The 144,179-nt window shown below is 43.7% G+C and overlaps 9 protein-coding genes across 10 annotated transcripts; 6 read left to right on the plus strand and 3 right to left on the minus strand.

Moving 5' to 3' along the window:
• Window positions 1-6,819: 6,819 nt before the first annotated feature.
• On the plus strand, window positions 6,820-8,956 carry cdkn2a/b (cyclin-dependent kinase inhibitor 2A/B (p15, inhibits CDK4)). Its single transcript, XM_079729588.1, has 2 exons — window positions 6,820-7,154; window positions 7,783-8,956. The coding sequence occupies exons 1-2, from the start codon at window positions 7,032-7,034 to the stop codon at window positions 8,044-8,046; spliced, it is 387 nt and encodes a 128-aa protein (XP_079585714.1). The 5' UTR covers window positions 6,820-7,031; the 3' UTR covers window positions 8,047-8,956.
• Window positions 8,957-9,095: 139 nt separating this feature from the next.
• On the minus strand, window positions 9,096-34,067 carry LOC307071354 (uncharacterized protein). The gene is made up of 10 exons (XM_079730340.1): window positions 33,934-34,067; window positions 30,661-33,132; window positions 22,447-22,599; window positions 21,867-21,953; window positions 20,605-20,663; window positions 20,117-20,284; window positions 16,288-16,390; window positions 15,219-15,458; window positions 11,495-11,617; window positions 9,096-10,590 (listed from the first exon to the last, which is right to left on the minus strand). Exons 2-10 carry the CDS (start codon window positions 33,127-33,129, stop codon window positions 10,552-10,554), a joined length of 3,441 nt encoding a protein of 1,146 aa, XP_079586466.1. The 5' UTR covers window positions 33,130-33,132; window positions 33,934-34,067; the 3' UTR covers window positions 9,096-10,551.
• Window positions 34,068-34,402: 335 nt separating this feature from the next.
• On the minus strand, window positions 34,403-36,186 carry ndufb6 (NADH:ubiquinone oxidoreductase subunit B). The gene is made up of 4 exons (XM_079759020.1): window positions 35,940-36,186; window positions 35,322-35,414; window positions 34,952-34,996; window positions 34,403-34,672 (listed from the first exon to the last, which is right to left on the minus strand). The coding sequence occupies exons 1-4, from the start codon at window positions 36,117-36,119 to the stop codon at window positions 34,607-34,609; spliced, it is 384 nt and encodes a 127-aa protein (XP_079615146.1). The 5' UTR covers window positions 36,120-36,186; the 3' UTR covers window positions 34,403-34,606.
• A 6,173-nt stretch (window positions 36,187-42,359) lies between these two features.
• On the plus strand, window positions 42,360-52,085 carry prelid1b (PRELI domain containing 1b). Of its 2 annotated transcripts, none has more exons than XM_079730603.1 (6): window positions 42,360-42,454; window positions 42,955-43,168; window positions 43,900-44,125; window positions 45,269-45,382; window positions 47,387-47,465; window positions 50,668-52,085. In XM_079730603.1, the coding sequence occupies exons 2-6, from the start codon at window positions 43,077-43,079 to the stop codon at window positions 50,784-50,786; spliced, it is 630 nt and encodes a 209-aa protein (XP_079586729.1). In that variant the 5' UTR covers window positions 42,360-42,454; window positions 42,955-43,076; the 3' UTR covers window positions 50,787-52,085. The 2 variants fall into 2 exon arrangements, with proteins under 2 accessions (XP_079586729.1, XP_079586730.1); XM_079730604.1 differs by having other exon boundaries at window positions 42,369-42,454; window positions 42,919-43,168.
• Window positions 52,086-52,269: 184 nt separating this feature from the next.
• mxd4 (MAX dimerization protein 4) lies at window positions 52,270-79,882 on the minus strand. Its single transcript, XM_079729997.1, has 6 exons — window positions 79,619-79,882; window positions 78,931-79,027; window positions 75,667-75,696; window positions 61,589-61,703; window positions 59,612-59,774; window positions 52,270-56,716 (listed from the first exon to the last, which is right to left on the minus strand). Exons 1-6 carry the CDS (start codon window positions 79,680-79,682, stop codon window positions 56,520-56,522), a joined length of 666 nt encoding a protein of 221 aa, XP_079586123.1. The 5' UTR covers window positions 79,683-79,882; the 3' UTR covers window positions 52,270-56,519.
• Window positions 79,883-89,871: 9,989 nt separating this feature from the next.
• On the plus strand, window positions 89,872-100,761 carry LOC307071355 (uncharacterized protein; the record flags this gene model as incomplete). The annotated part of the gene is given in 11 exon segments (XM_079730341.1): window positions 89,872-89,910; window positions 90,117-90,203; window positions 98,113-98,157; window positions 98,501-98,648; window positions 98,955-99,116; window positions 99,452-99,577; window positions 99,756-99,775; window positions 99,778-100,049; window positions 100,296-100,344; window positions 100,426-100,555; window positions 100,661-100,761. Coding segments are annotated over 11 exon segments (1,179 nt in total).
• A 4,069-nt stretch (window positions 100,762-104,830) lies between these two features.
• Window positions 104,831-116,821, plus strand: pdcd4a (programmed cell death 4a). Its single transcript, XM_079731060.1, has 11 exons — window positions 104,831-105,240; window positions 108,819-109,097; window positions 109,352-109,449; window positions 111,340-111,453; window positions 111,924-112,145; window positions 112,589-112,686; window positions 113,071-113,185; window positions 114,411-114,518; window positions 114,731-114,841; window positions 115,127-115,266; window positions 115,628-116,821. The coding sequence occupies exons 1-11, from the start codon at window positions 105,195-105,197 to the stop codon at window positions 115,677-115,679; spliced, it is 1,383 nt and encodes a 460-aa protein (XP_079587186.1). The 5' UTR covers window positions 104,831-105,194; the 3' UTR covers window positions 115,680-116,821.
• A 333-nt stretch (window positions 116,822-117,154) lies between these two features.
• Window positions 117,155-122,255, plus strand: mogs (mannosyl-oligosaccharide glucosidase). The gene is made up of 5 exons (XM_079730584.1): window positions 117,155-117,221; window positions 117,838-118,192; window positions 118,630-118,853; window positions 119,263-119,456; window positions 119,872-122,255. The coding sequence occupies exons 2-5, from the start codon at window positions 117,841-117,843 to the stop codon at window positions 121,643-121,645; spliced, it is 2,544 nt and encodes an 847-aa protein (XP_079586710.1). The 5' UTR covers window positions 117,155-117,221; window positions 117,838-117,840; the 3' UTR covers window positions 121,646-122,255.
• Window positions 122,256-130,174: 7,919 nt separating this feature from the next.
• LOC307091904 (uncharacterized protein) lies at window positions 130,175-132,004 on the plus strand (the record flags this gene model as incomplete). The annotated part of the gene is made up of 2 exons (XM_079758751.1): window positions 130,175-130,331; window positions 130,623-132,004. The coding sequence occupies 2 exons, from the start codon at window positions 130,175-130,177 to the stop codon at window positions 132,002-132,004; spliced, it is 1,539 nt and encodes a 512-aa protein (XP_079614877.1).
• Window positions 132,005-144,179: the final 12,175 nt, after the last annotated feature.

Genomic DNA, 144,179 nt, shown 5'->3' on the forward strand with positions numbered 1-144,179 from the left:
GGAAACCATTCATCCGAGACCTATGGCTGTGGGACGGCATATTACAGGTCTAATGTGTAATTAGATAGATAGGGAATAAGGTCAACGCCACCGCGCAGCTAAATGGCTATCAGCACAGTGCCATCTAGTGGCGATACAGGGGTCTAAAATATATAAGTTAGTGAATAAATAAATAAATATATAAATGTTCGCAGGTATGGCAGAGGAGGACATTCGAGATCCAATTTTGACCTAACAATGATTTATCACGTTATGTACGTGGTCCACAGCTTAAATGATTCTGCTCACGTGCAGGAGATGAAGTCATCGAGACTGGGTGAACCAACAGGATCCTTAGTAGGCCTGCGTGTTGCAGTGTTGTTTATTTCATGTTTTCTATTTATTTAACAGTGGGTGTATTCGACATGACACCCACAGGGAACCGACATATGTGTAATAAAAAATGTGAAGACAGATAATATATATTTATTTTTACAAAACTCTAACTACAATTACATTGAATCCTCTTCCTCCCCTAGAGATGGAGGGAGAGGAGGAGGTAGGGGGAGAGCGAGGGGAGGCAGGCTAGTGAGAGGGAGGAAGGAAGGAAGGAAGGAAGGAAGGAAGGAAGGAAGGAACGAAGGAACGAAGGAAGGAAGGAAGGAAGGAAGGAAGGAAGGAACGAAGGAAGGAAGGAAGGAAGGAAGGAAGAGAGATGAGGAGAGCGAGGGGAGGAAAGAGACAGGACTTACTGTTTTGAGATTCTGGGTTCAATTGGGTTCATGTTGTATTTGTACCCGCCCACCCTGTAGGGCAGGTACCACCCTGTACGGTAGGGTGGGCAGGTACGCGCTCGCGTGTTTGCGCTAACGCGCGTATGTTTGTGAGCAGGTGTGTGTGTGTGTGTGTGTGTGTGTGTGTGTGTGGGTGTGTGTGTGTGTGTGTGTGTGTGTTCATGTGTGTGTTCATATTCACCTGTTTGATATAATAACAGTCCCTAATGAGAGCCGCTGACCTTCCTTCCTGCCTGCTGATGACAGGTGTTCGGTGCGGACATCCTGCGAGACAGTTTGATGATCACATGACAGGAAGCCACAGAGGAGAAGAAGCGAGCGGTAAACGAAGAAGAATTACCTGTGGGGTGGGGGGGGGGGGGTAGTTCCTGCATGCATTTAGAGGCTCCACATAATACACGTTGTGTGCTGCTTTAAACGCTGTGCACTTAACTCTCACACGTATGTAGGCCTACTTAGTTACTTGCTGATTTAATGAAGATCAAAGAGCTGTCTGTATGTGTGTGTATGAGTGTCTGTCTGTGTGTGCAAGCGTATATGTTGTGTACTGCGTAGCAATCCTTTTCCACTTCATATGTTATTCATTGATGCAACTTTCTTAAGCTTACCAGTATATACTATTTGAATAAAACTAATGGAATGGTTACTAGTATAAGCCCTACATTCTAACATTTACTACTTCTGCAAATGTTAAATTCTGTAAATGCTTACCTCTATAAAAAACATATCTAATCAATTAATTACTAAATATGTGTGAAGTTGTGTGTGTGTGTGTGTGCGTGCGTGCACGTGTGTGTACGACTGGTATATCAGTGAATGTCTCCTGTGTTTATTCTTTACGCATTCCTGTGCTTTGTATGCGTGTGTGCGTGTGTGTGTGTGTGTGTGTGTGTTTGCGTGTGTGTGTGTGTGTGTGTGGGCGTGTGCGTGTGTCCCTGTGTGTGCGTTTGTGAGTGTGTGTGTGTGTGGATGTGTGTGTGTGCATGTGTCCACGGTTGCATGCTCTATCGTGCTATTACATGGGCCAGTGGTACCGTCTCCCCAGACTCGCCTCCATGCTCCACAGACGTCTGGTATTGCCTGGAGGAAGGGTTTAAATGTGCAGGGTGCGGGAAGGAACGGAGACATTATCTGTCTCCACTCTGGGAGCAACCAACGCTGCGCGCTCAGAGACCTCCATGCCTTCCACTGAATTCATATCTACATACAGCGTCATCACTGAGAGTGAGCGCAAAGTGATCCCCTGGTTAGAGTGGCTAAGTGACAATGGTTGCTATCGGTATTGGTTTTGGAACGTGCTTTAGTTTGTGTTTTTAATGTTAATAGAATTAACATTAAAAGGGCCATCGGTAGGCCTAAACCCCAGGAAGTTAAATTTCTTTTTCGCGATCAATTTAAAGTAGAGACGGAAATAAAAGGCCAGAAGAGGGAAACTCTTTTGGGGATAGAACCAACAAGGCTTACCAAGGCCTTTGGTTTTAGCCTACATGGCCTATAGCTTTAAATGAATCAGTGTGTGTCGATCAGTATTATTGATTGAAGAAATGTCAATGTATAAATTAAGATGACAACTTTGTGTGTTTTTAACTTGTATCTGTATGAATGTAATGTTATGTATCTATGTAATAGAAATAAAATTAAATTTAAAAAAAATAAACTAATGCCACTAGTTCAGTTTGTAATTTGTAAACGTTAGCGGGCCTGGGTAGGCCAGTCAACTAAATATCGATAACGTGTTCTGTTCATTATCATAAACAGTAATCTTTCCTCATTAACATGCGGACGGTGTCGGTAGTTGCCTTTCGTGGTCGGCTAAATCAAGGAATGACTCTGCCATCTAGTGGTGACTCCAGGAAACCGGCCCCGACTCACTGATACTCTGTTGCAAACCAAGACCGTTTTCTTTTAGTAATAAAACCCGTATCAAGCTGTGATAATGATTTTATCACGACCACAAAATAATGAAACTTGTTGATTACTGCAGTGTCATGTGATTTAGTAAAGGTCAAAATGCCAGATAGATATTGCAATTGGCCTACCCATCATAAGGAAAGAAGTGATAAGGCTTAGTCATACCATTGTTAATGTGTAATGTTATTTAGGCAGATTTGTTTAGATGTACCTATATATATATATATATATATATATATATATATATATATATATATATATATATATATACTAATTAAATACAGAGTATATTAAGGGATCCTTATTCTCATGGGATCACTATAGCATTTCAAAAAAAGACAATAGAAATGAAAAAAAATAATGTAGGTCTTCTTTAACTTGATCAACCCTGACATGATTTTGATGAGATTTGAAAACCACATGGCGTATACCAATAATATTTGATTGTTTAGTTTAAATGTTTAAAGTTCATGGAACTGCTAACTATCTACACTTTAGCTTATATAGTTAGCATAATAACATCAAAGGTGTCACGTTGCACTTTGTGGATTTAAAGGCAATTGGTTAGCCTGATCTGACGATTCACAGAATAACAAACAATCCCTTATACTTGTGTTACGAAAAGCAGAAGGCCTTGCACACACGCACATCTGACAGAGAGGACAATTTGAAACCAGTTCTTCACCTTTTGTGTTCCTTACAAACACTTTCCTCAAAGATAAAACTATTTGTTTTATTAGATGGTCATAAGGAAATGCAAGATAGGACACACCTGGCATCTTTATCTTTACTGCCATATCACATTTTGTGTTATAAAGATTACATATTTCTCTTGAATTGTGCAGGTAGTGTGGTGTAATACACAGACTATTTACATGCAAATATTAACCCTGCAAAACATAGCCCTCCATTGTGGTGGTCCCTTGTCGTCCCCATTCAACACATTGTAGGGCGGTGAGGAGGCTAATTTCCTCCTGACTGCGTTCAACATGTATATATGGTCTGCAGTAAACCATGATGAGCCTTTAAGAGCTCACAGCTACGCTGCTGACAGTGACAATGGAGCAAACACCGACGGATATGATCTCACCCTCTTGTTGATCATTAGCCAGTGTATTGCTATCTCAGCAGTCAGGGGACCTTTTTGCTAAATACCTTCTGTTCTGATATCTCAACACCCTGTTTTGGTTTGTTTTGTGATGATGGAGGTGTATTCTTTATTTTACATAGCCTTTATGGGTATGTTAACTTTAGCAAGGGTATTTAAAGCATAATATATTAATAATAGCAATATCATTAGTCCCAAATACCTCTCCCTTTTCACGTGAACACAGCAACAATTAACAATGAATATATTATTATAACTCTTTTGTAGGGGTTCAATTGAGGAAAAAGATAAAATGACAATAAATTATAGTCTAAGAAGGATATCAAACGTATATTTTGATGATTCTTCTCTTCTTAAAATATGTTCTGTTCTCCTCTTAAGAAATCCTTTCCGGAGTGGGTCTAGTATTCTCCCAAGTGAAGCATCGTTTCTCTATCAGATTCGCTCTGTGGGTGTGTTACGTGTGTGGTTGTTGTCCTTGTGTTTACCTGTGTCTCCCCTCTCGTTCTCAGTAGTTGTCACGCCATTGGAGAGGTGAGGTGTGGCCTCTCCTGGCCTCTCTTGCTTCAGTGTAAACTATCTGGTAAAGCTCAACAGGTGTTGGCGTGCCTTTTCGTTGGAAGACAGTATAGACTACGAAATTGTTAAAACCACGGCTCTTCATGCAAATGAGTTAGTGCCTGAGGCATATAGACAAAAGTTTAGGAGTTGCAAAAAGTCTCCTGATCGTACTTTCATGGAGTTTGCTCGAGAGAAGGCCACCTTGTTTGATCGGTGGTGCACCGCCACTAAAACTACAGATTTTTCTTCTCCTCGAGAATTAGTCCTGCTGGAGGAATTTAATTACAGAATATCCGAACGGATAGTAACATACTTAAATGAGCAAAAAGTGATGTCACTGTCCCAGGCAGCTGTATTAGCGAACGAGTTTGTACTGACCCGCAAGCCCGCTCTTGTGTTCTCTACCTCTCCCACCACTCAATTTCGCAAGTCAGTTATGCTTCCTTTACGCTCTAGCGAGGAACAGTCATGAACTTCATTGTCATGAACTTGGCCATTTAATTCCAGGCTGTCAGCTTCGTATGAGAAATCATCCACCGCCCATTCAACAACCAAAGGTGGTTGGATTGGTAAGCACAGTTTCTCGCTCTGTGACAGTTATGCCGAATGTGTGCGTTTCTGACCTTCCCGACCCAAGTTTAGAGTTTGCCACGTCAACATGCTTAAGTTGTATCGTGCAAAAGTTACTCCTCATGAGGACTCTGTAGAAGGAACTACGGGTCCCACTGTCAAGCCTGCCATTCCAGCTGTATTGGTTCCAGGCTCATACCAGGTTACTAAGGGTGACGAGGATGGATTGGAGTTGCGGAGTTCTCAACAGACCCCTCGGTTGTTGAACTCTCAGATGCGGTTATCTCTTGACTCACATCTGGCCTATCTGGATGAGGAACGTAGGGCCAACATGGTAGCCCAAATACATGGGTTCCCTTGTCTGTTCGGTGACGTTACTTCCCTGACCACCGTTTTGAAACATGGTATAGATGTGGGAGGTGCAGCACCTATCAGGCAGCATCCATACCGCGTTAACGCTACAAAAAGGTTGATCATGACGCAGGAGGTGTCTTATTTGGTAGAAAATAATCTGGCGACTTCGAGCTCTAGCCCTTGGAGTTCACCATGCCTCTTGGTACCCAAGCCGGATGGCGCATTCCGTTTCTGTACGGATTATAGGAAGGTGAACGCAGTCACGATTCCTGACCTCGATGATGTGGTTGTGTATTCGTGGGATTGGGCCACTCATGTAAATACTTTGACGACAGTGTTCCAGCGTTTGGCGAGGGCTTTCTTGACGCTGAATTTAGCAAAATGTGATGTTTGCTCTTATGTGTGGGGGTGTTGCGTGTGTGGTTGTTGTCCTTGTGTTTTCCTGTGTCTCCCCTCTCGTTCTCTGTAGGTGTCACGCCATTGGCTGTTCCTCCACCATCGTCTGTCGGCCAATTAGTATCATCAGGCCTTGATAACTTGCACCTGTTTTCTCTATTATAACACTGTGGTCTGCCTGTTTGTTGAATGTGTCGTGATCACTTATTTCCTTTGTGTTTGAGTTTTTTCTCTGTTATCACATCAGGTTAGAAGCGGGGCTGCCCTCTGTATGTATTGGCCTAGAATGTGTGTGTTCACTAGTAGTTGTCACTTTATTTTGCTTTCTTTGATTTGGCTCCGCTTATAGTTCCCTATTCCTCTTGGCGCAATACTTGCCAAATAAATACACCAGTGTATTTACTTTGCTGTTGTGCCTCGCTTTATTGTTCCTCCAGTCAATTTAACGGCAACATGTGTTATGGTTCCCCTACTCCCCCTAGACGTAGCAAGCTTACATCCTTGAGCTGTAACAGGGTGGATTACCTCATGCATGCCAACTTCAGGTCTTGGTCTCCACGTTCACACTGTATTCACGTGTAGGCCTAGATCAGGCCTCATTAACGGGCCAGAAAAATGAGCAAGGGGGAGAACAGTGGTGCTTGGGAACAAGAGAAGGGCTGCCATTCATGACTCATCAAGAGTAAGACAGAGATGGAGGTCAAGCGGAAGGTCTCCTCTTTATATATATATATATATATATATATATATATATATATATTGAACATAATATAAATATAACTTGTGTTTCTGCTCTTGTAGGATAAGTAACATTTATATTACGTTCAATATATACATAGGCTATAGGCTAACATATTCTTATTGACCCCCTATTTCCTTTCGTCGTTTCGGCAAAATGAATGATCCTTGGCGCAGTTTGGTCCTTATAATGTATATAGCTACAAGATAAAACATCGCTTGTAAGCTCCTACACGACGGTCGTCCGTTTCGTTAACTTTATTTAGAGCTCCTACCGTGCAGTCACTCTGGTACGACTTCCTTAAACTGAAAGCGACTGTGAGCATGCGCAGAGTCGAACCACTGCAGCACCATGATTACGTCACCCGTACTAAAGCCAAGGCAAGCCCGGACAGACACCACCGGCTGGAGTCACACGACGCGCTCCACTTCATCCCAGTCAATGGACTGTTTATCGGAAATTGACAGACGGCAGATTGAACGACAAATAGGAATACATTTCGAAAACGTTTTTATTTGAAGTAAAAATATATATTAAAATAAAAAAGCTGGCCATAGACAGAACGTGTTTTTTTTTTTTAGTAAGCAGGAGTTTGGTTCACTGTTGGGTTCCCATAGCCATGACACTTGTGGACGACCTCGCATCAGCAGCAGCGACCGGGAACACCGCAGGTGTGGAGGATCTCCTCCGGAGAGGGGCCGATGTTAACGGTGTGAATAAGTACGGCAGAACGCCGTTGCAGGTCAGTGTTGACAGCGGACGTCAAAGTCCAGGCGAGCGTGTATTCAAATCTGTCATTTAATAAACAGCTCGGCTCATGCAGGGCATCACAATGACCCATAGAATCGTCGAATATGTAATGTAATCATCTCAAATTGTTGGTAGCCTTATCTAGCAATAAGTATGCTGGCCTGAATGAGCAGTTATATATTTTAATCAAGCTGGTTTACAACCGGAAATATCACTTTATGCCCAAATTCACGCTATCTGGATTTACGGGGCACCACGCCTGTCATTCCAGCGGACAGGTCGTTCTTAGCTTTCATATGCATCCCATAATAACAAGGGAAGGCATATTCCCCTACACAAACTGTAAAAACTTCCTGACCAACCAGGCGTGGTGCAAACCAAAAACATTTAAATAACAACTGAGAAATCTACCTTCAACATAATAATGCTATTTGGCCCATTATTATTAGGCTATTTATATGAGTATTATTATCATGCAATTTGGAAGCAACGTTCCTCAACGTGGCCTGTCACGTCGCGTATAGGCCTCTTATTTATAATATTTTTCAAAGCACAATCCAATCCACGCAACTCTAAAGGGTGTCAACGTATCTATTATTTTGTTTTATGAAACGATGAAGGTGATGATGATGGGCAGCACCCCGGTAGCCCGCCTGCTGCTCGCGCGTGGCTCGCGGCCAAACGTGGCGGATAGCAGCACCGGGACCACCCCGCTGCACGACGCCGCGCGCGAGGGCTTCCTGGACACGGTGAGGGTCCTGGTGGAGTTCAAGGCCGACCCCGGGGCCCGGGACCACTTTAACGCTCAGCCCGTGGATCTGGCGAGGCAGAGTGGACACGACGACGTCGTGGAGTTTCTCGAGTTGTTAGAAGAAGCAAACTGAAAAAAAGCCTTGAAAGGATTGTTGCACTTTCCACTGCGTTGCGGGCGCTTTGTTTTAACGGGCCCCCCTTTGATGGGCAGGACTGGACCTGCGGCCTGAATAAGGCCGTTCGGATCAACGGTTTTCAATGTCGTTTTATTTATTATTTTCATCTATTGCTGATTATAGGACCACACCCCTTTCAAGTATAAATGTAGGTTTTGAAGTCCTAAAGGCTGTGTAGATGTTTATACGCATAAAGGCTATACCGCATGGCTGGGGCTTTAGTGGGATAGGCTACTTGTAATTGCTTTTTAATCGTTGATGGGCTATTTGTTAGACCTATGCTGGACAGAGCCTATGATTCCCGTATGATAGGCTTAACCCTTAATAATAAGTCCTATTAGGCCGGCTGTAGGATGCGGCTATGCACTTTATTAACCTGTTTTTCTGCCGGTGGAGAGAGGGGAGGCCTCGGCTCCTGGCCCCAGAGGGCCCTCCCGGTCCTTGGTCCCTGAGGGGGAGGAATGACGGCCTGTAGTCTGGGTCGCAAGGAGATCATGTTTGTTCCGAGCAATAATTATATGATCGTCTTTGTAGCTCTAAAGGCTACAAGTGAACACTGGGTTGGGAAAGCATATGAGAATGAGCCTACTCAAATTAACATTGTTTAAACATATTTGTAAAATATATGGACTACAAATATACAGCCTGTAACAAATATAGGTTGGTTCTGTGTATGACCATAGGCCTGTTTTGGTTTGATCAAAATAGGGTTTCATATCGAAATATAGGCCCATCGACCCTAAAAAAAACCGGTTGTAATATCCCCTTTCGTCTCAATGAATTGTTAAACAAATACATTGTACAAAATATATTATTTAGGCCATAGGCAAGTTATTTATTAAAAATCTATATTTGCTGACCAGGACGCGTTGTATTGTACATATTTCTTACAAAACCAAACACGAGAAACGCCCCTTGTGAATGCTGTTCTGCCTTATCACTTGACGCCAGACTATCTCCACAAATATGACATGTAAACCTCGAAGCACAAGCTGGACTCCCTGCGGTCATGCTTTCGCATGCGCAAAACCCGTTTACTGCACTATGTTGGATATCTCTAGGTCTCATATAGACGTAGGCTATATGTAGGCCTACGATCCACTTTTTTGTTAGGGGTAATCGGTTGTCCTGTATACAAATAAAAAGTGAATTATGTGAATTCGTGAAAATAAATATGTATATTCTTTTTTTAGATATGTTTCAATGTAATGCCAAATTCACGCAAGTTGCTCTACCATTTATTTAGTCTATAGATTTGCTAAAGAGAAACTCGAGTTATAGGATTAGTTTCAATAAACAATTGGTAAATCAATAATTAAAAAAAGGATTGTACGCCTAGGTCATCTGCATTCAAAGTAAAATATCAGATTGGGTTAGGCCTTTATTACCTGCTGACTATGTGGGTTAAAGCATAAAGGATTGTAATGGAGGACCTGTCTCGCATGCCGAATTTTTTATTGGTCATATAGTTTGATTGCACATTTTCAAGAGCAATGCCAGTAACAGGATTATAAACAAGTTGTAAACCATAAAACAGTCCAATGTTTCTGACATCGTTTCGGTCCACATTTAATATTAATCTCTCAAAACAGTTCTTCAGACCTAATCGACTAATTTACCTTTTTAATTTCTAATTTATTCCAGATGCGAAGCTTTTAATAAAATCCAGGTTTGTAATTTTTATTTATTGAAGCTGTCAAGATGAGCCAACAAAATCAGGCCTATGTGTGTTTGCATAGGCCTATGGTGAAGCAGGATATCCAAGTGCATAAAGTAGCCTTTGACCTATAAAAACAAAGATAAGGTCTAAACGACTATCAAAATAATCCAACCGGCTGATGATCTCCTCATTATAAAAATACATTTCCATTCGCCGTACAGACAAGCTTTACATGAAATAAACAATAATACAAGCATGTAGGGCAGGCCTATTACGCAGAGCTTATGTAGGTAAATACCACTTACAAATTGTCATTCAGGCAACTCAATGTTTACAAGGCTAAGAACAATGTAAAATAGTAAATCATGCAACAGACATATCTCAATTCAACCTCCTAATACTGGAATTAACACTGGGATACAAAGCCAATCAAATCAATTACGATCTCCCAAATGAATTCAAATGTGACCCAGAACTTTGAACACTGATCTCTCCGAACTCTCTGGGGCTCTCCCCCAGAAGGTGGCAGTCCTTCATAAAACCACGCGGAAGTGTTCCACCACAATGAATTGTGTGTGCAGATTGTAAATGACCTCGCTGTTGTTTGCAGCTTTCTTCATTTAAAAAAACAGGAAACACTGAGGAGACATGCAATAGATGTGCCAGGCACTTTCTTGTGATTGGTGATTGACCGCTGATCCAAATCCAGGCGGAGGCATTTGAAGGCTAGAGCTGGCGGTGGCGGTGGCGACGAAATGGTGGTGTGTGTGTGTGCGTGGGTGTAGCGGAGGTCGCATTACTCAGTGCTTGGGTAACATCACGGAACACTGGGCCAGTGTCTGGAAAACAAAGAAGAACGTAATTAAAAGCATTATCATTTAGCTATGGATTGCTGGGATTACTTATTACAAATTGTATTTTTTACATTATTAAAGAAATCTAAAATTGTAAGTAAAGTAAGGAAGAAGTAAAGCAGTTTTTTGCCTGTTAAAGCCAAAGGCGTCTTTGGCTTTAACAGATTTTTTATTCAACTGAGACATTATGTTAGCAGGGCTCACCAACAGATGCATTGTTCAGGCCTTGACAGAAATTATGTATTTGAAATATGCCAGTGGCAAAAATAAAATAATCTGCAAACAGTGGTCAACTAGCAACTGATAAAAAATACAAATAAAGAAAGGACACACAATTCAGGATTTATTTTTCTGTATTAAAAATATATAATTAATTGCATTTGAAAGAGAATGGCCAAACCCAAATTTTTTATATATTTTAATCACATTATTATATACACTGTATAAAACACGTTGGTCTCCAATTTACTACTACCCGACCTAATGAGGGATGATCATTATGGTCAAAACTCAGTTTCATGTGAATTAAAGTTCTCATGTAAATGAGCTCACAATTGATTTTAAAATGAACCACCATGTATTATATGAGTGTTAAATAGATGGTAATAATCGTTGGTTTGTTTGGAACTTCTTTTTATTTAGTTTTTTTCATTGCCCAATTCACATGATGTTGAAGAAGTTGGCAGGCACATTGTTTAGCTCTACCATCTCTGTATGTCCCTTACATCAAAAATGTAATTACTGCAGCTACTGCGGATTAACATGATTTGAGTGATATCAGCCTCCCTTGAAAGATTGCTTGGATAAATGCTTGAAATTCTGTCAAATAAAGTAAGCTAATGAAACGAAAGCGTTTGGCAAAATGAGAGGAAAGGGCGGATAGACTTACTTTCAGGCTTTTTATGGTCTGAGACCAGTCCATTTGGCAGATCTGGGGAATCACTGTGAGCAGGATGCTGCTTGCTTTGTTTGCGTTTTCCTTCATGGTCTTCAGTACGTTGTCAACACACACCTAAGCCAGTGAGAGAACATGATACCGTTAACTGAAATGGTCAAAAAATGATCAATGCATTTGTTTTTTAAAACAACCTACAAAATTAAATGTTTGTATTCGTAAGTAACCAGATGGAAGCAAACTTCCAGAGTCAAGCTTTGTAAAAGTATTTCATTTCCTTAAGTGAAAAGTGAACAGAAACAGCCTACTGGATATCAATGGGAAAAACCTAAGCGGATGATTCAGATGGTTTGCAGCAGGATAAATACTGATTCTTGTACCACACCTTCCCTCGATCATCACCTGAGGAGACCCTTCAGGACCAAACCTGTCTCTATCTCCGTGCCTTCAGACACCCAGAGTCACATACACACACACACTGGGAGCGTACATTTCAATTAAAACCCCCCCTCCTCCACTACAACATTATTTGTAATACAGCTGGAGATCCTTGATCAAACACACACACTTTTATTTCACTTTGATAATTGAATCGCTACTAAGGTTCCCATCACACCCAGAAAACATTAGCAAACAAGTTGTGGGGGGGGATCTGGAAGGCGACCCAATAACCCAAGTCTCCAACGGGAAACCGGTTCAATAGCAACACTATAAAACGCAACAATCGACAAAGATCCACTTCATACTCCCTTCACGAACATGATCTCCACAAAGCCACCGCTCAGTCTACTGGGTTCCAGTGAAGCTTGAATTGGGGTTTATGGTAGGGGGATGACTATGATATCAACAGTGATCCGGTGGCCGGGGCTGAGCGCGGCTGGTGTGGACGGTGACTCACTGTGACTCAGCCTCCTATAGAGAGGACTCTCAGCCGGAACCTGGCAAGCAGGCCGACTTCTGGCGGAGGCTGGGGGCGGAGGGGCAGGATGTAGTTCGGAAGGAGGCCGGAGGAGAGAGTGTCTGTGGGGGCAGCGGTGGCGGGGTCAGGTGGTGGCGGTGGGGGCGGAAGGATGTGGTGAGCGTTTTTGCAACAGTGGAGACGAGGTCGGGTGCCGGAACTCTATTTGTAAGTGGAACTGAGTATCAACAGGCAAAGTTCAGCAATCACAACACACACCGTTAGGCGTTTGAGTGTGTGAAAATATTCTCGCTGGGGCGAGAGTGTGCGCGCGCGCGTGTGCATGTGTGTGTGGTGTCTGAGGGCAAATGAGGACAACGCACTCAAAGCGATTCCACCAATAATTTAAAAACATTGACTGAAGCTTAATTTAAGCTTATTTTGAAAAAAAAAGTGGTTTTCTAAATATATTATATATTTATTTATTTATTTATCATTACTGAAAAGCTCATTGCTTTTGATGTGGATCATGACATCTTCTGAAAGCTGTGTTAGTATTTGGGAGAAAGATGGCGTCATGCTTATCATATTAATTCCACTTTGTGGCATCATAAAGTGTGTTGTGTCTGTTGTGTCAACAGACTCAACACACATTGATGGGCGGATCCCATTGTGGAACATTCTGGCCATGCAGGAAGCATTTTTTGAAGCCAGTTGGACTTCTTTAAAGATATGCGTCGACCCGGCATTCATCGATGTATACCTAACAATAAGACCTCTCATCGTGTCCCACTCCCTAGTTTTGCCCTCTAGCACAATGTTTAGTTTTGCTTTCGCTTCCTCTTGATACAACTTAACTTATTCGAGAGACGTAGGGCACAATTATAAATAATAAGGTGTTGAACAGAGCAGGTTTGACCTATAAATACAAATTCTAATCCGTCGCGCAGACGCAACCTTTTTTGTCCCAAAGACGAATCATTGAAACAAAAATGGGATAATGATTATCCCTGCTACAAGCTTGGTCGAATGAGGTTTTTGTAATCCTTACTCCTTAACTTGGATCATTCAAGGTAAATTCTTATCTGCTCTTTCAAGTCTGTGCAATAAAATGAAAATAAAAATGTATATTATTTTTTATAGAAATTTGAAGATGTGAAGATCATTTATATCTTCACATTTTTTATCTTGTTCAACGAGGACCTTATTTTATTTTTTTTATCTTCACATCTTTTATCTCGCTCAATGATGTTTCTTCCATCAACATCGACAACAGACAAGTAGACCTTTTCATATACGTTTAGTGTATTATAAGGTCAGTGACAAGATGTAAAAGATTGTTGTCCTAACCAAACAAGTTTGGTGACATTAAAGAGAAGTTGATTAAAGAGGGTGTGGTGGATCAGACAGAAACCGATCCAGTTTTTTACCAGGCACAGCAAACTCCTCGTGTCCCATAAGCGTCATGCGTATATTATGCTTGACTTCCATGTAAACGCATGAGCAGGCCGGCGTTCAGTGTTAACTTCCATTCAAAACTAACACTTTACAATTTCAGTTAACAATGTTCCAGCTATGTCATTTCAGACTTGATCGGACGAATCAGGCTAGGCTATATAGTACAAATGGAATGTGATGGAGGCAAGATTTTTATGTGATCAGGCTATGCAAATCCCTTTTCTCGTGCCAATCCGTTTCTAACAACGAGTTTGAATAATGTGGTCTTTCTGGCTGGTTCTCCTTGGATTGGCACGTGTGGGTGTGCCATTGGTTAGTGGCAGTACTGGCTCAAATCCAAACTTATCTGGGTGGACGGGTTTCCTTTCTCAAAAAAATCAATCATGTTTGTCTAAACAAATATGGAGCTGGTGACTGGGAGGGGACAGTTCTCGTTTCTTAAATTTTGTCATACCACGGTCTGGGGGAATGCTCGATTCTGATTGGCTGCAGGGTGTGCATTAACTCCTGATATACGGACACCTTCTAAGTAGTTCCAGTCAAATTGTCTGTTCAGCCTTCAAAACGAGAGCTGGTAAATTGTGAAAAATGCATTAATCTGTAATCAGAAAACGCGGTTATATGCTGTAGACCCTATAGTATCTGTGGTATAAAGGCTGGGACGAATTTCGAATTATAAATATGTACAATGCATAACGTTAGCTCTCTGGCTCATAGCTGAGCGGACTAGAATACTTCCCGTTGCCAAGTCGTAGCTAAGGTCCGTCCTAATTACTGGAGTAGTGAACAACGATCCGTTGCATAAGAACCTTACGGGAGGGTAATGGTTGTTCCAGGAATTAGTCAACCAGGGAAACGTTATGGAAACGTTAGGGAAACGACAAAGTTATGTCTTGTGAAAAACTTTATATTTCGATTGTAAAACGCATGAAAATATAAATGAATGGTCTTCATTTATTTTCTTTGGCAAGTGACCGTGCTATAAGCGGGTTAATGCCCTTCGAGATGTCCATTATCAGGAATCAATGGAATTCGCGAAGGCAATTAATTCCAGATAATGGACACCTCGTCGGGCATTATCCCTTACAAATCAAAATGCTTTGGACTGGCCAATGGGAGAAAACACTTATTTACTCCCCCTTCCGAATACTTCTTCCACTCGTGCAAATTAGTTTTCTTTCCGAGAATATCGCTTTAGGGAATCACAAAAAACAGGCGTATCTCCTCCCCCTGCAGCGTTTGGTTTCCGACCCGGTTTCTGTGCCGTCTCCCCCCAGAAGTTTTTTGCCACAACAAAGCAGGACTGCTAGAACTGAGAGAAGGGTTAAAGAAGTGCCGCAAAGTAGTCCAGACGTCACTCACCGCCTCCTCGTGCTCCTTCCAGCAGTCGTAGTCGGTTGCCATGGCGATGCTGGCGTAGCACAGCCCCGCTTCCTTCGCCAGCACCACTTCGGGTACGGTGGACATGTTGATGACGTCGGCGCCCCACTGGCGAAACATGAGGCTCTCGGCACGCGAGGAGAAGCGGGGGCCTTCGATGGTCAGCACGGTGCCCCGGGCATGGCACTTGATGCCCAGGCTCCTTGCCACCTCCACCAGCACCTGCACCAGCAAGGAGAGACCAGGGTCATCGTGATGTCGCCCGTAGGGCGGGGCCTAAGGAAAGGGGGTTGGGGCCAGGCTGCATTGCTCCTCAGGTCCCAAGGAAGCCGTTGGAAATGAATGAATTAATGAATGAATGCATTATAAATCCCCTTAGTCGTAAGAAAGCTGTTACGAATCAGCCAATAACTGCGTGTTCATCCCCTTAGTGGGCAGTTTCTGGAACATTTTTAAAAAGTTGTCAGCCGTGTGGATAATAGAAGTACCGTGTAGAAACGGCACTTCTTGTTCGTTGATATATAAAGGTGCTACAAGTCAAGTTATTCATACACTTAGTTTTGTCTGACCTGAAACGGATCATTCATTCATTTTTTAATTAATTAAACATTTTGTTGTTACAAAAAGCAGTATGAAAGCTAAATGTTGCAGTGGTTAGTATGGGCAGTAGATACTTTCGAGGGTTTGTTGGTGTTGTTTGCTACTGGGGTTGACAGACTGCTGTAGTAGATTGAGCTCAACAAAATACTGCAGTGCTCAGGTCATGTTTTAGATTCAATTGTATAGGACAACGGAGGTAACAGAAGAATTGCAGCAAATATGGAACAGCAAATATGGGAAGTGTGTCGCACAAACTTCCCATCCGAATAATTTTACATTGTAATATTTAACGGTTTGTTTCTTTTCTAATCGTCATTTAGATAGAGATCATGTGTTACACCTGAACCGACTACGAAGGAGTTTGCTGGTTAGGGTTAATGATCATTTTAAATGATGCCACGTGGGGGGGGGGGGGGGGGGGGGGTCTAGAGAAAAGGGAGGTGCTGCTCACGTCTCTGGTCCTGTTGCAGAAGGGCTCTGCCATGGGGATGTGGCACACCCCAGGAGGGTGGCCGGGCTGCCCGTCATAGAAGGTCTGGGCCCTCTTCGTAGTCCTAGTGGAGGCAGTGGTTGAGAGAGCGTTTAAGAAACTTTAGTTTTGAACCCTTTAATCCGACGGGGCTCGCACAAGAGGATAGGAACGATCCTAGTATACAATCAAAAATTTAGGAACTGACTAGGTGCGGTCCAAGTTCAACTGACAAAACATCTGAAGTGTAGTTCCATTGACCAAATGAATATGGTTAACTTCTCATCAATTAGTGTTGTTAGAACATCAATATAACACATAAAAAAGACAATTGGATGTGAATATAATTTAGACGTGAACCGATTCAAATTGCACTTTTATACCCATTCAATTAATGAAATGTTGGTGCCATCTCCATGCCTACAGAAGCTTCTAGATACAGGGGTTAAAGAACGCTTCCTAAACTCCCTGTAGCAGTCACAGTACAGCCCTCGCTCAGAGAAGAGACGCCCCCCTAATAACAAACGCTGATTGTGCTGGAAGCATTAACATTTTTGCCTTCTTAAAGCTATATTCTTAGAGCTATTTTTAGATGCTGCTTTTTTTTTGCATAATATCCCAGCACTATGTGAGCAATGTGCCGGTTCTGACTGTACGTTTGTTATGAAGTACAAATATTGCTTAGTCCACAATGTTATCAGCTTAAACAAAAAAGAAAGTGACAAATGAAAACCAGATAGCCACACTTCACCTATTTAGTTGAACGCACTTCCGAAACAAAGCAATCTTTTGTTTCGGTGTTCCCCTCAAATGAGGGGACTTTGTGGGAGGTAGCAAATATGAACCTTATTACATATTAAACAAACAAATACTATAATATATATAATCCTATCAACATAGAACACACAGTTCAGACACATAAATTATTCCTTTGTGTTGGTCATAAATAAAAGACAAGCTACACAATTCCTTTTTTTTGGTTGACTATTTGGCATTAAAGTAGTAGATTATACTGATCTGAACCCTAACATACCACTTCTCATGGCCATTTAATTTATAATTGTATGCGAGAAAGGATTTTCCTTGGACCGACTGAAGCAAATGCCTTAGAATGCAAAAATCTTAGGCTTCCTATGTTGGTGTATCATGGTTAAATATTTAATCTCCGCAACAAAAGAAAACACAGACCAAAAGCCTAATGAAAGCCAGACAGAGGTGAGGACATGACCACTGGCGCACAAACACATGGTCACATGCTAAGGAACAAGTCCAAACATATTCCCCACAAGCAGCTCCCTTCTTTCTTGTATAATATTTGTGGCTGCCTTTCAGTATCGATTAGCTTTGGCGACATCAACTAGCCAGAAGAAAATGAACCAAATAAAATGTACATCAAACTTAAACGAAACACATTACTGAAAAACTTTTCACACTTTCTGATCCTGATATGCACAGCAGTTGTAGGCAGTTGTAGAGAGAACCTATTGTATAGCATTTGCTTATTTGGTAGAAAATGTGGGCAATGGACAAACTAACGGCACACATTCTCAATTCCTGCAGCTCTCACTTCAAAATAATGCGTTGAGCCACCTATGCCGGATAACCGCAGTCATTGTGCTGCGATTAGTTGGAATTCACGTGTGACTTTGGGAAGCTAATTCACTTACAAGAACAATTTAGAGGCATGACAATAGAAAGCAACACGTAACCAAATAAGAGTATTTAAAAATGGTTGTTCCTTAATATATAACTTAATTTATAGTAACCCAATTGAAAAAAAGCAACATTGGAGGAATAATAAACCCAAAACAGCCCGGGTAAAGTCATTTGAGTTAGAAATCGTAGGACAAGGAGTCCTACTTGACTTTAACACAAACTGCGCAACACACACATTCACAGTACATTTTATTTGATTATTTAATACTAAAATTAGATTTTGCCTGAAAATGACCATGCTGGTAAAAATAGTTGTTTGAGTTGCAATATTACGGCTTATGGTACATATTTTATTATCTATTACCAAATTGCGTTTCAAGTTCAAACACATGGGATATTACAACCACAACAAAAACAGGAACATCATGACACAAGAAGCTCCTGCACATATTCAGATAAATAATTACAAAGAGAAAGGGAAATGATAGATTCTAGCGTTCCGAATGTTACATGAGATTAACTGTGCAAACAGATCCACACGCCCATATATTATAAGTAATCCCACGGTGAAAAGACTTACTCAATTGTGTTCAGATTTTTTTGCCTTGTGTATTCACATGTGCTAATCGTAACAAAAGTACACATTTGAACACCATTACTTGAAGCACAGCTCAACTATAAAAGGTGCCCGATGGCCCGGGGCCAGCCGAGTCACACCGGTAAATCTTCAACTACATGATGCTGCCGTTGCTACAAAATACAACAGTCAGCAGGGAAGAGAATGTCGTTTTTTAAAAAGGATTTTACATTTGTTTACATAAATTATTAAAAAAGTAACAAAAAAAGGTATTTGGTTTTATGTTCCAACACTAATAATTACAATTTTAAGTGAGGGCCAGTAAAATGTATTTTAAAAAGGAAGCCACCAATAGAAAGAATAGGTGAGAATCCTGCTACAAGTCACCCAAAATAAATATGTGTGCTATTTTTCTCACACGTGGCAAGGTAAATGATATGCAGTGTGGGAAAGAAAGAAGACAGGAAGTGGCCTGTACGGCCAACAAAATATCTGTATTGTGTTTCTTCCAACAGCACATCTGACTTAGTAAAGGCTACGGACACGTAAGGGATATGCCCCCAGGAAAATAGTTGTGGAGCTTTAGGCAAACTAGGAGCCCTAACCCAACCACATATTGTTTACACGTTTTATTTTTAAGCCTACCTCACAGAGGATATTGGGGTTATGAGATGCATCTACCAAACACCTTCTAGATAAGATCATGGCATGTCACAAAACATCTAATAACTAAACTATGTGACTTTCTTTCCCACAAAAAGTTACAAGGGTCAGTGAAACTCTTGGGTAGGTGTTAATAATTGTTGTGGGAAAAACATTTCAGATCGGCATATATCTATATACATGCCGATATCTAAATATCATATATCTATATCTACACATAGATATATGATATTTTCAATTTGACAGTAGGCACCACTGACATTTAAGTCTCTGTGCTCAATCTAAAATAAAACAATTGCCCTATTCATCGTAGAATAACGACAACTAACTACCAGAAAATGGTGAATACTGTGACTATCTGCAGAACTGAATACGTCTTCAACCAAATGCAACACGGCACCATTGAGGGACAATATTTACAGTAGTGACAGTTCACAATTTGGTAAAGTAAAGCAGCAAGGTCAACCTTTGAATATTTAAAATCCTGTTTAAATACCACACATGTAGTCATAGATCATGTGTATAGATCTGGGGTATGCAAAGACATAATCAAAGTTAAAAAATCATGAATTCATATTATTCCATCTTCTACGTTCCATCTTGTATGCTGTAAATTGGTTATCCATCAAGCATAGTCCTCCCTTTTTAAGTTCTGCTGTCGCTACACAATGTGGGAGAGATGGATCCACCTCCCCATTCATCCCTCTCGTGAGTTTGGTGACATCACAACCCTAACAAATGTATAAAATAAATTGTAGCTAAATTCTAGTTGAAAGAAGCCCATATACGACTATATTGGACAGCTCAAAATATGAAAAAAAATCAGACGAATAATAATATTAATTGTATATTGACAATAACCCTACGTCACTTTAAAACAATCCATCAAGACGGCTTTTATTTTTGTGGGACTACCTGTCAATGAACTGGTCAATGATGACTATGTCTCCTGGCTGTATTTCCTCCCGGAGCGAGCCACAGGCCGTGGTGACCAGCAAATGAGTGCATCCCTCCTCCCTCAGGGCCCAGATGTTGGCCTGGTTGTTGACGTTAGACGGCATGATGGTGTGCTGTCTGCCGTGCCTGAGTAACAAATATATATTAAGATAAATTAAATCATTACAAATACATTTACCTAAATATATAAATCTAAACAGAATATATTAAAACTAAATGAATGAAACACAAAAACACACAAAATTATGCCAAGTGCGCCCTCTTCTGGGTAAAATGGAGTTAGTGTTGCCTGGCTCCGTATGGTATGGTCAAGTTGGAGAGCAGAAGACTGTATTTGTAAGAAACAAAACAAACCTGACAGAAAGATAGCTGTTCATTTGCAGACTAGCAGTGTTTTTATCAAATAAAGTGTGTAGTCAATCCATTGTAGTCCAAAATAAACTCACCTTGCTAGAAGCACACATTCAACATTCTTTATCTTCCCCACTATCAGCGCATCTGAAGGCTGTTGGAGAGGATACAAGATGCACTAAAGTAAACCATACATCCAATTACATCAGCTGACTAATGCATTCATACAATACAGTATGTTGATATTGTGCCTTTTTTTCCCTTTCCTTTAGAAGATCATATAGCCATGTAAATGGTCTGCTTAGCAAAATAGCTAAATTCCACACCAAAGGTGCATACTCTCTCCGCAGGAAAACAACTTTCCTGAACTGCAGGAAACAGCTATTTTGCGGTTAGCATTTACTAGTGTGACTTGCCTGACGGCTAGTTTGGCACGCCCTCAAACAAAGCTAGTTTGAGCGGTGGAGTTCTGTTCTGGTATTGCCACGTCGAGCTGACACTGTTGTCATCAGTGCAAAGCAAAATCTGCTTAGTCTGAACTTCCAAAATAAAGAGTAAGAAGAATCAGTTGTTCAAATTTACTTTGACCGCTTAATTTTACGGCAGACTGCTGGATCGTTGATACATGTAGATTCAGGATCAAACCTGACTGTAAGCTTTATAACTTTATATTTGTTCGGATAAAATAACAACAAGATAGCTCCTAACAAGTGTTCATCTGCAGAGTTGTAGCTTAGCTGTAGACCCAGTGAGAAACCTTCCTGAGGTGATGCTGTTAAAATGATTTGTTTAATCAGCTGTATGCCACGTCGAACCTGCCCACTCACATTGTTGCATTCAAATATTTTGTTTAGTCAGTGGTAGGCCTCGAATAACTCGCTAGCTCATGTCATTGTATTCAAATGTTTTTGTTAGCCAGCTGTATGCCTCAGCTCACTTGTTGGCACACTTATTTGGTTCAAAAGGTTTGACAATGGTGTTTTGCGTCGATCAGATTGTTCAGCCTGAATTTACGACTCGGGCTGAGAAAGGTATGGCTGAACCAAAGCCATTGATACTGGCAATGTTTACAGTTGCTCGGGACTAAGGGGTGTGAGATGACCTACACATGCACCGATGGAGTGTTTATGCTGACCAATCAGAGCGGCAACCGATTCTTACAAAGGATGAAAGCGGTTCTCAATCAATGTGTGAGAATAATAAAGTATTTTTAACATTAAAGCATGTAAACCTATTCTAGCAAAACATCCAAACGAATTTATTATTATTATATATCATTATTATTATTAACCACAAAAACTGCATTATATGACACCTTTAATAGATGTCTACTTTAGCACAGCTGTGGTAAACTAACCTTTCCATATGGCGTGTCAACATATCGCTCAGTCCTCCCTTCCAGAATATCCGGGTCATCAAGACCCGATCCACCGATTATTCCGATCTAGAAGAAGGAAAAAGGATCACACATTATTTTTTAACTATCTTTAATCACTCCAACTCTCTTAAATACACAAGACTGCGATCAATGTATTATTTCTTCGTTTATTACCATGGCATTATCATTTTTACTTTGAGAAAAACTGAAAATTAAGGACAACGTGGTGCATAAGTGCTTAAGACAGCTACTAATCTAGCCGTATAGCTACTAATCTATACATTATGATACTGCATTCAACATTGCGATAGCTGCAACCACATTTACTAGCTAATTTGACCTGCATATTTTTAAACACCGTGCATTTAATAGCACATTGAATTGAATATGTGCATGTATCCATAACTACGAAAGTTAAGTCTAAAAACACTAACTAATGGAAATAACTTAAATAGATAACAATGCATAACGTACTGCTGGGCCGCGCGGTTACATGCACCTCTCCCGCCCCTCGAGAGCCCTGGGAGAGATTCATTGGACGTATCCGTCAGGATATTACCTTAATGTGCATTTGTGAGGCCATGGTGAATGTTTGCCACGTTGCTTCCTGAGCCACTAACACTTCCGTTACACTTGAGTCGCTAGCATCTTGGGTAGCCACCAGCTGCTCCGTTTTTTTGTTTTTTTTTAAAAATGCTTTATTAACACAGCACTGCACTCAAATACAAAAAAATACGTTTAACTGCCAAATTACTTGATGTACATCTTTAACACATTTTTTCATGTCTCTGACCCTGTTTAGCGCCACTGATATGCGCAAGGCATTAACCCTGTCGGGTTTAGGGGTTCGAATCCTACTTCAGCGCCATGGTGTCAGTTCTGTGTCTTCTCCCTCCTGACTGAGTCCGCTTGGTTCTGTGAGTCAATGGGCGTTGAGCATAACCTCCCTTCTCGGGTCCCGGATGTGTATGTGTGTGTGTGTGTGTGTGTGTGTGTGTGTGTGTGTGTGTGTGTGTGTGTGCGTGTGTGCGTGTGTGTGCGTGTGCGTGTGTGTGTGTGGTTGTAGGTTTCTGACGAACACGTGAATAATGGTTTGTTCCTGAATCTTCGGACGCCAGCCTTCCGAGTTGCATTTCCGGTCTCGGAGCATTCGTAGCGTTCCTGTTCGTCTTTGTGATTGTGGCCTGAAATTGGCCATCAGCCGCCTTGAAACCACGTTGTTCCCAAAGTCATGCACTAAACCGAAAACGTTACATGCGTCAGTATACACCGCAACTTATCAGAGTTAAAAATATCATACTATCAAATGCTAACGTTTTATCAAAGCGTCACAGCAGTAGCAGTGGCATTTGAAAGGTGAACCAATTATTTCTGAATCTAAATCAAGAACCTAGCATGTAGGTTCCCTTCCCAGCAGATGTAGCGCTAATTCAGCTGTTGTCCTTAATCAAAGAGATGTTAAAAGAAAAATCACATTCAAATTTGCATGTTCATTATCACTTCTCTGTTAACCGTTTCTCATAACAGTTTCCTTCATTATTGTATCCGATTGTCCTACACTAACTATTTAACTTGGATGACCTAATCTTCTTTTATCCTACCTATTGCTCGCATTTGATGTTGTCCACACTTTGATTCACACCTATGTACCCAACACGTCCCTCCGTGTTGTCTTTTTCGCTCTATCTACATACCACTCAACCGTGCATACGACTTATTCTCTGCAAAACATCCTATTGCGCTACCTTTTGCATACCACATCAAATGTGCATACGACTTATTCTAGAAAAGTAAAGTAAAACCCAGTTTTACCTTTACGTATTCATAGCTATACATGTCCCTGACATGTTCATTACTATTCCAAATATGTTTGTTTTTTTTAGCTATGCAAGTCCCTGACCTGTCTATACCATTACATAAACAGTATTTATTATTATATTTATCTAGTTTTCAACATCAAATCGGTCAGTCAACATCAAATCGATACATTATTTCAATTTTCTAATCCTGACTGACCTGAATTCTCACCGTATGAACCCGTGATCGTCCACTCTCCCGGAGCCCCCCACAAGTTCCACCGTCACCTCTCTAGAACCCGCAAGAACGATTAGTCTGTCGACGTGTGGCTCGGAGGCTCCCGAGGAGAGCCGCAATCCTACGTCTGACTCCAAGTCAGTGGGGGGAATTCTGAGCCAGCTCAATCAAAACTGTCTAAACTAGGTAGAATAAAGAGTCATCCAAACTCTCAACAATTATGCTCATCCATCTGGGTAATAAAGGTACGGTGATATACAATAAACAAAACAAAAGCTGAACCTAAAGAAAAAATTCAGTTAGTTATTCGTCGACACAATTATTATCGTAATCAATCATAATAACGACTATTCCCTAATTAACCTTATTGTTTTTTCTGAAGTGTGCTTTCAATGTCCCCTCGTGTATTCCACCAGGGGAGTAACCTCCATTATCTCGGTGGCCCTGACACCCACGAGATGACATGCACACATGGTATATTTAACTTCCATTTGTTTTTATTTATTTATTTTATTTTTGTATATATTCGTAAGAAAAGTACGCACAAAAATACATCACAACATGCATTAACAAGCATAACAGCCATACAATACAATAATCTGAGGTCACAGATTGGAGTTCGTCCTGCGTCTCCCTTCATTCTCTAAAGGTTCGCACGGAGAAGTCCACTGAGTGGTCAGGAGTTCTTACACACTTAGATTGGCTAGTGGTTTTTTATTGTTAGCTACATTAGACTCCTTAGCAAACCAGCCCGAAAACAAACACAACTTTACATTGTATTGCACGCACAGCAAGACCATGCAATGTATAAATTGGTGACCGGAATAAAGTAGGAATGTAATCAAGTGTGTAAGAGCATTTAAAATTATTTACACATTAAAATGACCTACGTGGTAAAAATACAAGAAAAAAAATCTCTTCACGCCATTTTGTTGAGAGCGTCATCACTGCTCTCGGTCTACTTTCAGATTTTCGAAAAATGAAGACAAAAGGGGGCGTGCCTTCGAAAAATACTGCAAGAAAGCTGGGAGATCTTCGACTTTCGACTCGGAAGTCTGGCGCTTGAGGATTCAGGAACACACCATAACTTTACTGCAGTAAATTCAATAAAATGCCTCTGCACAAAAGATGCTTGTACCGTCATTTTGATTATGAGCATAATTTAAAAGGTATATAGCTAGTAAAGCTATTTGTTGTTTATGAAATATCCCACACTTTGGCCCCATGCTTTGAGTTTCTATGAACCCACTGTCGAACCATCACCGTTTGCTTAAGCTGATCGTACATTGAGTTAAATCGTTTGTAACCATTAACGGTAGCCTACCTACTTTGTTCGAATGTTTTCTAACTCTCTTTATGAAAGTGTGCTTTACCTATACAATCACCTCCTTAATATGCACTGGATCTGCACTGGATTTACGAATTGGTACTGGAGTGACTGTCAAATTTGTAATGGAAGTTTGATGCTGCCTTCAAAACAGCTCGGAGGTTCGGAAGCTCTAACATTGTCTTTACGTAAACCTTCCTTCTTCCGAAATAAGTGTTTAGGAAACGCCCCTCAGAAGTTTGTAGGCTATGACAAAAACCCGGAAAAACAGATGGTTCGGGAGACTAGACTCCATAACAACAACAAGTATGGATACCTGCAGGAACCTCTTTACACTTCTTTGCTGAATCAGATGAATCAGTTACTAGAACTGCTTGCGATGGTTGAACATGAGCGAGAATTTACCAGGTGATGTTTATAATTGTAAGCTATAATGTATCGTAATGCAAATGTTAGAATCTGTGTTAAGTTCGCCTTAGTGCTTGCTGCAAGTTCACTTTAGTCTATCAATGAAATTGGTTGCCATTGTTGTTACATCCGCACGAAACTCAGAGCGAAAACTCCGACCCAACAGAGTGTTCAAAGCACTTTCTTCCGAGTTTAAGGTCCGAAACTCCCGGAAACTCTGAGCGTTTTGAAGGCGGCATAGCTCATACTCATGCCAACTTCAAAACGCTCGGAGTGTCAGGGGGTTTCGGAGGTTCGGAAATTAAAGGTCCCATGGCATGAAAATGTCACTTTATGAGGTTTTCTAACATTAAAGGGATACTTCACCGGTGGAGATATGAAGGTTATGTTAAGTAAATAATTCTATGTATTACAAATGTGCAAAAATCGGTTCATCCTAGCCTGAGAAAAGGCAGAAAGTGTCTCTCTGGCTCACAAGTAAGAAATCCTCAAACTCCCACAGTGCATTGCACTCGCTGCACCGCCCGCCTGTTTCCGTTTGGTATAAAAGCACTTGGGTTAGTAAACAAATCACAACAACCAACATGAATTTGAAGTTTTATTCATGAAAAAATATGATAATATAACTATTTACAAAAATAAAACGTGTAGGGTGCGTTTGCTAGAGTCAAAATAGTCACAGCTCATCTTGAGCGTCTCCTGGTACCCACGGTACTGCCCATCTTGTGCTGGGTAATTAGCTCTGATGGCCTGGACAACACAGGAAGCCGATACTGTCTAAGACAGAAAGAGAACAACATTAGCAAAGCAAAAAAAAAAAAAATTATGCCTTGAGTAGCCTATACAGCATTACACGGAGTTCAAGCTAACGTAACGTAGCGTATGCTCTGCCAATACGATCGGCTACTTTCGGATAACTACATTGTCACGTTCCTGGGGACTCAAAACTATTGTAGCCAATGTGTTAGTATAAAAAAACAAAACACTTACTCTATGCTCAGATGTCTGTTTCTCCCGGCGGGCTTTGGCTGGTGTTTCCAGTTCACTTTCTGGGTCTGGAAATATGTATCCAATACCCAACTGTTCAGATGAGGGGTAAGGCGTGGGTGAGAGGTTACACAGGCCCCGTCCTCGCCAGATTCAGCCATTTATCAGTCCCTCCAGAAAAACGCGATTATGCGATCGCATAATTCAACGCATAATCAGCCAAAGTCCGCATATTCATGCGGGGGCTGCATTTTTTTCAAATATGCCGCACTTTCACCGCATAAATTGAAAGTCGAAGATACATAAATAAAAAGTCACATATATCTTAGCAGAAAGTTGAAAAATGTTGTGTTTACTTCACACAAGAGCAGCCATTTCCCCCTGTTGCCATGGGAACGTTATGAAGTGACGTAATTACGCGACGTGAACGTCATCGAAAAGCTGCATTTTTTCGCAAGTTCCCGCAAATTCATCGCATAAAATTGCATAAATATGCCGCATATTTCATCGCATTTTTTAAGAAAACGTGCCGCATAATCAAGGATTTTTGGCAAATTTGCGGAACCAGTGGTTTGTAGTCCTCGGCCCTTCTAGCAGGCAAGCAAAGTTCTCCCGAGATGACATCAAACGCGTCATTTGACGTCATCTCTGGAGAAAATTAGATCAAGAAAGCTGGGCCAAGGGAAGACTGGCTTAGTCTGAGGGGAAAAAAACGTATTTTTTATATTTCTATAGCGATTATATTCCCCTATCCTGCCTATGGTCCCCCAGTAGCTGGAAATGGCGTTAGGCGTAAAACGAGCACTAGGTTTCCTGCTCTGTCTTTGAAAAAACAAACAGCTGCCCGCTTCCGAGACGGTGGTGCCTCTGCAGTGGGCAGGCGGGAGACAATCGCGGGCAACAATCCCTTTCTCCTCCATGTCTTGATTCAGTCTACTTCAGATTGATGTGGAAATGGAAGAACCAGAGAACCAGAGACGCCGGTGAACCCGACGCAGTCGTTTGAGATCCATAATATCGTCAGGAGGCGCACACAGCTTTTGGCCGTGATAATATTACGTGATATAGATATCGTATAATATGATAATAGATATAGAGCTCCAGGACTCCCACCGGAGCACCCGGAGTGTTCTAGAATTTTCTATTTACAGAACACCTGCCAAAAGCTGTGTGTGCCTCGCCATTGCATACATCCACTGTAAACACGAGTGCATGGTACCGTGGCTGCAAGCTGCTAAGGGCCACACCCCCACCCTCCACCTTGACCCACCTCTAAAAAACAGCACGTTTGTGGAAAGCTCATTGTGGGACTGGCTCGTAGTGGCCATAATTCTGCACCAAGGCTGAATATCTTGAACGTCTTCAAATACTGTATTAAGAGCCCACTAATACCTATATATAAGTAAGGGATAATGCATAGAACGCCGGTCATTATCGGGAAAATAAGCCCCGACAGGGCCAACCGGACACCGACGTGAAGCGGAGGTGTCTTGCTTCGTCCTGAAGGGGCTTATTTACGATAATGTGCGGCGACGTTCTATACATTATCCCGCTTATTACACGGGTAATGCCAAAAGGAAAAAATAACTTCACACGGTGTATCTTTTTACACTTCATTTGTTACCAGCATTCGTAGTGTTGATCAGCAGAGAAATAATCTGCCAAAGACGTTGACGTCACTTGGCAACCAAGTAAGTTACCGAACTACTTGCGGAGTGATACGAAAGATAGCAAAAAATCATGGACCTATAAAATCGACTTTCCTTGACATCGGTCAATTATACTAAGCAACAGTGACTTATCAAATATAATTCACCGCCGGAAGTTGTGAAGGGCCCATTCAAGTGAACGGAGCGTTCCACGGCATTGAGAAGACCAATGTAATAAGAATCCATAAAGTAGCATGGCATGGGACCTTTAAGCTCGGAGGAACAATTATAACATCACCTGATTAATTCTTGCTTATGTTCAACCATCGCAAAACTCGACTTTCCTTGACAGCGGTCAATTATTCTAAGCAACGGTGAATTATCAAATATAATTCACCGCCGGAAGTTGTGAAGGGCCCATGCAAGTGAACGGAGCGTTCCACCCAATTGAGAAGACCCATGTAATAAGAATCCATAAAGTAGCATGGCATGGGACCTTTAAGCTCGGAGGAACAATTATAACATCACCTGATTAATTCTTGCTTATGTTCAACCTGATTCATAACTGATTCATCTGATTAAGCAAAGAAGCGCAAAGAGGTCCCTGCGGCCACCCCTTATTGTAGTTGTAATGAAGTCTAGCCTCACGAACGATCTGTTTTTCCGGTTTTACGTCATAGCCTGCGCAATTCTGAGGGGATATCCCCGAACGCCCTTATTTCGGAAGAAGGGAAGGTTTACGTAAAGACACGTAAGAGCTTCCGAACCTCCGAGCTGTTTTGAAGGCGGCATACCACCGTCATGGGTAGGGCCCGAGGAGAGAAGTCTGAGGTCACAGTTCGATCCTGTTGGGTCCTCTTTTTGACACCAAATTTCAGATACAACATCGCTCTTAAGAACTAGTAAGAAATACTATTATAGTATAATATATTATACTGCCGATCCCCTGGTGAAAAATGCTGAGGTGGGTCAAATTATAACATTTTGCTTAAATTAAGAAAAGGGAAAATATATAAATGCAATATAGCCTAGCAGCTGTGATCTTCTTTAATTCCTGGCATGGAATTAAAAACAATGACCGGCATTCATAAATGAGTAAAGGAGAATAAACAATCCATCAATGTAAATGAGGCTGATGATGCTGATTTGCCTAACACTTTTCATCTTGTTTCGAAAGGTCTGAGTTCTCTGAAAAAGTGTTCATGCTCATTGGGCCTCAGAACTGTATTGTCTCGTTTCAGGGATGTCATAGGCCTATTGAAGAGGGTGACCATAACAACAGCTGCTGGGCCTGATGCCACTCAGATGGCACCAGTGCTCCCAGTCATCTTAGTGCTGTGGGCGCTAAGATGACTTGGCTTCCTCCAACTTAGTGAGGTTTTCACTAAACTCTTCCAGATGTGTGCCAGATAGCAACAATCCGGAAAACATCTCAAAATAAAAAATGCCCAAGCAACTAAATGATTTTCGACCTATTGCACTCACATCCCATGTCATGAAACATTTTGAGAAGATCTTTTAAATATGTTTGACTACCTCATTGATGGTAAACCCCCTTGCAGTTTGCTTACCAAGCTGGTCAATGTTCTCGACAAAATAAACACCTTGAGAAAGCCCAATCATGTGAGAATTTTATTTTATCTTTCCATATTTATTTATTTCAGGGTATTTATATTTCATAATGCCATTTATTTTATAACACATTTATTTATTTAATGACATTAACCACACCCGACTCATTTGAATTTTTTATTATGAAATACATGTCATTAAATAAATAAATGTGGCATTATTAGGTAAAAGAAATGAATGTCCTTTCAAAAAACATCCTTTTTAAAAATATGATTCTATTCTGTGACGGAGCATTTGTGTCTCAACATGAATAACAATTTATGGAGAGGAACCGTCTTAGTAATGTGATAAACAGATCCAGACCTGTTAAACTTTTTTAATTAAAATATAACTTAACAGTTACCTTTCAGAATCACCAATACCAACCTCTGAATGAGCAAAATAAAAAAGGGCACATGGGCAGGAAGTTCATTGTCAAGCCTTCAAGTGATTCCTATTGAAGAAAATATGTGAATACAATGTTATACCTGAGAATGCAACCTGGAGCAAGTTAGAAGAAAATACTTTCCTGATTTGATGTGTTCACTTGAAAAAGTACTACAAAGTTTGAAAGTCACAAATTTGATGTGGGTGTAGCAACTATCTAGACCTTGATGCTAAATAACACATCCCATATTTATATGTAAACCATTTATGCTGTGAAAATAATTAGTTTAAAGGCATTTGATATAAAGGCATTCCTAACAAAAGTAATTCTCCAACCATCCACAGTTAATGTTTATCGTTGGTGTAAAATATTGTCAGCTGGCAGTGAATCACTTTTTGACACATCGCCATCGCGGCCTGTGACGTCAGTATCTGGTGCCATGCCTGTGGGAATTGGAAGGTTTTCCTTGCCTGAGGGTTCAACATTGCTATAGGTAGAATGACCACTGTCGCTTTCAATGGTGATGAAAGTGGGTGAGTGTTTCCCTGGGCGCTCCTTGCTCTTGTGCTTTTTGCTTTTCTTCTTGTGTTTCTTCTTCTTCTTGTGGTGCCTCCTGCCTCGGTCTGACCCGTTTCCTGCATCGTCTTTTTCCCCTCCGAGGCTGGCGTCCCTCTTCGCTGGCCTCTCCATCGACCTCTTCTGTTTCCTGGAGCTGGTCCTACTGCTGGTTGTGTCCACCACCTCGGATCCCGACCTCAGATCCGTGCCTCTGTCCGGTTCGTCCAAGTGCCTGGTCTTGTACTTCCTCTTGCCCCCAGGCTTGTCTTGGCTGGACCTTTTCCTGAAAGAGGGCGATCGGCTACCAGTGGAGTAGGTCCCGGAGGGAAAGTCGTCCCTGTGACCGCTGTCATGGGGTTCCCTACTGCGAGATTCAGAGCGGGATTCACCGTTCCTGCGACCCCTGGAGTAGTAGGTGGTTTTCTCTGAATAATGTATCCAACTGTTGTCTCTGTCGCGGCCATACTTGCTGTAGGACTGCCACTGGTAGCTGCCAGGCAGACCGTCTCGCCTTTTCTCCTTAATGTCCCGCTTCGAACGGGAACACTCCCTGCTGCTACTGGATCGGGAATGCCTCCTCGAGCGGGACAGGGTGACGGCACTGTTCGTGGGGCTCCTGGAAGAATCACTCGCACTTCTCGACCTTCTGTCCCGCCTATTTCTCCTCGATTGAGTTCCACTCCTAGATCCCTGCCGTTCCCCACATCTTTCTGCACTGCAACGCCTCTTGCTGTCCTTGTCGTAGTCACTTTTCCTCTCTGACAAATTGTGTCCTCTAGACCTGGAGAGGCCGCTTTGTTCTTTAGATGGTGAATGCGGTTCCGCGCAAGAGGCTGGAGGGGGGCTTCGCTCTACAGCGGGCAGAGGAGAGGCGCTGGGGGTGGTGAAGCGAATGTGTTGAGGCAGCTGAGGCTTTCTGTCCATCTCCTCATGGACAGAATCCTCAGAGTCTGATGAGAGCTGAACTAGCTCTGGCGTCCTCTGTGACACTGGCTTCACGAAACCAACGATAACACAGTCATCTTCATCCCCACCAACATCATAATCATAGGAGGACAAAAGAGATCTATATTTTTGGACACCACTGTGGGATGCGTCCTTTGGGTTTGAAGGGCCTTTTGGATGGGAGGAGGAAGTGCTTTCCTGTAGCTCTTCCTCCTGGCTGCTGTCAGAGTCTGGTATAGAGAGCGGCGGCACTTTGTTTCTTTCTTCCGTTGTGGAATACGAGGGCCCAGGCGTCTCATCGTCCCACGCAGACTGACTGAGAGCACCACTGGACATAGACTCTCCAATGGTGTCCAGATCCACTGACATTAGATCGTCCTCCGAGACGGCTATGACAGATGAGTGAGAGCTACTGTCGTCGTCTAATAGGGAGTCGGGGCAGTCATAGACGGCATGCTGGTCATAGGCTTCCATGTTGAAGGGAGCCTTTGCAAAGCTAATGAACTCATGGAGGAAGTGCTCTGTGCGAGCCTGGAGGAACGGCCTGAGCTCCTCCAGTATATCACTGGCCTCCAAATTGAAGCGGGTGATGCGCGACATCACCACGTGTTGTACGATGTTGACCAGAGAGCCGTGGGCTCCATAGAGCACCATGAGCTCCCTCTTCAGCCAGGGCACCAGTCTGTGAAGGCACGCAGGGTTCCTCTGATAGAACTCGGCCGTGGTGTCCCGGCAGCGGCCGCCGTCCTCCACCGACTGCACCCGGATTCCCTCGCGGTACAGCCCCCTCCTGAACGTGATCATTTCCTGCTCCCGGATGGCACGGACCGCTCTGCCTTCGCTAGCGGCCTGCCGCCCTGCTGCCAACCTCGACATCATGCGCCTTAGGTTGCGCTCGTGCAGCTGGTACGCATCTCCAAAGTTCTCAAACATCACACCGTTGTCTGGAGGGGTAGCGGTCCTCCTCTCGGCGCGCTGACGCACGCCCGTCATGGTGGTGTGGTACCGGAAGCGTACACCACCGAAACTCCCAAATGAGCCGTTGTCGGAGGGCCTCAGGTCATACTTCTTGAAGTCTTGGTCTGACTTGATGGTGTGGTAGATGGAGTTGAACGGCTGCTTGCACAGCGGACACTCTGCTTTGTTCTTCGACCACTCATGGATGCAGCGGAAGCAGAACTTGTGCAAGCACAGGTCCAGGTAGGACATGTTGTGGAAGGCGTCCAAACAGATGGGGCACTTGGAGTCTGGGGACACCTCTTTGGACGTGTCCCCAGAGGTTTTATTTGTGCCATGCTTCTGACGTGGACGCAGTTCAATCTTTGAGGCTGACATGATCTTAGGTGAAGAAGAAATAATGATAAACACATCAGGTCAGTTTCAGATCGTTTCATGACTGGTGAGGTAATGTTTTCATGATACAACTTTAAGACCCCAGTGCAATCCAAAAAAAGAGAAGTCAAAATGTACAAATCGAAATGTTTACATGGAGGATGTGTAGACGGATTATTGATCAATTGTGGTAGCAGTCCTGGTGATACGTTGTCGCATTCTGAGTTAATCTTTGATTGTCCTGCACTGACTCTTCGAACTAAACAGGAGTATGCAGTCACTGTACTACATAGCTTTTAAATTCCACAAGGTTAGATAATTAATAAATGTTTTAAGGTTGCGACAATCCGGTTATTTTTCTGTAAAAACGCATCAATACCAAATATAAGAGATGGGCTATAATAAACACTAGCGACTAGGTTACACAATCATTTTCATAACTATGTTTTAATGATTTTGTGTTATAATCTTGTTTATACAACAACGGCATGATATTAAACGATTATGTTGATAGACTAAACAAGCTGGGACTCTGATCGTAGTAGTAAGTCATTTTAATATCATTGGTTTGTTGACGTTAGCGCACTGGTAGATTCTACTTAAGTCTGTACCACTGTAGCAGGCAGGAAGACATTGTTTTGTTTTCTAGCATCACGACCATTTGGGAAAACAAGACAAAAAAACAGTTTCATAACTCTATGATGTATAGAAACATGCTAGGATGGTCGGTGTCTGACTTGAGCTAGCAGCTAACAACATGAATTATGGTGAATGGGGTTTGAGGACATAAGTAACAATCGTATTTACCTCAAATTCATCGAACAGCTCATCAGTTGGAGATCGTCATGGACGTACGAAGTAGTTACATTCTCAGGGAAGATAAACTTAGAAAAAATGCCTCGCTGGTGTATTATATATGAATAGACTATAGCCCTTTTGAGTTGTACAACCACCAGTCAGCTAGCGTGTAAGCACAATTTCATTACGCTACTTCCGGTTTTCTTCGGGAGTCAAAAGTAAAAGCCCTGAAATAATTTTCTCTCCTCGACTGTAAAATAAAAGTGTTCGACTAAAATTACATTTGATAGTCAAACAAAACTGAGACGTTCATCAAGGATACATTTTCATGTTATGCAATGATTTCCAGATTCACAAATGATTTCTACTCCTAAACAGATCTTTCAGATTATTTTATTTAACAATAATTAACTTTTTATACAAATAATAAAGAGGGTTGGTAGCAGAAGGGCATTAGCAGAGATTGTGGCCCTAAAATAATGACAGTAAGGATATTGCATTTTAATACAGACAGGCTTGACCTTGCTGTGGATGAGCATGGTCTACTTCTTACGACTTTTAGTCTATGTGTAATTTATTAATAATAAAGGAGAAACCGGTCATTATGATTGGAAATGTTTTAATAACATATATAGGTTATTTTTTTTACAATGACTTTATAGAAACATTTTAACTGTGTGCGTTAGTGGTGACTGTGGGTCATGGGTAGATCGGGAACAACTTCGCCCGTCTCCAAAATGACGTCCCCCTTAAACAAGCAGTAGAAGAAAGGATAGATTAAAGTCTAAATAAGTTAGGATGCACATTTAAAACAGAAATGCTAATTTTATTGTGCCAATAGTTTTAACAGTTTAGAAGAAAAAAAAAAAGATTGTCAAGAGGCAACATCTTAACGGTCAATAATCATACTTCACTTTATGAAGCAAATATTGACCTATGAATTTAGCTCAATTAAGTTTTTTAAGATCAATTTGTTTTAAATAAATACAATTATGAAAAAATGCAATGAATAAAGATATGCACTTACGGGAAACAACTTGGGTTTCACCTCCACAATACCATATGGCACGTTCTGTGGAATAAACAATCAATAAGTAAGTACATCTTGCTTGTAAATCTTTAGATCATTTGAATATATATTTGTAAATTAAGAGTAGTTGCAATGGTTAGGAATAACTCTACAATTGAAGGTTGAAGAGACATTTTGCATAATTTGTCCATGGCCCCATTTATAAAACTGGCAAGTGAATATTGTATTGGCATCCATTGTGATCAATTCACTTTGTAGTCATTGTATCAGTATCAACAACACACAATTTGGGTCTTTAGTCAGGCATATTAAACATTTAATATGCATGATATCTAAACCATAAAAAATGGGTTCCAGGTGGACTTACAGCCATGTGGTACTTGACACAATAGTGAACGATCCACGCTGGTATCAACACCCGTGTCAATCCAAATACTCCACCTCGGTATGCTTTGTACGTCTGCAAGAACAGAAACAAGAAAGCAGAAAATAAGCTGACTTTAAAGACAAGTGTTCATAAATGTTATGTGTTTCGGTTTTCTGAGCATTAGTACATTTTTTTTTATACCATATACCCTTTACTGTGTTAATGTAGTATATTCCTTAAGGGAGCAGGTGTATGACAAGATGCTAGTGACTACAACTATACTTGTCCTCTGCAGTAGACTATCAGATAGATAGCAGTGTCTAAACTTGGCAGTACCTTCATGGTTCAGGTACATTCCTTTGCTTTAGCTTCAATCATTTCACTTACAAACACAAAATGGTCTGTTTCTGCTATGAATGTGGCGTTATCAATCTATCAGCAAAGCAGCACCCTTATGACCATGTCAACACCTGACTGCACTGTCCATAGCATAACATGACTTCTAGTTTGGCGATGGGAGAAAAGAGACATCGAAATAGATGTTGACAAATGTAATCTAGAACTGTTTTTTATAACCAACTGTTTTATTTATAACCAACTCAGGATCTGACCACTCACGTATTGCCTCCACAGACTCTTGGGTTCCAGAAAGCCAGCCCAGAATTTAGCTATGGCGCCCGGAGCCTGTGGCTTGATAACGGGTTCTCTGGGACTGAGTTCCTGGTCCTTCAGCCATTGCCTTCTGAGCTTTGTGATCTGCTCAATGCGGAGCCTCTCGTCCGGCGTGTAACCAGACATCTTATTAGAAGATATTTACTCTCTGTGTATTCACCCTGAACCCTACAATGACACCATGGAGGACACCTCCTTGTCGCAAAAACAAGCCAACGAGGATGTTGTGGAGGAAAATCTGAGCAAGAAAAAGCACGTTACATTAAAACAGCGCCATCTATTGAGAAGGAGTGGCTTTCCACCTTTTAATACATATTTTCAAAAAATACTATTTGTTGTAACCTCCCAACATTATCGTTAATGAATGAAAATGTCTTCTTTTTTTTCAATCATGAAGTGATATTTAGGGAAATGCTACGGCTAAATTATCGACATAGCTGTGGCCTTTCGCTTGGAGTAACACAAAAAAGGAACGATCATATGGTTTAATGAATATAAATACAAACATAGAAAATGGCAAATCGAAAACAATGTCGAATCAAAAACAATGTCAAGGAAACAAATGAATAAAATGTAAACATTTGAAATACAATATAAAAAAATCAAACAATGTTAAAACACAATGTTAATGATAAAATGATAAAACACAATGTAAAAATTAAACAAATCTTTGGTTCCAATCGATAAGTGTCCATATGAGATGTATATAGTTCGTTTTCATATTAGATGTTCATGGTCGGGGTCCAAAGTTGTGGATGATGTCCATGGTTGGTCTCCCTCATTGGCATAAAAGTTGGGTTTCTAGATGTTTGGTGTCCAATTCTATGTACATTTTAGGTTCCAAAGATGCATGTTCGTTCCCATTATGTTAGGTTTCATTCTCAGTTCTTCTTGCAGCTGAAGAGCCGGCGGAGGCAAGAGAAGTGCCTCTTTTTGGTTTCTACTTCTTTCTCCTCAGGCTCCTGAGCAAATAATATTTCAGCACAGAAAAGGTCTATTAGCACATCTTATTCTACAGCGACAATAAAGTATATAAATATATACTACTATGTATTGCATTATTGATTGATATAAGAGATCTAGATACAAAACTTCAATTTTCATGGAAATCTATTAATTATTTGTAAAACTTGATTTGAAGAGGAATAGTGCTAATATATACCAGTAATTATTGGAGTTACTAAATATTTGGCTTGTGTATCATATCTGTACTGAAATGACTTATAAGGCGGACCTTGTCGGGGCAGGCGAGGAACTCCTCCCTGCTCGCGTTGTTCTCCTTGTGAAGACGCTCCTCCAGCAGGGTGAGAGCTCTCTCCTCGTCTCCCTCCTCCGGCTTCCTCACAGGGACGTTGATGCTATAGGGGGTGTTGTCCCTTCCCTGGACCTCCGCGCTGAATCTCACAGAGGGCTTGATGTGGTTGAGCACCTCTTTTGCTACAAGGGAGCAGGCCAGCAGGGCTACCTGGGGGTCCTGCATGAGGCCCTCCCTGCTTAGCCACGTGTTGGGCAAGGCCACGTTCAACTTCTGTCTCAGGGGCCGCCGAAGCTCAACGGCAAGTTTGAGCTGTTGAATGACTTAAACTGTCACTTCTATTTGAAAACGAAATAACTGAAAATCGTATTTATGTATTCTTTTTATAAATAGTAGGCAAATGTGAAATTGGTTTGGCCATATACACCTTTTACATACATTTTGATCTTATGACATTATTTTACATCATGTTGTAAGTGCTTCGTATGTTGTTTTCTTTGGACAGTGAATCACAATTGCTGGCCTTCATTTGATGAGGAAAAGGTGTATGCTTTTTCAATACATTGGTTGCTTAAGGAGCATTCTCTATTTTCAATCATGCTATTCCAGGGTAAATACAATTTACAAAAGAAAGTTATGATATAACACTACAAAAACCTAAAGCAGACCTCTTGCACGGGGTCCATCAGGCGCTCCAGAGTCTGTTTGAACACTCTGTTGTTCCTGTATGTCTCGGCCTCCTTCTCCAGCACCAAGCAGACATGTTCCACTAGCTCCTTCTCAAAGGCCCGGTACTTGCGGGCCTGTGAATGGTAAAGGGTTTGGTCCTGGCCTCTGAACAGTTCTTCTACAACTCGTTCAGCAGTTGACCGCTGGATCAGAACCGTCTCCTGTTGCACAAGGGAAGAGAATGCTCAGCCCGTCTAAAAAGTAGCTGAGGAGTTTTTAAATGGACTGGACTCTCATGTTGCATGAAGATTATATTTCAGTGTTGAACACTTGAAGTCTATGTTATGTGTTTTCATGAACGTACAGTGGTTGAGACAGAGTTCCTAGCAGCACCAGCAGCATTAGCAGAGTATCCTGGCAGTGGCTGAGCTGCTGGAGGCAGAAGGGCACCAGAAAGCACAGGATCAAAGGCAAGCAAACTCTGCCCAGAGACTTGCGGAGAAGAAGGCTCAGATTGGGTCAGACCCTGGAGCAGCTTGTGGCTGTTCTGGAAGTCCCTCTGGAGGGCTTCACCACTACTGTCCACCACAAAAGCATTGTGAGCCAGGCTGACGTTGTCCACCAATGTGGTCACTTCCTTGTAGTCATCTCCAACAAAGTACTTTCCGTTGACCCAGGTGGTGTAGGAGGAAGGGCGTTGGATGACCATGTGGCGGTAATCCGCAATGACATCATCGCTCATTTCCGGAAGAGCCTTACGGTAGATCATCGTGTGCCGGATCCATGTTCCAAACTCCTGAAAAATCTGATCCCTTCCTGTCTCAGGGAGCGTCTGTCTAAAGAGCCTGCTCTCCATTAGGTCCTCATCCACCTTTGGAGCTGAGAGCAGAATGAGAACAGGGGGGGTGAAAGGAAGTTGTGGTCATAAAGAAACAATTGGATGAACCTCAACTGGTTGTTAAGGATAGTTCTACAACTCAAAGCTTTTTATGCTTCAATGATATCAGCAAAACACTGTGGTATTCAACATTATGAGCGATATATTTGACTGGTTTTGAATGAGTTATTTGCGTTCGATGCTTCTATGTGGTTACCCTGGACAGGGGTTCCCTCGGTGCGGGCTGTCTGATGATGAGCCAGAACAACCTCGATGACCTCCCTAGGGATGCAGCGGAGGAGATCGGGGTTTCCCGCAGCCATCAGTTTCTTGACCTTGAATAAGAGAGAAGACGTCTTAATGGAGGAGAGCTGTGGACAATAACGCGTCACGTATCCTGCTAGGAGCTTCAGAGCTTTCAGTGTTGTATGGAGGACTTTCACTTTCACCTAACGGAGTGGCCCTGAATGAAAATCAGTCCTACCTGGTAAAAGGTCCCAAAGGCCTTCATCAGGCGGCTCTGGGCCTGGAAGGTAAGTCTCCTTAAATCCCAGCTGGGACGAGGGAGAGCAGTGTCCACCGTCACACCAGGCATCCTCCTAAGGGTCTCCAATGTCAGAGCACTCAGCTAGGAGAGAGAGAGGAGGAAGAAAGTAAAGAGGGAGCAGAAGTGAGAGAGATCAACCATGGATGTGGGGGAAAAAAAGAGTAGGACGCAAGGAAGGAAAAGCAAGGAGCGTGAGATGTCGATTTTTGACACAAGATACTTAATTCGATTCAATGATATCAATGAGGATTGGCATTAGCAGTGATGTAGTAGTAGTTGGGCAAAGACTGGTAGTAGCAGTGCTAGTAGTGCATTAGTATTACCAGGACCTACCTGGAGGGTGAGGGCCAGGAGCTTCTGCTGGTCCAGCTGCCTGTAGCCGTCCCCGTCGAGGGGGTGGAGCTTCAGGATGAGCTGTACCAGCAGGTCGTCCACCAGGTCGCTGCTCACAGTCAGCATGGAGCCTGGAGTGATGCTCCGCACTGCCCGCACAACCCTCTGGAGAGAGAGATTCATGGGAATCGATGTGTTTGTGTTTGATGTTTGTGTACCCCATGAGCTTCAATCCCACACGTATGATTGAAAAATACTCAACTCAACTTGTATATTGAATCGGTTTTCAGCACTTTGAAACTGATTTGTCTCATGTTTATTCATCTTTGTCCTGTTCCTTGTTAGAAAAGTACTTTATGGTTTCGATATAGGTAACTGTTTATATGTATGCAGTAATGTATGCAAGTATTCACAAGTCATAATGTTTAGAAAAATGTAAACTGTACAGAAACACTTTACAAACAACTATCAAATCCAATTGTACCCAATTCAACTCATTGAGCTAAATCCTGTTTTTGAGCGTCTGGAGCTGGAGCTGACCTGCCTGTCCTCCTGAGTAGCTTGCCGCTGGTCTGGGACCAGCTGGGCTACACTCACAGCCACCAGATAGGACATGTAGTAGTTGAGGACGTGGGGGGCCGTGACCAGAGCCCCCGCCAGCCGCTCTCTGGGGAGCAACACCTGCTCCAGGCGGGCCAGAATGGACTCAGCCACCTGAGCGATGGACACAAGACACACAGGCATAGAAACATGTTGGCCCTGGGAGTTCATATCTTAGTGTTATGCCATTATGTAATCTCGCATGGTGTGTGTGCTTGGGACGCACTCATTTATTTTGTTTGTGGTATTACATTTTTGCTGAACAAATCAGCACATACAACTAGTATGCTGCATATATTTCTGTATTGAATGGATGCATCATAATACAATGTATCGGTAGGATTATTGTACTCATATTGAAATACACTGATGAGTCACTCATCGCATTTCACTGAAACATCTTATTGTAACAATAAAACATAAAATGCCAGGTCTAAACATGCCGACCTGGCAAGGAGTGGTGGGCTGGAGCAGACAGTTAGCCTGCTGCCGGTCCCCCGTCACCCTGACCCAGGGGAAGGAGGAGGCCAGGAGGCGCCGGGTCTCCTGGAGGACGGTGCTGATCTTCTCAGGGGTCCCCGGGGGTATGTACCCAGGGCTGACCTGGAGGACACAGCACCAGTGCACACAAGAAGTCAACCATGAGCTTCAGAAGCTAATGCAGAGGGGACTTCTGGGATCATCTTGTTCTAAGGTAAGTGTGAAAAATCATATGAGCGGCAATTCTCTGGTTGTAACTCTAAGTTAATGTCTTATCACATAATTCAGTGCTCTTACTGTTGTAAATATTAACGCAGACTTCTACGTATTTCATGACTGTGGATGCATGTCCCGTGTCAGAGTAATGGGCCTAATTCACCTTGAGGCTATCCATCTCGGTAGCTGGGCGGGGGAACTGACTGGGGCAGTCTGCATTCGGTTACCCCACCCTATGTTTACAACCAATATGGAACCAAGATGGTGGCTAGATGAATCAGGCCCATCGTGGTCTGTTGTGCGGACAGTGCTGGTCCCTGTGAGGGACATATCTCATTACAACAGGGCTGTACCTGAGCCAGCAGCTGGACGATGACCTCTTTGAGGGAGGGGTCAGGGACCACCACCTGCCAGGGCAGCGCCGAGACAGGGGTGGAGCCGGCAGCCGCCTCAACCTCAGAGGAGTAGGAGGACGTCTGGGTGGGGCCGGAGTCCGGTGGGTCTCCAAGAGGACCTGAGGACCAATCACATTCACAAAGACTGTTTCCTCCACTCTTTAGATGATTTGATGTTGCTGATGGTCGTGCTTGCTTAGCAACACATTTGTATTTTCTTTCATTCTCCCTGGATTCTCTCTCTTATTTCAATGCCTCTGTGAGGGCTTACGGTGAGGCTAATTAGTTGTATGTTGTGATCAGTTAATAATCAAAAATGTACCTTTGCAGGGTCTTGCAGTAGGCGGTGTTTCAGGAATGCAATGCATGTTGAAAAGCAGTAGCCCAAAAAACGCAGAGAGCAGTGATGAACACAAGGTACTATCACGAGGGACCAGGTAAACTGATAAAGGGGAGAGGGCAGCACAGTGACTCTGTAGCATCTGAATTCCACCGCTGTCCAGTCTGTGTTGTGACCTCACAATAGAGAGGTTGTTGGTGGTTAAAATCAAATTCCGTCATTCTGTTGGAGTGTTGTGATGTTGACACGGTTCCACTGTAACTATAGTGACAATGATGCACATTATAAATGTCAATCTATCTATTTTCTTTTTCTTTTACTTATCTATTTTATTTACTTATATTATTTTATTTTATGACAATGTTTTTATGTGAAGCCCTTTGATTCTGCCTCGTGTATGAAAGTTCTATATAAATAAAGTTGCCTTGCTTTGCCTTGCCTCCTTGCCTATCTGGCTAGCCTATCCCCTTCAATTTGAAGGGTGTTGACTAATTTAATTATTGAAGCTTTTGCACTCATTATTGGGAGTTTTAAAAGGTAACCTCAGGAAATGGCCCCAAACAGATGAGTGTGTGAAGGCGGACGCTAGGGGGCGACCGTCGGGAACAGGGGGACTGAAGTCAGCTGGTTCATTAACTCACTTCCGTTCCGTATGTCGCACGCAACATAATGACGGTAATCAGCTCACGCCGAGGTCTGTCACTTGACTCAACGTAGTTCTTTTACTACACGATTCTGTAGAAAGTCAGGTAAGGTCGATACGTTACCACACGGTCGAACAAATGACAGGAGTAACTGAGGCAATGTCAATGCTAATGGACAATCGTATTCTGCTTCTTCTTCAAGACTTATCACAAGACATTATCCTGTGTCTCAATGTCCACGCATGTTGCAATTCGTATGTAGCTAACGTTATTGCTCTTTCTGTCTGTATGTATATATATATATATAAGTGCTATAACCCTTTAGTTCATATAAACAATGGTGTTTTGTCAGTTGCCAACATTTGGAATTGTCATGCTTGTTCGACATGGTCATTTAGTTTGCGTCTGAGCATGTTCATGGATTTATATATATGTTATGTATTCAAGCGTCAACATCATATTAAAGTTAAGTGATCGGTTTGCAATTTTTAATATCGGTAACATTAACATTTCATAACTTATCGCTCTTTGTTTATTGATCGACTGCTACTGTTATTGTTTTTCACTAGTTGGTTTTGGATGTTCACCCCCCCCCCCCCACACAGATGGGCGTCAGATATTTGGATGGAGCCAGTTTTAGATTTGAAGCCTACCATTCATTGCTTTGACATCGCGAGGGTGGCCATAGCCCTGCAACCTCACATTTCTGCATCTCAATGAGAGAAAAATGGTCAAGTACTTCTCAAACGACACAGACATCCAGAACGCCTGGGAACATGTTGTCTCTGCATTCTGGCGGAGATACCCAAATCCATTCAGGTATAGCAACTCAGTGGTCATTACTGTTCTCTCTTATTAACAAGATTAGGCTGATTCAAAAGAAAACACCTCAGGGAACAGATCTGTATCTGATATGTTATAGTGTTGTGTATTTTACGTTGATTGGGTCAATCTGACCATATTTAAAAGAATAATTACACTTTTAAGAAAGAGATCTGAAACTGAGCCCTTGTCTTCTGGCTTCCTGGCTCATTTGGCTGCGGTGTCTGTCAATTGTGCTATGTCTTCCCTTTTTGCAACTACTCACAGTTAGGTGTGCCTCACTTTACAGGGTGTACTGTATAGCCACACGACAACTATAAAATCTTCCAATGAAAGCCATTTAATTTAATCCTATCATATTCATATGCCTCTGTAGCTGACCTGCATGTTCTCTTGAGTAGGGTGCAGTTTCTTCCCTCCGATTTAAAATGTTTTGCCTTGCTTTTATAATACTGGTTATGTTTACCAGTTAAACCTGAACAACTTGCAACCCCATGGCATTGCCAGTTGAGTGTATTGTGTATCATAAACCTCTAATATTCCACAACTCAAACGACAAATACTAGTGAGCAAAATCTTGCAACTGAACTGCCCTCATAAAATAGCTGAAATTATCTTCCCAACAAAAAGGGGTCCTTATAGCCCCTTGGAGACAGCCACTCTGATTTAAAACGGCATACAAATTAAACGTACCGATGTGTGCACTAATGCGTCCGTGTCTCCGGCAGCACTCATGTGCTCACGGAGGACGTGGTCTACCGGGAGGTCACTGCAGACCACAGGCTGCTCTCCAGACGGCTCCTCACCAAGACCAACCGCCTGCCGCGCTGGGCCGAGAAGGTCTTCCCCACCAACCTCGCCCGCTCCGTGTACATCGTGGAGGACTCTATCGTCGACCCGTTGACCAAGAGCCTGACCACCTTCACCTGGAACCTCAACCATACCACGCTCATGGTCAGCCTCCCCCCCCCGCCTGGTTCCTCTTTAACGAGGGCTGGAATAAAAACATGTCGAGGGATATTGTTTATTTTTTTTGCGTCTCAAATGGTTCTGGTTTTGAGTGGATGATTTTATGCGTAGTGAGTGAATTAGAACGCATAACTTCAAGGAGCAGGTAGGGCTTAGGATTCTTGCGTAAGGAAGCCTGCAGGTAGGCTGAGGATACTGAGGAGCAAATCCAGTGTCTTTGGCCTGCTTGCCACTACACTGTGTTTTGCCCTACACTGACAATTTTAGACTTCAATAATTATTTGTCTACTTTTGTGTCACATCACCAACCCATGTCACAAATTCAGAAAGCATGTGGAAATGCTCGGTACTCAAAATCTGATGTTAAAATTTTTTTTCCCTAATCCCAATGTGTATGTACATAAACTACCTGCACTTTATATAAATGGATTGGTATAAAGTATCCTTTTGTAAACATTGAGGAACCCGATGCCCCCTACTCTTCTATCCATGCACCTGCTATATGGATAGAGAAGTTTATTTTACACAAACAGCAGTTCTGTCAGTTGGAGTTTGACTCCAGTGCTAAACAAGCAGTGGGGTGCTGTATGCAAACAATATGAAAATAGTTATTCTGTGGCTAAGCTCTCCCTGCAGCTGAAAACACAGCCAGATAGGTAGGCCATTCACTGTACAGGACCTCCAGCCGGTGTTTCTCTAAACGGCAAAGCTTTTTAACCTCAATTCAATATTCCAGCATTTTCTACTGATATGATGGTGGCTAGGGATCGAACCCATTATGTTTGGACAGAGTTCAACCCAAGGGCAACGGCTTGTACATCGTGCAGCGAGATGTCTAATCCTTACCCGAATCTAAAATGCATGAATCTGAATTCATCATGTTCATCATGTTCATTGTTTGGATTGTGTTGGCTATATAAACAATTCTGCATGCAGTTTTTTTTGTTGTTGCAAAAAGTTAAAAAGTTCTGTTCTTCAAATCTTGACTAATTTTTTTATGATAAATTCTTTGTCAACTCTTGGACATGGAGTGAAAAACAAGATAGTCCACATATTTTATGAGGCAGACTGTATACATGTTTTTACCCCATAAACTATCCTCAACTCTAACCATCTTTATGTTCTCAGGCTGTGGAGGAGCGGTGTGTGTTTAAAGAGTCGGCCCTTCAGCCAGCCACCACCAGTATAAAGCGGGAGGCGTGGATCTCCTCTGGCGTGTACGGCTTCTCAAGACCCATTCAGGTACTTCATGAAGGATCTGACTCAATGCTAAGCATGATGAGGGGTAAACGCCATGGACAATAGGAAGCGATGCTATGTAGGATAGTAATCATATGATGAAAATTAATGAATGCAATTCATGATATGGATTGATGCTAGATGGTGACAGTATAATCAGTGTGATGGATTCAGATGGTCTTGATGGGTTTGTTTCATTTGGCGGAGTCCTACAAACTTATCACTGCCAAAGTCTTTTTAGTTGGTGTAGTATTGACAACATTTGCGTCAGCGAACTCTCATAAAGCATTCTGTGAAACCCTGGCTTGATTGAGATTGGCCCATTATGTCTGATAATTCGATGGGGAGGATAATAGCTGAGGTGCCTTGATGTACCACACAATGGTGTGGCGTTGCTTTGACAATGCGATTAGTGTCAACGAACAGACAAGCAGTTCAGTATGAGTGCTTCAATGATTAATGTCGTCCTATCGGCCCATTTCATATTGTTGATTCCACAGTACTTTGTGGCTGACGTTTGAAGTAGTTGCTCTGGAAATAGTAGACTGTGGTGATAAATGATCAGTCTTTCCAAATGAATTGTCCTTCTCTTTCTTTCTTTCTTTCTTTCGATTCTCTGATTCTTTTGGAACTGCTTCAATTTTCCACCACTATGGAAAAATTGTCCTCCACTATGTTCGAAGGCTTCTCATTTTGAAGTCGGATGAAATACAGTTTTTAGCCGTCATCAACATCCTCTTCATTATCTGATGGTGAACCATAGAGAAACCACAAGGCAGCCTTCCGGAAATGAATCTGGGGGATGTCTGAGCTTGGGTACGGCCATTTGTCACCAGACAGCGGTGCACCTGTCTGAGCTTCCTTTTGAAGCCGTTCCTAGTCTGTTCTCAAACAGTGGGATGTTGTGCAAATAATGGTGTGCTTGTTGGAATGGCTAAGGAATAAAACACGACGGTGGGTCGAAAAAAAAACCACTCAGAAAGGGATGGTAATACGGCTGAGACGAAGTGAGTCTGCTTAACACTGCCAGAGTAGATGTTTATAACACCAAAGTCCTGGAGTGGTTTATTCCCCTTATACCACAGTTAACAACGGTGATTAGATATTATTTACTTTCTATGACCTTATTGTTTTTTTACTGCCTTAAGTAGTTCAACTAGTTACCTTCCGCGTCAACTGAAAGTAAAATATTCTTCTCTGCCGCTTTGAGCATATCGTTTTTGTGTTGTCTTGGGAAATAAATGATAATTATATTTGACCGTTACAGCTGCTTTAGCAGCGTATTGATTTAGAAACTTTTAAAAGTCAATGCTGCCACGTTATTGAAAAGTAATGAACACTTGAATGACCAATGAGGATCGAGTATTTAACATTGCCGTGGTATAAACTAATATATTGTTATAATTATAGAAGAAGAATTTGACTTGTAATATTGAATGTTAAATATTGTTTTTTGTCCTAATGTGTATGTATAGCCACTAGAGGGCAGTCACAGATCTACTTCCACTTAACTGCCAATCTGCTTCCAGTTAGAACATCTCTGCATATTCAGGGATACTCATTCAGTGTTCCAAATCTTTACACTTTTTTTTGCTCAAAAATCAATATTCCAATGTGGTAGTAGCGTCAGATGTTCCTCAAAATGTCAACCGCGTTTTCCCCGTACGTGACCACATTTTGTGCTCAGAATTGTTTTGCGACCCCAACATCTCACAGTTTTGTCCCGCCCTCAAGGTTGGACAAACAGATCCAAGGGCTTATGGTCTTTGTCTGTGTCATATTAACCTCTCAGTATCTGTCAACAGTGTAACTTCACTAGAGAAAGGTATAATAGCCCAGCTTTATGTATGCTCTTCTCCTTGCAATCTCAGGACACCCCCATGGCCTTAAATTATAACAAGAAGGTCGAAGGACACATTAGGAAATATGCCTTCAAGCAAATTCTCCATTAAAAAAAAAAGTAAATCTAACGTCATTTCCTGTCCTTATTTTTTTTTTTCTCTGCAGGAATTTGGATTGGCACGCTTCAAGAGCAATCAGACCAAGTCCATGAAGGGGCTGGAGCATGCACTGTTAAACGGACATGGTATGTACACTGCAGCAGTTACAGGGTGTGGGGCAGATATGTTGCATCTTAAAATTCTCCATCTAATTCCTCCATGTGATGAGTTCTCTCAGATTGAAATTGCATCTTCCCATCGGTACCATCCTGAGGTGCCGGTAACGTTTCCCATCTCGGTGTCCAGTTAACCAACCTTAGATAGGTACTCCTTTTTTAATCCCAGTTCAAAGGGAAATTGTTTTGGAGCAGCGCACACATTATAATACGATTTAGAATTTACTGTGGACAATACAATTTGAAATCATAAATAAAATAAGAATAAGAATCTGCATCTACAATAAAAAGTGTAAAAACCCTTGTGAATCACCCTTGTATCAAGTAAGCAAATTAACATCTCTATGAAAAGGAGAAGAGATTTCACTTCTAACTTTGTGAAGCACATAAAGCCTTCTACAGTAGAACAATAGACGTTCCCTGCAACTTCTGGCGCACGAGCAAGTTGTATAAAAATGGTTTACTGCCAGCTGAAAGTCAAAGATGGAACAAAAAACAAGCAGCTATCCAAACAAGTGATGCATTGATTCTGCTGATACAGGAGTCCTGACATTCAATGTCATCCCATTTGGAGTACCGTATTTCCCGCACTATAACGCGCACCGGATTATAAAGCGCACCTTCAATGAATGACCTATTTTAGAACTTTTTTCATAAATAGGGCGCACCGGATTATAAGGCGCATAGCATAGAAGATACTGCAGTCAAACGTTTGACTGGGGATGCGTTATGCATCCACTAGATGAAGCTGTGCTAATTGTATAGCTCGTCACGCGCAACGCAACTGTGAGGACGAGTTGATGCCTTTAGCAGATATAAAACTGGAACCTTTATGACAAAAAAGTAAAACACAATTACGCAGTTCCAAACCTTAGATTTTTTAAATATCTTGCAAACGTGAATGATACAAAGTAGAGCATCGCACCCTCGAATCTTGTAGTGTGGCCAGTCTTCCGCCCGATTTCCTGGCTCTGTGATCGTATAGTGTGACCTTCCGTGAGTAAGCGCAGTAAAATGCTGTGTGCACTGACTATGATAGCCGTAATGCTGCAAGCGGTGTGGCTTTATCGTAGTCGTAGTGAAACATTTTATTATTATTATTAAATTGTTTTTATTGGTTTTTCATACTGAAACATTTTGACAGAGCCCCGTTTACAACCAGTATGGATCAACCAATTAACCAATTGATCCATATATAAGGCGCTCCGGATTATAAGGCGCACTGTCGTTTTTTGAGAAAATTACCGGCTTTTAAGTGCGCCTTATAGTGCGGAAAATACGGTACAAGCTCCCCCATTCCTTTTACTGTACAACTGTAGAACAGTAAAATGATGAAGCCGTTCGTAGTGGAGCAGTGCAAGGAAATGTGGCAGTGGTGTATGACATTATGTTTCAGCTATCTTTCATGATATGCAAAACATTTGAGTAGTTCAAACCGCAATCTGTTGTGTAGAGCCCTCATTGGTTGATCCTCACTTAACCGAGCGTAACATCAGCTATGCAGATTTCCTGTATTTCCGATGAGGTGTGGTGTTTCCAAAGGGACTTTGACGTGGTTGTTGATGTTGTCATGGGCCTTCTGTCCCACACAGCCATCTCTTCACCGATCACAGGACTTAGCATTAGGCTAACAGCGGCGGTAAGTTACAATAGTAGTGCAGGGTTATCCACCTGCCACTCAGGGCCCACCAGTGTGCTGCCACAAACACTAGAGGGCCAATAGCCTCCCTCGTCTCGTTAGCGCCTATCTAGCTGCCCTTGTTAACCGCGTGATTAGGTGCGTCGTGTCAGAGGAAGAGGAGGAGGATGAAAGTGGGCAGCGATGATTTGTTCAGCCATACTTAATGTTCAGCGCACAAGGGGAAAGCTGTGTGGTTGTTGTCAATGGGCCCTTTTGTTTGCGTACGTCAGAACCCTAATTGTCGCAGTGTTACTGTAAACCTGTGAGTGTAGCTGAGGCCTCTGACAGTTTGACAAAAAAACATGGCCATTGCAAAGAGGATGGAACACAGTCCTTAAAAGATCAGATGGATATAAAGGGAGAAAGAAAGAGGAATAAAGAGAGAGAGAGTTTTAACTTGGATTGAAGTATAAAGAAAAACCTATACCAATCAGTAAACACTGCGTGTCTGGGTGGTAGGACTGTAAAGGGCCACGCCTCCATTCCACATGCAACCATTTTGATAACGTAAGCTAGCAGCATATAGCCAGCATAAGCTAATAGACTTGCACAAGTAAAGTGGATCATATAGGCGCACTCTGTTTGAGAAGGCTGACGGTAACCGAGGCAAAAGGAACGTTAGTGAATTAACATTTTTGTGTATTTAATGTAATACTTGAACTTTGTCGACACCAATAACAGTTTTATTGCCAGATTGCAAACCTATCTCAGGCAGATTCATACATCCAAGTTTTTGCTTCTATTTATCTTTTTCTCTCCGGCATGTCCCGTTACGGGTACCATAGTTAAGTAATACTGCTTGGGTCATTGACTAGGAAAACAAGCTAAAAACTCCAATGCTGTTTCTGGTTATACTAAATAGCTCATTTAAACATGTACACATGCCCATGCGCGTTAGATAGAGAAACACAATTTTCAAATCAAAAAGTGTGAGCAGTAGATAATAGTAAGATCGGTTTGACCACTGCCATCTGCGCTTCCTCAGGATTACCTCAACTAGCCTAGATACCTCACAGAAACCTTTTCTCATTAGCATTGTAGATCCCTTTGTCCCTCTTTAATTCCATTGTATCTTTAAGATGTGTAAGATGGAGGCATAAGCTTAGTGTGGCGCCTTCGTTTCCTCTTGATATATTTGTTTTTTTCGACTGTGGACTTTAGTGTGGTTAAAGAATCAGATTTGAAATCAAATGAGGACCTCCAATCGTTACATTTTTACAATTTTAACAACCCTATCCGGAGTAGTTTTCCCCCTCACTGGAGTCAATGTGTTGCGCACTCATTACAGTACATCACAGGAACTTAAGACTATTGACCTAACTCTAATCCTCTCCCTCTCTCACCCCCTCTCAACCCCTCCATCTCACTCTCTCTATCCCTCTCTCCTCTCCCCATCTGTCTCTATCTCGCTCTCTGTCTATCATTCTCGCTCTCGCTCTCTCTCTCTCCCTTCCCCCCCCCCCCCCCCCACGTCGGGTGTCGGTCTCCCAGGAGAGGCTGCCCAGCGGCCAATCAGGGACCCAGTGAAGGAGCCCTTGGGGATGGCCAAGGAGGCGGCCAAGACCCTGGCCTCAGTGCCCCCCACCACCAAGCCTCAGCAATACATCTGACCCCCCCACATACACACACACACTTACACACACACACCAGGATTGAAGAAGCCGCATTTCTATGTGAACATTTATCGTTCACAGCTGAACATACAATACAATGTATTGTATACATTGTATTGCATATAATGTATTGCCTGTTGATTATGCCTTCCGTATCTACAGGCATTACGTGTCGATGGGTGAACATATCACAGTAGCAACGTGTTGTCCGAGTTCATGAGTTTGATTGACTTTTAGCGATCCATTGCCCTGGTCTGGAGGAGCCAGGCGAGCGTGAACAGAACAGACACATGTCCATAGGAGAACATTCACCCTGTGGGCACTGATCAACACGACGTGCATGTTCAAAGGCATGTCGATTTACTTGGTGAAACGTCAACGTAACGCACAAGCAAATCATGTGGTCGGTCCATGAAGTCAATAGATTGTACTTAAGCTGTACGGGGCTGGAATAGAACCTACCTCTTGTGTTTTTTTAAATTTAATTTATTCATTTCTAATTTATATTCTAAATCTCAGTTCTATCTGTACTTTTATTCTGTCCAAGACCTGGTACCACTGGGGGAGGCTCTTGATTCTCATAATTTATATATATATATATATTCGTATATATAAATATATATCAAGAAACTTAACAACGCTCTTTGGTCTCAGGTATTTAACCAACGTGTGCTGCTAACAAACCTAGCTTGAGCCGTCGCCAGAGACGACGCAAGCTTGAATGTCTAGCTGCTTAGCACATAGAACATGTTGGCTGCATTGCTTTGGCTGTACATAGACTCATAATTATGGGTTTAATGCATTTTAAATTGATGTGATGTTTTGACACCACAGTGACGGATGTTACTTTGAACGTTTGGTTGATTGATAGATCCGCTCATCGCCATCTGGCGACAGGGTATGTTTTATTGCTGCGTGGTAACCATGGCGACCGCATTGCTTTTAACCACGGGACACAACATCTCGAAGATGATATCGTACTTGTTAACTTTAATCCGTAGGGCCTCACCAAAGTTCTAGATGATGAACATATGAAAAAAAAGATTCTGTAACACAAAGATGCCTGCAAATGTATTTTACTTTTGTGTTTGCAGATAATTGTAATACTTACTTTTTAATTCTTACTTACATAAGATAAGGTACAATTTGTAAACGTTTTTTGTTTAGATTTTAATTGAAAGTGCTTGACTAAATTGCATTCCTTGCAGAGGGAGATGGTTTGGAGCTTTAGTTTGTGAAAGGAAAATCCCCAAATATATTTTCTTTCAAGCACTGGAAAATGTGAAATGTTGATAAATAAACAGACAAATCAAGACATGTGGATAATGTATTTTCTTCCCATTCTGATTAAATCCTTGTGTCCTGTTATAACCTCTTGTCATAACCATATAAATACATTGACCATAACTTATGTATGCATCCTATTCACCTTAAACTAAGAAACATCTAACAGCAAATAAGTGCACGCCACAACTTTATATATAAAAATGTTTTTTTTTATTATATTACAATGAGAAAATACACCATACCGTCAAGTGTTTGCTTAAAAGTATCGCCAGCACCAGGTACTTGTGTGTACACACATACACTCACATACAAAAAAAACCTAATATAATATTCTTCTGAATGCTTATTACAGATCCACTAAAAAAGAACATATTCACAGGTCTCTGGCACAGAACTCACCCACAACCACACTGTGTCATCGACTTTACGACAGCGAATCGGCCACTCCGAGCAGCCGTGGTGGAGCTGTGGTTTTTCAAGGACACCATATGCCAGTGTTGTGGAGCTGCTCCACCTGCTAACGCCGACCCGATGGAGGCTACAAGAAGGCTAAGATCGTTGTGTGGAAGAATTTCATTCGATTGCCGCGTGTATTGCTTACCATGGTTTATGGAAAAAGAAGGTAAAACGTTGATTCTTCGGATTGGAAAGGGGGAATGCTGCTGTCCTAAATTCATATTTCTATTGTTTTAAAAAAATATTTATCTGGAATCACATCGGAAGCACTCCCTTTACCATTCTGCATGGGAGGTATCGTAGGACAAAGTGACGAGTTTCTAAGCAGGTATACGTTTTTACACAACATCGTTGTGTTTTTCCTCCTCTCCCGTGTTCCTGGCACAAGGTCCTCTCAGCCTAGGGTCTTGTGCTTGTAAGAACCTTCAAACAGGTAAATCTCTAGGCAACAGAAACATGGCGAAAAATAGAAAACAAATAAAACATTTTGAGGGGGGGGGGGGGATTCTAATGCAAAGTGAGTGTTAATTATTTATTTTTTTTACCAAATCTGATCATAGCTGTTTGGGTCTGTGAATGTTGCTGACCAACAGTGGATTTGCCCTACCTGCCTCAGTAAACCTTGATTATAGTCTCCTTTTACAAATAACTAAAACCAAGGTAAGGCATGAGGGGTACTTAAGGACTCACAACATCAAGAGAGCTGACATTATTCCATAAAAGGCAACACAGAGTGGAATCTTCCTTTGAGTTTGAACAATGCATTGAACAAATCCTAGGGCCAGTTTGTAACATGGCACCATCAGAAAATAGGTGGCCTTTTGATTGCAAAAAGAAAAGATTTGTTCTAGTGTCATCCCCACATTGAGAATTACTTGTCATCTGCTCCCAGATCTAGACTACATTTAGTATTTTCAAGGCACATCTTTATCACAAACGTTCACAACCACTGTGTAGTCATTCCCTCACACCCATCCCAACAGACCCAATGCTTTCTAAATGTGTAGTTTGTGCATTTTTGATCGGGGGACACTGAAAGTAATTGTCACATGTGGTACACATCTCATACACTTAATTAAATTCCTTTGATGCTCACTTCTAATAGGCGGGTTCTGTGCAAGAGAAGAACATGTCCATGTCTTCTGTCCATTTTCCTATGTTGTTCTCGTGACCAACACAAAAAAAGGGCAAATTACAATTTAATGACATAATGTAAACTCTTGATGATTGAAAAGCTTTCTCAAGAACCTTTTTTTGTGTGTGTTTGCCCTCTTGTGTCAAGAGTACAGATAAATACATTAAAAAAAAATTTGTTGGTCACCAAACACACATCAGCGAGACGAAAGCACAAAACAAACCCATATGCTTTCCTTGGAAACCCTACCCAGCGAATCTCTCGTCAGAAGCAAGATAAGGTTGTATCGCCCCGTCTCTTCAACCCTCGACGCTCAGCAGAGGACAGACACTGTGGCTGGTCGGGTCACTCGGAGGAGAGGAGGAGAACTCTGCAGCTGCCATCGATTGGATAATAGTATCACTCCTCTCCCGGTGACTCCGTTTTGTTTTGTTTTTGCTGTTGCACGTCCAAAGAATCGCACCATCGTCGACAAACAACCCAAGCAGCCGGATCAGGATGATGAAGAAAAAAAGAAGCAAAAACAACAAAATAATCACAACTTTCAAGAAAGTTTTTGTCTGCTTCCCCATCGCTGGACCATCGGGGAGGGAGGGGAAGGGGTGACTGAAAGCTGCCATGAGAGATTACCAGTGTGGTCTTTTGTTACACAGAGGACTGCTAGAGCAGAGGCCAGAAGAGGGAAGGGGGATGGAGATGGGGAGGGCTTTTTTGCACATGCCCTTTGGTCATGGAAAAAATCATGTCACCCTCTTTGGCACAGGGGGGGTGGGGGTGGGGGGTGGCTGAAATTGAAGCACTTGGCCCACCCCCCGCCGGGCGGAGGGGTACCGAAGATGGGTCTGTGTCCTTGTGTGGGTTGGTGGGAGAGTATCAGAGGTTTGCCCTGAGAATGGACCAGGCGGGGGGAGTGGGGGGGGGGGAATAAGGACAACAGTCACCCAGGCTCACCAGGGCACAGGACATGGACAGCAGGGAGGGAGGGAGAGGGGGGACTGTGTTTCCCCTCCCCCCTCCATCAGCCTGACGTCCTGGCCCCGCTCTCATATCTCTCTCACTCTCTCTCTCTTTCTCTCTCTATATATATATATATTCATGTACGCTTTTTTTTGCCTCAGCGTTTGTATGGCTAAGAGAACTTAAGGGAATTAGGAAAATAGAATACATTTTTTTTTTAGAAATATAGACTACATGCTCATCATCCTCCTGTATGTAGTATTTTTTTAAGTGTTTTTTGTTTTTATATATATATATTTTTATATATATATAGCTTTCTATAGGGGGATTTTTTATATACATTTTTTTTTTGGTCAGACCTGTCCTTATGTACTGGTCTTTTTTTAAGCACTGGGATGCCAAGCTCTAAAGACTGCCCGGAAAAATAGATTTATGGATTAGTACGAGGTCAGAGAACTGCAGAAAAGCGCCTCTTTCGTCAAGAACTTTCTACCGTGCAATGCAGACTATAGGTTACTGTGTGCAGTTGATCTACGTTAATCTATACCAAGGTTTTTAGCTAGACTTAGAAACACCAGATAGATAGAGAGAAAATAAAAACTATATAGAAGACTTGAGTTATTGATATTAATACATCGATATTAAATTTGTAAGTGTTATGTAATTAGTTTTAGCTAACTGAGAACACCTACTAAATACAGCAACTTGTTAGAGCTGGCCTCGCGCAACCCCTCACCTTAAACAGCTTTGACTTGCTAATCAGAACGCTCAACAAAAGCTCAACTGGCTTGAGTTTAAATTAATTAACTTCCAAGATGTGTGTTGTGAGTTGGCCAATCAGATACGGGCTCCACTAGCCCTAAGCCTTTTCAATGAGTAAAATGTTGAGGTAAAACTTTAAGAAAAATAGCATCCCGCAGGATCAGTTGAGGAAAACGTCAGCTTCCCAAGTTCACTGCTACATCAATTTGCTACTGAAATTTAAAACACAAAAAACAATCCTGGGGATGCCCTTTACAATGAAAAGCTTCTTTTTTTTTGAGGAATAAGTTCTGGACAGCTCCTTGAGTGAATACTAGTAGTCTATCCACACAAACACGTGGTATGTTGAAGTGGTCAGTAGTGTGGAGCAGTGGTTAGCGATCTCAACATAGGCATGCATCTCTGGGAGTTATTTTCTTTGGTGACTAGTTCTGTCATGTTCTAATGAAGGCCGCAATAGTCTGTTTCGCTCACCAAATGACATTCCTATTGAGAATACTGTCCAACCGGGGTTGCTGGTGTTGTGTGTACAAATATATCGATTTAGTGGCAAACTACAATGTATTATGTGCCTCTGTAATGCATGATAAAAAGAAAACAACTTCACATTTGTAGATAACTCAGCCCTTTCCAAACTCCCTTTCTTTCTTGGACACAAACCAGTTCATAATTTACAAGTCAAAGCTGTATTGAAACCACAGAAATCCCTAACATAACCACAAAATCTCCCGTACCTCTCCATCTCTCTCTCCCAGCCTCTGGCAACACTGGTTTTGGTGTTTTTATGGACAGTGTGGTGTGGGTCCGGGGTGGGGGGGATGGGGGGAGGGGGGTGATTTGGGCTGTGAATCGGGCCATGAATCCTCAGGGAAGGTTACGATCAGTAGGTCTCAAAATGTCAAGGTTCAGCAAACGGTTGAGTGGAGCGTCCGACCTCCAGGGCTCCCACTTCCTGTTAGCTACACACAAGGGGCCGGGGATTTGGCCATTTTAGCTCCATCCAACAATGAATCAGGTCACAGACGATGTTTAGGGGGGGGAAACAAAATAATAAAAGTTAGAAATTATTGCCTGCAGTGGGGAGAGGGATAAAGAAGCGGTGTAGAAGAGCTGAGCGAGGGCGGCCGCGGGCCCTAGCAGTGGTGTGGCTGCAGTCTGTGGGAATGTGTGGTGGCAGTATAGCTGTCGCTGGAGCTGCTCTGGAGGCTGTAGTGGTCCTCCTCCTCTTCCAACTCCTCCTCCTCCTCCTCCCCCTCGCCATCGCTGATGCTGTCCCCGCTGTCGGCCTCACCCGGCGTCAAATCCATGCCCTCGATGTCCACGTCGACGTCTGTACACAACAACAACAGCAACAACAACACTAAGTTATGTAGTGACGTGCTGGCTGCTTTGGTTTTTCAAATGAGGTAATGGTAGACATGTTGTAGACTGAAGGCGACGTGTGCCTGTTGGTATGACAGGGTTTAAACAAACCAAACAGTGTGTGTGCAGGGGCGCTAGAAGTTACTGTGCCTGGGCAGTAACTGCAACAAAACAGTTTCCTAAACAAATCAATAACAACATTACTTTTGAGATAAGCGGTTTATAAAACATGCTGGTTTTTCGTTAAATTCTTGAATCACCTTTTGTGTTTGATTTCATTTCAGAACATCCAATGTATTTTCCATGTCGCTCAAACAAAGAGCATGCAGTGAGGCGTGAATGTGACGTGGTTACGTTGGGTCAGGCTTGTAAAAAAATAAAGCATGATATCTTCAATAACGGCCACGAAGCCAAACATCAGAGAAACCCACAGTGAACTCCCAGCCTGCCCTTCAATAGCTCCTCTGCAGGCAAGTCCTCACTGCAGTCAGTATGTCTGTGTTATAAAGTTCAAGGGCCTTGTTTAATTATCACCCGTATAGCGTGCCTGTCGCCCAGCCAACAATAAATCCTCTGATTAGGAATACACCTGTGTTACGTGTGGGAACTGTCCATCGCCGAATGTGCTACAAGGCTGCGTTTCAGGGACACCTGAACACACGGGTGGACCAGAGACAGGCATTTATTGTCAACAGACTCGGTGGAGCCTTTTGGGCGGTTTTATAAATACAACTTGTCTGGCAACCGCAGTCACCGGAGACACTGACACGACCTTGATCATGTTAATCTCGACACGATGATATTATAAAAATAAATATGATAAGCTGGCTATAGTGTTCCACGTCAAAGTGAAACTGTTTTACTGTGCAGTATGATTAGTCATCCAGTATAGCTAACTATTCAAGTGCAATTCATACGACAAGGCGAGGGTCATCATTCACATCATAAAATATAACATCAAATATTAAACGTGAGGTGCGGCGGTGGCTAGCCTGCCTAGATTGCAGGTCATGTCAGGGAGACATGACCCTTTCAGGGAGAACTGCTCGTGATGGCAGGAATGATGCAGAGAGAGAATTTATGAACATGTATTCCATGTGTAGTCAGTAGCCACACTGGGGCCATCAGAGAATGAGAGCAAAGGCTTAAAATGGGATCAGTAATCCTTGGACCTTTGACCCGGCAGACTGATCTGTAAACAAGGGGGAAGTGTGTGTGTGTGTTCCACACAGCCTTTGGGAGTTGACGACACGTGTTGACATTTGACATCCACTTAAAGCTATTGACCGCTGGTTCACCAACACAGATACCAGCCGGTATTAGAGCGAGAGACTGTGTTTGGGAAGGTTGCTTCAGGTGGGTATATGCATTGTGAATGTGGCGGCTCAGCACAGCAGGCCAGTTCCTGAATGCCGTTTACTAATCAATAGTTAAGCAGAAGCTTCTTATCCGAAGTGACGTGCAGTGAATTGTTTTTAAAGATACATGTCGTTAATGAGCAGGTATTGATTCCCCAGTTTGCAGATATCATCTGAGCAAGAGGATGTACCCGGGAAGGCACAAACCCTGACAAGCCTTCTTGGAGAGTTCTGAGTGACATTAGAAGGAGATTGTTACCCCTTGTATCAAAACAAAAACAGTGATCTCTCACTCCACATCGACTGGGCCAATCAGCACACACAATAACAAAGCAATCCCCCAGCTCCACTGCCCACGCTGGCTACATGCACCCCGAACACAGGGCACAGCATGACATCTCTTGAGGTTGTTCACAGTCGGCCGACTGTGTAGAAATCTATTATTTATTTGCTTACGTGGCCATAAGGGTCTATCGAGTGCCAGCAAGCGAGGGGAAGACTCTGTGGTTCAAACTAGGTCCAGATTGAACGGCTGGCCAGGAGGTGATGAGCCATTGATAGGTCAAAGTTTAATCTGTTGCTCGGGTGGCTTTGGAAATAAGAGATATCGCAACAGTACATTTTAGATGATATGTAATGTCAAATCTTTTGTAGATCTCCTCTGCATATTCATATTTCCTTCATTATTTTACTATTGTGTAATTATCCTGCTGCTGTATACCAAAGTTTCCATGCAGTGATAACATTAATCTTATCTTCATTACACACGGTTGATGCACTATTCTTCCACGCACATGCGTTAGCCTACAACAGGCAAATGCATGTTCTCTCCGATGTTCTTTCCTTGGCAAAACGCTCTGCTTATCAGGAATATTTCAGCATGTTCGATCCGTTCAAACTTGAAACATGGATGTTATCTAAGAGTCTTAGGGGTCTAATGCAGGCCAAGCCGGCACGTGTTGTTTACCGAAGCAACTCCCCTGATGGAAAAGCGGTTCTTGTACTTTTAGGCTCCTTCCTTCACAGGGAAACGGTTTTAAAATGTCAAATCTGTACGCTTTCGTTCCCAACCATACGCTTTCAGCCAAATGCCCTCACATGCTTCTCTCCAGACACGCGATATTAATGGAAATCGACCGTGTCATAACTCGTATGGCTGTCATCCAGGTGACACATTACTAGCATCTGCACCCGGGAGTTTAAAAACAAAATGTATGCAGAGAGAAGCGTTGAAGTAAAACTTGGTCAACCTACACACTATTTGTTGTGTATCGCAATACTGAGCCTGGACCCAAATGGTCCCTAATCCCACCCTTCTTGTACCGATGCGCTCGAGAAAATACAACGAGGAAATGTGTTCCCACGGTGTAACTGTAGTGCTAGACAGATTTAATATTTCTATAAATGACTGAAAACCGAAAACCGAGAACAACATCAATGTTATGGTTAAGCGGACTTTCCCCAACCCCTCCCGCACCACCAGGCCCCCGGGGGCCTCCCCTCACCTTGCTCGGAGTCGGTGGAGATGGTGGAGCCCATGCTGTCGGTGCGGATCCTCTCCACGGCCCCCGACACGGAGAGCTGCTCCAGGCGGCGCTTGAGGTAGCGGTGCTCTCTCTGGAGCTGCTCCTTCACATTCAGGTTCCTCTTGTCCTGCTCCTCCAGCTTCTGCAGGAATGAGGGAGGGGGGGAACACACACCACCTGGCATGGGTCTTGTTGTCATCACCAGAGTTCAGTCTCACATGATGGCTGTTTTTTTTGGTCCACAACCACCGCCAACCTGCGCTCGATCGCTCAGCCGCCGGTCGGTCTTCAGACCTCACAGGGGACTGTGGGTTGTGGGCTGTAGGCGATGGAATGTAGGCTGTAGGCTGTAGCCTGTAGCCTGTATTCTCAATGCTACAGAGGTCTGCCTGCTCTGAGGACAGACTTGGTTTATTCTTTTCCAATTTCCATTGGTGACATTTGTTGTCGTATCTGCCTTATTGACTAAGCATTTGTGTGTCTTCGTTTTTCGTCTCAGTGTATTTCTAAAGTATCCTTCCTTGCAAAAAAAGTCTTTAACATTTGAAATAATTTCAAACTTCTGCTGTGTCACGTGAGTTCTGAGAAGTGCCATCTCAGACAGTTCATACCTAGGAAACGCCTCAATAATGCACGTCTCGGTCTAGACACACACACACAGAGGATGATCGCAAGCAAGCAGGAGATGCATGACAAACAGGAAACCAGAGGGTTAATAAATCATGTGTGAACTGACCCCCTCCCAATAACCCAACTGCCGACCCAGAGCAGCACTGCATGTGTGCAAAATAGAATGATGCTTCACCTCGTCGGTGTGTGTTTGTGTGTGTGTGTGTGTGTGTGTGTGTGTGTGTGAGTGTGTGTGTTGAAGAACACAAAGGAGGGCATTCATAGCGTGGCAACACCCTTGCCATGTACTTTTGGGACCCCAACGCTAATTGGCTTCTCCTCTGTAATGTTGTGTGTGTCACTTAACGTACATGAGCTGCATCCCTTGCTGAACCGTGAACTGTGAAGAAGAAAGGGAAGCGGGAGAAGAGGGGGGAGGAGATGGAGGGGGGCCCGAAGGAAACCCCAAATCTAATTATCTTCAACCGCATAACTGAAGATCAGCCAAACGCACAGCACCCCTTCACCCCCCGCTGCGCCATGCTCCACTCTGTTGACTTATGACTTAGTTTGAGAAGGACTTGACTCCCAGTTATGGGAACAGTCTCTCTCCCTCATGTCAAGCTCTTACAACGCTGATGGGATAACCGAGAGAGCAGGACAAAGGGAGGGGGGCGGGAGGAGGGAAAGAGAGGATTTAAAGACAGAGAAAGCTCTTTGCACTTTTTGGGGACAGCGTCTTCCGACTCCGAGCCAGAAGGTTCGGGGTTCGACTCCCCAATGTGCCACAGGCGCCCTTGAGCAAGATGCCCCTACCTGCTCCGTAATGCCCGTCGACTGATCTCACTGTAAATCACTTAAGGATTACCGTGAGTTAATGGAACTCATAACACAGAGGCCGGGGGCTTGATGAGATGTTGAGCAGTTAAAGAAGTCACGTAAGAGAAGCACAGCTGCTGAAGGTACAAGTCACTGAAATGACTCACTCTTTTCTGGCATCACGTGTGTGCGTGCGTGTGTGCGTGTGTGTGTAAGTGTTTGTGCGTGGGTGCGTGCATGCGTGCGTGCGTGCGTGTGTGTGTGCGTGTGTGCGTGTCAGCATGTCAGCATTTGGCTCCTCTGCAAAAACATACACATTGGCTGCTCTCAGGGCACAGACAATCGTGGCATTTAAGGTGTCACGCAAGCAGAAAAAAATAAGCTGTTCACAGATGCTTGGGAAATCAGCTGTGGCAGATGTGCTCCGACAGCATCGCTATAAACCCCAGGGTGACGGTGGTGGTGGTGGTGGTGGTGTTGGTGGTGGCGGCGTGTGTGTTAGCCTGTGGTTTTCCTCCCTCCACATACCTTGATGTGCATCTTGGCCCGCTTCAGGAGGCTCAGGGTGGTGTGTCTAGTGCTGTCCGGGCCCAGCGGAACCAGCTTCTTCAGCTGCTCCAGGTAGAGCCGCAGCTTGGCACGTCTGTGGGCGGCAAACACACAAGAGTGCAGGAGTTGAGGACACGGGGGGGGACACAGTTGGCGGACGGGTGGATGGACGTAGAGGGGGGAAGATTTGAGCAGGGGGTCACTGTAATAAAGCGCTTTTGGTTGCTTGAACCGAGAAGCCTGTTTAGAGGGAAAAGGAAGGCCAAGTTGTGGTAGCTTAATTTGTGGCGAATATGTGGCCAATCACAATGCACAACACCTCATTTTAGCGTTTTGGAAACCGAGGATAGCACTCTTTCAGACCCTATCTAGCTCCAAGAGGATATACAGGTGGGACAGGTCCAGCATTGAGGTATAGCCAATAGCCAGGCAATGACATTTGCCATTCAAACTAAGCCATGGGGACATTGTCGTCATGACTGGCGTGTGTGTTGGCTGGCTGTTTGGCCACAGTACTTTCATAATCCTGAACAGCACACAGGATAAAGGTTTTATTATCTCATATCTGTGGACATTAATCATTTGGATCCTGGTGCATGCCTTGATTTGTCACGACACAACCGATTGTTGTAAACTGCTCATATGCAACTAAAATCAATATAGATGGTGCCACATTGTTGGACAAATTAATTTAATCTTAATCATGCATGAACTGAGTGCAAACCAACAGCCCCCGATCCAACCCATAAGTCAACAACTATTCATATTTTCAACATTTGATTCTGATTGCATGAACAGAAGGCAAACAAGGATAGACCCTACTTCAGTATCATAAAAGCCCTGTCCTACTATGGACAGCTAGCACATGAACAACCACTGTATGTGTCACCAGATAGCCTGTGGCCACTTCTCATATTACCTCTGAAAAAAAAGGTCTGCCGTGTAAACAAGTTTCAACAGCGTAAGCAGCACCATCACCGCTGTCACGGCACAGAGAGTGGAGAGAGAGAGCCAACGCACACAGACACACACATATACACACGCAAAACGTTCCCCACGTTTGATTGGTTTAAGGGGTGGGGGATATGGAAGGGCGTTGGCCCTCCGGAGAATAAAAGACCCTCTTACTAGCCGTTTCTGTAGCTTTTAGAGGTCAACCTGTTGCTGACCAAGTCCTCTCCCTTTCCCCCCTCTCTCTCTCTCTCTCTCTCTCTCTCTCTCGCTCTCTCTTTCCCTCTTTCCCTCTCTCTCTCCCCCGTCCCTCCCTCACCCCCCTTCTCTCTGGATCATAACAGCATCTTTCAGCATGTTCCTGGTGTAATTATAGCTACAGAAAGACCAGACCGCTCTGAACAACAAGGAAAAAAAGGAAAAAGGAGTGAAAACAAACCAGCAGCCAGCGTACCTCTCGCAGGTGCTGGCTGGGACGACCCAGAGCAGGGCGTGTGAAAGTTACTCCAGCGGTCTCATTCCCACTTCTCCCAGGGGGACGAGACCCCCCCAAACCCCAACCCTCCCCCCCCCCTGCTCTGGTACCCCCTCCTCCATCTCCAGCCGGCCAACAGAAACACAGCTCAGTCCGCTGGAGAACAAGTGTCTTCAGAGGAGGCCGGGGGGTGGGGTGGGGGAGGGGGGCTCACCTCCAACCTGCCCTGGGTCCCAGCCCACATGAAGTGGTTGGAGGTGAGCCAGGGGAAGTGGACAGGAAGGAGGTGGGGGTCGGTGCGCTGGGGAGGAAGGAGGGGGAGAGGGGATCGGGGTGTTTTGCTTTTTTTCCCCCTCTTCTTCTTTTTTTGGGGTTGGAAGCTTGGTCTGGTGTTGTGGAGGACTGGGTGCAGAAAGGCTTCTTTGAGGCTGAGTGTGCTCAGCTGCACTGGGCTGGGCTCTGAGCAGATCATCCCAGGGTCGTTTGAGCCAATAGGCAACCAACTTGCAACCCCCCCCCCCCCCCCCCCCCCCCCCCCCCTCTTTCTCTCTCGCGCTCTCTCTCTCTAACTCTCACTCTCTGTCTCCCATACACACACTTTATCTCACTCTCTCTCCCTTTCCTCTGTTTCTATCACACTCTTACCCTCTCTTCTCTCACCAACAGTCCCACTCCCACTCTGCCCCACGCTCTCTCTCTCTCTCTTTCCCACTTTCCTCTCTGTTTCTTTCACCCTCACTCTCACTTTCCTCTCTTTCCTTCCCTCACTCACCCCACCTCCCGCTCACTCTTTCTCACTCTCTCTCTCATTCCCTGTCTGGCAGCGAAAAACAAAAACAAGGCGTCGCTCGAAGTACTCGCCTTGACACGTGCTTGTCTTGAGAGAATACTTCATAAATGTAGAACTCATAAATGTCTCACAAGTAAAGAGCAAGATAGCTAGCTGGTCCCAGAGAGAATCAAACAAGAAACTCCAAAACGTTTAAGTAGTTAGATTGTAGGTCTACCATATATTATACCTTGTCTGACACCATGTAACTTGTCTGTTAGAGTCAAGTGAATTAGATTGTCTCTTTCACCCATTTGACCTGTTTAGTTACTGCAACCTGTCAATCCATGTCAAACTTTAGTGCATCGTTCACTGTCACTCTACACTCTTAGGGTGAGGGTTAGGGTTAAGCTTTGCCCCAGACAGAAAGATCCCAAAGTTGCAAAGTACAGAACGTTTCTTGTCGGGAAGACACAAAACAGGTCTGGGCAGAGCTCCCGCGACCCACATACCCAAATGAGTGTCACTATGCTAGGCTTCCCAGTCTGCTGTCCGACGGGGAACTTCCTACCACGCCTCTGGCATACTTCATGGAGCACAGCGCACGTCAATGAGACTACACCTGCTCCTCTTCTGTCCCACTGAGCAATTTACTCTGCTCCCCCGGACTGTCTGCTAGTCCTTTCAGCTCCCTGCCTGAGCACGTGCCGCCTGGGCCACGGGACAAACACACACACACACACACACACGCACACACACACACACACACACACACACACACACACACACACACACACACACACACACACACACACACAGTATATGTATGCACTCATACACACACACACACACACACACACACACACACGCACACACACGCACACACACGCACACACACGCACACACGCACACACACACACACACACACACACACACACACACACACACACACACACACACACACACACGCGCGCGCGCATACGTGCATGCACACACATTGTTTTCTTCCAGCAGACTTGGAGCCGGACAGACCCTGCCCTGCCCCACTTGTGTTATTGGTGAGCCAGACTCCGGTCACGCTATGTTTATCAGATCTGTCTTCAAAACAGCCCGGTCCGCACAGGGCTGGATCTGCTGTCTGCATCTCCCAAACACAACTCTGTGGGTGTAATGGTTCGGCTTGGGTGGAACAGCCCAACATAAAGAATTCAGTGAATTTGAGAGTTGAAAGGGATTTGCGTTATCGCTTAGGTTGTGCACGTCAAGAGGAAAGCAGGCAGCCAGGAGATGTGGAGCGGTATATGAGTGTCCCAGACCCACATGTCTGTGCAGGAAGGCGTCAGTACCGTTGATTCAACCATTCAGCCATATGATAATGTGCAGAAAATGAGTTGTTAAGGATGGCTCGACACACAGTGCTTAGTGATAAGACGATTGCATATCGGCGGGATAAATGACTGGAGCCTAAAGGCTGCGTCAAGTCAGGGGATGAGGAAGTGTTTTCTCTTGGTCTTTAGGGTCAGGGGTTAGTAAGAAAACAACCACCTGATTGTTCTCACGTGCCACGTACTTACTCGTGCGCACACACACACACACACACACACACACACACACACACACACACACACACACACACACACACACACACACACACACACACACACACACACATCCACAAACACACACACACACACACACAAACACACAAACTGTTGGCTTCTATTCTCAGCTAACACCCCCATTCCCCACCTGGGCTAACTCCCACCCCTTGCCCTAGCCATAACTTCACCTCCACCCCCATTCATAACCTCACCTCCACCCCCATTCATAACCTCACCTCCACCCCCATTCATAACCTCACCTCCACCCCCATTCATAACATCACCTCCACCCCCATTCATAACCTCACCTCCACCCCCATTCATAACCTCACCTCCACCCCCATTCATAACCTCACCTCCACCCCCATTCATAACCTCACCTCCACCCCCATTCATAACATCAGTCAGACCCCCACCCCCTCCAGCCCCACCCATGACCTCACCCCCATCCCCAGCCCCACCCATAACATCACCTCCACCCCCATTCATAACCTCACCACCACCCATTGCCTCACCCCTCACCTCCTTCCCCCCAACCGCTCTGTGAGGAGGGGGCTCGCTGCCAACACAGAGTGTGTGGAGTTTCTGGCTACAAGCTTTTCAGACCTCTAGGTGTTCAGAAGAGCTTCCACCCTGGGTTGTACCAATTCAATCCAATGACCGTTTCATTGAAATCCTAATAGTCATTTATTTGGGTGGTACCACACCGGATTTTGTGAGTGATGTAATGTACTGTATGTGCTGCACATGGGTTTGCAGTGGAGGATAGGAGCAAACAAGGGGTGACTGGACTTTGTGTTAACCTCATCCATCCTTGTTCATAAGGCATTAGCCTACTGACAGGCCTACAACATTGTTGCCGTCGGAAACGCCACCTTACAGGCCTCGTTGTTAGCATACATAGTGCAAACACCTGGCCCTCGTCGCGCTTTATAATGTCTCTCTCTTCAACTCTGTCTAGCCCTCTCTTTCTCCAACTCACTGTCACTGCTGGTCTGTCTGTCTGTCTGTCTGTCTGTCTCTCTCTCTCTCTCTCTCTCTCTCCCTTTATCTCTCCCTGTCTCTCTCTCGGCTGTTTAAAGAGCTTGCTTTGTTTGCATAGTTTGCTCGGCCAAGTTTACGTCAGGATCCATCAAAAGAGAAACAAAAAACCAAACCACTACAGCCGTTCAGATATATTGCCCCTGTATGTAGCCATGGTATCTTGCTTAGTAAGGTTAAACCAACTGAAACATAGAAACATCAACTTGCTGTCACTGGTTATTCAGTCACTACCTTTGCCAGTGAAGTGATTCAAGCGAAGCAATTAATTGAATGTAATTACTTAATTACAATGTAGCATTCTTTCTATATATATTTTGGATAAAAAAACAAGTTGTTCAAGTTCATCGTTTAATGCAAAGTTACGATTATATTACGTGCTCAACAGAACTTTTGGGGTATTATTCATTTCACGTGACAAGGGCTAGTGTTCAGGAAGAGAGGAGGGAGGGGTAGGGAAGGGAGGAGAAGAGGAGGAAGAGAGGGGGAGGGGGAGGAGGAGAGAGAGAGGGGGGGAGGGAGGAAGAGGTTTGGGGTCTGTGTTGCGTGAGAGGAGCATTAGGTAGGAATCAGAGCCTCCCAGTTACTGTACATCTGGTTGGCAGGCTTCTGGAGCCAGGGTGTGGGGGGGGTCCATGATACATACACGCCCACAACTGCTATGTCCATGCACACAACAACAACTACGTGCACACGACAACTACGTGCACACGACAACTACGTGCACACGACAACTACGTGCACACGACAACTACGTGCACTCCTGGGGCTCACTTGCCCCACAGCCCTGTTTGTATTCAACCTTGATGACCCGAGTGACTCCAGGACATTGAACACACTGAGAGACAGAGAGGGCAGACACATGATGAGAGAGAGAGAGAGAGGGCGAGAGGGCGAGCGGGGGAAGGGGATTACATATGATAGTGAATCTGTCAATCCTCCTGCGGAGACGTAGCTGCTTTTCTGTCAGCGGCGGCGCCACACCCCCCAGACGACAGCTTGTGTGCTGTGATAACGGCACAGACGACAGGGCACCGAGTCCTGATAAAACACACACGTAAACACAACACGCGCACACGTATCATCCCGGGCTCCGTCTCACATGACCCCTGCTTTCACACGCGATCAGCAGGCCAACACCAAGCCACACCACGCAACACAGCACAACACAACACAACACAGACAGAGCAACGCAACACAAGGCTACACAACTCGACATGAACCGACACGAATCGACACAATGCACAACAAAGAAAGTCTACAAAAATGCACCCAGCGAAGCTAAGACTGTTAGCTTTTTTCAGCAGACTGAAACCCCAAACAAAACAACAATTAAGGAAAAAAAACCTGATCTGCATATCACGTGCCACACTGTCATATCAAGGGACTCCTTGTTTACACGTTAGTAGTAGTATTTCCACACGCATGCCTGGGAATTCTCTTGTATAATTACACTCGATTTAATGTGAGCAAAACAGCAACCAATCCCAGAGTAAAAATAAGCAAGGCTTATTACGAAAGCCTTTCGCTCTGACACCGCCAGTCTTTGTCAAGTGAGAAACAGATGTTGGAACGGCAAAAAAAAAACAGAGCAGGGAATGTGTGAGCAAATAGAGGGGGGATTTACACAAGGTTTCCCTGGTGGAAATGTATACTACTGTGTGCATCGTTTTGTCGAGCAAGACAAAACGTTCTCGCCAAATGCCCATAACTATCGTACATGCCTTACATGGACATTTGAATAACGGTTGGGTTTATGAAAAATAAAAACTGAACAAATACAGACACACAGACCTTCAGAACTGAATAGACTGATCTCAGAAAGGTTTGGTGAACTAATGTATAGTCAGGTTTTAACCCTCTGATGGGGAAAGGGTAAAAATAGGACAATTCTAGAATGACACAGAGTGTTGGTCAATGATTAACATGCTGTAAACTGCTGCCCCGCTCGTAATCAGTCCTGTCAGCTGCTGCTGCTGGTCTAAGCATTTGTTTGCTCAGGAAATATATGTAGCTGTATTTCTTTTTTTAAACACATGAACCATAAAAAGATATGTAGGGGGAAAATAACTCCATGGAAATAATCATTTGTATGAATAGAAACGGCCCATCAAAACAAAACAAAAAAGTCACAAAGCAGTAATATCGTTACTTAATGATGCAACTTAATGTAAAAAGAAAAACTGTATCCTTATTTGTAGTAAGCCTGAGCATGGCAGTGTTTCATCTGTCTCCGCCCGCCTCTCTCTACGCGGCCTTCTGTGCGGCCTGTTACTTAACTCAACATTCCAGCGTATGTCTGCTCTGCTGACCTGGTTTTCAGGCTGCCTTGTTCAACTCACTGCACATAGCAACAGTACTACAAAACCAGGTCCTATACAGCGACACTGCCATCTCCGAACCAACCGCAACCCATGTACTGCTATACACACACGTACACGGCCCCACACAGCCACCCCTTACAAAGCCTACACCCCCACATAGCAGGGTCCTGCACAGCTGCACCGTCATCTACACATGAACGCTCCTACACCACTACATAATCCTCTCCTAAACACAACTTGTCCAGCTACACAATTCCACTACCAAGTAACACACACTCGACACAACTTCACAACCATCTCCTGCACAGCCATTCTACACTACCCGTAACCTTTTTCACAGCCATATCCTACTCAACAACGAGCTCATCTCCTACACACAGTCCTCCTTCTGCCCCACCCATCTCCTGCTGTTGCATCAGATTTGTCCTCCCCCCCCTCCCCCCTCCTCCTACTCCTCCTCCTACTCCTCCTCCTACTCCTCCTCCTCCCCCCCCCCTCCTCCTCCTCCTCCTCCACATCCTCCTTCCCCTCCTATATTGACTTGTCTTACTTAGGTCAGATCTCTCCTCCTATCAGAGTCCTCCTCATTCTCAATCATTTATTCTATAAAATAGATTCTAAATGTAGAATGTTGAGTTTTTCTTTTCTCTTGCTCCTCTTGTTCTCTTCTTCCAAATGAACAGTGAGTCGTGTTTGTTTCGTGTACTCTGACATTCACTTCCTCAATCTACAGCGCCATATGTGTATATTGGTTTGTGACCTGAGATAGCAGCACACAGTGCAATCACACTAGCCATGACAGACAGACAGACAGACAGACAGACAGACAGACAGACAGACAGACAGACAGACAGACAGACAGACAGACAGACAGACAGACAGACAGACAGACAGACACACACACACACACACACACACACACACACACACACACACACACACACACACACACACACACACACACACACACACACACACACACATACATTCACAGGGCTTTGACACACACTGGAGTAGCTGGTCTATTTAGAGATGGGTTTGGCCTTTCTGACCCCAGGAACTTACACACACACGTACACACAAACCTCAGAGGAATGCTTCAACAAAGAGCTCGTCCTCAACCTGTTTGTGCTCTATCTGCAGCATGTGCTCCACCGTGTTTGTCCACACATCCCCTGGAGTATCGACCGCAAGGCAGTGTCCTCACATGCACCCAGCCAGAGTCAAGCTTCTGTTTTCATTGCTCGTTCTTTAGGATTCAAGCTACAGAGTAGGTGCCTTTAGTATAACATGACAATACCAGTTGGAGAAGTAGAAGATCACATGACCGTCATCAAACGGTCCGACGGGCAGTTTAATGTGGTAAGAGCACGAAGACTGCCGTCTCTGAAAGAAAGGCAGCTGATGATAATGTCCGACATCTGTTCATTTCATTTTAGATCCATCTAATTGCTTTTGAACACGCTAACTCCAGACCGTACAGTATGAATACTTTCAGGCTACCAAAGCTGCTTTGCTGCACGCTTACATCAATTACAAATTAAAAATAAAAGTCTGTCTCTGGACATAGAAGGAAGGGGGAACTGCAGGAGGGAATGGAATGAAAACACAACAAGGATAGTATTCTGTACAATCAACAATACAATCTTTTCAGGGTGTACTATTAGCATAAAAGTATGGCTCCCTAAAACCATTTGACTGCAAATATATTCATTGGCCCATCAATCTCCAAAAAACGACTCTGTACTCTGTGACTGTAGGTCATCACAAACACAGCTTATGCAATAGAAGTCGGAAGGAAACATCTAAAACCTATACCTAACTTTGTGGAGCCCCCCACACCTCACCCCACACCCCACACGCCCATGTGGAATGGTTAGTGTGCATTCTTCGATTCTCATAGAGTAAATTACAGCATGGCTATACAAACCAGCCACCACATATTCCTCTGCACAGACAAAGGACAGACAGACAGAAACCAGAAGTCTCTGTTACCTCAACTAATAATCTCCTCTCATTATGTGACTCATAAGGTGTTAATTCCCTCTAAATGGGGATAATAAATGGAGCAACTCTGTCTGGCAAGGGTGAACATACACATGTCTGAAATTAAAGGAATACTTAGTAATCCATGTGCTAACTTTTATTAATGACTCTTGTTGAATTGTTGGTTGTGCAGAAAATACTGGAGTGTAGTGTAGAAGATAAACCGATAAAAATGCATTACTATTATTATAAGACATAACACCCTATTCATACAGCGCCTATTATAATCACATATTATTTGTTGTGTTTGGTTCAAATTAAATCTACAACAGTTGCTTCTACTCAATCTGTGAGGTCCATGTCTGTTTCTCTCCAGATAGAAAAGCACGTTTTAGTAACAATGAAGTATCGGCTATCCTCCCAAAACCAGAGTACACTTTGGCCACAGCCAGGACCTTTATCCTACAATTTTGTCAACAAAAGAAGCCTACATATCAAAACAAAAGCACCAGGAAGAAGCAGGCTCACTCCAAAAAAGATGGGAGGAGAAAGACGTTTTTTGGCAGAACACAGAGCAAAGTGGAGGGGTGAAAACAAGGCTTTGAGAGAGAAGGGGACTCTGTTCGCCTCCTCCTCCTCCTCCTCCTCCTCTTCTTGGTTTCCTTTGCTTTCTGCTGACTAAGATACTTTCAGGGGGGCTTTGGGGCGAGAGCCAAAATCACACAAGTGAAAAAAAAGAAAAAGAAAGAAGAGATAACAAAAAGACCAGATGTGGTCTCCAGAGGAAGAGCAGCAGAGACGCTTGAAGCCAGGAGGTGAAGTAACAGCCCTTCAGACAAACCAGCCCCCCCCCCCCCCCCCCCCCCCCCCCCCCCACTGTCAACCCCGGCAACCCAGCCATACCATAATTCACACAGGTCTGCAGGTTGTTGCGGCCAGACCTCGCATGCTGTGAAGGCGAGTTTTATTTTTTTACCAGTCAAAAGTTTCGAATGACCCACGTAGCATAGCCACAGAGTAAAGCAGGCCGATAGCACCACGCTTTACCCGAGGAGGGAGAGGGGACCTGTGTAAATCAAATGCCCTCCACAGCTCACAAAGGGCCTGGAGTGTTGGTGTATTATGTCTGTGAGATCTTTCTTGCCAAATTAAATCAGAATCTAACTCATCTGTTTTACATACATTAGTATTTTTTGTTGGCGTAAAACTTTGTAAGTTAGAAAAAAATGAACTGAAGAAAATCAAATACATTTTGAAATAACAACATAACAATGAATTGCGAAGGGGTGTTTTCTGTAGTCTTGTTTACACACATCATAGTCCTCATATATTAAGTGGAACTGCTTTTACTCAGTTTTTTCAGAACAGCACTTTCATTTTTGTCAGCCTGGGTTCTTTGAGTTGTGGTTGTAAGAAATGAGTCACAAGTGAAATGTCACCATGTTATAAGGTTATCACCGACACAAACATGCTTGTTACGACCCCTTATAAGGAAGGCTATAAGGAGAAATATCCAATACGTCTTCAAACTGCCAAAGCCCTATCTGCTACTGAATAACATGTATCTACAACTGTATAAATAGTCTACTAGAATGACATAATATAAAGTCAAAAACAAACGTTTTAAACTTTTGTCCCGTGGTGATCATAGTGACCTTCAAAAAAACCGAACCAAAAGAACGCCTGTCTGGAGTGAATGTGACGCTGGTATCGGAGGTGTATAAAAATAGCAACCGTAAATCCCTTTGTCAATTGAGCCAAGCAAACAAACCAGATACTCCTCCCCTCCCTCTCCCCTCCCTGCCCTGCCCTTCCCGGCAGTGGCCCTTGTGTGTGGACATCTTTGGTTCACCCGATGGCTTCACGAGGCCTTTTACTGTAAACAGGTGTCGTATACGAGATGAGAGAGAGAAACGAAACCAGCGATGGTTAAGTGGAAGGTATGGCCCGTGTCACAAGCTTGTGTCGAAAAATGAGGAAGGAAACTCGGCCAACACAACAGCGACAAGCAACAAGGGTGTGAGCAGAAACCTTTCCATGCTGCCTCATGGGAAACTCTGCCAAAAGCGTCCGAAAAACCGCCGAGTCACCGTACAGAGAAATGCTCTACACGGCGTTCCACATGGATGCCAGGCCTAGAGGAGATAAGCTAGCTTGCGTCAGGATGGTAATAATGCATTGCTGCTGCCAGACTCAAAAACACAACTCAGATAGTGGAACATGAGCAACGTGGGCAGGACAGTGCATTTGCTAAGGCGCTCAAAAGGTTCTGGGTTTGATCCCCAATGTCAACAGTATCCGGTTTCATTGTGACTTTCTTTTGATAAAAGCATCTGATGCTTCAACCCTTCAACAATGGTACTCCTTTAATTTCATGGGTGAAAGTTTAACTTTTAACGTTATCGCCACTTAGCAACCTCTGACGAAACGACTTCCGGTGGGCACAGAAGCTATCAAAATGTAGTTGGTTTAGTCTATTTAAAGTGTTCTTATCTCATTTCCTCAACCAAAAGTTGACATTATATCAACCAAGGTAAAACCAAGCCAAAGCCAAACTAGGACTTTTTTGTGGGTTATTTTTTTGCTGACTTGGTGTGAACTAACTGAAGGCAACATGTGACCAATGTAAAATGTAGCTTTGTGAAAAAAAAGGAGAAAGAAATGGTTGAGGGTAGCGCAGTGTCTCAGGTCCCAGAGGGAAGTGGCATGTGCACGGAGGCTGGCACTGGGGCGATGGCAGGCTTAAAGACAGAGGCTTTGAAGCACGTGGGTGGATGTCCTAAACAAACGGGTTAAACAAGAATATCAACGTGACATTGAACTTGATTAATTTCTCGAGATTCAAATGTGTGAAGAAAAAAAATCAGTTGAATCGAATGAGCTGCACATTACAATGGTGAAACCACATGGGGAGTATTTACGCTGAGGACACTTTCAACCCTATTCACAGGTTAACACCTGTGTGCCACAATGACATGTAATATAAGGACACAAGCTCGGACTCCACACACACACACACACACACACACACACCATCACATCCACATCCGCACACGTGCACACATGCACATAATACCATTTACCCCAAATGCAATTTGTGGTATCTAATAGACTTGTGGCAAGTAGGCTTGGAAGATGTGAAGTGCATATGATACAGACTTTTTTAAACAAATGACGTGATCTTTGACTAATGGTGTTGGGAAGAGCACGAGTGCTGGTCTGGAGTCCCCCACCTCGAACGGGGGAGAAATACAACAGAATTTGGGGATTGTGACAAATCATCATCATGATGCAAGTTAAAAAGAAGAAGCAGGATATTTGAAGAGCGTGTATGTGCGTATAAACAGTCCCTGGCTTGATGGATTTGGCCTATCTCCGATGCTGAGATGGGACTTATCAAGAGTGTGGATGGCCGATACAGCAGTCTATTTATGACAAACAGTACACATTGAATTTATACTGTCACTTCTTCATTGAACAATCATCACTTTTGTTTCCAACTATCTTTAGGATGTGATTTAATTCGGTCTATGAACAAGAATGCCCCCCCCCAGAAAGATCTGAATTTGACTGAAAGCGATGACTGCAATGAATCTTAATAAATCTTACACAATTAATGAATCAACTTCATTTTAAAGCTTTGCCACATAGATGATAAGGGAAGTGGGTGAGCTGATAGTGGAACGCATTACTGGCAACCCAAATTTAAGGGCGGGCTGACGTCAATGTTACTACAGAGACACATGAGGTAATTCTGGCCCCAGATACCACTACTACGGCAGGTACTGTCGGTGAGAACCTCGTCTTCCTCCCTGTGGTCTTTCCTGCCCAGAGAGAGAGGGACATGTCCCAACTTGTTATTTAAAGAACTACAAAACAGACGTCAATTCACTCACCACCACTCATGTGTGAGAAGGCCTAAGCTCTTAGTGCGAGTGACACACACACATGCACACACACTTACGCACGCTTACGCACATGGGCGACACCCATCTGCAATCTACCAGATGAGCGTGCTGTCAGTTATGACACATAGTGGTGAGCTCTCCTCTCATGAGGCTCCATACCTTACCAAGTGGAACCCGTGGCCCTTTATTACTTCCTGTACGTGGAACTGTTCCCTCATCAACAGGGCGTTTCTTGAATGAATGAGAGCTAGGAGAACAGGATTATCCTGTGATTGAGGTGGCCGTGGGTCTACGGTAGACTACCTGTGGCCATCCTGGAGTAGGATATATAGTTACCTGCTCCTCAATGACATGTGTGTTAAAATAAGAACGATGCAAGATGCTCAATGACATCATGATTGCAACGAGGACATTTTGATAACCCTGGCCTCTCCCTTTATTGATAACGCAAAGCCATCAAACCGATAATTAAGCCCCACTCGTTCGGTCATTCTCATGAGACGTTGCTCAGACAGGGGCGGGGTTATGACCATGTCAGGGATAGAGCAGTAGTATTGTGGTGTGGGTGTGTTCTTGACCTCGAGTCTATTCTTCCATACAAGGTAATGCAGTTGGCTCAGGCGAGGCATCACGCTATTCAATCCTCCACAGCAGGTAGTACCGGGCATAGCATGAGGGAGTCGACCCAAGCAGACTTGAATCCGTTTTCAGCTGTGAGGGTTAAGATTATTTTGTGTACATCTGTACTCTGACCTCCTCAAGGGTTGGATCATGTGGTGCTCATGTGGTTTGACCCTGTAATGTCGTAATCATTGAACTAAAGAAGGTTATTTCTAATATTATAATATTATAATATAAACTACACAATATATTCAACTTGGTTCACACAAGCACCTCTTGCTTTGGTGTTATTTTTACACAGTATTTAAACAGAATAAATAACACAGGAAGACAATCACGATAATAAGGCCATTCTGAGCCACTTTGATAGTATCTTCTTACCTGTGTTTCTCCAGCTCATTGTGCGACGACCTGAAAGGAACAAACACAAACACACACACAAAATTAGGAATGTGTTGCTAGGCCATGATGACTGCCATAACCCCTATCCAACATGACATCCAAAGAACAGACAGCAATGACAGAACCCATCAGTCAGCTCTCAATGAGCCAGTGTGTCAGTGTGGAAGAAAACGCAGGTGAAAGAGACAGACTTTTAGGGACGCAACATCTGAAGACATTTGTAACATTTCGTGAATTGGGATTTTTGCAGGCAGAGTGCGGTCAGAGATGTAAGAGGGCCGAATGTTGTTGCTTCAGCCCTTTCCTCTTCCTCTTCGCAGGGTGCAGCGCTTGAGACGTGGAATAAGAGGTGAATTGTGTGGTTTTCGCAGCCAGTGTTAATCCCTCATTAGTGAAATGCTGCATGGCGGCCCCTCTTTACTGCATACTTATTTTCTTACGTTTAGTTTTTTTCGGCGTTCAACTAAATAAACAGGCACGTGTGTGGCCCAGATCCACGCCCCCCCTCTGTGTGTACTGTAGATTCATGCCACGGATATGCGGTGGATATGCCCTATGGAGGCTGTCACGCCAACGGGGGAAAGGGTAGGGACACAGAAACACTCAGGAGAGAGAGAGAGAGAGAGGGAGAGAGGGAGAGAGGGAGAGAGGGGGGAGGGCAGGGGGCAGAGAGAAAGAGAGAGGGCGGGGTTGGGGGAGAGAGAAAAATACACTGGGAGAGAGAGGGCATCCTGGTCCACGAGGTTTGCAGAGTCCAAAAATGGAGTGATTTTCAGACTGAAAACAAACAAGTGGAGGGAGGAACAGCCTCTCCAGTGTGTGAGCCTTCCCCCCTGGCCTTCGAACCATCTCTGCTCCCATGGATCTATAATGCTGTTCAACTCAATGTGCCTTTAACTAAATAATTATTACAAAACCCCAGTTTGATTGACTTCAGTTTACCGGAGTCAGCAGGCAAATCATGAATGCTTACAACCCTGCATGTGTACGGTACAAAATCCTTTTCTACAGAGGGGTGTGTGTGTGGGTGTGTGTGTGTGTGTGTGTGTGTGTGTGTGTGTGTGTGTGTGTGTGTGTGTGTGTGTGTGTGTGTGTATGTGTGTGTGTGTGTGTGAATGTGCCCCATGTGTGTGTCTGACATTTTCTGCTCACAATGTTGAGCAGAAATGTTGGCCTCTGGCCGATGCCACACAACCACACACGTGCATCAACACACGCACACACATACACACACATACAAAAACACGCAACATGGTTGTGAGCAGGCATGCGTTACATGCTTGTGTACACGCACACACATGCGCACAGACACAACCAGCACGTGGTCTTCGAGAACCCACGTTGGGACGTGCGTTACAGGGGTGGGTGGCGGTGGAATGCGTCGCAGCGTGGCTGACTCTGAGTGGGTGAATCTGAGGGAGATGCGTGCTCTGATCTCCACTACGCTGGGGTCCGTGAGGGCATCCGAGGCCACAGCAAACAAATAATCCCTTCATGTTGCATGAAGATGCCTGTCATGGATACCAGGTCATAAAACACCATAACAGAGACAGCCCCCCCCCCCCCCCCCCCCCCCCTACCCACACACACACACACACACACACACACACACACACACACACACACACACACACACACACACACACACACACACACACTTTTGGATTCCTTCCTCTATTTGAACATCCCAACACTAAGTCGAGGTTCCCACAGCTGTTCAGAGTCGTCTAGTCGAGAGACCTGACTCTACTGTAGACCTATCAACGACAACGCTGGCGTGACAAATGAATAGATAAACCTGACAGGCCTCCCTCTGTCTCAGGAACAGAAGGCAAACAGGAAGTATGATATATCAAAGGGTGGAGGAAGTGCCAGCCTGATCCTAACCAAATTTGAATATCCTGAGAGCCTTTGACAGGCATCACGAGGAGTGAGTTGTGACCCATCAAAACAGTAACATAGTAACAACACCACATCTCAAAACTTTTACAGATTACATCAAAGTGCCATGTCATTTCCAATTGCAAATGGTTCATATCCGAAGAGTCGAATAGTCATAGTAGAACTGAGCTCTCAGCAGAATAATACAATCACTGTATATTGAGGATTAAGGGGTGCCATGGGGACCCATCAAGAACAGAAACGCCATGGCACTTTATTTATCATGCAGAGTTCATGTCGGTGCATCAACTCGTGAACTCTGCCAGGGGCAGTTTTATTAAAGGTACGAAAGAGACGAGGAGGCAAAGCACTTCTTGCAAAATTTGAGTCTGTTGTTTCCGTGGTTAACACGTTATAACAGCTCCTTATCGTATGCCTAGTGTAGACGTATTGTGTAGACTAATATCCGACGCCACTGCAGCAACCTATAATAAAATATATTCTAAATAACAAACCCACTCCCCAACGCGCTTTCGATTCAAGGCCAAAAGTTTCCCAATCTTTTAGTAAAGCGACTAGGCCTACTAACTCGGTGTGAAACTGAAATGCAATGCGATCGGAGTAGGAGCGATACGTGCAGATCCGCAGGGGCCAACGGGTTATTCCTGCACGGTCACTAGCAGTTTGTGTGAAGGAGTTTTCGATGGAAGCCGCCACACCCACTCGAGACCCCCTGTCCCCCCCCCCCCCCCCCACACACACACACACACACGCAAACACACACACGTACGCACGAACCAAATCGTTGCTCACTGCGAGCGGGATGAGGGAACATAAACAAGGTTGCGGTGTCATCTCTGCCAATAGATGGAAATAGAACAGTGACATATCAGGCTGCACTTCAAATCAATATCAATATTTCTATATACTGTATCTAGTTCCTCCTCGCATAACGGTCTGTTATTTCCAATCGCAGAACCCACACTCACACAAACTATACGCTCTCGAATACGCCAGTAAGTAGTTGGACGGGAGTAGTCAAAAGTAGGGTGTTGAAGGGTTACAAACGCAGAGAAAATGCATGCAAAGGAGGGACTTCAAAGTAGTGCATTCGACGTAAATTATGTGATGTTGAGAGATTACTGATAGCACAACGAGGTGGATGTGTGAAACTGCAGAGACCGTAGAGAGAATGTGGGAGCAGCAGAGTTGACAGTGTACGCGTGGCAGTGTTTATACGAGATCACAACAGAGCCAAGCCCAGCAGAGACATGGCAAGTTTCTGCTGGGAGACGGGGCTGAAATACACAGCAGTTCAACTGTAGGTACATTATGCTGTCAACAAAGCTGGAGTATATTTACCTGTTGTTCTGAGTTTTTCTTATAGGCGAAGATTTCGTTTTCTTTGCGGGAAAGTCGCTATCGTATGGTAAAACAGACGCATACCCATGCTCTGCTTCTATGGACAAAGTAAAAAAAAAGCAGGGATGTTAATGTTTTTGCAATTTTGGAAATCTAGGCTACCGCCAGTAATTATTGATACAATTGCGAACTCTGATATCGAAATGGCACATTTGACGCTACAAGTAAAAAAGGACCGTAACAAAAATGCATTGCGTCCAATACAGACGTTGTCCAACTAAAGCGAATGCATCTACTTCCAGACATTGTTGTAGTCCTACATCTTATAGTTTAGAAGCCTATGTAGAGAAGGCTACATGCCACCGCTGTCATATTGACATTCTCACATTTCAACTAAATATCGAAAGCACTAGGTATATTCTGCACATCATTTTGCCTTCTGCAAAGAAACAGGCGATAATATGTAGAACTGTTAGTAACTGAATTTGACAGATGTTGCAGCTATATTGTAATTAACTTTAGTTATTATGTGACCAAGTCCTGATCTCGTCAAACGTCTAGTGAAATAAATGACATCATAACTGCATATAGTAGCACACACTCTTCATTTTTATACCGTTATCTCTGTGTCACTATATTGCCTACATTATTATTAATCCAGTAAATGCTGCTATTGGACATGAATTACCTCTGTCTCTTCTTTCCAAGTGTTCTGCAGCCTCCAGCAGAATTAGAAGAGAATTAAGTTCCATGTTGTTCTCTCGTTATAAAAATATAGAAAATAAATCTATTTACACAAATGTACAAGTAGCATAGATGATGCGGTTATGCAGTCAAGGCTGAACTGCTTTTGCTTGATATGAGCGTCTATAATCAGTTGTGGGTCTGGAGGCTCCAAACAAGTCATATCAACAGCGCAGAACTATAACTCGGGAACAGAGTGACACTTGTCTGATCCAATAAGAAAAGATCAACGGCTTTGGTCAGTACCTGTTGTTGCTCTTTATTAGCGTGAGAGCCCGTGCGTGCTTTGGATTGGCTGGCGCTACAGAAGTTACAAGTCCATACCCTGGCAACAGTATATAAGATCCGCCCGTCGCTGATTATTGGTTAGAACACATAGGACAATCTTCTGATTGGCCAAGTGGCATATTGGGGCGTAGTCAAGGGAAAACATCGAACTTCGTCTCTGCCAGTTTGGATTTACTCTCCAATCTCGTTAGGGAAGTCGCGTTGATTATTAATCATATTGGCATGTTTTTAACGTCACAGGTGACTAGAGTTATTTTATTAGAAAATTAAAAATGAAAAAGTACTCCGTCGATGTTTTTTAGGTTAAGGGTGGGTTTTCCCGACGGTGACGTCTCTCTCTCATTCTGCTTTGGGATGTGTTTGGGTAACGCATACGCGTAGCAGTCCTTGAATCGTTTTTTAGTTGTGCTTTAATAAAGTAACATCTCCTTCCAATTACATTTATTCAAGCTAAGGGGGATACACGGTAACACAATGTAACATCATAGTCTACAAAATAGACTACAATCACCAAATGTCAGCGCCTAATTATTGCTTTAAATGCATAATTTAAATACAACTAACTGAATGATTAGGATAACCTGCCTTTAGCAGCTACATTTAGTACAACATGTAGGCCTAGGCATTGTTTTGGTCATTGCTAGACCGATTGCGTGTCAGTGTGCCAGGGGCGCAGCAATGCCCAAAGACCCCGCCTTTTTTCAGATGTATGCCAAAGTTTGCAGAACTGCATTGTTGTCCTGCAACATGCACATGAGTTGCAAATAACATTTAGCCCCATTGTGTTAAAAGGCAGAAAAAGTGTTCCCAGGTTTTCAGGATAAGGGAGCACATGACCCAGGATTTATATGCACATTTTACAATGTAATGCAGTTAAAGAAAGTAAAAAACTTTATATCCTCACAACGTTTAGTTGTATGTTGTAGATGCTAACCAAATTCCCAAAGATAAGGGGTAACAATGTCCAACTCATGATCTTCTAATTTCCCTTTCCCTCGCTGTTTACTAGTTTGTTTACTGGTTTTGTCTGTGGGTGAACTGTTTGTTTTGGGGTTAGTTGGCACACCAACGGCTTGGCAGCAAATCCAACATGGCTACCTAAATGGCCAACTATCACAAAGAGTGCACTGTTTGAAAAAAAAGTTGCTGAGCCAAAGTGTAATTTGCTTTTAACCTGTCAAATGAGAAGGCCGCAAAAAATGGCATTGGTTCCGTTTCAGTCAAAAGATAAGCCATGGTCTTATTTTATAACGCAACCTCTAATGCCTGGCTTGATACAAAACTATACCATGTTTTACTTCCTGGAATGACTCAAAGCGATCATGCCCTGATCGAAAAACGATGCTCTCATAAACCAACCAGAAGTCTTTCAATGCTTTGTACAGTCAATTTGTTTCAGTGTTGAGGGTGAAACTGGTCCTGCTTTGACACCTCAGTTATATTGTAATTCAAATTCAATCCCATTTATTCATATGTTCAACCTGTATTCATCATTGACAGTCACCCTTCTTTCTCACTTCATTTAGACCGTGGACTAAATGAAGTCCACGGACTAAATGAAGTCCACGGACTAAATGAAGTACCATGGACCTATGGTCAATGGTAAAAAAAGTCCATGGACCTGTATTCATCATTGACAGTCACCCTTCTTTCTCACTTCATTTAGACCGTGGACTAAATGAAGTCCACGGACTAAATGAAGTACCATGGACCTATGGTCAATGGTAAAAAAAGTCCATGGACCTATCGTCATTAAATATAAGCGGAATAATCAAAATCTTACATCAACACAATGCATTGGTTCAAGCAAAAGTCAAAGGGGAGGCCTGGGAACCGAGGAAAAGTAAGCCTACTAACTTGAGTACTTTGTTTCTGTTTAGAGTACAGAAATCTACACACACACTTTTATTTAATGGGCTTAACACTGAAAGAGATTTTGGCACAACTCAGGTAAAAGGGCTTCATGGGGGTTCATACAGATATTAAAGTTTAACTGATAGAATACAAATATTGTAAAAAAAACAATTCAAATAACAATGGGCCTTATTCAATTAGCGGCCGTCTTGGTTCTAACCACTGGGTTGTGGAACAGAATGCGAATGATTTCGGAATTCAGTCCCACCAGTCAGCTGGTGTCTAGTTGAAAAGGCCAATTACGAAGGCCGAAATACACGACCCTTAAACCCCAATTACATTTGTGTTGAGGAGCATAATCCTTGACACATTTCTGTCATGACAATTAAATTTTAGGCTTCTTTGTCCAAACCATCACTCAAAGTAAATGTTTAGGTCTTCCACCCTTATTAATCATTGCATCCATCCTTTGTGAACACTACCATCCCAACCCTTCCTACCCGCTTGGGCTGATGCAACACATGCATGTGTGTGTTAATACTGACACGAAGACGCTCACCGCTAATGTTTTCCGCTCAATGAGCGCTTTGTCCTGGATTGGTCCTCACCGCCCGATGGTGTGTCACAGGGATGGATCCGTTCTGGAAAATAACTAAAAAGGTAACTGCCTGGAAATATTTGTTGGGCGAGGCAGGGGTGTGGAACCAAACACTGGCTGATACACACACACACACACACACACACACACACACACACACACACACACACACACACACACACACAAAGGCTCCAAAACGCACCATCCTACCATTATAATTGCTTGGCCAGCAATTTCTTACAGGCCACAGGCTACTTGTCATTCCACATGAATGTGATCAATGTGCTCTGGTCTAGTGATCACAAGTTAGTTTGAACCTGTTGACATTGTGTATCGCCCTATGGTATCGCCTTAAGCTTTTTCTTTGTTGTCGTTGTTGACGTAGAACAATTGCTCACATTTTTACCACACATAAGACCTGCTATGGCATTCAATTATTTTGATTTGAATGTACAGCGTTATCTTGTCATGGTAGGTGTTACGCCTTCAAATGTAAAAATCTGTAATCATATACATACTGTGGTTCAAACACTAATCGTCTCTGAGACGTTGAACCACATGAAGCATGCCTTAGTCATTCTGTGGTCCAAAGAATTACAACAATACATTAATCAACAAAATGACAACTCTCTCAAACACACGTATCCACAAATATAGAAAAACAACCATACACACACACACAAACACGCCTTCTTCTTATTAGAATTCTCACACTTATGCTCTGCATAACGATTAAGAAACCTTTTCAAACACTGTTTCATATTGAAATACTTTATGTATTGGCATACTTATACTGGTAAAACAATGACACAATGGAACACAAATTGTCTTATGTACACCGAGATATATACCTTTTATTAGGAACACCCGAAAGTGTTATGCCCGTAACTAGCCTGAAACTGTTGTTTCTTTAACTTATGGCAAACATTGTTCTTGTTAAGGGTGGGTATTTATCCCTTCTATGTATAGAAAAATTGCATGTTTTCAAAGGACTTCGGTAGTTTCTTTAATACATCTCACTTAAATTGTTGGAGCATCAGCAACATCAACAGCACATATACACACAGTGATGTTCACCATGTTATGACGCATGATCAAACATACCAGGGTTTCTACTTCACATTTATTCAAATATGATGGCAACAAGTTCACCTGGAATTTCCTGATTTCTTTGGTTCCTTTGTGCCATCGTCAGTCTCTGTAGGCCTTCCTGCTAGACTACGTCACCCAAGTGGTGTGGGTGACGGGAAATAAAAAATACATATCTGTGACCATAGCAACAGGCAAACTTCCGATTCATAGATCCTGACAGTTGGTCTGCAACAACCTTCAAGTGCTCTATAAATATGAAAGCAGCTCCGTTGCTACGTTGTGTGGGCGGGCAACGGCACAAAGAGAGACAAGGTGACGGACCACCCACTGTTAGATTGGTGGTCCACACCATCCCTACCCCTTTATCGTTTCCCTTGATATTTTTAGCGTGATTGCACAATCCAAGCCAATCTTTTCCTTTTGCACAATCTTTTCCTTTTCTTTTTCAAGTGTGTTGCGGTGACTTCGATTGGATGTCCGGGCTCTCCTTATAGTTAACCGGCCGGCACCCCATCACCGATTTTAAATGTTTTGCCTGTATGTATGTATATATGTATGTCCATTATGGCCCCCATTGCACTCCTGACCATCCCGGGAAGGAGGGATCCCCCACTTTTTTCCCCCAGATTTCTTCCTTCTTATTTTTTCTTGCCCTCTTTTGGGCTAGGGTCGGGGGAACGTCATAAATGTTTGGCCTGTTAAGCCCTATGAGACTGTACCGGTGATTAAGGGCTATACAAATACAATTGAATTGAATTGAATTGCTTCAAGGACTGGTCTTCTTGATATGCTGTCCACTGCAGTCAAGCAGAGAATGAATTGCCGCGCCTCCAGGGGTTAAACATACTAATAATAATATCATCTCATGGCCATCTGGGTGCTTGTGTGAGAGTGTGCATGTACATGTTGTGTTGGCCTCTGTTTGTCTTTTCATTCAGTCATTTGTGAGTATGTGTGTGTGTGTGTGTGTGTGTGTGTGTGTGTGTGTGTTTGCAAACATATAATAGCCATCGTCTCGGGGCCTGCATAATATAAGCCTGTGATGTAGTTTATTAGATATACATATATTCAATGTATGTATTCAAGAAAGTAAAACGTATGTTTGTGAGTCGGATTGAGTGTGTGTAATAAGTAAGAGAGATGGTGTGTTTGTTTGTTTTATGTATAAAAGAGAGTATGGGTGTGTGTGTGTTTTTCATGTATGTCTATGAGTGTGTATGTATGTGCGCTGTGCAGCTGGGGGCTAGGCATCACGGTCTAGAGGGGCCCCAGAAGGCCAGATGAACCATCTCTCTTCTCTCCAGACCCCAGAGATGACCTTGAGGCCCAGGCCAAACACACAGGTAATTACGCCCAGGTGTGGCGTGTGCCTAAGCATGTGGCAGGGTGATGGTGTGTGTGTGAATGTGTGTGTGATGGGGTGTGTGTGTGTGTCTGTGTGTGTACGTGTGCTTAAGTGTGTGTGTGTGTATGTGTGTGTGTGATGGGGTGTGTGTGTGTGTCTGTGTGTACGTGTACTGCAGCTCTAATCCAAACATGTTAAAGGTGACGTCAGCCTGAGCTCCATCTCCGTTCTGAGTCAATCCAGACTTAATTTATTTTGGTATATTTGTGTCAAACCTACTCCGTTGTCCGGCCCAGAGGGAAAAAGCAAACATTTAGAGCGTGTAGAAGTCGAGGAAGGTTTTTTTTTCTTTTTCTGGAAACAATAGGCTGGACCACAGCTAAGTTATGGTTGTTTTTTTAGGGATTCTATTGTGGGTTGGGGGGGGGGGGGGGGGGCAATGAATCCCCCCCAGGGGAACCTTTAACAGGCAAACTGAAAGACGATAACATGAAGAGAATATGAAGGAGAAAGGAAGCCTTCAAGTTTTCAAGAGAGTGAGAGAAAGAGAGGGCGATAGAGAGAAGCCGTGTTAGAGATATGACAGAGAGAGAGAGAGAGAGAGAGAGAGAGAGAGAGAGAGAGAGACAATGGCAAGAGGACACAACGAATGCGTCATCCTCCCCGAGCTGCATTGGAATGCATCCTAACAAACACCATCCATCCGTCGGTAAACCTTCACAGCGCTGTGCAGTCAGAGAGATAGCGCCTCACCCTCTGCTCCCCTTCACCAGCGCTTGTTTATCAGTTTGATTTTTGATCTATCCCCCCCACACACCTGAAGGAGAGTTCTGAGGTGTAGCTGTAGGAGGAGAAGGACGTGGTGGAGGAGGTGGGTGAGGTGAGGGCTGGGATTTATTGTAAACAATAGCAGTGCTAGAGTAGTGACAGCACTGTGCTTGGGGGAGGTTCACTGGCCTAAGCAGTCATGTAGAGAGAGAGAGATAGAGAGAGAGAGAGAGAGAGAGAGAGAGAGAGAGAGAGAGAGAGAGAGAGAGAGAGAGAGAGAGAGTGACAGAAAGAGATTGTGGAAGAGAGATGTAGAGAGAGAGGTAAAGAGAGAGAGAGAGAGAGAGAGAGAGAGAGAGAGAGAGAGAGAGAGAGAGAGAGAGACAGAGGTAGAGAGCAGGGGCCACGAAAGGCCCAGCTGTTTTTAATCGGTAACTGTGCACCAGCATCTGACCTACATTCTGCAGCAGTGTGCACGTCTTTGAACCCGAGGCCCTGCCAGACGCAGCCACCACGCATGGGGAAGGGGGTGGAGGGAGAGGAACCAGCACAGGAGAAACAACAACACTGTGACCAGCACTGCAGCTGAAGATAGGGACAGAGAGACAGAGACAGAGAGAGTGGAAAGGAGAGAAAGATGGAGAGAAAGACATTGAATGACAGATTGTATGATGAAAGAATGACAGAATTAAAAGATTGAAGGAAAGACGAAGAAGAAAGTAAGGATGAAAGAACGAAAGTATGAAAGAAGCTCATTAGACATGGGAAAACATGGAAATGTAACAGAGGTTATATATAAGGTGTCTGTTTCTGTGTGTGTGTGTGTGTGTGTGTGTGTTTGTGTGTGTGTGTGTGTCTGTGTGTGTGTGTGTGTGTGTGTGTGTCTGTCTGTCTGTGTGTGCGCGCGTGTGTGTTTCACTGTGTGTGTGTGTGTGTGCGCAAGTTAGATGATTGCAGCCACGACTCTTTACGTCCTGGCAAATGTTTGGCAAGTCCAGCTGTGCAAATCCCGAAAAAGGGGAAAACAAGAATCCCTCCCTCATCCCTATCTATATATATATAGAGATATAGAGAGGCTCCTTTCTGTCTGACTGCTCTGTTTGCTTTTCATTCATTCATCCCAATCATGTGTTGAATCTCTTCGCACTTGTCTACCACATTATGAGGTAGATTCTGTAACTCCCCCCCCTCCCCACACCCCTTTCATTAAAGCTGAATTTCTGCTAGCGATGGCATTCCTGGGATGCAGAGAGGAGGGACCGCGGAGGCAGCCGGGGGTCTTCTGCTAATGACCCCGTGGCAGTGACTCCCAACCCCACTCGACAGCAGGACCCTCACTCCTGGAACAAGAGGAACCAGCAGGGAGGGGGAGGGGGAGGGTGGGCTATGGAGAAGGGGGGGGGGGGGGGGGGGGAGTGCATGAACTTGAGCATAAAGAGGGGTGTGTTAGGGGGAGGAGGAGGATGTGTGTGTGTGTGTTTGTGAGAGGGAAGGGGGAGTGTGTGTGTGGTGTGGTGCGGGGGGGGGGGGGGGGGGGGGGGGGGGGGGGGGGGGGAAGGAGCAGGACTTGGGTCACTGTGTCTCTGGCAACCAAATAAAGAGAGACAGAGGGTGAGAGAGGAGAGGGGGAGGGAGAGGAAGGGGGTTTTGACTTGCCCACTTGAAATTGAATTGTTTGTAACTTTCGGCCAGTGGGACTTTCAGCTTTCCGCACATGTGCCTGCTTGTGTGTGTGGGGGGAGGAAAGGCATGATACAATTATTCTCATTTGTAATGAATGACCAAGATACAACATTTCAGTTGAGTTCCATACTGCAGCACTTCTCTACGTTTTACTTCAAACTGTTGCCGTGGCGGCACAAGTTGATCCATACTAATCGACACTGCGGTTGTTTGTAGCTGTAGCACAGCAAACCACAACAACAACAACAACAACAACAACAGCGACAGCAACGTCCAGAGGTCCGGAGCGCTGTGTTTTCACTGGCCTGACGCGCAGAGTCCTCTGTGTTTTCCGTCTATCCCAGAGGTTCTCCTGGGACCTCTTGTTCTGTTCAGGACCTCTCAGACAAAGAGCTTGTGTCAACACAGCGTCCCCAGACGATGAGCCACCACGGCCTTGGAGGGAAGAGGGAAGAGGGACACCAAAATAGAGAAGTGAAGGAAAACCATTTATACGTAGAGCAGGCTTCAATGTACTTTTGTTTGGCTTCTTTTGCTAAAATCAGGTTGATTTAATCTATTTCTGTTCCATTCATTGAGTTAGGTTCCTTCACTCTCTGTTTGGCATGTGGTTGAGTTCCCAACCCATGCCCCCCCCAACACACACACAACTACTCTTCATTGCATTATAAATCAATTCTGTCCAACAGCTCAGCCAAGCCTGGCCATAATCATGGCCATCAATTAACTGTGGGGGCCAGTTTCTGTCCTCCCTTTGAGAGTTGATTTGGGACTGATAGATTTTAAACATAGCCAACACTCCCAACACACAGATCTCAGAACACTCCACAGCGTTTTTTCCCTTCAGTAACCACTGGGAATTAATCGTTTTGGGCTTCTTTTTTCCTCTAGAATTATTACTCACCGTATTTATTTCCATTATGCCGGAACGTTTATCGGGCGGTGTTTGTGTTTGTAGGTCATGTGAGCATCACTCACATGCTATCGCTAGCAAGTTATTATTAGCTATTAAGCATGTCTGAAGATATTTAGAACACCTATCTTATCTCTTAACTTTGGGATGTTTGATTGGCTTCTGTCTAAGGAAACGTCTGTTTCGCGTCATCATCATGCATGTGATGCAGCCATCAAGCCAAAAATAATTAGATTTGTTCGAAGGGTGTGGCAGTGATATGTGATATGGTATATATGGTTTATGATATGTCCATGTATGTTTGCATAGGATACAATGTCCAAGCACTTTGCATGGAAGGGCTCAACTGTTTATGGTCCTATGAGTGTTTTTGGTGGTTAACCTTAGCCATAAGGTAACTATGAGTGACATTGATGCTTGGGGCATGTATATGTGTGTCCATCTGTCCGGGCTCTGGCTTGTGTGTTGCGAATGTGTGTGTGTGTGTGTGTTCTGTCTGCATGTGTGTGTGCATGTGTGTTCTTGCGTGCATGTGTTTGTTTGTGTATGTGATACCACGTCCATTCATTCATGTAAATATTTGTGTGTGCGTGTATATGTATATGTTTATATGCACGAGCGGGTTCTTTGCATGTGTGTGTGTGTGTGTGTGTTTGTTCTGTGCCTGTGTTTCCGTCTGTGAGTCGAGGGGCCTTTACAACCCTCATTACGGTGACTTGGGCCGACGAGCCAGGGCCTGTCATGGATCCTCGCTGGGCTGCAAGGCCAGACAGTTTGTGGTGTTTGGCTTTGGTTGGGAGGGTAGCTTGAAGGGGTTTCACGTGGAGAGAGAGGAAGTCTTTGGTATTGTAATTCAGTGTCAAAGACAAAGACAGAGACCATAACAAAGTCACATGAGCTCTTTCATTCCCCAGAACTCCTGTCTGGCTCGTTTCTTTTTTTTTTCCTTTTTGGTACAAAGTACAGAGGAGCGACCGAGCACGTCATGTAGATCTACGTGACGTTAGAAAGTTTCCGGCTTCCTTTGATTTTGTCTGCTGGTTGCCGACTTGGAAGCAAGGGAGAGTTTTAAAAAAAAAGTGATGTGCGTGTGTATAAATAAAACCTCCCGAGATTCTTTTAATAATCCATGTTATTATTGAAAGTGTTATTTTCAGTATTCTCACTATGTCTTTGTTTGGAGGATTTCCACGTGTGCTCTCCCTCTTATCCCCGGATGAGTCACATTTAAAATACGGATGAGAGGAGAGAAAGAGAGCGAGAGAGAGAGGTAGAATGACCACTGGACAGAAAAAACACCACACAACACATCACCTGACTTGCTCACATGACCTAGCCATGCCTTGTCATCATGTGGTTAGCGTGTTACAAACAGCGTGGGATAGTCAGCGCTGTACTGATTTTGTTTCTAGTGGTGAGTTGTCTGTGCTTCTTTGTTCTCTCTGTGGTTTACACAGAATAGAGTAGTGCTTTCTGGACCCCTGCAGACACTAACCAACAGTAGACAACCCAGGCTACCTCTGCTTTAACACCAAAAACATCAGGGCACGAAAAAGATTCCGATGGCTGCACCTTCTGATGGAGTTAGAGGGTTGACACTGATTTAAAAACAAACAGTGCACTCATTTGAAACAACAAAAATACAACACAATGACCATGACATCAGCACAACAACACAACGTCTACAACCACAAGGTACAGCAACAATACAACTACAACAAAACACAAAAGAAAAAAAGAAGACAAACCCCCAATCCACAGCAACAACAACAACAACAACACCACCAATAACAACCACAATGTAACGTCGATAACATCAAAACCACAACAAAAACGCAAAAGCCACAACAATGCTACAGCACCAACATATCTAAAACAACAGCCGTGGTGTTGCGCTCCAGTCTGGCGGCAGTGGCAGCGTGTCCAGGATGAAGGCCCGGTCCAGGGGAATCACCGCTCCGGACAGCCTGGCTCATGGGAGCTGCACGGTAGACAGACACCGGTTGATGGACCAACCGTGACCAACCCGGAGGTCATCGAGTTTGACGGAGGGGTGCGTGAATGCTCGCATCGTGAATGCTTGCTTAAGGGGAAGATTAAATACCGTCATTGTTGGGTGACGACAAAGAAAAAGACTAAAAAGTCCTCCCAACTAAAAAAGCTCCCATGTGGCCAAGCCAAACCGGCTGAAAGGAGGAGACAAAGGACTGGTGAAGTGGTTTTTATTGGCGCAGGCCTTCCCACACCTCCACTCTATGAACACTGACATGTTTGTAGAGATACAGATGTATCATATAAAAAGACATTACAATAAGAGTAGCCCAGGGGCCCATGACCACTTTAATCCACCACTGAGGGTGTTTTTGTGGAACACTGGCCAATTTACAAACACAATATCGATTGACGCTTACCATGTAGTTGTAAGCAATCAATATATTTAAATCATGCTTGTAGTATTTTTGAGTGAACAGTTTTTAATGGTTTTAACTCACATATTGATCCACAATATGTGTGTTAAGATCTTGATGTGTGGTTCCCATGGTAAAGAACCAGAATAACTGTAGCTTTATTGCTTCAGAATACGGTTCTATTACTAGAACCCTGATTTATCTTTGAGTCTTAAGATTTTTTTGTCTGATTGTTAACTTATTCTTTTGCCGTCTGAGAGTCGCTCTCCAATGTCTTGAAAGAAACACAAACATTCAGGTTTTTATCAGGAAGTTTTGAAAATCCTGTCACTAATATGTTTTTATCTTGATGTGCAGTAATTTAATTATTTAAGTAGAGAGACAGAGAGACATAGAGAGACAGAGACAGAGAAAGACAGAGAAAGAGAGAGAAATAAAAAGAGGAAGAGGAAGGCAGAAGGCATTTTTCAGTGAGGCGTTGCATTATTACAGAGAGAGAGAGACTAAGAGAGACTGAGAGAGACAGAGAGAGTCAGGTGGAGAGAAAGAAAGAGAGGGAAAGGGAGGGACATAAAGAGAGAGATAGAAAGAGAGAGAGAGCAAGGACACATGTCTCCTTTCTAATTTGCCTTATATGTATGCTGTCCCTGTATATACACGAATATATGTGCATATACATAAAATATGGCAAGTCAAATATGTCAAATTAATTTATACAGTAATTTAGTATGGACACATTCTCAAAAAGTCATCACAGTGCAGTCTCTCTAGCCAATGGAGTGCAGGCCTATAGGGACCATTTCCTCCCCCGCAAGACTGAAATATTGTGTTGGTTTCACTCATCGTGTGAGCTACTCGCTGGTCTCCACACAATGTAAAACTCAGCAGCCATCCAACTTTAATTTCCTTGTTGAGATCATATATCAAACCTTTGAACTTTAAGTCTGATGCAAGTTTATCTTTTCTCTACCTGATTGTAAAATGATTGAAAGTTACTTGGATTCACTTTCGGTATGGCTTTTAATGACAGTTCATGTATGCTGTGTTCTGAATCTAATACTTTGAAATTAAGTCTTGGTTTGAAGGAAACCCACCAGTAGTGAACCTATAGATGTAAAACAGGTGGCGTAGGCAAATGTATATCTGCCTATATTTACATGAGCCGTTCACATGGCGAACAGTATAGGCTGTTAGAAGAACTACCAACTGACCTATTGCTACAATACCTGCATGTGGGAGTCCTGCTTCAGAAACACACCCTGCTCACTATTGTTCCTGGTTAATCTTAACCAGATCAACCAGGTTATGATTAATGAACAAAAAACCCAAGCTTCCCTCTCAGGAATTTCAAGTAAACAAGAATTGAGATGGGGGGGAAAAGGTCTATCACACACACGCACGCGCGCGCACACACACACACACACACACACACACACACACACACACATACACACATAGACACCTGCCGTACGTAGACATAAACATGCAGGTATACGCACACACAATTTAAAAATAATAATGAGTTCAATTTATTTCAAAATATTTATTTTTTATTTTTTCAACCTGACGTCACGGCAAGCGGTAAACATCCATATAAGGTTGTCTACTGCCCTCTAGTGACAAACAAACCCAATAGATGGTTTGTGTGTGTAAAACTGGTGGCGCCAACTTCGATGCGGTACAAATCATCCGATATGTAGGCAAACTGCCAATAACCCTAAACAGTAGACAATTAGATCATCCTTGATAAAAATGAATAACTAATTTTGAAAAACCTGTTTGAAAAAAACATTGTGGACATTATCACGTTGTAATTGCGGGAGAACCAACCGGCCAAGGAAACATAAAGGCATTCGACTATAATACTTTCTGATCGCATAGAATAATCCTAATCATTGGATTAATTTACAAAATTTTCGTTTCTGGTGAATTAATATCTTCTGAACGTCGACAGCGTGCTAGAATAAAGTATTAAAACAATCTGCTGCTGTTGCTATGCGTTCTGTCCAATCATGAGCGCTGCTCTCCTTCCCAAGTAGTTTGTGGGCTGGAAACACATGACATCACACATCCCCGTCCTTATCTCCAAAATAGTAGAGCGTACGATTTCGTAAATATAACAAACATCAGGCGAGCGACCGTAGTGACGTTTTCATCGGAATAGTTTCCGGTCTGAGCCAAATAACGTTTTGGGATTGGCGCCTTTTTCCACAGCAGCATCTAGGATGCTGGCGGGGTTTTTCACGCTCAGGAGGAGGAATGGCGAGAGGGGAGGCCGCGGCTGAGGAGTGGGAGAGAGATGGGGGCATAGCAGAATAATAACATCCCGGGTCACGTATCGTACCTTGTTTTGTATTTTGCGCCGGTATCCGTCTCTCGTCATGGATCCAGAGAAAACGCTGACGTTCTGCCTTGGGTTGAAGGCCGAGGAGGTAACACGGTCCATGCATGTCTTGTCTTTGAGAACGCATGATGTCAACAGCTGGGCTATGGTTCCACTAGCAGGGCAGCATGCTGCCCCAACTGGCCTGTTGTGTTGACAAACACCATTCAGACTTTTTCACCTATATTTATATGTCGTCTGTCATTTGTTTGATTGTGAGAAAAGCAACAATTTGGCAGCATCATTTGATTATTAATTGTAGGCCTATAGCTCAACATTTTCGAGACCGCAACATTTCATTGCACTGCAGCAATCGTCTCTCAGCCAGCGTGAAATTGAGCCAATTAGTGGCGCGCCTTCCAAGTATTTTGATTTTCCTACTCTCTCTACTATGTAGAGGCGATGTGTGCGTTGTGAAGGGACTGCACTTAAATTAAAGTTACCCCCCCTCCCCCCTCCTCTACTCCGGACCGTGAGGACAAATATCCGTAATGCGCCAGGAAATCTACACACACATTTACCCAGACCACTACAAATTTAATAGACTCTAATGAAGTTGACTACCACTCCATGTGAAATTCAATATTTATACATTATAATATTGTTTTTTTCACACTCAGCTGTTATACGTTGAGATGGAAAAATATATTACCTATCACAGCTGGACACTGAAAACGGACAAATGTCCTGAGGAACCATCGCAATTATGTAACCAATTGTGGACTGTAATATTTGTTTCTAATGGAAACTTTTGTTTTAAACATAAAAGGGCATGTGATAGTCCTGATGAATTTAAAACGCGCAAGGTTGCGGCGGATAGCTGACCCCTAGGTTTGAACTCGCCTGGTTTGTTGCCAATATAAACTGGCATGTATCGGTTGAAATAGTACCGTACCGGAATTGTGTTATTATGAAACATAGCAACAATATTAATTACACTGAGAAAAGGCGTTACTGGGCCTTTCCCACTACTTGGGGAATAAAACTCAACAATTAGCTTTTTAATATCCAGATAATTACACATTTGACAAAGGGAAATTCTGAGATGTATAAAATATTGTTATACCAGATACCCTATACCAGAATAAGGTATCTGCTCTTTGAATTATCACTTGTTCCTCTGTTCTTCCAGTTTAAGGTAAATGATCCTCTCTTTCAGAAAAATGCTCTAAAAATGGTTATTGTTGTTTTTTCTAACTATCATTTTCACATTCCAATCAGGGCCCCTGACTTCCCACTCGTCTCCTTGAAGAGTAGTGCAGAAGACTGTAGCGCCCTAATCAGTCATAGGGAGCCTGGAACAGGCTCCCTATGACTGATATAGGGACACGCCCATTAAGGCGTCCACTTGATGCAATCAGTGGTACTGTAGCCGCTGATGAAGAGCACTCCTCTCCCATGCTAATGTTTTTCTTAGCTCCTGCTTTGGAACAAAAACAAGCATTTTGTGTGAGGCAACAGGCTCATCTGGATAAAACCCTACACTATAAAAATCTGCAGGGATAAAAAATAAATAAATACTTTTATCCAACCTCTGGGTAACTATAGGACAGAACACGTGCTGGGTTGGTTAAATAGAGTTATTTACTGTCTCACTGCCTTGCTACTTTTATATTCAATAATTTATTCAATAATTGAATTTAATATTGAAATAAAGTTATAGCATATATCATTATTAATATGTTATTGTGTAATTCATAAAAAGGGTTATCCCTTGTGCTAAATCAGGGCCGTAGCACCAAATTCTGGGCCCTGTATACAAGAGGTACTGATGGGCCCCCCCCCCCGAATTCCCCCTACCAGCCCCCTGCGGCCTTGGCCCCCCCACAACTGTGTAACTTATACCCGCAGTCCGGCTGCCCTGGGTTAAATAGAGGAGCTGTTGATAAAAACACTGGCTTATTATTCTTTAATGAACTAGCCAAATATTAATTTCGGGAAGTTTTTATGGTATCCAGGGCTAATGCTTACTTTTAAAAATAATTGTAAAGCCCCAAACATGTGGCTACAACACAGTTAATTTTGCATATTAGATGTAGCTAGAGAAATAGTAAATTTTCCTTTCTGTCCCTTAATAGTAATAGCTCAACATGTCTTAATAAAAATTTACTTGACTTTAAAGGTGACTACCAGGCTGTCAAGCTGCGATCAAAGATAACTGTCCATCAGGGTCAGCCGTAAACTCAGTCGCATACCTAGAATGAAAATCAAGTTTGATCATGTTTGTCAGGTAGCTCGCCTTGTTGCTAAAAAGCATGCTAGCTAGTCCACTCACCACCCGATTTCGGTTATCTAATTGTTTTCGCAAAAAAAAACACTTGCAAGCATTTCCCTCTTGAGTCAATGCCAGGCTAGTTTCAGAGCAAGGTCCATGGCCAATTACCTAGCTAACTTTATACAACCCAGGTGATGGTCACTTAGGTTAACAGTTAGCCCAATAATTAATATTTTACTATCCTTTTTTTTTGTACACTGTGAACATCAAACATTGTGCGCTCGAAAACCCAAGCAAATCCGATCACTCAAAATCCCCAGCAAATCCGATTGTTTATAAACCTCAGTCAGTCCGATCGCATAAAAAGCCGGAACCAGTCCGATCGCTCGAAATCCCAAGCCAGTTGGATCGCTCGAAAACTGAAGCCAGTTCGATTGCTCTTAAACCGGACCCATCAGATCGTTTGAAAACCCACGCCAATCAGTTCTTCCGAAAACCCCAGCCAATCAGATTGCTCGAAATCCCCAGCCAATCAGATCACTCTGAAAGAACCTAGCTAATCAGATCACTCAACATCCCAAACCAATCAGACTGCTCGAAATCCCCAACCAGTGAGATCACTCAAAGGATAAAAAAAAAAAATATATATATATATATGTGCTGTTAAATGCTCTATGTTATAATTTCATTTTATAATAATCATAATGTGTTTAATGTCAAGCTAGAAAGGTTTGATCTGATTCTCTGTCAAGCAAGTCAGCATGTTTATGGGGACACTTTTATGGAAATATATTACACCTTAAAATGTGGATTAGAAAGACATGAAAAGACCTGATGCTGCAACAGAAGATATAATTCCCTCTTCAATCACATCCTTATTTCCAAGAGCTCACGAATGTCTGTTTGGCAACTTGAGCCCATGAAACCAAAGGTAGCTTATACTTTGATTCATCAATTATTTGGGATTTATTTGAGAAGTTCTGCACAAATTGATGTAGCAGCTTTCGGACTGATAAATGGATCCATAACTAAAAAGGTTTTGAAACATTTTAAGTAAAAAAAAAACGAAATACTTGTTGTGTGTGGGTGGTGCCTTGCCAGGATGTACCAAACTAGCTTGAAATACTTGTTCATTTAGTAACAGTAGTATTAATTAACGTTTTGTGGGTGTCGTGACTTAACACAATTAATGTGTAAATATCCATCCTTTGGAGGGTGGGACTACGTGACAAATGTTGTAATTTGGCTACAAAAAAGCAATTTTTGGGCTCAAGCTTCTTGCTCTAGATAGGTAGGCTGTAGACATTGGGACTTTAGACAGTGTGTGTGTGTCTGGTTGGTCTGCATGATTACAACAACAATTCTGATATTTTATCTGATTTTATCTGATAATATATTGTGATTTTGATTATAAATTGTGTTTAATAGATTATTGATAAATGAAAATATTCTGCTGTGCCGAATTTGTCCATAAAAAATAATTATAAAGCAACTTCTGAGGTCAAAAGGGTTGTTAATTAATTTGAATATAACAGTGTATTAAATCTTAATTTAGATAGTTTTTTGAAGCTTTCCCAATTAGTAAAATGCTTTGGTGGTTTAGATAAATATGAAATTAATTGTGCTGACCTAGTGTGTTTGCATGCTTGCGTGTGTGTGTGTGTGTGTGTGTCTGTGTCTGTGTCTGTGTGTGTGTGTGTGTGTTTGCGTATATAAATTGTCACCCTTGTCCATGCCTGTGTACATGTAAGCGTGTTTTGTGTTATCTTGGGTTCACCACCCGGTCAACATCACCAGCGGCTACAGCTAACAAAAGTATTGCGGTTTCCCTCGATGCAGACTCAACTCAGTGTAACACACAGAGCAAGCACCCGGGGCCTCTGCACTCACATTGTGTGGGTCAGGGGCCCCTGCTCTCTCTCTCTCTCTCTCTCTCTCTCTCTCTTTTTCTCTCTCGATGCGCGTGCAGAGTAACACGCGGGCGTGACGGCTTGTTGAAGTCGGAGGTGAGGAGGACGACAATGAGGCACTTGTGCTCGGCACTACTGAGGCCAAATGAAAGTCCCTTCATGGGAATCACGTGGGCTCCATAACGCAGCCTTTATCAGCCACATCCTCGTCTCCCTCTTCCTCTCTTTATTCTTGTTCTTTTACTCCTTCTCCTTCTCCTCCTTCGTTTCCTCTCCCTTTCTTCAAAGGACACTTTCCGTCCAGCTCTGTCTCCCCCTGGGCTCAGAATGTCGTCTTTTGGTTAAAACAACAGGCCATTGGATAGACTAGTACGCGTCTTATTATGTCTTATGTGTTGATCTTGTGCTCTTTCACACACAGTTGTCAATTAAGCATGTCTCGGCTGCCATTCTTTTCATCTTTACCCTTCTTTTTTGCAGCCCTCCCATCTTGTTCCATTGAATCACTCTACCCTCGCTCTCTCTCTACCTCTCTTCACCTCTCTCTCTACCTGTCTTTACCTCTCTCTACCTCTCTCTACCTCTCTCTCTACCTCTCTCTACCTCTCTTCACCTCTCTCTCTACCTGTCTTTACCTCTCTCTACCTCTCTCTACCTCTCTCTCTCCCTCTTTCTACCTATCCTCACCTCTCTCTACCTGTCTTTACCTCTCTCTACCTCTCTCTACCTCTCTCTCTCTACCTCTCTCTACCTCTCTTCACCTCTCTCTCTACCTGTCTTTACCTCTCTCTACCTCTCTCTACCTCTCTCTCTCTACCTCTCTCTACCTCTCTCTACCTCTCTCTCAATCACTTGCACACACTCAATCTTTGGTATTTACCGTGCCCTTAACCCCTTGACATTTCTTTCCATCTTGAAATGTCAGCCATATAAACGGCAGCTTTTCCCTGCGTGTGTGTGTGTGTGCCTTGTGTTCCCCAGATGACCATGTCCCTGCAGGGCTTGGATGGCACAGAGTCTTCCACGGTACGGCACACCGGTCGCAGCCTGCACCGCCAGTACAGGCTTGATTAGGGACTTTTTACATGCAATGCAGTTTACAATACAATTCAATTACAACACAATTACAATACAATTACAATACAATTAAAATAAACGACAATAGCTTCTTATTATGTTATTTTTTATTATTATTCTCATTTTTACCGTTGCCGACGAATGTCAGGTACAATTTTTTTTTAATTTAATTAAAGTTTCAATAAAACAGAGTAATGATTAGAATTTATGTCATTTAATTTGGTTAATTCCCTACTTCAAGCTATTCTTGCAATGGCATGGATATATTTGAATGTCGCGTTTCTTTCGCTAGGTGGTGACATTTCACGGGAATTCTGGCAACCAACCCGTGGTCAGTCCTAAATACTGTCCCGGGTTGAACAACAAGCCCGGCTACCTCTGTGACACGGGCCATTGCTGTGGAGAGACCGGCTGCTGCACCTACTATTATGAACTGTGGTGTAGGTCACATTTAAATGAGCTTCAATCACCAAGTGACCATCTATTAACTAAGCTTCTAAGCGCAAATAGCTGAAACGTTGTGTGTTTGTTTTAATGCTTATAGTTATAACATTTGAAATTTTAAAGATTTAGATCAAATGAGCATTTGTCCAAAGTAACCAAACCAGCTCAATATATGGTTGATGTACTTTTCATGCTGCGAGAGAGATATATATAGAAAAAACGAAAGCTATGCTACCGTTAACATCAGAGAGTTTGGGAGCAGGCTGAGAGCTAAGCTCTGTTCTGTGTGCCGGCCACCGCAGGGTTCTGGCTGCTGTCGACCGTGGTGATCCTGTTCAGCTGTTTCTGTGCGTACCGGCACCGCTGGGCAAAGCTGAGGCTCCAGCACCAGCAGAGACAGAGAGAAATTAACCTGATCGCCTACAACGGCGCCTGCAACTACCCAACCTCCATGCTGGACCTAAGTATGAACACAGCACCTCGTATCACTGTAGTCTGAGGGATTTGTGATAGTCGTCAGCAGAAGTCAGTTGACGTCAGTTGACAAATGGTTTGAAGTCAACCTTAAAGTATGTTTAAAAGCTGTTTAAATATTTCTTATCAGCCAAGCATTGAAGAAAATCCCGGTTAGTAGCTTTTTGATTAAAGCTTCTGCTAAATGAAAAAAAGGTGCAAAAAGTAAACAAATAGCCAAATAATAAAGAGCCGGCCAAAGCTTGTAACCTCTGTATTTAAGGGGGTTTAGTGGAACCGACTTCAGCGGATATTTGTTTTTGACCTGACCAATCCCCTGGCGTAGGCTTCCTGGCTTCCTTCAAACTTCCGTCGTACGAGGAGGTGGCCGCTCAGCCCTGCACCCCTCCTCCCCCCTACAGCTCCGTCTTTGCCCTGCGAGGAGGAGGAGGAGGAGGCGGGAGAGGAGGAGGTGCCCTAGGAGGCCCTAGCTCCTCCTACGCCCAGGACCACCACCACCACCCCCCTCACCCCCCCTGCCCTCCGTACCCCTACCCCGGCCCCTATCCTCCTACCCACGGCCCCTACCCCCTCAGCCAGGGGCTGTACCCGCCCAGCCAGGCCCCCAGCCACACCCCTTACCCGCCCAGCCACGGCCGCACCCCCGCCAGGAGCACCATGACCTCCTCCCAAAGCTCCGATAACTACACCAGCTGCTCCTGCGAGTCCTGCTCCATCACCTCCCCTTCCAGCACCTCCTTCTCCGTGCAGGTGACGGACGAGACTTACGACAGCAGCCGCGGCTCCACCCCCGGGGACGGCGCCGACCGGGCCGTCGCCGTTGCCATGACGACCAGGCCCGGGCGTTCGGCCCCTCTCCCGCCCGGCCCGTTCCCCGGCGCCGCCCCCGACACCGGGCCGCCCCGTGGCGGAACGCGGCCGTCGTCTGCGACGGCCGCGTTCCCCCTCCCGCCCCTCATCCTCTCCCCCACCCTGGCCCCGCCCTCCTCCGCCTCCACCTCCTCCCCCCCACCGGCCCCCTCCTCTGTGTCTCCTCCGGCCCGCCCACTGGTCGTGTCTGACCCGCTGGGTGCGCTGGGGGCTGGACGGAGGGGCGGGACGGGGGGCTCCTCCCCCGGCCTCCCCCCGCCACCCTCACCCTTCCCCAAACACGCCCTCTTCTCCTCCAGCGTGGCGTTCTTTGAGCACCAGCGCTACGACGCCGAGCGCAAACAGCAAGTGGCCTCGCAGAGGGGGAAGGAGGAAGAACAACGAGGAGGAGGAGGAGGAGGAGAGGAAGATGATCTTGATAATGAGGAGGATGAGGAGGAAGATGACGAAGACCACTTCCGCCATCGCAGGCTTACGGGCGACTCGGGTATCGAGGTGTGCCGCTGCCACATCAAGCGGACGGAAGAGGAAGAGCCCACGGTGGAGAAGGGCGGAGGCGGTAACCGCGGGAAACGAGGAGGAGGAGGTGGGGGGGCGCTGGGAGACGGGGAGGGGGCAGAGGAGGTCCTGCACGACAGCGTTGACTGTTCCCTCCGTGCTCAAGCGGCGGCAGGCCGGCGCCCGTATCAGCGAGCGGAGACGGCCGCGACCTCTGGGCTGCCCCACAAGACGGGCAAGGCCACCGTCACCGTGGAAACGTCGTGAGCTGGAGGTCTGGTGACAGGATTCATCCCAGGAAGAATTGAGGTACCGCAAAATCCCAGCGACAGTCGGGACGGTTTACCTGCGGGGCCTAGCAGCACCTTCTGCTGTCGAGGAACAGAGGGTCAAAGGCTCATAGGTGCCCAGCCTGCAAAAATTGCTTGAATTGAAAGGCTGAATTAGAAGGTGTTAGCATGTTGCTAATGGTGACTGGAGATGAGTGGGTAATATGGAAGTGGGTTTTTACTTGCTTTTTTTTTTTTTTTTATGAACGTTAGACTTTTCTTTCCCAGATAGACCGGTTTCTGTAAGGAAATGGCTTCGGGGTCACTTTTTTTATATCCGTTTTCTCCATTTTGTATCTTCAATTCACTGCAAGTAAGGAGTACAACGTATAGACACACATACAACACATATACAGACTCACACACTCCACACATACGTACATTTTCTTTTGTGATTTACTTTCCAAACTTCTCTGTCTTTGAATCCAGCTGAGCATGTGTCTGCCCAGTCACTTTAGCAGATTCCTTTACTTGATTAATCCTCGAAGTTTGAAACCCATTGCTATTGAAAAGTCGGTTTATTGTATTATAATGAGGCTAGATGGACTGTTGTTTATAAACAAAATAAAACTTTCTCTGAAACATATAGATAGAGATTACACATGATCTGTTGAGGATGAAGGGAAGACTGTTAATGTGTACTTATGAATTGTACAACAGAAATACTTTCTAGATTTATTTATCATTGGTTGCATTGACTGTTGACCACATTGAGGGTTCCAATATTTTTTAAATGTACTTATTCATTTTATAAATCACTGCCAAATTGTGCAGTTCCACAACGTGTTTTCATGGTGATAAGAGACGTAATTTATTGGTTCTGTGAATTATGGCATTAATAAGCATTTTGCCTTTAACAAATAATTTGTTTACTATCGCCCATATACAACTTTTGGTTCGGTTGTGACACTACGCTATCAGGTTCAGCTTTATGTTGCTTTTCTTTTTTATTTCAGAGGCAATAATGAAAGCACTTACGGGAGAGAAACAACAACTTTACATATTTAAATTACATGTCTTTAGCACACTGTGTCTTTCCTCCCTCATTCAAGATGGCCGAACTGAAAAGAAAGACTCAAAACCAAACAAAAGATCTACTTGGGTGACAGAGCTTTATAACGGAACTACAATCCCTCTTCGATTTGACAGTTATTCAACGTATTGTGTCAGAGTTACTTTTGTAATAGCTAAGATAGGGGAACTTGAAACTAAGAGCACCCCTCCCCCTCCACCGTGATGATGGACTGTTTTTGTGAGGCACGAACTGTTTATAAAGCGGGCATTCTTAGCGCGGCTTTCACCCACATCTACCACATGAATGTATATGCATTTGCAATGACAAGAAGAGAGACTGTTTACGATCAAACTTGTTTGGCATGTGAAATCTTCAGAGGATACTCGGAAAGCCATCTCGACTGTGTTTATTGTGATCTTTTTCGTAGGAATATGTTTCACCGAAAACAAAGTGGTCTGATCTACCATGTACTTGTGGTCATGCTCTTAACATATGAAACATGATTGATATCTTTTTTTGTTTAAGAACTTAGCTGAATGATTTCCACAGGTAAAACGTGCAGACAATGAAATTGTAAAAAAAAAAAAAGAAGAGAGCATTCGTGTTACAATATTTAATGTGGCTCCTTGAAAACAAACATACATGCAGCGTCTCACTTTGCTTGAGAACATTTTGTATTTGTGGTTTCTTTGAGTTGATTGCAACGTATGCCGAGGCCATATTAAGGAATCACAATTTGCCTGGAGCTTACCTCTCACCTTCCTATCATTAGTTTCTACAGCACCTGGATTTTTCTTTATTCTCGAAAATATATAGTTTACGGAAGACTCGAGGGCCGGATGTGAAAATGTGTCCAGACGGAAGAGGCAGATATTTAAGAGACACTGATGTCCCAATCAAGGTGAATATAGCCTGAAACATATAGGCTAATATTCTTCTAATTTCCACTGCTTCATCACTACTGTACATTTTTGTAAAAAAGAAATAGGTAAATATCAAGTATCACAACAATCCCTTTTTTTCTCATTGGGTTGGGCTTTTAAAAGTATATTGTCTCTTGCAGTATGTATATCGTGCCTAGAAGATAATATATTTTGCGTTAGACATCATGTCATCATTGGGCTGCTATGTATGTCTCCCGTTTGGCTGTATGTACTCGTATACCAAAAATCTATCAACACTTAAGCAGTCTCTTTATAAAATATTCTCCGTACAAAGTACACACACGAGACTTGCAGAACTAGTATTTAGCAATAGAATAGTAATCACACCTTTTTCCCTTGTTCAAGTGAGCATTTGACAAAAAGAAAAGGACTTGTGAAAAGAGGTTGTGAAAATGAGTTTACCTCGTAATACTGCCCTGTATTTGGCAAAGGGCATGGCTCATTGATTGTACGTGGCTCTTTATTTGGCATGAACAACGGCTCATTGTTCTCTGATTAGGTGAAAGCAGACTTTAGCTGTCCCCGATCTGATACTGAGTTTGCCCAGTAATACACTTCAGCCAAAGTAGTTTGTTCTCTCTTGCCTTTTCTAGCAGCTAAGTGTGTGTGTGTGTGTGTGTGTGTGTGTGTGTGTGTGTGTGCGCGCGTGTGTGCGTCTATGATCTCCCCTTTCATTTCTACCGACAGGCCAAGGCCCAATGTAAGACTGTTACCTCGCTAAGAAATGACTGCAAAGGACTGTTGACTCAACTTTTTTCCAGATCGTATTTATTCTATATTTGTACTATCTCATTTTAAAATGGTAAAACATAAACCAGTTTGTTTAGGTGAACAAGGGAAAAAAAAATGAAGATAAAACCCCAGTTCGGACAGGACATGGCCTACTTTTTATATTTTTTCCATGTAGAAATTAACATTTCTGTTCGCTAACATGAATTGCAAGTGAGTAGTAGACTCTTTAGCAGCATCTTACGTGGTTGTAGGTGGAATAGTTTAAAGTAATATTAGCGAACATGTGGTGTACATTGAGGGTATCCTATTGTGCAATTATGACTTCTGCTCTTATCCGTGTAGCATACATGTATAAGAGGAAAGAAATTGGTGGTGTGATATTAAAAACAATTGCAGCTTATTATGAGGCCAAAGGTGATTATTGTTGGTGTTAGTTAACATGATAATATTTATCAGCGTTGATATCTAAACCTAGGCCTTTTTCAATAGTTTGTCAGAACAGAAGAAAATATCCCATTGTACATTTGTTTTTCTTGTTGTGTATTGTGCTGAAAATCCTGATGCATATTCTACTGTAAATGCTCACAGATAAATACATTCACTTTATTGGTGCCTATTTGCTTGCACCCATCATGTCTTTTTGATATAGCTGTGTTGTAACGATTGATTTGGCATTTTTAAATGAATATTTTCTTGATTTTGGGTTATCCACTGTATTACATAAACATTTGCATCTCTTTATTCAACCGAGACTTTGGATCCTGTGTCAAAAAATAAAAGGTACCTCGTGCTATCCCTTTGATTTAATGAATAATTGTTTTCAACTATAATGGGAAACGTTGGAGGTGAGAAAGCATTACACCGTAGTGCTATGTTGATCACATCCAGTCAGTGCACACGTCGTCCTTTCTGTTCGGTTGGGCCGATCGGACAAGATTGATGTAGGGGGCGGGGACAACACAGCTCAATAACACGTTGGTCAGTTTGTTGGTCCACCTCCCATGGTCAACTTAATATGTACTGTAAATGGTCCCCTAGACGTCATCGCGGGTACTATAGGGCCATTAGCATTGAAGTTACGCTTAACCAAGTTTTTAACAATTGCTTTTAAGAGTAAGCCATAAAAAACCAAGGTTGTCAACATCGTATATCTGTTATTGCCATAGTTGTTTTTAATCTTCTGCATGCTATGGATTGCTGCTCTGTGATTGGTTACCGTGGACGGCACCTGCCCCCTGTATTAACCAATCCCAGCCAGCGCTGTGTCCACATGACTCCGCCTCGACTCAGGCTACTTCCAAAGTTAAAAACAGACTTTGTTTATCTTGCAGGCTGCTCGTTGAAATGTGCTTCGATTAGCCATTTTCTTTCAAGCTGGTTGTTTTGACCGAATATTTCGAACACTGCGACTGGAGTGTTGTAGTCTTAATTTGAATGCTATTTTGTATAGATTTTTTCTAGTGTTACATTATATTCTCATTGTATCATTGCGTGAGCAAAAGAACAACAATACGACGTCGAGTAGGGCTTATATTTAGCACGCGTTTTGTCCAAATATTAATTGAAGATACCATTTTAGGTATTGTTTGTTGAATTTTTCATTCGCTAAACCCGTCCGGATCGCAGCTATTTGACAGAACGTGCAATAAAAAATAAACAAACAAGCCTTTACAGAGCGCCATGGCGACCGAAGTGGAGACTTGGTCCACCGCTCAGCAACACGAGGGTGAGTTATCATTACTAATAACCCAGTGCTTATTGATCGTCTCGATGATGATCGCATGCAAATGCGTCGAAGGACACATTGAAATGGGGTTGTGTGAAGACGGTTGCGTTCTGCAGTCCATTGTCCAAGAAAGGGATGGGCTCCGATACCAGCCATGCTCCATGTGCTCCGAAGCCCCCCGCAGCCCTCTGCGTCGTCAGCTGCAAATCTGGACCATGCCGTTTGCTTCCTCCACTTGGATACTATTTTATGCTAGTATATTTGTGCGTGCGGTATTTTGATAGTCTTTTAAAATGGTGCAAAGCTATACGACAAGATTAATACGCGGACTGTATTTGATTGGTCGAAAACAGCAGTCACTTCCGCTCCGATGTGTGATTTGTATTTGTACCATTTTTAATGTGGTGCACGGAATGATTACGGTTTTTGTTCCTCTTTTTATAATTTGGGCGAGTGTTTAAATAAAGGCATGCCATATATATGTTCGCTTGGTTTGCATGTCGTGGTGGAGCATTCGTATCTGCTCTTAGCCATATTTCTGCAGACTGTTTCCATTGAGTACAATGGTGACGTAAGCATGCACTACTCTTTACCTTTTGGACCAATAGGAATGCGCCAAATTGTAATGTTGTTGTGTTTTTGCAAGTTACGTAATGTGTCTTTGCTTTGAATACAGTAAGCAACCAAATGAAAGATTAGACAATACACATGTTTTCAAATATATACATTTTTGTTTTATTTCATTTTGCTCCAAATCATACATCCTCACCTTTGCATTCACTCTGTACAGCATGTACTCATACACTCCATTCGCCTGTTCGCATAAAGCTCAATAAGGTCAGGATGAATTCATGGTTACGGATATATTCAACCTGTCTCTCTATTGGCACATACAAAAAGTTTGTCTATTGGCCAGCAAAACTATGTTACCTTATTCAGTATTTCTAAAGCGAACACTCTTAATCACTATGTATCCTATGTATGTTTTTTTGTTAAAAAAAAAAAAAGTTAACTTGTTTGTCTTCTTCCTGGAATATCAGAATCTGCTGGGCCTAGGCATTAAGAGCGTCTTTGAAACTCCTTAGATAAACATCAAGAGGAAAGCTTTATGGAGTGGCCTTAATGCCATAAATGTCGGCCCTGGTTTCCTCATGGCCTGCTGACTAAACAGAATGCTCTAGTCTGCTTGTTGCTCTGCTGTCGGCCCAGCAGCCCCACTGCTTACAAACACACAGCGCAACACACACACACAGCGTGCTTGGTGTCCGTCTTCATGTTTGGGATCAGAATGTGCAGACCAGTCGTCATGTGCGCCTGTACTCTGTGTTTTAGTACATTGTGGAAGTGGCTCGTTGGTGGAGTGTTTTTGACTAAGGCCAGACACTGCTGTATCTTTACTGCACCGCAGGGTTACTCTGTTTACTGTTTGTTGTTCAGTTATTCAGCCTAAAATTTTTCGCAGTTCACCAAAAGCACATTTATTCCAAAGTTAACAAGGTGAATCCCAAACTCTATTTTTTATCATTTATAAAAGCTATCAGGTATCTGGTTCATAATGACTGTTGAACAGTTGGCACCACACCTATCTCTGCCCTATGGCTACCAGAGATCAGTACAGTTTGTATTCCCTTCCATGTGCTTCTATATTGCTCAATTGGCAGGGCATGAAATTTACACCGCCAGGGGTGTGTGTGTGTGTGTGTGTGTGTGTGTGTGTGTGTGTGTGTGTGTGTGTGTGTGTGTGTGTGTGTGTGTGTGTGTGTGTGTGTGTGTGTGTGTGTGTGTGTAATACTATGTACAGTGGTAAAAAGTAGGTCAATTTCCTAAGAATGCGAACGGAGCACTCCTCAGACAAAATAAGCCATGTTCCTCTATTCTGGGCCTAAAGACTACACACTACTACTAATAAATCAACTTGTGTAAATATAGGTGGTCATGAGGGATACAACCTAAACATCTAAGGAAAGCCTTTAATCTAGGAAACCAGCTCCACAAGTCTAGCAGCCATGTGTCATACATCGAGCAACATATGGCTCTTGACTTACACTATGCCTTTTTTAACTCGCTATGCTCTGTCTTGTTTTCCTATAGTTTCTCAATCTCTTGCCTTCGCCCTCAGCCTTGACTTTCTTTTTATTTTTTTTCTCCTTTCGCTGGCCTGCATCTAAGCTTGGAGCGCGGCCATTGGCCAGTCCCTAACTTACTGCTCCGGCGGGGTCGTGGCATATAGCCTGCGTGAGGGAGAGGGAGTAGCGCCCGAGAGGAGGCCATGGGACACGTGCTCACTTGTTTACAGCAGAGCGGCTGGTGACTGGTTGTCCCAGTGCTACAACAGGTTAAATCTGGGCTGTAAGCCCACACCGCACCAACTTGCCTTTCCTTCGCCTGCCTGTTTGTATCCCTTACAGAGAACTGCGGTCATGCAAACTGTGGCCGTAGTAGGATTTTTCCTTTTTAGACCCTACCACAATCATGCAACAGTCCACGGGGTGTTGCATAATACTTGTTGTATGGAAGTAACCAAAGAGAATAACTGAATAGGCCTCGACCATTGCTTGTGTTTGAAGGCAGCAACTGTCGAGCTTGGCAGACACAGCGGAGTATGGATACACTGAGTATTCATTACACGACTCGCCAGTATTTTGTCCTTGGTGCCCCCTCCACCGCCTACGGTACAGTACGGTCATGTGACTCGAGTGAGTGCCCACGGCAGCCATATCAGGCAGAGCATCGGCTTCCTCCGCTGGTACGGACGAAGAGCACACGAAAACGGCTGAAGAGAATAGAAAAAGATCCCTGCAGTCAGCAAGTTTTGTGCTGCTCTCCCACGCACGGGGCCATCTGTGGCATGCCAACGGGCTCTGATGTGGTTGCTACCCTCTATGTGAAGGCTGCGTGTCTTTGGGTGTCTTCAGCAACCTTTCTTAAGTACCTGATTGTTGGTTAAGATGGAAAAAAAGTATGGCTTGTCTAAATGAGTTCCTGTTTGTACACATGGCAACCGTTTTAAGGTATTTTGTTTCGGCTGAGAGATTATTAGATGAGACTGGCCTCCAAGTGCCTTGTGAAATGCGGGGCTGCAGATAGTGGTTAATGCAATACTAGCGATCTGTACCGCCAACATGTTTTGTACCATCTCATCCAAGAACAGAGTTTTGGGAGAATATTGTTTGGTGCCTCCATTACTAGCCGGTAGTCATCCATTTAAACTATGAATGACCCACTCAACAGTTTCTTTTGAGTGGTTCATAAGGTTAAAACCATATCTCCTTTCAAAAACAACATACCTGAATAGGAGAAGAGGTTTACTAGCTGTTGCTCAGTGTGTGTATTTCGTGTTGTGTCTTGTTGTTCTTGAGGTTTAGTTGATGATGATGCTGTTAGCTTCCTACCATAAATGCAGCCAATTAAAGAAAATTACTTGGGCTGAAATAAACTGTCCATCGCTGTTCTCTCCAAGAGGGTCATCTTATAATTATTTTATCTACTCAGTTTCCAGTGGGGGATAAAATACATTGGTTGACCATGTGAGCTAAAGGGGGCGTGTCCTTTGTGGTTTCCTCTCATCCAATCACTAGGCGTGTTTGCCCTGGACGGTGACATGGCGGGCTACGACGATGACCTGAACGACTGCGAGGTCAACGGTAACTGGACGCCCCAGGAGAAGGCCCTCCATGAGGCCCGCCTGAAGGCCAAAGCCAAGCGCAGGCTGCGCAAGTCTTCGTCCCGCAACTCCACCAGCGACTCGCTGTCGGAGTCGGGGGAGCTGGTGCCCGGCGGTGACAGCCCCAAGGGGAAGGTCAACGCCAACGACCGCAAGTCACGCACCGGCAAAGGACGGGGCCTGCCCAAAAAAGGTCTGTTTTAGGAAAGAAAAATATAAAGATTGTTAAAATGTGTTCATTAACAACGTATGGCCAATGAGATCTGCTTAGGATCGTTTTGATGTTGGCCTTTATGTAGCGATAGCCATCATTTCCTCTGTTAATCATATTGGTTCTAATGTTAACTTGCATTTGTAGAACATTTCACTAAACCCATGAACAAAGAACGTAAATCTGAGGCAGGTCCATGTAAGAGACTATTGTCTGGTCGGCTGTTTGTCTCCCAGGTGGGGCCGGTGGAAAAGGAGTGTGGGGGGCCGCCGGGATGGTTTATGAGGTGGAGGAGCCCGACGCAAAGGACCCCAACTACGACGAAGTGGCGCAGGTCAGTAGATGCTGTCTGTCTCCTTGTCCGTCTGTCTCACTCTCTGTGCGCCGGGTTCCCAATGAAGAAAGTTGAGTGGAGGGAAAAGTGCTTCTGTTCTGAGAAAGAGGCGAGCGATGGCGTAGGGCCGTAGCCTACGATCTGAACAAAGGAGTCAAACTGTCAAACCATAACGTGTTTTACAAGAAATGATCACGGGGGATCAAAAAGAGACGCGTCACATGTTGAATCTAAGGAGACGCCTACAACTTAAAATGTTGATTTGCGTACTCAGTAGAGACAGTAGAAATACAACCAAAACAAAGCCTCTAGTCCGTCAAGCTCAGCGACAGTGATATTCAACGCGACCGGGTCAATCTGCGGCCAAATTCTAGTGGTGTTTACTGAAAACTGAGGCGCCCAAACAATGGGGGATAAAGAGAGGCGACCGCCGGTCCGGGTCCAGCAGGTGACCACGCCGGACCCACGGTGACCTGGACTGCTGAGTCTGCACTGCCTTACACCCTTTCACAGCTCAATTATACGCACACCAGCGTACACAACAAAAAACAATCACAACAGAGTTATGAGGAGCATGCGCCTCGCCTATTGACAGCTGTGGGATGCCCTGCTGTGTGTGTGTGTGTGTGTGTGTGTGTGTGTGTGTGTGTGTGTGTGTGTGTGTGTGTGTGTGTGTGTGTGTGTGTGTGTGTGTGTGTGTGTGTGTGTGTGTGTGTGTGTGTGTGTGTGTGTGTGTTGTGTGACCCCCCCCTGTCCCAGTGGAGACGAGAGGGCCTCACGTCGCAACTGACGTCAGTCCACACACAGAAAACAAACAAACACGCATACGCTCTCTGTTCTGATGAACTACGCGCCAAGCTGCCCTCTCTGTTCTTGAATAGCGGAGTCTCACACAAAACCCAATTGTTCGCTCTATTTATGGACGCAGAGACCAGACAGTGGAGTCTGGTCTCTGCGTTCCCCCCCCCCCCCCATAGTAACTCTAATTTAATGGTCTATTCTAGTGGTGTATACTCGGCACTCAGATCGCTGTGTTATGACCTTCTGAGGCACTAATCAAACCAGAGCGAGGGTGATGTTGAGGCTTTTTGGGGACACATCGACAGTGTGGACTCTGGTTGTCCGGGGGAATAGAGCGACTGGTCAGGCCGTCCCACTTGATATCATACAGTCTTGGGTCATGCAGTTTCTTTCCAAAGTCCCTTGGTTCCAGCGTCACTTTAGGTAAACAGCAGTGGGTGGTCCAGGGGGAACGCCCTGCGCAAAACCAAACACCCAAAGGTTTTTGAAGGGTGGAATAGGAGTTGAGTTGTGTAATCGCAGCATAACCAAATTCATACATCAACTGCAGCCATTTGGGGAGGCATAAACAACTGCTAGTGAGCAAAGCAGTGTGTTCATTTATTAATGTCCTGTTCAGCCCGTCATTGCTAATTTTCTCATAGCCGAGGCTTGGTTTTTTTTATAGAGGGAACTGGAAAAGTGAGGTGTGTGCGAGGGCTCTTTTGTACTTGGAGTGACACTGGTGTTTATTATGAAGTGGTGCATATTTGTGCGGTGTGCACACATGTTGCATCAGAGCACCCAATCATCTGTTCTATTCTGCAGGGAAGAAATATTTCTGTTTGGAGCCCTCCCTGAGTTGATTTCTCCCAATTTCTCTCAAGTTAATAATGATCTATATCATATGGTTCTGTATCCCTTTAGACTCCCAGTGTGCAATTAATGAATCCTCTGCAAATGAAAATAATGTTCTTGATTTATAAAATAATGATGAGTGTGTGCACATGTAAATATACACGTATTTGGACCAGATGAGATAAGCGCATGTAACTTAATTGTAAATCGAACTGAGTCGTAAAGCATGTTTGTTTCTGTCTGTCTAAACAGGGTGACACAGTGTACGCCACGGTGGTGCCGGAGTTGGATGAAAAGCTGCTGGAGAAGACGGTGAACCCCATCGTCAAGGAGTACTTTGAACACGGAGACACTAAGGAAGTCCAGGTAATGTGAAGCGACACCCATGCACTCTTCATGAGAAGGGTTTTGCCATTTAGAGGCTATATGCATAGCTGACTAGAATCGTGGTTCTAATCCTTTTTTTGGTCTGTGACACTATTTTGGGTTCAGAATATTTTGGTGACCCCCTGACCTCTTCGATTTCTGTGCATCTCTTCTTCCAAACATCATTTGAACCCAATCAACCACCCACATTGGTAACAGGCACAGTTAGGGTGCATTGCTCTAGATGTATACTCCAGCAATTATCAACCTACAGACCATGTGCCTGATATCGCAGTTTTTCAGAATTAACAAAACAATGCAGTCATCACAGCTACTCATTTGAATGTCTTTCCCGATGTTAAAATCATATTTCCCCTGTTAATCCATTGAGCCAATCTAATAGTCTCTCTCTGTCTCGGTCTCGGTCTCTGTGTGTGTGTGTGTGTGTTGTCTCGGTCTCCTTCCCCCAGGCTTTGTTGAAGGGCCTAAACCTGGGTGCTCACAAGTTCGAGTTCTCCTCCCTGGCTCTGTGCCTCTCCCTGGAGGGCAAGGCCAGCCACCGGGAGCTCACATCCCGCCTGCTGTCCGACCTGTTGGGCAAGGAGCTGTCCCAGGCCGACATGGCCCGCGCCTTCGACAAGATGCTGAAGGAGCTGCCTGAGCTCATCCTGGACACCCCCGAGGCCCCCAAGGTAGGCAGCAGGACCAGGGAAAGAAAATACGGGGAGGCAACGGCGCCATCTGCGGTGAATCCGGCAATGGATACGGCAGCTGTCAATGGGCTAGAAATGGGTGTCGGGTGATTTTTACTGGCATGTGGACATGATACTAGTGGGACCAATCAGAAGATACTGTAATGTTGTGTGTGTAGATTTGAGTATCTTTTGCTGGTAGAATAAATGATATCTACTCAAAACTATTTTAATTGAGGGGGAGGCCAGGAAAACACAGCCTGCAAGTACATACACCTTTTTTGGCACATTTGTACTTGTTTTTAACTCCTCCTCTATTTGTAACATGATGTTTGCTGTTGCTGGAAGTGCAATTTCCTGAGGGAACCTTCCCGACTGATTAATAAAGTTCCTATCGTCTATATTAAAAAGACATGATGAGACTGGTGTGTTTTGTGCCACAGATGTTGGGACAGTTCCTGGCCCGAGCCATAGCGGACCACGTGCTGCCTATGGCGTTCCTCGACTGCTACAAGGGCAAGGTGGACTGTGTCCACGCCAGGTAAGGGAAACGATAACATCGTTGCTCATTTATTTTCTTTCTTTTATACAGTGTAATACAGTACGTCAAAGGTGTTCGGCTGGCGTTGGCTCTATCGTACTTCTGGATGAACACTCCCTCTTGGAATGTCACCAGTTGATAGGTTTAAGAAATGGCTTGGCATTACCACCCAGCCCCACACCAGGTGGTCAAATAGTGGCCCTATACAACCACCAAACAGAGCATCACATTTTCCAGGTGTGTGTGTGTGTGTGTGTGTGTGTGTGTGTGTGTGTGTGTGTGTGTGTGTGTGTGTGTGTGTGTGTGTGTGTGTGTGTGTGTGTGTGGCTAGAATCGTTTTTTGTTTTTTTTCCACTCACGCTTCTGCTGATGCCGTCTGTCCAGGGCGGCGTTGGACCGCGCTGCCGTGCTACTGTCCATGAAGCGGGAGATAGTACGGCTAGACAACGTGTGGGGTGTGGGCGGTGGGCTGCGGCCGGTCAAGCATCTCGTCAAGGAGGTGAGCCCCTCGCCAGGCACAGTACCACAATGGACGCTTGGCTTTAATCAGACATTGTTGAGGAACATTTGGCTTGGAAGAATGATTGCTAATGAAGGGTTTGAGTAAAGGGTGGCAAATTGTGTTTTAAAAACGCTGTGGTTTCGGGCCACAAAGTATCGTGAACACTAAGGGAATGAACACTGAGGGGATAGTATTGACACTGAATCTTTTGGCTCTCGGATACCAAATGCATTCAGGGTAAAAGTGTGTGATCTGCGGTCATGCTCATTCAGCAGAAATCGACCGGGATGTTCGAAACAAAAGGGAGGAGCACCCTATTTATGTGCACCAACAACATCAAACTAACACGCACACACAACACAACATACCTAATTAGTTAAGGTAATATACACTCCTAATTAGCGTGGATAATACACCAGCAAGGCAGGGTTATATTGACGTATTGGGAGCATACTCCTCGCCTTTTTAAAAATGACTCAATATTTTGTACAACCATGGGAGTTTAAAGTGTGGTTTGTTTGGAGTAGAGGCAGGAGACCTCTTTCAAATCTCTATCGTCGTCTCTGGCTTCTTCCTCTTTTAGCTTGTCTAGTCTTTCGCTAGCTTAAATGCATAAGCCACCGTGAGTTAAGAGGCCGTGCAAAAATAAATGTCTCTCATTAAACGTTCACGTAAAAGTTCAACCCTGTAGTTATCTCTGCTGTCCCTTGTGTCTGTGAATAACATGTTGGGAAGAGTTAGCTCTTCAGCTCTCCGTGCTCAGTACGGCTAGTATCTGTAAGATAAACTGATGATTCTGACATAGCCATGATTGTGTTGTTGAAATCGTTTTATGACATCTTAGGCAGCATGGATAACTAATCTTTTATGATATACAAGTTATCAACGATAAACTTACTTACTGGTCTGCAAATGTGTTATTCGCAACATAGCATGACTTTCCGGGCTCCGAATAAATAAAGTTTACTGAAATGGTATGTCATTATACCTCAAATGCAAGATAATTTTGTATGCATGACTGGCATTCACCAAAAATATGTAAATCCAAGATGGCAGTCATCTGAAGGTTGCCTCAATCTGCTGCCTTCTCTTATCCTGTAGCGTGTCAGAGATTGCGCACATTTTACGAACTATTATGAACTTTACTTTGACTCAACACTGTATCTACACATACTTTGTGTCTTAAGCACCGTGTGTGTGTGTGTGTGTGTGTGTTCTCCAGATGATCCTGCTGTTGAAGGAGTACCTGGTGTCTGGGGAGGTGTCGGAGGCAGAGCGATGCCTCAAGGACCTGGAAGTTCCCCACTTCCACCACGAGCTAGTCTACGAGGTGTGTGTACAAGCTAGACCCGAACAACAGTAAACCACAAACTGGCATTGTCAACACTGCCACCTTGTGGTCAAACGGCAAAATGACATTCAATGGAATAAATTTTTAATTTACTATTGTAAATGAGTTACACATTAAATCTTGTTAAAAATGGATATTTGAATGAAAACATCTTGCGTTTTTATTTTATACTTGTTTGCATTGCCTTTCAGGCTATAGTGATGGTGCTGGAGTCCAAAGGGGACACCGCCATCCATATGATGATGAAGCTCCTGCAGTCCTTCTGGAAGTCGGGCCTCATCACCGTGGACCAGATGAACCGGGTCAGTTCGGGTTCTAAAAAAAACTGTGGTGGGAAAGGATTGTGTAGCGGGCTAGGATGTTGAGGCAGCCAGCAGGATGGCAGGGCTCAATGCTCACGTCTGCTGCCTACCTGTAGGTATGCTTGAGCAAGATGCCCTTACCCCTGCCTGCTCCCTGAAGACATTCTACCTGTATTCACTTTAAAGTCGCTTTGGATAAACGACTTGATTTACTATCAAACAATATGTTCTGTTAACAACCCTGTTGTAGTGATGCAGGTTTTCTTCTCTGTGTGCGGGTTTCAGGGTTTCCAGCGTGTGTACGACGAGCTGCCAGAGATCTGCCTGGACGTGCCCCACGCCCACTCCATCATGGAGACCTTCGTGGATCTGTGTTACCAGGAGTCTGTCATCACCAAACATCTCAGAGACACCTGTCCATCAAGGTGAGCGGCGCTCACCAACCGCTAGGGGAAAGCAAACCCCATAACACCAGTTACTGTGACAGAGTATCAGTTTTCTACTTGCCTGTCTAATCAGACATCAACATTGTGTCAATGACCTCGTCATTTGTTGAATTTCATTGGACTCAAATGCCGCGTATATACATTTGCACCAAAATTAATTAATTTATAAAGTTGATCAAAAATACCGTAAAATAGCAGCATACATAGATTTTCCATTTGTGGGCCTTTTTCCGGTCTGATATTTATTAGATGTACCCAGTTGACTGCTCAGACACTTTGCCAACAGCCAACGGTCCTCATTGCATTAGCTGATTATGCTTCCTCTTTTTTTACCCACCAGAGGTCGAAAGCGTTTTGTCAGTGAGGGAGACGGGGGATTGGTCAAGAACTGATGAAGAGCAGAGCGGGAGGAGCAAGGGAGAAGGCGCACGGCGCCTCACTCCCTCACTCTTCGTTCCACTCCACTCATCTCGTTATCTGAATCTGCCCGTTCACCGGCCTGCTAGTTTACCTTGCTGTACCTTTTTGTTGTCAACTCCACACATTCACACCAGCATCGGAACGTAGGAGAGAGTAGACGACATGAGGCCGAGGAAGCCCAGTTCCCTTCATCTGTTTATTTCAATAGAAAATGTAAAAAGTATTCATGACTGCCGGGGGTTAACTTAAACTCTTAAGGTTAGGTTTTTCTGCGCCTTAGGCTTTGTACAAAACCCGGAAGGATTTGATTTCAGACAGTGAAAGGTGGGCACATTTGTTCCTTCAGGGTGCGTTTTTTTTTCATTTTACATTTATTTGGTGCTTTAAGTCTTTCTCGTGCTCTACCTTGGAATTTGTACGTCCCTGTTAATAATTTGGATTCTGATTGTATTGCAGAACGAAAAGCACTTAGAAAAGCATATAGTACTTCGTAGCAGAGCTCAGCAACAGCAGCACCCAGTCTTTAATTATTCAGCTGTACATGTATGGTTTCAATCTAAAGTACATGCTTTCATTTGTCTATTTGTTGTTGTACTGGGATTTTTCTTTTGCAGGGTTTTCACTGTTCCTTGTCCCTGTCGCTGCATATTAAGGCCCCTTGTTCATAATGAAAAGCACTCGACAAAAAAAAGCATTTTGTGTACCGTTTCAATATTCATATGATACTCTGTTCAGGGCATGTATGTTTAACTGGCCCATTGCTTCGCCAGGGGAGTATGTCAATTGGGGTTGGTTCTTTTTGTAAATTGGAAATCCGTAACCTGTGATTGACTATTGTAATAGGCACTTAACTAGGCAGGCGTATGGAGCTGTCACACAGTGTTAGGAAATTCTGAAACCCCAATGAATGGCTAATCTTAGGTTTGGTATCTGGTTATCCTGGTCTTAAAAGGAATGTTAAAGTTCTGCTAAAAGTGTCCATAAAAACTAAGTCCTGGTTTATATCTTGCTACGGAGACTTTGTTGATGTATGTTCCAGACTACGTTTATACAGTGTTTGTGGGTATAATTTCACATGTTGACCAAAGTAAGGGATATGGAACACAATATATTACATTCATTAAAAAAAAAAAAATCAAAAATGTAACTTGTTTGTGCATCTTATTCTTTATTAAACGGTTTATTTGCGGGGAAAATATCATGCAAATTTGACAAATCATTATGTTAGGCCTTTTAATATTTATATATTTGACCAGAATTAACCTCTTACGATGTCGAAGTGAAATGAGTAACGTATTATTATAAGTCAGTTATGCTACGATTCTAATAAATTCAGTGAGGAAAATGTGCCTGTTAAAGGTGAATTTTCTCAGTATCAAACCATAGACGGTATGTTTGTAGTGATAGATCAACGCTGGGACACGTCAGTGGTGGAGCGGCGATGGGGGCGGGACCAGGAAGTGAATAGTCAAGCTAGCAGCGGATAATGAGTAGCTGAGCCATTCATTTGACAGGTGAGAATTAGTTATTCAAAAACAAAGTTAGCGCAATAAAATCTATACCTCTTGTTGAACCCTGCGATCCATTTCTAGATCACTTATTGTATATACAGTGGGCTTTAGCCAAAGCCCTTTGTTTTGCGTAGTGGTAACGCTTCCGTGTGGCACCCGTCTGCACGTCAAATGCCTTAGCTCGGTGGCACGCTTCGCGTAAAGGAGCAATAGCAGGGTTTCAGTTCAGCTTATTACCATTTGTCGTCAGAAAACCACATTTAATTTGCTCCCCAAGCGAAAGGAGTCAGCTCAGACGTGCTATCACAAAACATTACACAGACATAATACATTCGCGCAAGCAGGTTTATTGGTCTGCGTCCTGTGTAATAATTGCATGAACAAAACAAAAGCCCGAGTGCATAATGTGAGGTGATTCCTTCACAAAAGCATATAAAATATACTGAGTACTGTGTACACGTTCCATAACCATTCAAATACATTATAAGAACATAATCATATATTTATGGTGCGAACTAGGCAACTCCATGCTAGTATCTGGGAAGGCGCAAGCTCACCTCTTATCACCTTAAAATGTTCTATCAATGTTCATTTGTATACATTTCCTTTGTTTCGGCAGGGCATGATGGGCCGGCAGAGGAAGAGGGTGGGGGCAGGGGAAGCTGCACCCCTTCTGCGGAAAGACGAGAAGCCCATTGGCTTGCACTTCAAGGAAAAGAAGAAGAAAGTGGACATTGGCAAAGTGTTTATCAATATCTCAATCGGCCTTTGCATTTTCAGCCTGGTTTGGTTTTTCTATGCCCTGTACATGCGGTCCAGCCTGGCTAAACGCGTGGCCACGCTGCACCCTTCGCCGCGAGTCCTCGATGACAACAGCACCAGTGCCGAGGTTTCCCCAGAGAGGTTCTGGGGATCCTACAGGCCTCAGGTCTACTTTGGGATGAAAACCAGAAGCCCTAAATCCATCGTTACAGGTAACCCCTCACTACTACTATTTCTACGACTACTGCTTCTATTTACTTTAGTAGTTCATTAGTAGACACTGGCTTCACAGTTAATCAAGATATATCAATGAGAAGCAGATAGGGGTTAGGCATCTTGATGCCCAAAGGGCAGGCAGTATACATTTGGGTTTACCCAAAACCCAAACTTAACCCTGAACGCGGCGTTCTATTCCTGTCGTCCAAGTGACTTCAGACGTCACTCTAGGGACACCGGCGGCGAGGTGTGCATGGATATGTGGTGTCTCGTCTTTGCCGCCGTATCCCCCTCCGGCCAGATAAGGCATCCAATCATTTAACATAGCAGCCAGGATTGGACATTTCGGAGCTAAGGCCTCGATACATATCTTCCTATATATTTTCCTACGCACCACAAACTGCTTTCCCTGATACCATGCCTCTCTCTGCAGGCCTGATGTGGATGCGGCAGTTCTCCAGCATGGACGTGAACCTGAGGCACACCTGTGAGCAGGGGGACAGCCTGCAGGGCTACGGCTGGCTGATGCACGACGGCCTCAGCTTTGGCGTCCAGGAGGTCCGCGATAAGGACTTCACCCTTACCACCGAGTTCGTCAAGCGGGGGGGCGGCGACCACGGTGGCGACTGGACCTGGAGGATCACGGCCAAACAGCACGTGAGGACCGGAGATTATAGCTCTTCTTATTCAGGTTCCTTCAACTGTTTGTCTAGGCTCATTGTTTTGTTCATTGGATGAATCTCCAGATTACCTTTTTGCTTTCCTAAATTGAAATTCACATGCGATAGATTATCATATGGAAATAGATAGATCCTACCTGGGGGCAGGATAGTCTAGTGGTTTCAAAGTTTGACTGCCTGACAAAAGCTTCTGGGTTGAACCCAATTGTCTGCAGTCCTTATCCAAGATGCCACCACCTAATACTCAATGACCTGCATAAAGAATTCACTGTTATTCCCATCTGATTGCAAAATCTGCTCTATACCTAAACGGTAATGGAATTTGCATTCCAAAATGTTGATTTCCCTTATTTCTCCTTCTTCCGTTCTTTAATCTGCACCACCAGAGTTCATCCCGCCAAGCGCCCGTCATCTCGCTCATGTTTTACGCAGCAGCAGATACGCAGGGCTCTCTGGAAGCTCACGTGGAGGAGAAGAAAGGCCTGGGATCCATCACCGGCTTCTCTGAGGAGCTCGGACACTTCAAGATCACCTTCCGCAAGCCTGTCACTGGGGAGCTGTCCAACGTCAAATACGCTTGGTACGTCGAAGGGTTGTGAAGGGCGGAAGAAGGATGATAGTAGTTATCGAAAATAACATGACAGACTCTAGAGTTACAATTTAGCAATCAAGCAGACGCTTTTATTATTAAGAGACTTGGGTGGGGCTGAGAAATATCAAGCATACATATGTTGTGTCAGAATTGTGTGCAGAGTAGCTATAGGAATCATAAAAACCGATGCATGATGGTGGAAAATAGTGCTTTATTAATAGATTCATGATTCAATACGTGTTGATTGGGTATTTTAACAGTAGTTTCATAGTGCTTGCACTCACTAAATCAGTTTGACTAAATCCTTGGCCAACCACGATTCTTTTGTAAATGCTTTTGCTGCAAGGACAGCTTTAGGGAACACCAATAATAAATGTGCCCCGATTTTCTCTCCTCTTTTCAGCTACAACAACCTTCAGACTGTTACTCCAGGCTTGGAGCGGCTGACCGACATTGTTAAGAACAGCCTCTCTCGGAGGTTTGTCTACAGCCCTCCCTCTGGTGAAAAGAGGCATTACATTGCGGTTGACAGCTACAAGCCTCCACACCAGCAGCACCAGCAGAATCCTGGCGACCCCAGGAAGAAGAGCGACTTCCTGGTCCACCAGGTTACCGTAGAGACCCCGTTCCAGATTGAGGTTCTTTTTGAATCTGCCAGCTTCCACAGTAGACCCAACCAGCTGGTCGGGGTCACCATGACGGAGGAGCTGGAGAGGAGGAAGGCCGAGTTTGACGCCAGGTTCGAGAGGACCTTCGGCCTGGAACGAAAGGGCTTCAGTCAGGCTCAGGTCAGGTTCAGCAAGGCAGCCCTCAGCAACATGCTGGGCGGGATGGGCTACTTCTATGGCCAGTCGGTGGTGCAGTCGGCCTACAACGAGTACCCGCTCTTGTATCCTGAGGGCGCGCTGTTCACCGCCGTTCCCTCGCGCTCTTTCTTCCCTCGGGGGTTCCTCTGGGACGAGGGCTTCCACCAGCTGCTGCTCAGCAAATGGGACCCTCAGGTGACGCGGGAGGCGACCGCCCATTGGCTAGACCTCATCAACGTGGAGGGTTGGATCCCTCGCGAGCAGATCCTCGGCGACGAGGCACGCAGCAAGGTCCCGGGTGAGTTTGTGGTGCAGCGGAACGAGAACGCCAACCCGCCCACCCTCTTCCTGGCGCTGCAGGAGCTCATCGAGCAGCATTCTTCCGACCCTGACGCTCCGACATCGCTGCCCACATTGGCGTTCCTACGGCGGCTCTTCCCAAGACTGAAGACCTGGTTTGAATGGTACAACACCACGCAGACCGGACCCGTGCCCAATTCCTACCGCTGGCGGGGCCGGGACAAGGACACCAACCTCTTCTTGAACCCGAAGACCCTGACCTCCGGCCTGGATGACTACCCAAGGGCCTCCCACCCGTCCGGGGAAGAGCGGCACGTGGACCTGCACTGCTGGATGGCCCTGGCCTCGGGCATCATGGCTAGCATCGCGCGGCTTCTCGGGGAGCCCCACGGCGACTACGAACAGACACACCACGTGCTCAGTGACAACGGCCTGCTGGGAGAGCTCCACTGGTCGGACCAGCTGGGGGCGTTCAGCGACTACGGGAACCACACGCAGGCCGTGTCCTTGCAGCAGGAGAAGGTGTACGTGCCGCCCGGACAGCCACGGCACCACCACTACGCCGCCGCCCGCCTCGTGCGTTCAGTGCGGCGCGCGCCCAGGCTGCAGCACGTGAACGCCCTGGGCTACGTCAGCCTCTTCCCGTTTCTGCTGCACATCCTGCACGCCGACTCTCCCAAGCTGGAGCACATACTCCGAGACATGAGGGACCCCGACAAGCTGTGGACGCCCTACGGCCTCCGCTCGCTCTCCAGGACGGACCCCATGTACATGAAGCGAAACACGGAGCACGACGCCCCCTATTGGAGGGGACCCATCTGGATCAACATAAATTATTTGGCTGTCAGAGCCCTGAACCACTACAGCAGTGTGGAGGGGCCCTATCAGGAGAAGGCGGCGGCCCTTTATAATGAACTCAGGACTAACATCGTCAACAACGTTTACAGGCAGTACATTGAGACAGGGTATATATGGGAGCAGTACAATGACAACACTGGCCGAGGCCAAGGAAGCCATCCATTCACTGGCTGGTCAGCCTTGACTGTTTTAATGATGGCAGAACAGTACTAATGCTAAAGACTCTTTCTAAAGGTTTTAAAGAAATTGGCCCTCATCCGTTGCTCATGTGATGCTCAAGCAGGCATTATGTATTATTGAAACTGTTTTCTACCAAAATATCTATTTCCGGAATAGGTGTTAATAAGGTGGTTGAAAAAAGAACCCTGTTACTTTGTCACATTTTGTTGTTCGTAGTCATGCCGTGTGTTTGCTATGTGTGGAGCCATTGGACAGATAAATGCCATGCTTTGTGTTCCTCATCAGCTTCAGGCATGTGCACCACTGGCTGTCCATAAAAATACATTTAAAAGAATACTGTATTTAGATATGCAGGAATTTGATGGTCAACTGACATTTGGAAATTGCACATTTTTTGTATGCGTTTCCTAATCAACTGGAAACTACTTAAAACAATGAGTGCCTGAGCAACTAGGATAACAGGAGTTTTTGATAAAGCTGATGAATGAGGGCCATTGTCTTCAATAGTGCCAAAAATTATATCGGTCAAGATTCTCCAGTTGTCTTAATGTTTTAATGAAAGTGAAGAATTCAAAGACTGGAACTTGTCTGTGATGATCTCATCAGCATTACTTCTGGGAGGGTTGGGGTTACAATAAAAAAAATCCTGACTTGAAATATGTTTTATTGAGAAACAATAAATCATATCTTCAAATGTTGCTGTTGGGAGTTTATGTTGCCTGTAGAGGTTATATAATTGTTATTGTATTGGTCATTCAGTATTGAGTGCTTCATTCATTAGTTATCTACTTGATATTCCGTAGATACTGATTAATATTGTTTCATTGCACTTGAAATTGTTCTCTAACAGGCCATTTCTAAGTACTTAACATATGAACCTACCGTATACCTTGTTTTTGTTTTACAAATTCTAAGATTCCATCATTTACTTTGAAAATACCTGTAGTATACATTGCAGAATACGCCGCAAAAAAAAGAGCACTCTGTTCCATGAAATGCTTCACTTCCTGAAACTACGTCATTTCTAGGTTATTGGATGTGATAAAGTAATGTGCGTACAGTAGCACGACTCAGAAATAATATAGTATACTGGAAACCATATATGAGGTGTTTTACCTTAACCTCTGTTTCACGGTCTATATGAGGGCGACAAGCTGACGTCGATAGCCAGCTAGAACTTTATTTATTTTCTAAAGTTTGACTCAAACCATTTTGATGCGAGATCTCGGTTTGAAACTGCATTACTTCCACAGAGCGAAGTTAGTGACTGTAAGGTCTTTTCACTCGTTGACAATCCCGTTCGGTACACAGGGGCGTACAGTGGACTTGGTCTTATTAATACTTTGACACAAAATAAACAACCCCGGCCATAAAAAGCACTGATGCTTTTTCCTTGAGCTGTGTTCATGACCCCCGGGTTCCAACCTCTTCTATGAATCCTTTTGAACGCTTGGCTGTGGCTGAAAGCCTCGAAACGGGTGCAGTGTTGGCTTGCAGAACTCAACATAGTGTTATTTCCTCAACCCCTCCATAGCACTGAATTTAATACACTTCAGCTTCAACTCCCCAGGCTGCCAGTTTCCCTTTATATAACACCAGAAGCTTCGGTCAACGTGGTCATTGTGTTAACATCTACAGGCCATACCATGGCAGGGTGACTGGGGCACATTTGAAGACAACCAGTAGGCTAGATCTGCGGTTTTCTACTGTACATTTACTGAAACACTGTTTAACAGTCGGTGATGTGTCAATCCATGCGCGCAATCACTGCCTTGGGGCTCACATTCGTGGGAGATGTGCTAGCTCAGCCTTTGACCCATTGACCTGCAAACGCAAAACGAATCCTGAAGGGATTTGAACGACGATGAGCCATATTCTCTCCGCCTTTCTACTATCTCTCTCTGAGTCGATGGCTTTTATTTGTACATCCCCTAAACGCACACACTGTGCGCAATGTACCCTTGCTCCCACTCTCCTCCCCCCCCCCCCCCCCCCCCCCCCCCGAACACAACACAATACCGCGGGACGATGATAGCATCACAGCTAACTGAAGTCCTACCTGCATAATAAACAGATGAATCACCGACCCACATTTGCATTGTAGCCGTCTCACAAACTTAGAACATGGTTCCAATCCATTAAATAATTGCCTTTTGTACCACCCTATTAGCTCATACAAATCAGTCTTAAAATGACCAGAGGTATGAAGAGTATAAAAAAAAAATACTTCTAACAGCTGACAATTTTGCCTCTCATGTGGCGCGCGCCCTGCCATGTAATTACGGGGAATGTATGCTAGAGGGAGCTAATTAATAAGCCTTTTGAGAGTTGAGAAGAGTCCCTTTGAACACAGCTCCGCCATCCCTCCACTAATAGAGAACTGCTTAGAATTAAAGTAGTATGAGTAGATAATTATGCTAATGGCTCCATTTAGTTGAAAGGTTTGATGACACATTTATAGAAAATCAGTTTGTTAATTGATCCTACCTTTTTACTCGGGTTTTTTCATCACAGGCTCTCTGCATGTCGTATTGCATATTATGCTTATCCATATCTCATTATGAAATAAGTGTCCCTTCCTTATGGTCTCCTTAACAGGTACCTCACCATCTCCTCTCTTGGACTCATTAGTCTCATAATGGCACAGAACTCTTATTTTATGTTTATTATGTATGAATAATATGCTCTCTGTAGGCCGGCTTACAACTTACAACAACAGTCCTCCTATAGTTCCTCCTGCAACCTTCACCCTCCCTCCCAAAGCTTGCTATTAAACACCCAACTCGCCTGAACCAACATAAGCTATGATATGTTATGTAAGCGCCACTATAAATAGGTTCACCCGGGATCTTTTGTCTTTACCTGATTCGCTCTTAGCCCAACAGTTTTTATTTCTGGAGAGAGAGTCGTGGTGGAAGCCAGCGCGATGTGGAGCCGTTTCCATAGTTACTTTTGTTAGCTGCGAGCTCTCACCATTCTTCATCTGTTTCCCTCTACATGTCTGTTGCGCTTTGCCGTTTGTTGCAATCTGTTTGTATTTGGTCTGGCCGTGATGAGTGTGCATCGGAGCAGTAATGATCACTAATTACACTAATTTCATTGTACGTCGTTATAAATACAAATTGTTAGGGAAGGTGCTTTATGCAGGGATAAGAGGAGGGATTCGTTTTAAAGTTGATCATCTCAAAATAAAATTCACTCGCGTTAAGTTGCATAGACGATTGCTCAGACTAAATGGCTTGCTAGTGAGAAGTGCGAGCAATTAGTCTACAATAAGGGCTTTTTTTCTGGAGGAGACTGTTATGCCTCTGTATCTAGTAATTGCTCTTGTATCATGGCAAAGTTGATTACTAGAAATTAATACAAGCATCCTCTTTCTTTTTTTTTTTTTTACCCATAAATAATAATTCCCCAACCTAGCATAATCATCCATGACACATTCTAATCATCCAAACAAGCAAGAGTATTTTTTTGTTTTCATATGGGGCTAAAACGTAATGCGTTGCAAACTAATTCCCTCCATGCTAAACTCTAAATATTTGGTAACGGCCCTATAACGTTTAATTGGCTTATAATGCACACCACCCAACAGTCACCAATAGACAGGGGCAGGTAGGCCAATAGCTGCATCAGGCCCCATGCGCTGTTATTCTAAAGAGTGTGCACGGATACAGCAGAAGAGAAGGGTTAGGTTTGGAGCAACGTTAGCATAGTGTGTGGGTGAGTCTGGGGGCATGCTTGAAGAATCACTAGAGCCTATAGCGGAAAAAAATAAATAAAAGTAGAGGACGAGGAGAGCTGAGCATGATGCTAACCTATCCCTGGCCAGCTGGGGACTGAAGTGGGCGAATGGGGAAGTATTTTTGGAACGCATGGGAAACCTGCCACTGCACAGGGGCCTAATGTTGGGCTTCCCTAGCCCACTCCCACACTCGGATGGAGGGAGAGATAGAATGAGAGAGCGAGAGGGAGAGCTGTTTCTTCAAAAGAAAAACAACCACGCTTCCGCTCCTCTTTTTCTCCCTTGCCCTTGTCTTTTTCTTAAAAATTGTATGGTATGTCGCTATGCACAGGCCAACATGAGAGTGATAGAGAGAGTGGGATAGAGAGAGAGAGGGAGAGGGAGGGAGAGAAAAAGAGAGGGGGAGATATCGAGAGCGAGAAGAACAGCGAGAGAGAAAGAAATCGAGATATTTAGATGGAAAAAAATAATTTGGCAGCGAAGGGGAGTGTTTTATTTTATTTTATTTATAGCTAGTCGTGTTTCCGGGAGAGGTTTCTGTGCTTTTCGCAGTACCCAATCCATTTTTTGCGGTATCTTAGCAGCTCCTTTGTGTCTAGGTTTGGGATTGGATACCTTCTTTTCTATCTTGCGCCCCGGGGGAAGGATTTCAGTGTGGGACACATGTCAGAATGTGATTTGGAGGAGGAAGAGAAGCCTTTTTTTTAAGCTCATACCTTGGCTTTAGTGACATGCCTGTGCATCGTGGTGTATTAAAATCAGAAAGTTTAGTTGTCTGTCGCAGCCAGAGTGTCTTTTTATGAATCTAAGATTCAGTTGCAAACGAATGCTATGGTATATGCCCAGTTCCCCAGTGTTTTTTCACATCCTGTTTTTTCTCCATACCCTGATACTCACGATGCACACAAAGCTGACAATATCCTGGAGAACACCAAATAACCTTAAAATCTATAACCCTAGAGGTATCGTGCAAACTACTACTACAACACTATTCTGCAATAATGTATATCGGAACCTCTTTTGATATACTGCAGTTTTTAAGTGGATTGAATTCTTTGTATATGACAATTCTTAAATATATGAATACATCTAAATAGGTGACAAAGCATTGTACACATTTGAGGTCAAATTGAATTTCAGGAATAATTAGTGAATCGAAGGGTCCAATGTAGGGATGTCATTGTGCACCATCGCTCAATTCCTATAAAGCCTGCTAAACAATTATCCTAGCCAATGCTACCCTGACTTGATGTGACCAAGTAATTTCAAATGCAGACAGAATTGGTCTGCAAACTAACATTGCCTTAAGTGTTACTCTGCTTGTACACACAGTGTGCTACAATAGACTACAGCCCCCACAATGCATACACACAAAAATGTATGAGTCAAAGCTTAATAATTAACATTAATGATCAAACAATTTACATAAATCACAACCAAGATTATGCCAATCGACCACACACTACATTTAAAGAATTGCTTCATGTGTTGCAATGCAGCCATATCAAATAAATGACACCAGAGCTAACATAGTCCTTGGTAGCAGCATTGTCACGGCAACGATTGAAGGTAACCATCACAAAGGCAGTTTCTCTGTTGTACTTGCAAGAGAGGAAGAGTTACATTTATTCTCATGACTTGGTGTACACAGCATTACAGACACACTCAGCTGAGATGTTGGACAGTCTGCTGGTTAAGTGGTTCGGATGTTTTTTTCTACCTCAATGTCGACACATGCTACCTGTAGGCATCCTTGAGCAAGAGGCTCCCTTTCTGCTCCTTAGTGATATTACCTCAAATATTCACAGCTTTGGATACAAGCGTTAAATGATTGGACAGGCTTCTTATAAGCCTTCGACAGCCACAGATAATAAAGAGAATTTCAACAAATATATATTAAAAAAATAATAATAAATTGTCTACCCTGTCTTCAAAGAAGGAATCAAAATAGGCTGTTTTCCTTGGTTTGGTTTGATTTGGTCATTAACTGTCAGTTTTAACATTTACGATTTCCTGAAAATTCAAAGGCAAAGTTTCAACCTTCATAGGCATAATATGTGGTACATTAAAACCTACAGATCACAGAATATGCCTGACCATCAATTACCAAAATGGAGAAGACATCTTGATAAAGACAGAGAGGGCTGACAATTATGTAGAAACCCTATAAACCCTACTCAAATACCAGGAGATCTAAATGTTTGGCATTTTGAACGTCTTAATATATGCAGTGGCCAGCTCTAGACACACAATAAGGTATATGTTATCAACCTCTCTTTTATAGAAGAATCCTCTTTAGCTCATCCCATTAAGAAGACACTGTATTTTCAGCATGGATTCATGAATTTCATTTAGTTTGGTCCTAACAGTAGCTAATTGAAGAATGTGTATGAAAGCCACTGGAGCCTTGAGGATTTGGTACAAAGTGTTTAGGTCCCTGAGCAGCACTGCGCCCTGGGTTCTGGTGCTTTTTCTGAAAGGATCTGTGAGTGAAAGCTCATCTTACTCTAGCACCACATGCTGTCCGTGTGGTTATAGAGTCCATTCTTTCTGAGTTCTGTAGTGGATAACCTTTGCAGAGCATTGAGACAAGTTGCTGTTGCATGACACTCTTTCTCACGCTATTCACTTCATACCAACCCGAACGAAAAAGACAGACAAAAAAATAACGTTTTTTTTTACTCGCAGCACTTAAATACGTCTAAGGTTGTCATTTAAGTTTTACAGGTAAAGCCTTACCCCTGCACTATAATGTCAGTAAGTGCTAACATTACGTAAATCCGTTACTTAGCGCACTGCCGTGGCATTTTGTGGAGGAGAGAGGTCGTCCGGCAGGCGGCAGTTAACATAACTTAGTCTCGTGAGCTGACCTCCCTCTCCGAGTGATCGGATTGGTTTTAATAGTGTCTGTGTTCTCTGGGGCTTGTCGCCACCACCAAACATCTAACAGCCGTGGAATTAAGCGGCACGTCGGAGGTGAAAACAATTTGTGCTGCAAAATGTCAGATCCTTAATGAAAGGGCTTGGGGGCTTTTATCATACACTTACTGGAGAAGATGCCATGGCTGCTTGATGCTGCTGCTCCTTCAGACGCTCACACAATGTCAACGTTCAACGCGTTCCCGGGTCCTTCACGCACGTTATGAGAGCTTGCTGTGTATAGGCTTAAATGGAAGGCTACCTCAATGTATATTCATGGGCAGGGTAGTTTGTTGTTATTCATATGGTTGTGTTGTTTATATTTTTTTAAAGAGGGGATGGGTGAAACGTCTATATATTGATTCATTTAGCCAAAAAATATTGTTTTACAGTATATGTTTGTTCAGTTTGCTGACGTTATTTGTTTTTTCAACACACCACACTCAATATTTTGTCCTTTATATACACACAATACACTACTGATTCACTGGTTCATGTATTCGTGTTATTTATGGGAAAATAACCACAAAAGCGCCCAAAACAAATGAAAAAGACAAATGGGGTCAAAGGTTAATTGTGTTATAAATACGGTAAGAGATTGGCCACACATAGGCCAAAAAGAAATGCTAATATATCAAGCAATACATATATTTTGCAGAAGTGATACTCTAGGCCCACTAAACAAATGAAAAAGTCTCGTGATGTCTCGTGAACAGTTATCTTCCCAACGTTTCCACTAGTCCAGAAGCAACACTGGTCTGTGTCGCTGTCCATGGTGCTTAAAAAATGGCTTCTGCGAGCGGTGGACGGTAGGTCTCTCATATAAAGGTATATTGACGTTTGTCAGAGAAAGTTTCAACCACAAAACGTAGCCAGAACTGAAATTGCTTTGAAATGTCATGTGAACAGCTGGGTTCGACCACTGAACACACCAGGGGTGTTATCGACTCGCTCTCGTTCCCCAAAGGCCAAGGGCTCGTTTGGACCTGAGTTCTGCAGAGATCGCTCTCCATCCAGGTTTACACTATTCAAAGGGTTTGTTACTATGATGAACGCAGCAGCCTACTGTTAACCTCGACGTGCCGAATAAGTTTACAAATTGGGTATTGTAATTGTTGGAGCAATATTGCACGATTCAATATGATGTCACACATCAACAGATTAAATAGGCGATCCAGGCTACGCAGTTAGAGCATGCAATTATTGCATCCGTTGTCAAATGAGGCTATCGAGAGCAATAAATCCGACTTTGCGTCTTCACTGAACGTATTAAGGCTGACTCAAATGATATGTCGACATGCACCGAAAAGCCCACTATCCCTTTTTAACCCACCTGTTTCAAAATGCTTGCAGCATTTTGAAAACAATTTTTTTCTGGTACTTTTTAACGTGCAAGGTCTATGTTTTTAACACTGGGATCAGCTGCTTAATAAAACAGATTTATTAGATATCAAATACTTTGCCGTTCCTTTCTTCTCGCGCCACGTCACACACATCTCTCCTTTTTGGGGGATGCCCGTCACATCCTCTGTCCATGTATGGGCATGAAGTTTACACGCAGCGGGGAATCCTCTGACTGGAGGTGATGAATGGGGAGGAGGGCTGAGGGAGCTGCCCGAGTGTATAAAAGCACAGAGAGGGAAAGTCGCTGATATGAAAAGCACAGCGGCAGATAGCGAGGAGCTGTAAAAACCTACACGCAGACGAAGGGGATTAGTTTTTTTAAAACGGTTTTACACATTTTGTCATAACACTGCTTTGGATATTCCCGGAACCACCAAAGGTTTAAAGGACAATTGTTTTTTGGCATATTCCTTTTTTTTATTATTATTGATTGTTGTTGTGCCTACACACACACACACACACATCCGAAGAGAAACACTTCTGTAAATCACACCACTATGTTGAACAATATGGATTTGAATTCTAAAGATTCCTTCTACACGCAGTTTGAGAAATGCAACAGTTCTTCCATAAGCGCGGAGAAAGACGCGCGGAAAGACAGCCAGAAGGTGTTCGGAGAGGCAGAGAGAGGGACACCTGCCCACTTTCGCCATGGTGAGTCCAGTCCGCATTACTGCAAACCCCCCACGCAAGACCTGGAGAAGCATGCGATAAATCTAATATAACAGTATAAGGCGAAATGCACAATTACGCACCGCTTTATACATGCGTGTGCCAAGACAGAAAGTGTTGCATGGATTATATAACTGGATTAGTTAACCCGACATATCTCGATGAATTTGCATGTTTGCAACTTGAAACGTTTCATCATTCTCCTCATCCTCCTCATTATCATCATCATCATGATAAAGTTTGGTTCTTTCCCCTTTTGTTTTGCTTCATTAGAGGGAGTCCCCGTCACCCTCAAAACCGAACCCTCCAACTCGGAATTTGCGTTCAACCCCTGCGAGGGGCCCAAAGACACCTACAGCAGCCCGTCCTCCCTCACATACTCCGGCAGCTTCTACGTGGAGGGCTGCCACACGGCGCCGTGCAACACGGAGACCCTGCTCAACATGATCACGGAGATCGTGGGCATATCCACGTTACCCATGTCCGAGGTGCAACAGGGAGACGGGGGACGGGGGGGCACTTACCCGTCTCCCTCGCCGATGGACACCAGCCAGGGAAATTTCGAGGAATCCGGACTCAAGAGGCAGACCTACAACTGTAACAGCACTCCGACGCCCCCTCTGTACCCCGCGGACCCAACGTGCCCACCGCCACCGCCGCCACCGCCACCACCGGCCCCCGTGTATGCGGCCGGTGACCAGCCCGCCGGCCAGAGCCAAGCCTCTGCCACCTCCCAGCTCGGCTTCGGTGCCTCCGAGGTCCCGAACCTGAAGGACGCGCTGGAGCCCAAGTCCGAGGCCGCGTCCTTCCCCGTGGTGGTGAAGAACGAGTTCGAGAGCAGCTGCTACGAGTGGGGCTCATTCAAGCAGGACTACTTAGAAACGAGCTTCCAGACCGAGATCTTCCCGATGTCCAGCGATTTCCCGCCTGAACAGCATATGGATGTAAAGGAACTCTTGGACACACTTCCACCCATTTACCCTAACCCGGAGATGGAGTTTAAAGTCGAAGGGGGCACCATCAAGCAGGAGCCCTGCTTCTCCGACACATGCTCTCACAGCTACCCTAACTCTTTGTACACGTACACGGGCCCCAGCATGGGCCCCTCCTCAAACCTGAAGCCATCCCCCTTCCCGGGTGACCTGCAATCACCTTTGACCCAGTGCGACACTTTGTACACCTCGCCCGCCTTGCCGAGCACCATAGACTCCATCCTCTACTCTTCTCTGCTGCCCGACTCCTTTGCACAGAGTTACAGCCGTCCGACGAAGCCCCCGCGGGCCCGGAAGAGTCCCGCCGCCGCGTCCAACGGCCCAGCCAAGGAGAAGCCGTTCACTTGCCCCATGGAGAACTGCGACCGGCGCTTCTCCCGCTCCGACGAGCTCAACCGACACATCCGCATCCACACGGGCCACAAGCCCTTCCAGTGCCGCATCTGTTTGCGCAGCTTCAGCCGCAGCGACCACTTGACCACTCACACCAGGACTCATACGGGCGAGAAGCCCTTCTCGTGCGACGTTTGCGGTAAGCGCTTCGCGCGCAGCGACGAGCGGAAGCGCCACGGACGCGTGCACCTGAAGCAGAAGGAGAAGATGGAGCTAAAGCCACCTGTAACCAGCAGCACGTGGCCTTTCACCATCCCCGAGGGGATCTGAACACAACGCCACAGCGTCACTGGAAGATAAACTGGGTCTGACAAACACACACCCACACACACATACACACACACACACACGCGCGCGCGCGCGCGCACACACTCACACACACAAGGTTGATATCATTCCGTCTTGGATGATACGCCGGCGGCTTTACTGCAGGTTGATGTGCGAGTGTTTGAGATGTGACTTCCTCTTGTTCAGTCCAGTTGCCATGGCTGACAAGTTAGACAGGAAAAAGAGAGGTTGGAGTGGACAAAGTGTGGAGGGGGGGCGGGGGTGGGGGGCGGTGGAAGGGTTGCTGTTTCAGTCCCATAGACTGCTGTTGACGTTGTGGACTCATTAAGCATTGATTATGAAAAGCCCAGCAGTGACTCGTTTGGCTGGCGCTACTCATAGATTGCATGGCCACTGTTCAGCCCCCCCCCCCCCCCCAACCGGAACGCTGGACAGCTCCTCTGCAGACCAACACACACACACACACACACACACACACACACACACACACACACACACACACACACACACACACACACACACACACACACACACACACACACACACACACACACACACACACCAGGCAAACAGGAGAAACTGGACGGATTGCACTCAGACTGGAAAGATTGTCTTTTCACTTAAGTAAACATATATAATTTTGTGCTTTTAGAATTTTTAGAGCAATGATTTGGGCAAGGTTTCTTAAACGCATGTTTCTGTTTTGACTGTGTCTAATCAGGGTCTCCAGACTCGCAGCGGTTTGAACATATTGTACTGGCTTGGGCCATGGAGCTGTCCATCTTTGAGCAGATTGAGTGTTTGTTTGAAATTAATATAATTTAACTGTCCCATCAGTATTATTTGTGTTGTATTACGATTGTTTCGATTATTACAGTTGTGAAATATATAAATATATATATCATAAATGGATAATAAATATATTTGTATCACTGTACTTCTTTGTATTTTTATAGCAAACAGTACATTTTACATATAACATTGAGCTTCTTTTTTTTATAGTGAAAAATATTTAAATGAATGAATAATGTTTTTTCGTTTTTTAGGAGGGATTCTTGTTCAACACAGAATATTTTAAGTGTTACAAGCATCGTTCTATTAAACTGCATTATCGTATCCAGAGGAAACCAGAGGAGATGGATGGGTGATGCACTATGAGATTTTACGATATGTTTACAGATGTGTGTGTAACAGAAACAACTGGCAAAAGTATTGCGTTTGATTAATCAGGTAGCACACATTGCTGCAGGTTGGTGGATTTTACTTAGAAGGTTGACAAAAAACTGGGCTGGTTTCACTAGTTATTTGCTGAAATGTTCAATTCAGCAAGGAAAAAAAAGGGAAAAAAAAGAAAACGTGTGAAGGTTTGTTGAAATGAGCACCAACAGTATGGGTAGGCCTACTGCAACAAAAGAGGTTGAACTCGCCTTAAGTTACATTAACTGTTTTAGTAGAAGATTTTTGTACAATACTTAAAAAGTAATATTGATGTTGTTATTTTTTATGAAATGAAACGTTTATGAATAAAATAAAACACACAAACATCTGAAAGTGACTTGAGTTGTGTGTTCAATTATGAGATACATGACTGTTCCCCTTCTGTTTCGTAAACTGTTTGTAATTCATGTCCATCTATATATAGTCTTGTAGTAGTCATATCTATGACAAGTGATTGTTGTCCTGAAATATACCATGCAACAGACCCTGTAGCATCACATAGCATCTGATTCACAAGTATGAGCACAAGTATTGTCTGAAACGCCAAGCTAAATATGCCATCCACTGTTTAACTACACTTCAAGTTTATTATTTTGGCTTTTGAAACCATAATTGAAAATAACTGAAAGTATGCACCAGATATTAGTAGGCTACATTTGTCATGGTTTTCACTCCTCAATGTTTCCCATTTTGATTTCTATAAAACCTGTGGGTAAGAAGTCAACAAAACCATTTTGTTGAACTTTTAGCTGTTGGAGTCTGTTATGCATAATCTTTTTAGATTATCAAAGCAAATACATCTTTTCAAAAAGCAAAAAGCAAAATCTTCAATCTTTCATCTCCACTTTCACCCCAGTTGTTCCAGAATCTACCCTGAGTGTTCCACTCACAATATCAAACAGAAAATAACTGTCACATTGAACCGAAAAATACAGAAATAAACTACTGACATTTTTTTTCCGGTGTTTATAATGTCAGATCACGTGAGACAACATTCAACATCAGTAAGCCAAGGCATGCCATCTAGAGAGACAGCGAGAGAGAGTGAGAGAGAGAGGAAGTGACATGCATCGTTTACATCTTCTTCTTATCCTCCTTCTCATTCTTCTCATTATATTTCTGCTTCCCCTTCGCCTTCTTCTTCTTCCTCTTCCCCTCCTCCTCCTTCTTCTTCCTCTCCTTTTCCCACATCTCTCTCCTTCGGGGCTCTTTTTGTGACAGCACTCCCGTTATGGGGGTTACCAGGGGTATCACGGTGAGCAGCGAGGACCAAGCCAGCATGTCATCCGTGACTCAGCCAGCAAGCCTACTGGCAGACCTGCTGGACAGGGCGCTGCGTGTGAGTCCGTGGTGGTGCGTAAGAGCTGCGTCTGACGTACAGACGCAGGAAACACACACCCTCAGACCCTGGGGAAAACATCAATGACACAGAAGTGCCACATGGAGGTGTTTTTGAAAAGGGTCGATGCCTGCTGCGATTGGTCCGATCGTCACTCAGTGTCAGTTACCGAACACACATGCTGGCTAAACGACCCACACACACACACACACACACACACACTCATGCATACATAAATACACACAAACACACACACACACACACACATGCATACATAAATACACACACATATACACACACAGAAACACACATGCAAATATATAAACACACACATGCATGCTTAAGTACATGCATACACACACACAGGCATTCATAAATACTCAAACACACGCAAACACAGACACAGACACACACACACACACAAACACGCATACATAAATAAACACAAACATATACACACACAGAAACAAACATGCACAAACTTAAACACACACATGCATACATTAATAGACACACATAAACATAAACAGATATGTATACCTTAATACAAATCCCCACGCACGTACAAAAAAAATGTACACAAACACACACACACATCCCAAAGTGCCCTGAAACGGGATCATCAAAATGTCTGTGTGTTATTTTAGTGGCTACCCATTACTCCTATGTGATGGAGGATGGTGGATGGAGGATCCATGTTGTTACACAGGGCTGTCACAGTGACCATTAACCACACACTTGAAGACTGAAGAGGGGTTGACCTGTGACCACCGCTGGAATTTTCTGCATTGGGAAGTTTCAGATATCTCATTTGCATACAGTGAATTGTACTTGATAAATCCATACGGGTGCTCAACTTAAATAGGCTGCATTGCGTTTATCCAACATGTTAACTATCAAGTACCTTGCTCTGTGTTCTGCTCTTATGCATGTTTGGAGACGGACTGAATGCATAGCCTCGTGGTGTGAAATGGATGTTATTGCAGAGGCGTTTAAGGGCTAGTGAGCCAGCCGATTTTCATCTGCTATGAATAGACGCATAATGAGATAATTCTGGTTAGTTTATCCTGTCTTGATTCATTGTTACTTTACTATGTAGGATTTAGCAGAGATAGGGGTTGGATGCTCATGGATGCCTACTACAGGCAGATTGCAGACATTGAGGATTAAACCTAATTCCTTTTGGTTTTGGGTATGTACTCTTTAGCCACTATCCTGCCCCCCTTTTTGTAGATTCACATTTGGATTTCACTTCTTCAAAAGTGAATGAGTCCAAGGTTTCTGAGGTCAAGGCGGTCGTAATGACCGAATACATCTCTGCTCATGATTAAACAAAAAAAAAGAAGTCCCAAAATAATGTTACTCCACATTATCATTCATTACACAACAACATGGTTTCACCTGACACGCTATGGATGCATTTATTTGGTCCTCCAACTGAAAGGATTGGATGGTCTGGGGCGAAAATGTTCTATAATCAAAGGCCGCTCTTTATGCGATAAAGAATGGACTTTCTGATGTGCCACGCTCACTTATGCACCGGGCTCGGTGTTCGCACAAAGACATGGCGGAGCTCTGCAGTATCTGGGGGCCGTCTTGAGTGTGACTGGTGCAGACCTGTCAGTCTCTCAAGGGCCCGGCATCCCTCTCATCCCTTCTTGAACTTCAAACAATCCTATCTCCACTAAAGTAATCCAATAATGACTTGTGAGCCCGCCACATGCGTTTGCCTGATGCTGCTTTCCATGTGCTAGGAGCGAGGAACAGGTACGGGGGTCAACTCAAGTACTTATTAATAATCACAGTCGTACTTGAGACTGTCTATATGACCACACAGTCTCGTGGCTTCTTGAATGATATGCGCCGGGGGCTAATCACCAGCTTAATGTTATGCACACACTCTCTCTCTCTCTCTCTCTCTCTCTTTCTCTCTCTCCCTCTCCCTCTCTCTCTCTCTCTCTCTCTCTCTCTCTCTCTCTCTCTCTCTCTCTCTCTCGCCAGGGCTCCAGTACCACGCCATGGTCCTTGGGGTGGGTTCTGTAATCAACGTGTATAATCCCCCCACAGCCTTAATGGCAATCAAGCCATGCTAAATTAATTCCTGGGGTCCTACAGCCGAGCCTTGGTCCGCTGTCTGATGGTGAAGAAGGTGTAGGTGTTTTTTGGAGAGCGACGGTGATTAAGGAGCGCGAGAGCGGATGGAGAAGGAGCTTGTTATGCAAACATTTTAAAGTGACTAATTCGTTCCACGGTGGACCCAAATTCCTCATCTGTATTGGTGATCAGGCAAAGCAGTGTGGCTGTTAATAGGATAACTTTTCTCTATGGCTTCTCCATAAATTACATGTCTTGTCCTGGGTCAAGGAGTCTTGATTCTTGTGTTTTTTTTATATCTTTCACCACATCGCTATGGTAACGTGAAGTGACTTGTATGCGACATCTTAAGTGAATGGGAAGAAGCGAACATTCCCCAGCCTGCTGAATGACTTCACGGCAAATCAATTACTCTGCAAGAAAACTCAAAGTGCCCTTGAAAGGCCAGTGGTGAGAGGTAAAGGCAGCGTCGGTGTGACGCTGTGTAATGTTGCGCTTTGCTGTGTGGCGTTTTGTGCCGTTTTGTGTAGCATCATATTGTGTTCTGTTTTTAATTCGGGTTATTTGTGTTATGCTGTGTTGGGTCGTCTTATGATGTTTTGCGCGTGATGCCGTTTTGCGTTTGTGTTGGTGTGTTTTTGCTTAGGGTTTTTTCATATGCTGTATCTCACATAGGAAAAAGGCATAAAGGGCTATTCCTAGCAGCACTGCACATTCATCCTTCATATCCTAGCTATTGATATAGCTAGGATAGGAGGGCTTGATATTGATATTCCACTTTATTGTATATATATATATATATATATATATATCAGTACACTAATAGTGTATATACAGTAAAATTATGTATGATAGCAGTATTACAACTATATTACCATTCATTAGAAAAGATAGATATTGGCCAAATCTGCAAAAAAAAATCTCATGAATCCGGGTCAGAATACCTTCTCATTATCCAATGTGAATAGAAATACTTGAAATGACCAAAGTACCACAAGCTCTCCCACAAGAGAACCTTGAGGCTATATGACCTTTAAATGGCACACCTTATTCGTGACCAGTACTACCCTCCAGGCATTTAGTGAGGGTGACTATTGAGTATTACAGTTACAAGTAGCATTGAAAGGATCAAACATTCTGTATTTAGTTATGTTATTCTCTAAAAAAACTAAATAATAATCTTCAAAAAATTCTTGTGACAGTTATCATTGAACATTTCTTTATTTAATTTGTTATTCCAACGAGATTTCCATCTTGTTCTTTCGAAACATTCAGCTAAAGCTACCATGAAATCAAAATAGACTTTTGAAATTGCTTAGCTTATTTCCACACTAATATTACTAACCCATTCAACAAAGTCTGCCATGTTCATTAGTTGTTTTACATCTAAAACGTCAATTTGCGATCCGATCAAATCCTGTGCGATCAAATTCTTCGGACGATTGGTTCTGTGCAAATCGCCCAACTCTCACCCGTCATATCGCGGAAGCAAGATGCCCTCTGAGAGCCATTTCGTTTTGCGCGCCGTCTTCGCTTTAGCACCTCAGTTCACAAACCTCCTTCCACCTCGAAAAGTGAAGTTACGGCATTTGTCCACTAGAGTTGCGAGTTATTACTTTTAGTGCTTTGACATTTGCCGCGGGAGTAATGAGACATGTCTGTGACGCCTGTGTCACTAGCAGCAGCATGTGTCTCAGCTGTTCATTTCGCTGCTGAAAAAGAGCCGTGCTGTGGCTGAAAACTGGCACTCTCTGCAGCCCACGACGGCTTGCCCATGGTGAAGTGGGGGGGAGGAGAGGAGGGTGGGCGTCGGGAAAGGATGGGGGGGACGTCTCAAATTCTCAAAATATCTGTGAATGTGTGCATCGTCGAGCTAGAGACTGAAAGACGTAGACCGAGTGAGAGTAGGCCTATGTTTGAGGATGTGAATTAATGTGTATAAAAGTGTGTGTGTGTGTGTGTGTGTGTGTGTGTGTGTGTGTGTGTGTTCGAATGCACATGTGCATGCATAGATCTGCCTTGTAGCATGTGTCTATGTGTGTGTGTTAATGTGTTCATGTAGCTATGGATCTGAGTGTGTGTGTGTACGCTAGGATCTGTGTGTGTGTGTGTGTACGTTTGCATGCATCTGTGAGTGCCCGTATGTGTGCATGCATCTGTGTGTGTGTGTGTGTGTATGTGTACTATACGAGGTCTGTCACAGCAGAGATGTAATCAGAGCCTCAGAGAGAGAGGGAGAGAGAGGAGTGCAGACTGGGACAGACCAGTATGAAAACGAGTGGGCTGAACACAGCTCATCCTAGATATACTGTGTAAAACAGGGCAAGGATTTGCATGTGCTTATACCAAGCCAACAGCAGCCACAGCACAGCTACTCGCATTATGCATCTAAATTAACCATCAAACTCAAGCATGTTACTTATGAGCCGCATGAAATGTATGCAAAATGTAGCTACTTCAGCGCCCGATTCGTCTACCATAACATTTGTTCCAGGGCCGTTTGAATGTGGACGGCTCTGAATTGGCGACACACCGGTAGGAGGGAGAGAACCGGGTTGGTAACTAAGTGGATTCAGATGATGCCGCTGATACTTTGGTTGGTTGACTGACAATGTTTGACATATTGTCTCAATGGTGTTTGATAATTGGCCCCAGCAACATCAAAGACTCTTCCCTAAGCGTCTCGCGCCTATCTCAGCGTTGAAAGCGATCTGTGAAGAAAATACCAATGTATGTCAATATCTCTAGTATTAGATGTATTAAGAATTGCAAATGACCAAATTACTTCTCTTTTCCTTTTCTCATTTCTTCTCATCTTCTCCCCTCTTCTTTCTACTCGCAGGATTCTCTCTGACGGTTGTTTGAAGAGAATATCGATGTATTATGTAAGCATTCCTATATGAACCAGCCTTTACCACTGATGGTCATTCTGAACATACACAATGTCCTCCCTTTGGATCTCAGTCGTGAGACACAACAGGTCACTACTACAACCTCGATACCATCGTCTCCCAAGCGAGTAGATATCTGTACAACATTGCTCGTTCTCTAGTCATCTGCGCTTACGTTCTCCACAATCGACCACCCATCACTTTGTACCATCACACACACACATACACACACACACACACACACACACACACACACACACACACACACACACCATGCCTTCCCCTCCCGCTCTCTGTCTCTGAACACAGAGGGGTTGGCTGGCACCACAGAGCAGTGGGGGATAATATCGTGTGTGTTTTGCAAAAAACTTCAAAACGCGCCGTATCGGCAGACAGGAGCCCACCTCCGCTTTCAAACCCGGGGAGCATGGGAAGGCCCAGCGAGACGCGTTCATGTCGGGGTTCTCGCTCTCTTTCATGGCTACGAGGCTTCCATGTGAGTCAGTTCATCGCTCCCCTATGTGAAGAATCAAAAGATCTTCTATTGCTCCTATTCCCTAACCCTGAGCCACCAGCGGTATGGGAACACAAAACATTTATGGGGGAAGGCAATCACCGAACAAATTTTGGTTTGGTTTGGTGCTAGTTAGTGACAATGGACAGGTTTATGGTTGTGTGTGAAAAATAGTATCACACACCTAATGAATTTTCGATACACTCAAAACTGTATTCTTGGTTGTAATGTTTTTCTTATGGTTTCAAAGGGATAGTAACTTTCTAGAGCTTGAAATGCCTGGAAATTAAACATGAAAGTATGAAATAGCACTATTCTGAAATCCTCTTAGGCCTCATTATATAGGTTGTTTAACAGAGTTTATGTTGGTATAGTTAATGATCTACATTGGTATTAAGTCATTTAGCTGATGCTTTAAAGTGTGACTGAATGTACTGAAAAGTGATTTAATTGTAATCTATCATATATGCAAAGGAATAAGAACATTATTAAAAACAACAGTGCCATACATCTTTACTGACATATGGCACCTCAACACAGCTCCATAAGACGCTGAACAAATTGTTGTTGAGACTATATTGGAGAAAGTTGACTCCTAGCATTGGTGTGAAGAAAATACAGTTTTACAATTAAGCTGTATTTCCAATGGCCCTGCATAATTTAAACACAGCCATTACCAACCCACAGGACAGCCCTTATCCTGTTATGCTCAAGATGGACGTCCAAGTAATCATGAACTTTATTCACCTTTAGGCATAAATGTTTATCACTTTTCATCCGTCTGCGCTGTGGACTATGATTGTATAACGTGTGTTTTCTTCCTAGCATTTCCCAGCCATCTATTATCAGGAAAAACCTTTGCTGTCTCTTTTTAGCATGATTTTCATGTCTTTATGTCACATCAATACAGCAAGGGGGTTGAAATTGGTGTGTGGTAAGTAATGTTTTGTTTCTGGGGAATTCCATGGCAGCTCTCCCTCACAGCGAGATGCTGATCTAAATTCTGATCTCTCGCTCCCAACACGTAGATTAATTTAGAGATCTGTAGAACTCAAGTGTGTGTACTGACTCATGCTCCCGAGTGAGCCATCTCCATCTTTGTGCTGTTAAACGATTGGTCAACAAATCACCTCCAAATATAACGTGGTTACCCGGTGCCAAGTAAATAGTACCTGTGAAACATTATCCGCTCGCAATTATGGCGTTTTTTTATCATTCACCATACACTTGTAGATTCATGGGTCCCCTAGTTACAGTATTTGCTCCACACTCACTCGAGGAGATAAATATCAAACGTTTGAGATACATTTGTCCTCGTCACTAAATACTCCATCACACATTCACGAATGAGAGTGACCACCATGATGGATCTGGCTGGCTCTACATTGGCCACTCATGGACCACAAGGACCGACTAGGTTTCATATGAACTGCACAGCTTGTTAACAGTAGCTTGGCTCATCTCACCCAGCGCCTCATTATTAAACAGTGGCCCCAGAACCGGATGAGCAAGGGGCTACAACCTTGCTCGCTCACTCACTCCTAGAGTGTAAAGTATGTATCTTATTATAGTTATGCTTCGCAAGCAGAAAGCCTCTCCATCACAGGCCATGGATAGACGGAGAGCATGCAGTCTGCTCAGATGAATGCTGCAGACACTGTACCCTCGCTTCTTTTACGAATCCTCGTGCAAGGTCCACCGATATTTATAATCCACAATCTCAAGCACGGGGAACTGTGATCCTTCAAGGGCGATTTGTTTTGATGACTGTCTGAGGGAATGAAATAGCTCAAATTCAGTCAATTCATTCTTTTATTTTTCTTATTTTTAATGGTGTTTACAAAGGGAACATGAACGCTTCTATTTGTTTTCTTGTTCAATGTGGAGTGCTAACCATGGCGGCTAGGCTAGACCACGGGTCAAGCCACCAAGCAATAGCTGTTAACTCGACTAACATGGAAATGAATACAACAAGTCGCGGGTCTGTTGTCATACCTACTGTGAAAAAAGCCCAAATAAGTTGCAGTGAGAAAAAAAAAAAATCACAAGGGCCGCACTCGATACTCCTGTTACTATGGCAACATTCATGGCTCTGGCAAAGAATGCAGATATCTGGATAATCATTGTCATAGTGATACAAGTTGTGTGTATTATAAAACGTACATAGCTGTAATTTAAGATTATTTATTTTTCCATTCATCCAGTGGAGGAGCAACAAGTGTATAATGAATTAAGTGTATTTAAATCACCAGATAGTGAAGACAAATCATCTTTTAAACAGATTTTACTTGTATGTAAAGCATTATTTTGTCAGTCTTAAAATATTGACCCCCTTGTGAGATTTTTTGCATCAAAAAATTAATTACCTCTAAAGATATATTTAAAAAAAAGTAAACGACTAAATTATCTGCAACTAAATGTGACCTTCTGTTAAAGCCAATGGATCCCTATAGTTCACATTTGGGTATCACAACCAATACAATCAATCTCTAGGCTACATAAACGTGTGTACATAATGGTGAGTCTTCATGTGCATTTAAAAGGCTCCAACATTTAAGAATTATCTTCTAATTAAAGTCCAACCGTAATGAACAAAACTCATCACTATTGAGTAACGCCCCACGGCTGCTCCACTCTCTGAGCCCACCTGACTGAAACCCCGTCAGGTGGTGGTGTGTACGGTGGTGGAGCCCCCATGCTGAGGTCCACGTTCCATCCGCTTAATCAGTGTAACTGGCAGGTAACAGATATGCACTGTGCTTAAATATTTGCTAACCATCAGCAGACATCAGCACCCTTTTAGTGGCGAAAAATAGCATGTTGTTGTAGAACATAATTGATAATAGAATCATGACAATTTTAATAATTAGTTGAAATAAATAGGTCTATGCCAGGGAAAGCGGTGATCTGGTGTGATAAATTGGCCTATATAATTGGTCAGGCCTATTATATATAATATGGATTCTCTACTTGATTTGAAGTACTCTAAAACATATCGTCATAGATTGCAGTGTGCATTCCCTCCTTTAGAGAGAAAAAACGTCCTCCGCTATTTTTGTGCATCCAATGGGGACGAGTATATCATTGTATTATATTGGAGAATACGAAGATATCTGCAAAGAGAGGCATATCATCTTCACCTTCATTGATTGTCCTGATGAACAAAAATGTCATCCACAAGCCAGGTGTTTTAAATTGTTGCATGAGTAATGATGTCGAACACACAAGACACACACTCGCATGCACGCAAGTACACGCACACTCACTCTCTCCCACGCACACGCATACAAACGCACTCACACGTACTCTCCCTCAAACACACGCGCGTGCCCAGACTTGCACACACACACACATGCACACACACACACACACACACACACACACCACCGACGGTCATAGATTGGACGTGGTGGTGTTGGTGGATGTATTCGCGTGCGTGTCGTTGCTTGCATAGTAACTGGTGCCCCCTGCTGTCAGAGTCACAACAGGTTCTCTGTGGTTCCCGTAGTTCTTTATTGTCACAGCTCTCCAGTGCCGTTGTCTAATGATGTCTTTAACGACATCGCTCTTTTCATGACTTTACCTATTGGATGACTATTGGCCCGTGGGTGAACCAAGCACGCTCATTTGTTTGGGATAATAGCCACCTTGGGGAGCATATAGAGACATAACATACGGGCCTCTTTAGTGGCTTTTCTTTTTTTATCTACACTTGGTAGTTTTTTTTTTTTTTTGCTTAATCACCATGGTGATTCCCCAATTATTGATTGTTCGTGTTTGAGTCATATTTCATGACGACATAGCTTTTCATTGTCTGTGTGTTTGCGTGTGTGTGTGTGTGTGTGTGTGTGTGTGTGTGTGTGTATGCGTTTGTGTGTGTTTCTGTGTGTGTTTCTGTGAGCGAGCTTGCGCTTGCTGAGAACTGAGATCCCAATTCAGACCCAATAGCATTAGAGTGTAGATGTGTTCATGTATTTTATTTTTTATTTGATCCCTAAAAGCTCAATTACAATAAAGTCTGGACAAAATATCTTAAAAATGTCAGCCATGTGTAATACAGACAGTTGCTAAGCACAACAGTAAAGTATTTCTCCATGAAAG

Source organism: Pollachius pollachius (genome assembly GCF_949987615.1).
Source record: "Pollachius pollachius genome assembly, chromosome: 2".
NCBI lineage: Eukaryota > Metazoa > Chordata > Actinopteri > Gadiformes > Gadidae > Pollachius > Pollachius pollachius.

Bases quoted from the DNA above. Each gene is read 5' to 3' on its own strand.
- ndufb6 (XM_079759020.1), bottom strand. From the start codon at position 36,119: ATGTCTGGTTACACGCCGGACGAGAGGCTCCGCATTGAGCAGATCACA. The intron at 34,997-35,321 runs GTAAGTCCACCT...TTTATTCCACAG, and splicing joins GTGTCAAGTACCACATGGCT to AACGTGCCATATGGTATTGT. The intron at 34,673-34,951 runs GTAAGTGCATAT...TGCTTGTTTAAG, and splicing joins TGAAACCCAAGTTGTTTCCC to GGGGACGTCATTTTGGAGAC.
- LOC307071354 (XM_079730340.1), bottom strand. From the start codon at position 33,129: ATGTCAGCCTCAAAGATTGAACTGCGTCCACGTCAGAAGCATGGCACA. The intron at 21,954-22,446 runs GTAATATCCTGA...TCCTTCTTCTAG, and splicing joins CCTCACAAATGCACATTAAG to ATCGGAATAATCGGTGGATC. The intron at 16,391-20,116 runs GTAGTCCCACAA...TGCCTCCACTAG, and splicing joins ATTGACCAGTTCATTGACAG to GACTACGAAGAGGGCCCAGA.
- mogs (XM_079730584.1), top strand. From the start codon at position 117,841: ATGATGGGCCGGCAGAGGAAGAGGGTGGGGGCAGGGGAAGCTGCACCC. The intron at 118,193-118,629 runs GTAACCCCTCAC...CTCTCTCTGCAG, and splicing joins CCCTAAATCCATCGTTACAG to GCCTGATGTGGATGCGGCAG. The intron at 119,457-119,871 runs GTACGTCGAAGG...TCCTCTTTTCAG, and splicing joins TCCAACGTCAAATACGCTTG to CTACAACAACCTTCAGACTG.
- prelid1b (XM_079730603.1), top strand. From the start codon at position 43,077: ATGGTCAAGTACTTCTCAAACGACACAGACATCCAGAACGCCTGGGAA. The intron at 43,169-43,899 runs GTATAGCAACTC...TGTCTCCGGCAG, and splicing joins AGATACCCAAATCCATTCAG to CACTCATGTGCTCACGGAGG. The intron at 45,383-47,386 runs GTACTTCATGAA...TTTTCTCTGCAG, and splicing joins GCTTCTCAAGACCCATTCAG to GAATTTGGATTGGCACGCTT.
- mxd4 (XM_079729997.1), bottom strand. From the start codon at position 79,682: ATGGAACTTAATTCTCTTCTAATTCTGCTGGAGGCTGCAGAACACTTG. The intron at 75,697-78,930 runs GTAAATATACTC...TGTTCCTTTCAG, and splicing joins AGAAAAACTCAGAACAACAG to GTCGTCGCACAATGAGCTGG. The intron at 56,717-59,611 runs GTGAGGGGAGGC...TGTTGTGTACAG, and splicing joins CTCCACCGACTCCGAGCAAG to ACGTCGACGTGGACATCGAG.
- cdkn2a/b (XM_079729588.1), top strand. From the start codon at position 7,032: ATGACACTTGTGGACGACCTCGCATCAGCAGCAGCGACCGGGAACACC. The intron at 7,155-7,782 runs GTCAGTGTTGAC...GAAACGATGAAG, and splicing joins ACGGCAGAACGCCGTTGCAG to GTGATGATGATGGGCAGCAC.
- pdcd4a (XM_079731060.1), top strand. From the start codon at position 105,195: ATGGCGACCGAAGTGGAGACTTGGTCCACCGCTCAGCAACACGAGG. The intron at 105,241-108,818 runs GTGAGTTATCAT...TCCAATCACTAG, and splicing joins CACCGCTCAGCAACACGAGG to GCGTGTTTGCCCTGGACGGT. The intron at 113,186-114,410 runs GTGAGCCCCTCG...TGTGTTCTCCAG, and splicing joins TCAAGCATCTCGTCAAGGAG to ATGATCCTGCTGTTGAAGGA.